The sequence below is a fragment of the Embiotoca jacksoni genome, unplaced genomic scaffold (assembly GCF_022577435.1).
Source record: "Embiotoca jacksoni isolate LCO1_2020_lvr unplaced genomic scaffold, fEmbJac1.0.p SCAF_1, whole genome shotgun sequence".
NCBI lineage: Eukaryota > Metazoa > Chordata > Actinopteri > Embiotocidae > Embiotoca > Embiotoca jacksoni.
Genome location: NW_027185229.1, coordinates 23310660 through 23431302, shown reverse-complemented (window position 1 = coordinate 23431302; position 120643 = coordinate 23310660). Strand labels below are relative to the sequence as shown.

The 120643-nt window shown below is 39.8% G+C and overlaps 8 protein-coding genes across 9 annotated transcripts; 4 read left to right on the top strand and 4 right to left on the bottom strand.

Annotated features, from left to right (window-relative positions):
• The first annotated feature begins 20587 nt into the window (after positions 1–20587).
• Positions 20588–21157, top strand: ngfb (nerve growth factor b (beta polypeptide)). Its single transcript, XM_069152229.1, has one exon. It carries the CDS (start codon positions 20588–20590, stop codon positions 21155–21157), a length of 570 nt encoding a protein of 189 aa, XP_069008330.1.
• A 6871-nt stretch (positions 21158–28028) lies between these two features.
• Positions 28029–38410, top strand: tspan2a (tetraspanin 2a). Its single transcript, XM_069148398.1, has 8 exons — positions 28029–28268; positions 31119–31221; positions 35028–35125; positions 35802–35876; positions 36609–36701; positions 36782–36847; positions 37044–37127; positions 37282–38410. Exons 1-8 carry the CDS (start codon positions 28200–28202, stop codon positions 37345–37347), a joined length of 654 nt encoding a protein of 217 aa, XP_069004499.1. The 5' UTR covers positions 28029–28199; the 3' UTR covers positions 37348–38410.
• A 1529-nt stretch (positions 38411–39939) lies between these two features.
• Positions 39940–47167, bottom strand: slc25a55a (solute carrier family 25 member 55a). 2 transcript variants are annotated; one of them, XM_069148379.1, is made up of 10 exons: positions 45524–47167; positions 44723–44834; positions 43979–44104; positions 43510–43565; positions 42153–42243; positions 41946–42064; positions 41640–41835; positions 41384–41538; positions 41210–41285; positions 39940–41119 (listed from the first exon to the last, which is right to left on the bottom strand). In XM_069148379.1, the coding sequence occupies exons 2-10, from the start codon at positions 44740–44742 to the stop codon at positions 40960–40962; spliced, it is 999 nt and encodes a 332-aa protein (XP_069004480.1). In that variant the 5' UTR covers positions 44743–44834; positions 45524–47167; the 3' UTR covers positions 39940–40959. The 2 variants fall into 2 exon arrangements, with proteins under 2 accessions (XP_069004480.1, XP_069004489.1); XM_069148388.1 differs by lacking the exons at positions 44723–44834; positions 45524–47167 and adding an exon at positions 42990–43061 and having other exon boundaries at positions 43979–44012.
• A 2479-nt stretch (positions 47168–49646) lies between these two features.
• On the bottom strand, positions 49647–51575 carry tshba (thyroid stimulating hormone subunit beta a). Its single transcript, XM_069148404.1, has 3 exons — positions 51400–51575; positions 51116–51297; positions 49647–50258 (listed from the first exon to the last, which is right to left on the bottom strand). The coding sequence occupies exons 2-3, from the start codon at positions 51275–51277 to the stop codon at positions 49980–49982; spliced, it is 441 nt and encodes a 146-aa protein (XP_069004505.1). The 5' UTR covers positions 51278–51297; positions 51400–51575; the 3' UTR covers positions 49647–49979.
• A 1932-nt stretch (positions 51576–53507) lies between these two features.
• On the top strand, positions 53508–60000 carry slc5a8l (solute carrier family 5 member 8, like). The gene is made up of 16 exons (XM_069148368.1): positions 53508–53861; positions 54204–54269; positions 54518–54569; positions 54850–54917; positions 55481–55635; positions 55994–56134; positions 56205–56334; positions 56451–56539; positions 56780–56892; positions 57902–57969; positions 58069–58155; positions 58270–58440; positions 58777–58816; positions 59171–59260; positions 59368–59453; positions 59555–60000. Exons 1-16 carry the CDS (start codon positions 53508–53510, stop codon positions 59666–59668), a joined length of 1824 nt encoding a protein of 607 aa, XP_069004469.1. The 3' UTR covers positions 59669–60000.
• An 852-nt stretch (positions 60001–60852) lies between these two features.
• Positions 60853–62310, top strand: LOC138199911 (uncharacterized). Its single transcript, XM_069152216.1, has 4 exons — positions 60853–60958; positions 61343–61847; positions 61938–62090; positions 62178–62310. Exons 2-4 carry the CDS (start codon positions 61355–61357, stop codon positions 62303–62305), a joined length of 774 nt encoding a protein of 257 aa, XP_069008317.1. The 5' UTR covers positions 60853–60958; positions 61343–61354; the 3' UTR covers positions 62306–62310.
• Positions 62311–63453: 1143 nt separating this feature from the next.
• sycp1 (synaptonemal complex protein 1) lies at positions 63454–70526 on the bottom strand. Its single transcript, XM_069150893.1, is given in 29 exon segments — positions 63454–63591; positions 63708–63773; positions 63910–64017; positions 64102–64173; positions 64313–64366; positions 65025–65171; positions 65260–65346; positions 65449–65523; positions 65619–65711; positions 65796–65997; positions 66089–66153; positions 66369–66428; positions 66532–66613; positions 66692–66762; positions 66901–67018; positions 67122–67225; positions 67382–67486; positions 67530–67658; positions 67753–67847; positions 68408–68516; positions 68627–68700; positions 68873–68939; positions 69056–69114; positions 69233–69306; positions 69461–69528; positions 69701–69865; positions 69978–70021; positions 70128–70212; positions 70437–70526. Coding segments are annotated over 29 exon segments (2706 nt in total).
• Positions 70527–71150: 624 nt separating this feature from the next.
• Positions 71151–81071, bottom strand: slc16a1a (solute carrier family 16 member 1a). Its single transcript, XM_069148355.1, has 5 exons — positions 80815–81071; positions 76455–76723; positions 73947–74090; positions 72984–73757; positions 71151–72874 (listed from the first exon to the last, which is right to left on the bottom strand). The coding sequence occupies exons 2-5, from the start codon at positions 76669–76671 to the stop codon at positions 72639–72641; spliced, it is 1371 nt and encodes a 456-aa protein (XP_069004456.1). The 5' UTR covers positions 76672–76723; positions 80815–81071; the 3' UTR covers positions 71151–72638.
• Positions 81072–120643: the final 39572 nt, after the last annotated feature.

Sequence of the window (120643 nt, the reverse complement as noted above, 5' to 3'; positions counted from 1 at the left end):
CTTCTATTTTGCCACACAACCCCCATCACCTCCCCACTAGAGCTACTGTAAACATTCCTGTCCTGTCGTCATACAGCAGATCATTGCATGCATCCCATTATATAAGAAGACGTCTGGATTCTCAAATTACATTGATTATAAGTTAATGTAATACATGTACAGTGTATCCCGTCCTGACCTTTAGTCAACATCACAGTTACTGGAGGAAAAAAACACTCATTAAACTCAATGAACTGCAGACACATGATCGAGCGCTGGCCATATGCCAAGTTACAATTTTAAAAACCCAGATGTTATGATACCAAAACTTAAAATAAAAAAAAAAACCTTTCTTAGATTTTCTTTTGTTCCTGCAATCCGTCTCAATACAGCTTACAAAAACAGGTGCAAACTGCAACTCCACATTTCAACACAGGAAACATTGATCTACGAAAACAACGTTTCCTCCTCAGTGACTTTTTTTTTCCCCCGGCCGAGTTCCCTCATCTTTGACATTAATTCCCAGACATGTGTGAAGATGTCCAAAATCTGTGATGAACAGCAGAAGAGTGTGGTCTGAAGTAAGTGACTATATAACAAACTCCTGCAAATGAGTTTCACAGGACATCAGCCCCTAATGACCTATAGCAGCACAGCAGGGAGAAGCCACATACAGTATCTACCCGTCTCTCAGTGGCGGCTGGTCTTTCAGATTCCCTGAAGACACGACTAACTGTAATATCCATAGATGACAAATTAGGTCTAATCCATTATGTGGGATAGAAAAACTATAATGAGGCTCAGAAAACCAGAAGACAACTCCTCCAAACGTGGCCATCACCACTCTAAAAACATACCATGCCATGAAGAGTTCAGAGCAATAATCAAAGCCAGGGTGTGAACCTAGTGTAATATAGTAAGCTGATTTTTGCTTCCATATGTTTTTATTAGGATCCAGATGTGCAAAGCCGGTAATGGCATAGATACGAACACACTGAAGCCCTTATTTAAAAAAAAAAAAAAAAAAAAAAAATCTCAACCATTATCTAATTTATAAATAGCGAGCCAAAAAAAAAAAAAACAACTTAAAAACAGAGACCATACAGTGACGTTGTTGGGTGGGATGAGAGAGAAAGGATTCAAAGAAACACTCAAAGTAACACATAATTTTTTCCACACCTGGATTAGTTTATGCTGTCTCACACACTCTCTCAGTGCTTCAAACACACTCTGTAACTCTATCCAATGTAAGCGCTGGTGTCGACAATTACATCAGCTTAACAGGAGTTGAACAATTTCACATCTGGGCTACGCGTCGGCAGAAACTGAGAAGAAATGTAAATGAGTGAATTAATGAACTCTCAAAATGCTGATTAGCACAATGTTGTGCATCTCTTTTTAGGATTAAAGAAGAAAAAAAAACGTCCCCTGTTGCAGTTCAGAAGTTCCCCAGTACTGGCTAATATTCGGTAAATTAGTACATTTGTAATGGAAAAACTTTGTAAAGGTTCCGGTCTGTGAAATTCATTACAGAAAGAAGATATTAAGATCTGCCTCTGTGTAACATCTGCTGTTGCTTTTGACGAGGACAGTGACTCTAACATCTGTCCAGGAACTGTAGAGGAGGAAAACTCGCTTCTTAGCTAACTCACCACAGCATTATTAATGTGCATATCTCTATAAAAGAAACAAATGAAAATAAATGGATTTTTAAAAAAAAGAAAAAAAAAAAAAAGAAGACGACCCTCAAATACCAAAAGTAAGCTGGCTAAAACAATACTTGTTGAAAATTGTGGAGAGAAAACTGGTTTATCTGGCTTTTAATAATCACTTGATCAGCGTACGACTCGCCTGCACCTCCGTTACAAGATACAAGCTGCCTGTGGAGCTCCCAGTGCTCAAAGTTATATTCAGTTGTAGGTGCATTTTAATTACAACTGAAAGCATCAAGATGTAATAACTGCTAAAAGATGCGCAGGTTACATGGTTTAAAAAAAAAAAAAAAAAGATGTGTAGTTTACCAGTTAGTTTAGTTATTTTAGTTGACAATTACCTGACAGACAAATAATGACATAACAATTTAATTGTCTTTTTCTGTTAATTTAATGGCACCACTATAGTTTGGGTCTAAATACAGTTTTATAATACACATACACCTGAAGAAGAAGATCTATTGTCTGTGGTGTTAGGCTTTGCGACTAAATCTGTAATGTTATGAAAATAATCCATATTTAGCAGAAGTTTAACGTCACAAGAAACAGTTGGTAATTGCTCATTCATGTGCCATTATATCATAGCAGAAGAAACAATGGAAAGTCATTGAAAGAGCGCGAGTCAAACCTTGAGTGTTGGAAAACAACATGGAGGCAGATGGAAATAAGACATTTCTGTTAGTTGCATCCAACAGGTGTCATACAGATCAATGAAAATCTTTCTAACAACTCTGAAAATGATTGTTGTCATCTCAAATAATTGCGGCCAGAAGATTATGTAACAATTGTGGCAGGCCTGTAAGTGAGAACATTAACCTTCTGGCGGCGTTGGATCACAAGTGAGAAAATCACCAGTCATAAGGATTTGAAATCATTCGGATTTATCCTCTGGGCACCACCGATATCCAGATTTCATGGCAATTCACAACAATTTATAGCAATATAGCAATACATCCAATAAAAAATTGACCAAAGGCGTGAATGACAGATCGACATTGTGACACCTCGAGTCAGACCACTAGCCCGGCTAAAATAGTTCACAGCAGTGGATCGAGTTTGAGAGAAACATGAAGAAAAAAAGTTGATCAATGAAAGGTCAAATCGGCACACACAAAAAATGTGTGTCCTGAAAGAATCCCCAAATGTGAACAATCAAACTTAAACATAAAATCAAGTGACTTACCAACCGTAGGTGGCTGAGAGGTGCAGGCACTAGGACCTGCAGCCCTCCACATCTACACAGAGCCAGCAGCCTCTAGGACGCCTCTCACTTACTTTCAGGACAATATTCAAACAAGTGCAAGACTCAGAAACGGCTGATTGGGATAATTCACAGAAGACTTTGTTCATTCCCTCCTTGGCATCTTCTGGAATTGGACACAACCTGGAATATATTTCAGTAATCCTCGGGAGTATTACATCAGAGAGAGGAGTTACAACTCTATCAGAGGTAGAGGACTATTTTACCTTCACCTACACTGCATGGATGTACTGTAACTTACTAGTGTATAAAACACTCTAGTACAAAGTGGTCCAATGTGTTTTGCATTATTTTGACAAATTCAAAGAGAAAGGCAATGACCTTTTACAGTATATTAAATAGTTTTAGGTATGTAGCCTTTAAGTTAGAGTAACTAGTTGAGGAGAAAAAGGTATTTAACAAGGTAAACTTTCACATGCACTGCTTTGATATTTCTATATATATTGTATTTTTACTTTATAATAATTACTGCTGAGGACTCTACAGAAGAAAAAAAAACGTATTAGACTGCTGGTGAGGGTTTAGGCTGAAGATCAGACCTGACTGGGAGCTGATCATCTGCTCCATCCCCTCAGAAACTGTTGAAGCTTGGCCTCATCAGGTTACAATAGCACCGATCAGACCTGCACTCTTCTCCTTGGGCTAAGTAATGTTCCTAAAGCATTCCTGCAGAGTTTGTGTGGTATGTTGGATTGGAAACAAGAAGCTATAGCTGCAGGGTAGTTTTCTTGAATTGTGCGTACTGCAGAGTTAAGACAAATTATTGCATTCTTGACATAATAGCAGGCGATTAAACTCGAGAAGACTTGCAAGGCTATGTAGATGAAAAGTAATTTTTTAAGTCATACAGACCTTTTAATGGACATATATGGCTCATTTTGGACATACCCCTGAACTCATTTGCACTCTCCTCTAATGAACCCTTTCCTTTTTGGAGAAAATTCCTCAAACTTCTTCTATATGCTGGCTGGGTTGGAGTGTTTAATAGTTTCCAAGTATATAGTGAGTTTAGTGGCAGGAAGCAAGTCAGCATTTGTGCTACGTAATAAATACAAAAACAGTTAACCTCATTTATGCAGTAAACCACATGGTTATTATCAACTGGCATGAAAAACAAAATGATGCAAAATTGATGGGGAGGCTTCCCGGGACTCAAACAATAGAGGCAGTAGTCAGTTTACAATGACAAAGAGAGTGATGAAATCAGGTGGGGGGGGGTGGGCTACAGATAGGATGTTGGCCTCAGTGCTTAATTAAGTTACATGTGATTTGCAAAGGACAGCAAATAACAAAAGCCAACGTTAGTATGCTCTTCCGCAAGATCTCACTGATGTGGTTAGTGAAAAGGGGGTAATTTTCAATTCTCTGATCTGCAATGAGGAGCAGATATTGTCCTTTGGTCTTTTGAAGCAACTCAGTCACTTGTTCTGTGCAGCTGATGCTCAATGGTGCTTGCACTGGGAACTTGTTTTTGGACATGTGACGCTGAGCACACTGTGTGTTTGATAGTCGTGGTGACTTTTAATGGTGACTGATCTTCCGTTTTCTGCATTTCAACAAAGGAAAAGGAAAAATGTAGACAATAAAACTCCCTGGAGCAAACCGCAAGATGCACTTGAACTAAACTGGCAATTTTGGTGAGAAACATGATTTCTGCACAGCTATGCCAAGTATGAGATTACTTTTTTTTTTTTTTTTAATCTAAAGTACGCTGTGTATTTCACTCCATGTTTGATTTATGGACCATTGCTCACCTTGAGCCACATGTGTCTGCTTATGTGAATGTTCCTAATAATCCTGACGGTGTTTCTGATGATTAGAGTCAGAAAGTATGAACTTCCAAACCATGGTGCTCGTTGAGTGTTTTACGATGGCTTGTCCTCACCTGGCCCGCCTTTCTGGATCTTCAGAAGTGAGAATATTGAACACACCCTCCCGAAAGGTTTCAGAAAGACTTGGCCGGCAAAGTACTGAATGATTTCATCATTGAGTCATCTATTAAATTTTTTTCTTTCAATTAACTGATCAACTGTTTGTTTAATAAAAATGGAAAACATGTCTATAACAAGGCGACATCCTCAAACTGCATTTTTCCTGCAAACAAACAGTTTGAAGTCCAAATATATTTATTTGCAATTACGGATCAAAACTTTCCTCTCTTGAAACAGCAGAGAACTGACTGAACCGTTATCAGGTTGGCCAAATATTGTGGTCTTAGCATTCTTGAAAATGTGCATTATACATACGCACCAAAATATTTTTGACTTATTTCTGTAGTTTGCTTTCATGTTGCCAAACAAACATCTGGATATAAAAGAAATGTTTAAACAACAACAAAGCAAAGTCTCCAGTGGAAACAGATATGACGGACAGCTCTCATCTGTTGTGATGGAGGATGTCAAGTTCATCTTGATCACCAACTCCATCTCCGCCTTTTTTCCATTTCCTGGTATGCAGCGCAAAAGCGTACATCAGTAAAGCTTTTCTGCACAGCGGCAGTAAATCCTCACTGCCGAACAATGTGTTCCACAGGTGGATGAACGGGGTTTGGCAGTCCAGAGTCAAACTCTTCAGACAGGCTACAGATGCTGTAAGGTCCATCTGAGTGGAACCAGTCTAAAGGTTTCTGCACGCCTAAAAACAATTCGCTTCATCCAATGAAACATTCCTTCTGCAGCGGTACACTCTGATATAAGCCGAGCACAATCTGGGGAATGATGTCCATTGTAGAGAAGGTGACGTAATATGCATACACATGCACTCCAGGTTATGTTTGCTCTCCGTTTTGTTATGCCCTATATTTTCTTTGCAGTCATCAGATTGACAGGCGCCTGACTGTCTCTGCTCAGCTCTGTGTTGTTGTTGTTGGCGATGAAATGAGGTCCAGTCCTACCGAGCGATGTTTCAAAGTGAGCCGCCGACAACAAAAAGTTGCTGGACAGTCAGAAACGCCGCTTTCGTAACCACACACACAAGAGCAAACTCATGCAAAGAACAAACCCCGTAATCTAACAAAGCATCAAACTAGGAAGCTGCAGACTACATTAGAATGTAAACAATCACAATTGTGATTTTGCCTTGATATTTTCTGCCATGCGGAGTAAATGACAAATACAAATCCAGGAATTCAGAGATGCACACAAACAACTCTGTCAGTGCCAGAATCATATTGGATGCACATTGTGGAGAAGAGCCTGTTTGGGGTCAATAGTTCAATCAAGTTGACATTTCAATTGAGTTGGGCAATATGGCTCTCTTCTTTGGAAACAGCAGGTCTTACTCTATGTCACACTGGAGGTTTTGGCGTTGGAAACCCTGCGTTGGTTCCTCTAGGCCTCGTGACTTTTATTGGAATTCCACATTTTGGATTCACTGTCGTGTTTAACAGAGAACATATGCATCAAAACAATGCACTGATTCACGAAGCAACTCGAACGAGGTTGCTTTTAAAGCAAAGCAAAAGCTAACACGTTTGTAGCCGTTATCACAGGGAGGTTTTTACAGTTTTGCTAGAGTAAAACACATTTAAAAGTATAGCTTAAGTAAAGTGCAACAAATACAAATGAGAGTAATTCCTGTCCAAAGCTTGGTAGTCGTTCCTGACAAGACAGTTTTGCGATTGAGCGGCTGAGGAGTACGACTATATATTCCCAATAAATATATTAACGCTACGAGTCCTTCTATTTACAGACGATTCCTATCGTGCCTTACCATGTTTAAGTGTGATACAGACAAGACGAATATTTCGATAATCCTACTCCTGTGTCCCAAAAAGTGAATGACTGTAATTGCCTACAATTATAGAAGGAGAGTTACTACTCCGCTTGCTGGCATCGAACCTTTCATATATAATTGCATCAGCATCTATCCTTCCATACAGACATGTCTCATCTTATTCAGCCTCAGGCTTCGATTAAGGAACACGGTTCCCACTTACCAAACACGGAAAGAAAAACAAAGGCTACTGTTAAAACCTTCTGCTGTACAACTGGACACAGTTTTCTCTCTTAATAACTCAGGAGGAGCACCTCCATCTGATATCACATTTACATCGGAAACAACGAGTCCAAGTTCAAGATTTTTCAAAACAGCATGTCAAACAGTGTGCAAGTGAATATCTGTGGGGATGAGCAGCAGGGCTACAACAGGCCTGTGCCTGTGATTGAGTTGTATTTCCTCTTTCCAGTGAAGTGCCCCTGCAAGCAGGAGTAGCTCATCGTCTCAGAGTGCAAGTTACAATCAGGCCACACACACAGTGTGTGAACCGTGACTCACTCCCCTCATCCTGCACGCCAACTACAACTGAACCCCATGACCTGACCATCCATCAGTAACTTCTGCTCTCTTAGACACAGTCCACTCCATGTAGCACCATTAGGGGTAAAAAAAAAATATTTTTTTTAAAAACTTGGTTTATTTTTCAAAGTATTTAATTACTCTCATCTAAATAGTCTAAATTATCTAAAAGTTACACCAACGATGACTTTTTTCAACTGTCGATTCAGTTGAAGGCAAACTGCCAACACAGATACAGTAAAACGGGCTTGTCCAATTTGTACTCTCTTGACTGGCAGTGCCACGTTTCAAGCTTGTAATTTGGCCATGTCATCAGGTACAGACTAATTGTGCAAAGGAAAATTCCTTTAAATTTGAGCCAGTAAAAACAAATAAGGCAAAAGCCCAGGAACCCACTGAAAGTCATGGTAAACAAACAGTGCAATTTGCTTAAACAAGAAAACGTCAAACACAGCACTAAGTATGCATTTTTACATAACACAGCGCCGCTTTTGTGGTTCTACTTTATTTACCCTCCATAACAGCAGGGGTGAATTTATTTGGAAAATGTTTAACCATAATATAAGGGTACAGAAAACTCAGTGACGAAATCAGTGTGTGCTGTAGAAGTGTCAGAGGGTATGCGAGAAGCTGTTTGATTGGCCCTAAAGCTGCAGATATATCACACTCAGTGAACCGAGATGTTAAACTCTGGTAAGATCTGACCACAAAATGTCAAAGCAAAGATGGAAACAAAAGCCGGAAATGGAGTCCTCTTACCACGAGGTGGCAAAACGACAGCGATCGTTCAAATTGAAACCTCATACCTGCTGTACGAAGAATTGAAATGTTTAGTCGACAAAGTTCAAAGGCAATATTTGTGTACTTTTACAGCAAATGTTTATTTTTTTGTACAATAACTTGCTTTGAGCCTCTTTCGTCCCTCTGCGTCCTGGTTTTCATTTCGTTAAAAGGACACTGTTGGTATTTAAAACAACATGGTGGAGAAGTCACCGCAACACAAGAGACCGCAACTCAATACGTTACAAAACAACACGGGGACATGCTGGATTGTTTTAACGCCAAGGATATATTGTGGATAACATTCTCAGACTAACATGACCGCTAAAAATCAACATGCAATACGAGACTTTCACTTACTCCCTTTAATAATACTGCCGAGAGACAAAGCTTTCAATAGAACTCCTTTGATTGCTGAACCAAAGACTGACTTTAATGTTTTACCACAAATCTCCTGAAATGTCAAAAATGTGTCGGGCATTGTGTTCTTAAAAGATCTGCATTATTTTTTAATGTGAAAGCGGTAGACCCAACATCAACATCGGCCAGGTGTGGACAGACAGATGCTCATGTCTGGCCAAACAATTTTCCTGAGTGAACGGAGAAATAAAAGTCCGTCCAAGTGCTGAAAGCCATATCTGATCTGGCATTTGCCATTTTAATGTCTTCCAGTAATTAAATTGGCTGCAACCCTGCAATTTGTGGCACTTTTAAGCTTCAACTCTGGACTGGACTAAAGTTAATTGATGAGCAGACTTGACGGTTACACAGTTCGTCCAAGCGAACAGGGTCTGCCAAGGTTCGAGAACAAACTAAACTTCCTCTGCATTGTTGAACGTGTGCCACTGACTGATGAAAATTGTTGTGAGAGTGTACTTAGCTAATTTGGAGGACTTGAGCGCAGCCTGTGTCTTTGCTCTGCCTGTTGTGTTTAGTTACATTGTGTCTAGAGATTGGGGTCAGCTGGATTTCTTCATCGCACTGAGACCAAACACGACCATCAGTGAGTAATGAAACTGTCCTTGTTAAATCTGCCATCTTTACCGCTCTCGTGTGGCTGTTTCTGTACGTAGTCACCGATTACATTTCGCGTCTCGGGTTTGGGAAACTTAACGAAAGATGCCGTGCGCTTTATGACGCATTCTTTCTGTAGCTGTTTTCACTTATCTTTGATGTCATAAACTTCAACAGATTTTGTTTCGCACATGTGCAGATGTGAGATCGGCTGTATGATCTGAGTGGTGAACAGGAAGTATGTTCGAAGTCAAGTTCTCTTGTGCAAAGTGCTTTGCTCGTAAATAGTAAATGAAACAGCTAAGTTATAAATTCACCAGATTGTGTATAGCATTAAAAAAAAAAAAAAAAAAGAATCGGCTGATATTGTCATGCAGATGTTGCAATAAGAGTGTCTCTTCTCTGCCACTAAAAGCTTTGGATAAAAATCTGGAATCCAGTCTTTAGTGTGTGCTGATTGACCGGCCCGCTGTGATCTGCTCTTTGGCTTGACTCGCTTCGGCCTCCACTTGGACCTGATGGGGTCTTGAGGTCTCAGCGCCAGGCAGACTTCCACACATCTGCCTTAAATCGCACTCGACTGCCAGCGGAGGCCCCGTTTCCCACATACTCGTCTGATAACAGGAAAACACAAAATTGCCCAACTAGATACGACAGGACAGCAGCCAAGAGAAATTGGAAATGATGGGCTTCAGTTGCACACTATTATCCTTCGTAACATGGTTTCTTTGACTAGTTGCCAAAAGAAGAAAGCAAGACCTTTCACTTCCCAAGAACTTGAGGACAGGCTGAGGCAGGTTTGCAAAAGGTGGAAAAGTGCCCATGTAAGATGAAATGTGTTGTATGTGCGTCCTTGACTATTATTATCTTCACATTTTATTGGAAGCAACACATACACACATGTAGTTTTTAGCTAGCGTGAGGTAAATACAGTCCCAAAAGAAAATACTTAATTTTAACATATTCCGTGTGTTGCATCATGCTCTGTTGATTTCTGATTGTGTCCATGGACTTAAAAACTGATTAAGTGAGATCTTTACTCATTTTGACTTAAGAAAACAAACAATCCAAACTCACATCCTAACTCTACGTGGTGTAAAGGAGATATTTCTTCAAAATGTTAGAGAGGAGTTGGCACCGATAGCCATAACCCTGCATGCACAACCATAACTGCACAAGGTGGAAAGAAGGACCTGGTGCAATTATGAGAGCGTGTAAAGCCACATTAAACAGACATTATAGAATTAAAACAGTCTGTCAGATAAAAATGTTTGATGATCACATGATCACTATTAGCATTGGCCCTAAAACTCCAGAATCGGTCAGGCTCTGATCTTAACAGACATTTATTGACCTCAACCTGAACCGAAGCGGTAGTCTGCCACTCAGTAATGCCATTCCCCTCTAATCAGCAAATTTGAAGATTACCACATTTATAATTTCAGCAATGGACGGACCTGTCTGCATAATACCTTTCACACAAATTCGTTACAGCGTCTCATTGTCTTTAGCCCATAATCAGCAATCACCTGCTGCTGCTGTGCTGTGCTGTGCGGGTGTGCTGGGTCTTTGTCAAATAAAACTTTCATTCAAATACACTGTGGGTGGCCTAAAGAAAGATCTGTGTTCTGAGAGACCGGCCCCTCCTCCAAAGGCAGTATCAATGAGAAGACGAGAACCGGAGGAACTATCATTCACCGTTTTGAGCTGGACCACAATCAAGAAGTATCTCAATAATTAGGAACAGTCCTCAGTGTGTGTTTGAAACATTTCCTTTATATTGTAGTGAGGCAGAGTATAGCTGCTTAAAAGATAAATGTAACTTCTAGGGGTACTGATGATCTCCTTCCATGCATCCTGCGCGCCTATTCTCTGTGACGTGTACAAAAAAAGCCTCAGGAAGGAATATACAATACTCTACTGTAACCATAGCAACACCATTATGCCCCATTTACCTTTGACAGAAAACACTGCACAAGTTAAGGGATGTTTAGACATTGCGTAATTAAAGGATTCCCATCCTTCAATTAGCATGCGAGTGTCTCAGAAAACAGCACAGACAGTACAGGCTGCAGGCAGTGAAATGTTTTGACGGTCATAAAACTCAAATATAATCTCACTGTACATCCAGCAATTCAGTGGCAAAAAAAAAGCATTTAAAATAATAGCTACAGAGTCATCATGCATGAAATTGCTCTCACAATTTAGTCTGCACCTTAGACAACAGGACTAGTGCAAAGCTGCAAAGTTTTATTGAAGCTTAAAAAAAGAAAATGTATCACAATATTGACAATAAAATGTGTGCTTTGCAAAGACTGTATTGTAGACAGGTCATTTTTCAAAACCAAAAGAATAAATGAATACCTTAATAACGCTGTGCACAGTTTTGATGAAATGAAAACTAGTTGAAAGTCCTGTATTATCCTCTGGACTTCAATTTTGGTAAAGCCGCCCAAACTAGAGCAGCCCAATTTGAGGCCTGTGGGCCAAGTTTGGCCGGCACCTTGTTTGTTTTGGCCCACTCCGGCATTTGTCAAGCACGTGCTTATTCTTCCTTTTCTTAAGTGCTGTAACATCCTAATAGTAATTACTATCATGTTCTCGCTCTCTCCTGCTAATGCTCATGTGCTGCATCACAGACTTTGGGCTGCCAAAGATGAGAGATTAAGAAAAAGTTGGCAAGACAAAAAAATAATAAACTCACATTAAAGTATAGTGTTTCAATTGTTCTGAAATGTTATTTTAAACATTAATTTTTCGCCAGCAGCCCTTCATTTGCATTAACGTTTGGCCCTTCACGAATTTGGAATAGCAAAACGGATTTTTTTTTTTTAAATTATTATTAATAAAGTTTGAATATTTTCTACTGCACCACTACCATAATTGTCACAATATTTAAAAGGTACTGAGATCCAAGGTTTTGTTCATAGTGAAAAAAGAAAAATAAGGGCTCATTATGGTTAAGCACTTCATCCAATAGATCCTCTGATTTTAGCGTGGCCATCCTTCCAAGAACATTTGAGTTTAAGGGCTTAAATTCAGCACAAAGACAGCTTCAGCCTGGTGACCACAGCAACGTAATGAGCAACATGTCATTCAAAGCCCACGGTTGGCTTTCAGATAAAGTCACCTGCACCTCCCTTCCTCTTTGAATGAGAGCCAGCCCTGGTGGGTCAGGTTACTGCAGGGGCTTGTGTGACTTTTACCATATGAATGAAGCCACAGCCATTTTTATCAGAGCGGGGTGGATTGTCTCAGGTCTGCAGACTGGATTGTGTGCCACCAGGCTGCTTGTCAGTCAACCCAGACAAGGTTCATTAAACTGATTCCATGAGAGCTAATGAGTTGTTGGTCTGCGGTTATAGGTGGCCTCTCCATTCGGGAGTGACAGACCACATAACTGACTGGCATGTCGATTTAGTTCATTCACACTGACAAGGGAAGAAATGTTTTGCCTGCTTCACTGCATGCTCGAGTATTCAGCAACCCATCAAACAACAAGCGATGTTAGATCTGTCTGATCACACAGAGTGACAATACAGAATACAGATACTTGATGTCTGGGCTCTGACTTCAGTGTCCACAAGAATCAATATCAACTAGCCAACCCCATCGAGCCACACTGGTGGACGCTGGGTTGAAGGTGGGGCTCATAAAACTACTATAAGAGCTATAGCAACAGTGTTAAAGCAGAATTTTCATCAAACTTTAATTTGCAAATTATTTTCTCAGTTAATTGATTGTTTTAACTTTAAAATAGCAGGAAATATGACTTGTTTTGTCAAACCAACAAGCTTAAACCAAACAATTTTGAGTTTCATATCACAGGAAAATACAAAAATCAATGACAATAAAGAAAAAATAATTGAATGCTTTATTATGTGATGTAAACTACTTTTCTGCCTACAAAAATATTCTAATTTCAGCTCTTTACAAAGTGCGCATGATTGATGTGAGGTAGAAAACGAGCTTTGCCCGATAATAGTTCAGCTAACGGACATAAAACAGATTTACTGTGCGAGGACAGGAGCAGATTGCGGTTCTGCAAACATACAGCGAGCTCAGTACAGCAGAGACCGAGCAGCACAAAACCTCATTAGATACAGAAGTAGGCATGAGCTATAATGGGAAGTCAGCTATGAAGGAATATGGAGACAGAGTGGAGTGCAGAGGGCCTGGTAGCTGCTCCTGTAAGGCCAAACCACAAAACACATCCAGCGACTCTGTAGGAATATAGCACCTAGTAAACCCGGCAACACACCATTTTCAAAAGCAGAGAGCTTTGATATTTCAGGGCAAGAAAAGCAAATGTAAGTAATAACAAACATACATGGCTGCTTTCCGTGCAGGTTTTGCAGCTCCGGAGCTCTGGTGTTGCGCATGCTGGCACAGTAGTGTGGCTCAGTCGTCATATTCAAGTTAAAGTTGGATAAGGAGTAGCGAAATGAAGGTTTTGGTTGACAATAGGAGCACCTGGCCACAAACAGCGGTGTGTAGAAAGAGGACTATTAGGCGTTTCTAATGCAGCCGGATAGTACGTTTTGAGTTGTCCTAACATTTGCGGCCGCACTGGTCAGGAAAACAGACAGCTTTACGCCCGTAAAGCCAAACAAACAAGCAAAGAGGCAGAGCTGCAAAACTATTCAGCCCATAATACTTAAACGTGAATATCACTCACTCAAAAATAAACGTGACAGCATTGCAACACAAGTGACCAAAGAAAACTAAGCACAGCCAAACAAACAAACAAAAACAAAAATCACGTGCAAATACTTGTTACAGGTAAAAGGCGGCAGCACCTGAGCGAAAGAAGCACTTACTTGTATCGACGGAACGAAGCAGCGATCCGTGTTTAAACCGGCGTTGATTAGACTTTAGGAAGTAGCTCGTCAGGAAGACTTATACCTGTGTGTCCCCCCCAACCCCCCCGGCTCCAAGCGCCGCTCGAGGCCCGGACACGTGTCCTGCCAAAAAGTGTTCTTCCGCCAAAAACCGCCGTCCGCGGGAGCGCGTGCCGTCATGTCAAGCCAGTTGGTGTCGGTCTACGGTTGTGAAGGTGTATTACCACATCTGGATCGGTCAGTACTAACCTTGTGTCTGTTGGTAGGAGCAAAGATATGTCTTTGGAAACGTTTTAACATGTCTTGTTTTCTAATAATCGCAACTATGGCGAAAGAAGTGTTTGCAGGTTACAGCATAATCTTGCACAACATGAAAGTAATTAGAGGCAAAACTATTTTTTTTTTTTTTCTGACGATTATATACTTATGCCTAATATCCTTGTTTTTATTTGGAGACCGGACTGAACCACGGATGGGTTCGGATAAAAGTTCCCCCGGTTTCCGTTATAACCAACAGAGTCATTTTAAGCAGTTCAAATATCTTTAAGCCACTTGAATCCTAAAAATGACTGCTTTTAAAAGTTAGTGTTTTAATGATGTCATTACTCTTCCTCAATGTAGACATTTTCTGAAATTGAACAATACCAGGCCTATTGGGTCATCCGTTTTTGTTTTATTAAATAACTTCTGACAAATTCTTATCGTATCAGCCTTCGCTGTGGTGATTAAATCAGTTTTGAGGTATTTTAGGTTGTGATAACTGTAATTGTGACCTTTTTTTTGCATGCATTTTATCTACAAAGTGTTGCAAAGTGAGAAGGAACTATAAAGGAAGCAGCAATACATTATAGAAAAATTGCACTTGAAATAACGCAATGTGGTGGTAGGTTTAATGCGTGTGCAGGAAACAGTGTTAGCAGTAACTAAAGTACATGCTTTGCTGCAGGCTAATACCTTAACTTTTGTCCTAAATAGAAGGGGAGAGCACAACCTCTGAGAAAGCCTGAATTGTAGGCTATTAAGCAGGGTTTTGGAACAAAAGCACATGGATTTTGTTTGTGCTGACTCAACAGCATTTTTGTGCTACAAACACCCTGCTCAACATCATGCCAGTGGTATTTTATTGGATCGGATCTGTGGCGTGTGGAGGCTTTTTCAGGAGACTCCAGTCAAATCAAAACTGAACATGACACAGAGTCTGCTTCATGACATGCTACATTATTCTTAAAACATTAAAGCATCTGGTTATTTATACTAAGGGTGTGAGATGTGACAAGAAATACCATTTTCTTCATGTTATGTGCATATTTGTAGCCCACCTAGTAGCTTGAACAAATGTTGCCATTCTCCTATAGTTGCATACAGCTTGACCACCGGGCGGCCGTCGGAGCCGAGTGTCCCGGACCAAAATCAGATCCACAAAATACCTAAAACATCAGTCTTCCAAGAACATGATCAAAACACTGTTAAACGTTTTTAACTTAAAGCACGAGTGCATCTAAACTCCTCGTGCACTCTTCGCTCGCTATGAGTTTCAAATACATTGTTGCATTATGAGCACAAACTGAATGTATTTCTCTGCTGCTTTAAAAGCACTTTGCCTTGACATATTCGCTGGCATTTCAATAAATCTCATGGCATTTGGTGGCATTCATTTACATTTCTTTTGAATGCATCTGATCAATATGTAGGTTTACACTAATATTATTTCTCTCCAAGTCTCCGTGTGATGTTGTCTTCGCCATTCCTGGTCGTGATACGTACAGATTTCTCGGTATGTTTTGAGCTCAGAGTAATCTGAGCGACTGAACGTCTCGACCCTCTTTGTGTGTATACAAGAGTTTGCAAAACATTGGACTTTAATATAATTTTGTTCTCCCTTATATTGTACTTCTATGAAGTTTATATATTGCCCTCGTATACAGTGGTTTGAAAAAAGAGCCCCAGCTGTGTATGGGGAATTGATGCTAATAATTTACAATAAAAAAAAAAGAATGTAAGAAGAAAAATATATGAGTTTTGTATCTATGTGAATTAAAGTAGAGGCTGTTCCCTCCTTTCTTTTGTACATGATCCGTTTACTATTTTTTTTTTTTTTTTAACCAGAGCTTTTACCCATATCACATGGTCTTCACTGACTGCTGGAGTTCTCTCAGTTGTCCTGAAGTTGTCTCTGTTGACATATAACTTCAGTAGCTGTTATTATCGCGCCAGAGGCTTTATTTTCATCCGTCTGTCACATTCTCGTAAACACGAGTCTTACGAACACCTTGGAGGGAATTTCTTCAAATTTTGCACAAACGTTCACTTGGACTCAACGATGAACTGATCAGACTTTGATGTCAAAAGGACAAAGGTTACCGTGACCTCACAAAACAAGTTTGTGGCCATAAATCAAGAATTCATACCCTAATTATGACCAAAAAACAATTTGACAAATGACTAGGATAAAATGAAGAGATGGCTTTTTAAATTCAAAAGGTCAACGTCACAGACTTTTCTGGTCATGATTCAGCGCAATAACACAGGAAAAGAAGGGGAGATTGTGACCATGTTTTACATTCGGTTGGATACTGAATTTCTGACACTAATCTATCAAACTAATCTCCATTGAAAAGAATTGTTTGGACGAAATATAAGAAGCACTTCTGATTCTAACCGAGCACAGTTCAACAGCACCACAAATTACAATCTCCAAAACAACGGTTAAAATCAATCAACAACTTTTTTCGATCAGACTTAACAACAACTGAACATTTGAATCCTTTTGAAGCAAGGATCTATTGCGAGGATGTTTTACCCGTCCGTGGTTTTTAATGTTGTGGCTGATCGCAGTAGCTGTTGACTGACTTGTTTTCTCTTGAAAAGATAAACAATTATTTACAGTTTCCTCATTTTCAGTGCAAAGCAGCAGCCGCTCCACCAAACATTTAAGAACATAAAAGTCGCAAAAGGAGGTAGCCTGTTTCTTAAAGTGTCAGTAGGAAGGTCACACGTTTAAATTCAATGACATCCAGAGACGGTCTATGTTGAACACTTCCTGTGCCTGTGTAGATTCGTTTCAGGAGTACACTGCAGTCGTTCAGATTAACAACCCATTTACTTCTGTTTATAGTTTCCATTCCTGCCATTGTGCCACATCCTACTGAGTGTTTTTAACATCCTCAAAATGCTTTAAAGCAACCAGGAGCAAACATAGATTTAATGAATATGATTAACTTTTAAGCTGCATTGTGTTTTGTATTTCTTATCTTTTAGATATTTTGCTTTCTTTTTGTGGGTTTTAGTTAATTGACACTAAATAAGGTGTAAAATAACTCTGAAAACACGGGAAAACAGGGATATTAAATTAAGACAAAATGACAAAACAAAATCTCTGTTTTTTTGTTTATTATTATGTATTGTCTTTACTTGAATGTGTTTCATCACTGCACAAAAAGTGAATCATGGTACTCTGACTGTAAGAAATCAAATTCGATGCAAAATTAAAGAGTGAGAGATAAACCAGACAATGAACAGTAATGTCCTGATTTAAGACAATGTTATGTAGGACTGACACTTTTCCACATCCTCTGCTGTGTATGTGTGGCTTCATATACTAAATACCAAATTCCAAAATGATCTGGTTTCCACTTGTTCCTAAATAATATTTAAACTGAAAATGTCTTGCCATATAACTATCTTCGAAGGCACAGGAGTGTTTAGGTCTACACAAACCTGTCAAAGCTCACGCGTCCAAGAATGTGGACGCAATTTACTGCGCGAGTAATAAAACTGCACAACATCTTTCCTCTCTAGATAGTCCACATCATGCAGGTCTGCTTCTTTATTTCGGTATGTTCAGTATGTGGCGATCTGGTGAGCGGGAGAGACATTAACTTTCTCTTTCCTGTATTCGTCTCACAAAGAATGTGTTTACAGTGGGTTTATGAGCCGGTTGAGACACTTTCCCTGCTCGTCTCTCCACAGGGCTGAAGAGTGGAGGCAGAAGAGGGCAGAGGTGTGCTGGATGGAGGCCACAGCCAGGCCTGATGGCAGGAGGCGCCCAGAACACACCGAACTCTAATCACATCCTCTAGTCACAGAGGAGACACAGTTCACGTGGAGACACTGAAAAGGTATGAAAATGGATAGAGCCTCCAAAAGAATGAGAAATTACATACCCTGACGCAAAAGCATGAATACCAATCAGTCACACCGTCTGTTGGAACACTCCTCATTTTACATAATTGTGCACATCCTAAAATGAGATAGATTTAATTTTAGAAGAGACTCCCACAGTTTGAACTACCACAAAAACATGAAAAATCACAAGTAGGCTGAAAACAAGGAGATTAATTCTGTGGAAATGTCAGTCTGTTTCATTGTTCGTTGTTATGCGGTCATGGGTTGGTCTTTTAATCCTTCCAATTTCCAAAAAAGTAAAATCTCATAAAATGTAATGTATTGAATTGAGTACAAATACAGATTAAATAATCAAGAGCTGTCTGTAACTGAAGCCAAAAACCAAAATGGTGCATTACAAAATTTGAATGTATTATTAATTATATATAATGTAACAAAGATCATTCTAACCTTATTAACATGGTTTTAAATTGAAGATGCATGTAAAGGGTGTTTTATTCTTTATTATCAGCTTATGTCCCTGATATAAATGATCTAAATAGTTTTTGTCTATCACCCTGTCTGAGAGGGGGTTCTATTGGGTAGATTTAGGAGCATTTTCTAAAATCAGCATCTACTCTAAAGCTTGTGAGTATGTGTAAAGGTGTTTTGTTTTGTTTTTTCTTTTATCTTCCACTGAAGTCAAAAATGTCTCTGTAAATTTACCAAACCTGTTTGTTATGGGCTCTTGTCCTGAGGCCACAAAACAATGCTCATTTTCAGGTATTCCTCTTTGTTTGTCCCACATGTCAATAGACTTTTTTTTTTTCTCCAAATACTGATTTAATACAAAACAAGTGCAACGAAGAGCATTCATTCGGGCTCTGTTCCACATAGATGTCTGGGTAAACCATACCAGTGAGCCAACAGTATAATACAATTAAATCCTCTAAATCTCCTATGTCTCGAAACTGTAACATAATTAATTAATTTCTATATATTATACATGTTCTGTAGCAGTATTCGTAAAATGCTTCAGTTGCAATTGAACTATCCAAGGGTCACATAAACTGTCATAACTTGGTATAAGAGACGTTGCCACTGGGGAGGCGCTGCGCTCCTTTAAAGTTGTTTTTTTTTCCTTGTCACTTGACTCCAAATGTTTTAGCTCTTTTTCCTCCGGGTTAATTTGTCTTCCTTCCTGCTGTACAGCAACCTTCCTGTGTGTCCTGTAGCAATCCAAACTGGCTCACAATGTTAAGGGAAAAAAAGAATAGAGGCAAGTCTCTTCGCCAGTGGCCTCATTCGTTTATAGCAATTACACTAATTATCCTAGAATTGCAGTCACGATTGAGTCATGTCCAAACATTGCAGCACACAGAGGAAGATCGAGGTGTGGGAAAACATATTAACCTGAATTAGTGTAAACATAGCTCTCTTTAATTAGTGTTATGATTTTTCATTTGATTTGTTTTTGTGCCAACAGTTTCAATCAACGAGCACTCACGCTGACATCTGAGGCTAACACAGCAGATAATAGAGCTATACCTGACAGAGCCTGCTATCAGAGCCATCGCAGGTGTTAGCTCGCCTGCTGTACTGCGTTAAATAAAGTACGCAGCTTGTCAATTTATGCAAATAAGAACAGATGTTCTGTTGTGCCAACTGATGGGATGTCACAACCGTTGTATTCCCCTGTGTAATGTGACACCTATAGTATTCCCCATGAATAATTCAGATATCTATTTACGTGTTTGATAATCTGTACTGTTCTTTGAAGGCAATTTTAGCACCGTTTCTGGGGAATCCCTCTATTTTTGACACGTGGATTCCTGTTTCATCTACTGTACTGTGCTTTTTTTTTTTTTTTTTTTTAAACTTGAGATAATTACATTATTATTCATCATACAATATGACAAAGGAGGCATTGGATTCGGTCCAACAAGTCTTCAAAACCAAACATAGATAATACTATATTCTATAGTATACTATACTGTAATAGATAATTACAAGTGGGAAACGCACGAGGGCAGGAACACAAGGAGTGAGTGATTAAAAATTAAAACATGAAATACGAGCTAAAAGGCAGAACCATATATTATATAGATATTGACATATAGATACTTATTTTTTATTTCTGTATTTATTATTAACCCAGTGATCAAACATTATAATTATCCTCCAACAGGCCAATCAAATTATTGATAATTCCACAGCTCCCCTCAGCTCTACAGGTTTTTACTGCAACTTTCAGCTCATTGTTTTGGTTTTCAAGCCACCAAAGTTTCTACTTTGCCGAGCCTATATATATGCCATATTCACTTTACTTATAAACCACCAATCCACTGACAAGGTTAGCAAAAAAAATGATTAGAAAGGAAGCTAATAAAAAAGGACCAGAAAACCAGAAATATGATCGCAAATAAACACGAATGTTGCTACATATCTGCTTAAGGAGATATGGCAGCTGATACAGCAAATAGCCAGCGGTTTGCTTGTCAACATACCAGTACAGGCCTTTGTGACCATGGGAATATGCTGTACACGTGTTGTAACAGAAGTGTCTTCTGTTCTTGTTCGCACCCTCAGGTTGTGTGCCCATGAGGTCACTGGTCCTGTTCCTCTTCCTCAGTGCCCAGGCTGTGGCCGCCACAACGGCACAGCAGAAGCATCAGGGCAACAACCCCATCCCCATCGTGGACCCCAAACTTTTCACCAAGCGCCACTACCTCTCACCCAGGGTGCTTTTCAGCTCTCAGCCCCCTGATGCACAGCCAGCAGGGTCAAAGGGCGCCAGGAGAAGGACCGGCAGGCAAGCAGTGCAGCCTCAGCACCGGGGGATGTACTCGGTGTGTGAGAGCATTAGTGTCTGGGTGGGCAACAAGACCAAAGCCACGGACATCTCAGGCAACGAGGTGACAGTGCTGCCAGACGTGAAGATCAACAATGTCAACAAGAGGCAGTACTTCTTCGAGACCACGTGTCACAGCGCTCGATCGGGCAGCCCAGGATGTTTAGGAATTGATGCGAAACACTGGAACTCCTACTGCACCAACTCGCACACCTTCGTGCGAGCGCTGACGTCGTTCAAGAGCCTGGTGGCGTGGAGGCTCATACGCATCAACGTGGCCTGTGTGTGCGTGCTCAGCCGCAAGTCGTGGCGGCAGTGAGGACACAACACACACGGGCTCGCACACACTCAGTACATACGCAGACACGCTCAACGTCCCAACATGCAGACAGATGTGTCTTTCTCTGCATATCACCAAAGACTTCTCACACTCTGCACAAAGTAAATTATTGGTTTATGTCAGTGTATCAGGACTGCATGTACAGTATACAGGCCAGACCTGGGTCAAACAGTATCTGTTGCGAGCTTAGGTGTTTTTTTTTTTTGTTACCTGTTTGAAATGCCTAGTATTAAAGGGGCTGTCGCTGTGTCTGTTAGTATCCGTTTCAGCTGTAGTTGATAGCAGGCTCAGCTTTGGGGATGTAAAATGCACCTACGTGATAAGTTGGACATAATTGCTCTATGTCTGTTTTGATCACATTTTATCAACAAGCATAACACTGAAAAATGCTCTCAAAAAAACCCAAATCTGGTAGTACAAACATTCCTCTTGTCTGAGGAATAACCAACACTCATGTAAGTGCACCTGTGTAATAGTAACCGTTAGGGGAAACTCTCAAGTTATCCAGCCTGGTGTCACACCAAAGCTTATTGTACGCCCTTCAATCCACGAGAGGATACCATGAAGGTGTCTCGTTTTGAATCGCCTTGGCGTGAAAAGTACACACTGTACGCACGTTAAAGAAGGAGGTAATGAGATGGAGGTCATGTGACGACCTTACATGATCTACGTTACGTTACTTGTGTAAAATTACCTTAAGGCAACTTACTTGTCACGCCCAGGTGAAGCAAACGTGACGCTGAGACGGTATCATCTCGTCGACTGACGGGTGGATTACACACTTTGGCGTGATATCAGGTTGTGGTATCACGTGAAAAACTTATCAGAGATGAGGGATTGTTTTTATCGCCAGGAGCAACAATTTAACATTTAATATTTCTGAAAGATAAACATGGATCAGAGAACAGGAAGTTGGCTTCAATAGAAACAAAACCAAACCGGAGCAGGAGGGGAAATATGGTGCTGGAGAACAACGTACATCAAAACCGTCTTCAAATAAACGGACGTATAAACAGATGTAAGGAAAATGATTACAACAAAATTTAGGACTTGTTTTTACCCCTAAAGAAAAAACTGAAAATAAGCACTATCAAATGTTAAAATCAAGTAAAAATAGTAAACTACTCTTCAGATAACGATTTATTCATCATGACCATTGATATTTTGTTAATTTTGAACACTTTTTCCACTGTTTTACAGTCACTGGATCTACTTGTAAGGAACTTTAAAGACCTGTGGACCTCCTTTAGAATAAATTTAATTTGTAATTTGCAAGATTTTTATTTTTAATTTAGTTACATTGACAAAAAAAAAAGAAAATTAGAACATTTATGAAAATTGAAGTAATTGGTGACTTTAACTATTTGAAGTTTAATCAAAATATCTCCCACTGCATATTTATATTGGATCCAGATTAAAAACAAACAAATTCAACCATGAGCGTAAATTGGAAAGTGATTTCAATGAATGAATTTTCAGCTGTTGAAGTGAGAAAAAAACACATTAAACGAACCGCAGCGACTGTTTTTCAGAGTAGGACTCTGAGATCTTTCACTTCCAAACTGCCACTTCAGCTGAACCGCAGCTAAACAGCAATTTAACGATATGATTTATGGTGATAAAATCCATTCCAAATAGTCACAGGCGATTCAGACGTGGAAAACGATAATTAAGGAAACTGGTTTCAGCTGTCTGATTTTCCTTGGTTATTAATTGCTCAGGAAAAGAATGTAACTTATACCACTGAAACAATATACAGAGTGGGTTGGATCATTTGTAGTCTAGTTTTGATAAATAGAAACATTTCTCATATCACTTTGTTTTATTAATTTTGTTACAGATGTATTTCGTGTTGTAGTACATTGGGCCTCGAAACAATACATATCTCACCTGCTTCAATCACCTCTGGACCTGTGCTAATTCAGTTCGATTAACACGCCTGGAATTAAATGATCTCTACAGACTGTCTCCTGATCAGTGACCTTCTGTCTGTGACAAAAAATAAACACCTTTTTAAGTTTGATTATACTGCATGAAGTCTTTGAAGTTAGCAAAACGATTTGAGCCAATTGGGTCTAATCTGTTCATATATGCTTATTTTTACAGCAGTTTTATTTTAGTGGTATTTAGTTGAAGTCTACAGGACACAGTAACGCCGTTCAGACTAAACCTCATGTGCATTTTAAACTGCTGCTTCCAGACACACCAATTGGGTTTCGAGGACCGTGTGATTTGGTTCCAGACAGCGCAGGCTTAAACCTGTCTTAGGCTTAAACCTGTCTTAACCTTAAACCTGTCTTAACCTTAAACCTGTCTTAACCTTAAACCTGTCTTAACCTTAAACCTGTCTTAACCTTAAACTGCAGCTAAGCTAGTGACAGAGCCTGTAGGAGTTTCTAGTACAACAACACTGTCAAGCTACTTACAGTATTTTCCTGCCACTCATCATACTTATAGCACACCCCACTCACTAAAGAAGATTAATGCAACCCACAAACTGCAAATACAATTTGACCCAGGCCTGACAGCTACAAGCAAAAGTTTTGTTAAAAAGTTGTTGTTGATATTGTTATTTATTAAACACTTACAAACATGCACAGTGTGTTTTGTGATGTTGTCTAAGCCTGTTGCTGCTCCTACAAGAAACCCTTGACATAAAAAGATATCCTTTTTTGGCTTCAATGGAAAAATGAACCCATATGACTTCATTTTACTGCCATTTTACTGTTGCTTTGGCTTTGCTTTGTGTTTTCCTCTCACTTTCAATTCTACAGTAGATTGGAAACAAAAGGAAAAGCCATAAACGTATACAAGATCACCCTTGAATCATGAGGCTGATCCTGGCTGATAATATCATAGCTGGTCATTTTTCTCTGTGTTGGCAGTGTCGTCAGAGCTCAACAAATTGTAGGCCTACATCAGGCTTTCAGTCAGTGTCAGTGATTTATTTTTAGCTTTACAGCCACACTTTTGTTTCCAGGCTGGCATTTCAGATGTGTAACTACTCGGAAAGCTTGAAGCTAAATTGGAAACAGAAACAAAGATCAGATGCTGAGATTATGTTTCCCTAAAACTAGAGTTTTAAGAGAAGTGTTGACATTTAAGCCATCATCTACCTGTCAACAACAAACACAGATTTTTAGAGAAAGCTTGTACTGATTTACCTCAAACTGAACCTCAAAAACAAAATGCAACACTTCCATCTAGTGGACAATGGGTGGAACAAGTCCAATACGTCTTTAAAATGAGATAAGACTTAATTAATCCCACAGTGGGGACATTTAGTCGTCACATAAAACTTGTCAGGAGAAGAAACTGCTGCGAACATATTGTATCAGATATGAACCAGAAGACACATAATATATGTACAAGTTTCACTCCGCATTAAGGAGACTTTTATTAAGATGAAATTCAATGATTCCCCAATTAGCTATTCCTCCACGTGCTAAAAGCGGCACTGAGGCCTCGTGGATTAATTAAAACATGCAAACTATCAGTTTGTTTAAATTTCAAGTTTTCATCATTTCAAAACAGTTTAATCCAAAAAAAAAAAAGAGAAGAGAGAGCGAGAAGCTAACTTGTGATTGTGTAGTTTACCTGCTGCGCATGCGTCGTGCCATGTTCATGGTTGATGCGTTGTCTTCGGAAAAAAGAGAACTTCTTTATTTGGCTTATATGTATTTCCCTTTATTGAACAAAACCTCAAGTAAAAAGTCGTCTTTTCGGTCACACTTAAAAAAAATAAATAAATAAATAAATATATTCTCGCTTTTATCTTACAAAACTAAAGTATTTAAACTGTACCAAAAGATAGCCGGGTATCCGAGGCAGCGACTTATGCTTTAATGCAGGCAGACACAGATCCTAAGAAAACATCATCAAATTAACAGTTGGTAGAATTTTTAGAGCTAATATTCTTGTTGTTGGTGTTGATTTTCTGACATTCAATGAGCATACTCAATTTAAGGGTGGTTATGAATGTTGGAAGTATACAAAAAATAGGGAACTGAGCATGGAAATGAATTGTTGACATACAGTTGATATAGAGTAGTCGTACGATACAACGGTCCTTATTCCCTAAGACTGTGAGTCCCTAAGGAAGCTAGAAAATTAGGCTGATTAGTTATGATTATTTTGACAAAAAATAAAGTTGGAAAGAATGTCGCTAATGAGTGAGACAGAAAATTGTAAACATGATTAAATATAGCCTATGATCAAAGTGAACATTTTGGAAAAGTGGAAATAATATCTTTAGACACAGAAGGTCGACAACACAACGGGACTTCTTTCCTAAAAGTGTAGAGAACCACAGCTAATATGGTACAATTTCTCATCCTGTCCACTGGATGGAGACAATTATGCTTAAATGTTCAGCTCCATTATGATATTGTATCAGTCCAGTGCTGGTTTAGTGCTTTGCTCTCTTTGTGATGTATGTTATAGAAATATCCATGTGTGGTTCAGATGTTGACAACATGCTGCCAGGGTACTGAATATGATTGTGATTTATGGTCCTGTATTTCAGTCTGCATGCTTTCGAACCCTGTTTCTTTCTGACTTCAGTTGTCTTTTGACACTTTGACAGTAATTATTTCTGCTCATCAGATTAGCCTGTCTTCAGAAAAAATATCCACAATCATTTTCCTGTAACCAAAATTCACCTCTGATACCTCTTGGATTGCTTGCAGTTTCACCCCGTAGAGATCCAGTTCCATTATTACACCTAATTTACATATCACCCAGAGTAGAGGAGGATGAGGAGGGCGGAGAGGGTGAGGAGATGTTGGCTGTGGAAGATAATGGGATTTTGACTCCATTACACTCTGAGTATAGGGTTTCAGGTTACGTGTACTTCCACTGTGATAATTACAGCTCTGAATTCAAGACAGGATTAGATGACCAGAGTTTACATTAATGCAGGTCATTAATCTTATTCTGGACACATGGAAAATATTAATCATTATCTATCTATCTATCTATCTATCTATCTATCTATCTATCTATCTATCTATCTATCTATCTATCTATCTATCTATCTATCTATCTATCTATCTATCATGCTATCAATGTCATAAATGATTCCTTTCATATTTTTTTCAGACTCCTGTTTGAGTTGCTATCTGATAGAAAATAGAGGATGTGGGCTGTGATGTGATGCGTCTCGTGATCCACCCAGACTGTTCCTCATTGATGCTCCGGCCCACCGAACAGGGGGGTCGCTGTTTCCCTCCCACATCAGCGCGGCGAACAAAAGGCTGCACAAACATGAGAAGCTCGAGTGTCCGAGCGGTCGAACCCGAGCTGACCTCCCTGCAGCCTGCAGAGACGACACAGAGGCGCTTTGGTGACTCTCCATACGCGTTCTTCATTCACAGGAACTGGCTTGTGTTCAGTGTGCAGATCCAACAATGCACACATTTTCAATTTAAACAAATAGGTATTAATCAAATGAACAAATAATAAAGCCTTCATGCACTAATTTATATACTAACACAGACACAAAAATAAACTGCACAGAAGATGTTCACACTAAAGAATAAGCTTGGGGCCCGGGGCCGCAGCCACCCACCGGGGTCACGTCTTTATTTGTGTTTTAAACTAACCTGGACGGAGTTTACAATTTGCAGGTGAACATCTGTTAGACTCAGTAGACCTATATTTTATTTAAATATATATTGTATTTACTATGCCAGCAAAAAACAAACAAAGCATTCTGGAGAGCTGCTGTAGTTCCGAAAAATAAATTCTTCATCTTGTGCCACACTGACTCGATGAGGCTGAACGTAGGCACAACTGTGCTTTGAGATAACTCTTATCAATATAACTTGCTCACGATGCCAACGCCAACATGCTAACATTTTACAGATATAATATTTGTTATGTTCATTATCATAGTCAAACATGAGGCTGATAAGAATGTGATTATTATTGCAGGTTTTTAGTCCCAAAGTCATGGACATTTTTATTTAATATATTGAGTTTTACATTTTGCTTACAAAGAAGGTAGCAATTTGCCAATTCATCATTCAATTCATCATCCTCTGGGGACCATTAATATCTGTATAACATGTCATTTCAATCAATGCAGTAGCTGCTGAGATATTTCATTTATTTCTAAAGTCCTGGCGATGCTGGTCCAGCTGCATCTTTTGTAAATCTTTTTGAGATACGTTTGTGACTTATCTCAGGTCACTGTGTTTGGCATCCACACAGGATCCTGTATTTTCACAATAAACACTGACATCAGTGACTCACATGAGACAATTCAGCTCAGTGTCTCAGATCAACTGCTGTCCAGCCTCTGATTGGGTCAAACAGTAGGACGATATGTCAGAAGAACCACCTTCTCACTAGCTTCTTAATTGCTGCTGTGATGTGATTTTTAACCAGGCAAAATTGTGTTCAGCAAACTGAAGTTTAAATTCATTATATTTACTCAAATGTAGCAGGGAAGACACGGGCTGCAGACAGATGGCAGTTTTCTACACTGGTCACACATCTCCCAGGCACACACACTGTTTTATAATTTGGTAGTCAGTCATATCTGCGAAATCATTTCCTCCACAAATGAAGTTTACTGGACAAAACGTGATTAATCTGGGCTCTGGCTTTTTATCTTTGATATAACATTGGCCAAACCACGCCCTTGGTATCACCGTGCTGAACCCCAAGCACTAAATTACACACAGAAATGAACCCTTTCCTTCTGTTGTTGTAAGTCAGACCTCTTGGCACGTCCCTCAGGCGTCCCAGATCGTACCCGAACCCCACCTTGGGTACCTCAGCGCGCACACACACACACACACACACGCACGCACGCACGCACACGTATGGGCGGTGCATGACAGCGTGCAGCAGTCAGCCCGCGCAGCTTGTGCGCATGTTTTCATGTCTGGATGGTGTAACGGGCGCAGGTCTTCTATCATTGCACGGGTTGATGTCCAGCTGGAAGAGGCAAGGATTTGCAAAATAAGAGGGCATCGCGCTTCAGATCGGAGATAGCGACAAATCAGGTGACATCATGAGCAAAGTGCAGGGCGGGATGAAATGCGTGAAGTATCTGCTTTTCGCTTTCAACTTCATCTTTTGGGTGAGTCCGAGCCACAAACGATTTGCATGGAAACTACGTTGTTGCTATTTTAAAAAATCACCCTCGTGCTTCAACAGCCTGATCGTGTTTACATGTTTATTATTCACTGATTTCGTTAATTAATATTAGGCGATTATGGAGTTTTGTTTTCATGTGGAAGCCCTGGTAGTGCTCTGCCTTATTCGAGTGTTTACATGTTCAACATACTGTCTATGGACACTGTTTGATATAGTTTTATATCATGTGGAATTGAGAATTGAATGTCATCTATGCAGGTTGCCTCTGTGCACCTGCTCCGTTCACTCTGACTTCTCCAAATTCTCAAACAAATCCTGAGTTCTATAATCGATTTTTTTTTTTTTTTTTTTTTTAATTAAAACAATATTACAGCCTTTGAAACAGACTCTATTTATCAAATGTATAATTAGTAAATCTAATCAGGGCCTGTTAGTCACTAACCCTGTTAACCCTCACCGTGATTTATCTTGCATGTGATATACTCAGGTCATACTGCAGCACATACATCACAGCTACAGTCTGTTGCTACTTTTCCAACACAGCTCTCTCTCATTGTGCTGTGACTTTCCTGCAGCAGGTCTGCCAGTGTGTAGGCTGTTTTTTTTGGTGGGTTATTTATTACAAACAGGGTTCATCTGTTTTAAGAACATCCTCCCGGGTTTTGTTTTGCTCTGTTATGCTGCTCAGATGAAGTTACCTGTAGCTGTGGATTCACTTTTCCAATTTCTGTGCAGTGACTCATTATCCGACGTCAATGTCTGGTCTTGTCATTATCTGTCCAGAGGGTGGGTATACACGTTTGGTAAACGTGCTTCAGAGCAGTGGGTTTACGGTTTTAGGGCATGTAAAAAAAAAAAAAAAAGCTTGTCACGGGTTGTGATTCCTACTTTTAACCTATACAAGAGGCCCAAAGGAGATACATAATCCTGTGATCCACAAGATAAAAGAAAAATAATTAAAAAGATAGTGAGTAGTAGACAGGTTTGTGGGGAAGGAATATGTTGCCTGTCCGGTTCAATTATTTCCTTCAAAGTTTGAGCTGCGACTCACTTTTCTAATCTGAGATGAGTTTAAATAAATACATGCAAACCAGAACGATGGAGAAGATGTAGTTAGAGCTGACCCAATCAGTCAGGATGTTTCTGACTCTTTCAGTCGTCGGCGGTGGGTACTGACGTTTTACTGCCAAATGATACAGTATATATGGGTTTTAGCGGCTGCACTGACTCCTCTGTGCTTTGTAAAACGATCACTTGTGTCACCCAAACTGACAGCGGCCTCTTTGTTAAGCAGTTTTGGTATTGAAAGCAAAGCTGTTGTGGTCGCAGCCAAAAGAGGCGTACAGTGCGTTGTCATTTTGGGGTGCGGAGCCAATGCTGGTATGAGTTACATCACCAAGGCGCTGTGAGGCTGGCACAGCCTGAGCCTGAAATGCACCATGGGAGATGGACCACTGATGCTGATGCTGCCGGTGTCACTTTGACACATGAGCGGCTGCTTGCAAAGTGCTCTAGTCTGCCTTGTTTGACTATTTTTAAATTCCCTGGAGGCAGACACCTCGCCTCTTTGGTCTGGATGAATATCAAGGAAATGATCGTAGACTGAACAGACAGTTTGGTTGGAGATTTGTTTTTGTTTTTTAATAGATTGGTGGGATTTCATATTTTTTGTTTGGTAAAAGTTTAAAAGGTTGAGGATTATTTTTCTCACTTGAAAGTTCCAATCCAGCTTCACACCAAAGCATGTAATAGTCAACTAGAGGACACTGTGCCAGTGTCTCATATTGGCCTTCTTTAAGGTTCGGAACACATCATGGTTTGGGTTGAAAGCAGTCATTTTAACATTAAGTAGCCTACGTCAATTAAATTACTTAATGTGTGTTACGTGAGTTGACCATGTTGCGTTACGGTGGTAACTGACTTAAAATGAATCCTTGAGGTAACCTTGTTTTTCACTGAGTTCAACACCAGTCACCTGGGTGAAAGCCCCGTCTTTGTTTAGTCTAACAGCCCATCAGTCTCTTTACGAGCTTACTGGAGATTTGTTACGCCTTGGCGAGGCAAAATGTAACACTGAGACAGTGTCCTCTGGTGGACTGACAGATGTATTACATCCGTTGGCGTGATACTGGGCTAGCAAATGACAAAAACTTGCGTCGCTGGAATTACTTTCTATCTGTTTACATTTTGCCATTTTGATGGCTATAAAACTGTGACAAGACCATTTTTATTTTTTAAGCAAGCCCATGGACCTGCATAGACGTTCACATTTAGTATCCCTCGTCATTCCTGGCTCTTTTCTCAGTGGTTTTAATCAAATAATACTCTTTCGTTTTATGTCGAAGGTCAGAAGGATTCATTTTCTCAGAGCGACACCTGATTTTAATCGATTGGTTTATTTCTGGTTAAGCTCGCTCGAGAGGGCTGATGCTGCACAGAGAAGATTTTTTGTTTTGTTTTTACAACTGGATTCTTTGAAAAGCCCCCCAGTCCCTCAAGAAGTGAAGCATTAACATTTCTGGCACAAATTTGTTTAGAATAAATAGAAGAAAACAACGCAGGCAGTGAAGCATCAGTGGGTACTTTTCTAACGAGACAAAGACAAGAGCGCCGCCTGCAGAATTTTAATGAATTGATGATACAAGAAAAACAGCTTGAGGGGCCTCACTGCTTAACTGCGAAGAGATTTCTGGACAAACAAGCTTCTGAGCAGACTTTACTTAAACGTGAAAATTTCATGAAAAGCTTTAAAAGTGTGTGTTTTTATTTTAATACCATTCATTTTCACGAAACTACGACACGAATATTGACTTCGCAATTCACTGGTCCTCAGCTGTCGGGCTTGTTGGTGCTGGCGGTGGGACTGTGGCTCAGGTTTGACCAAGAAACAGTGGAGCTGCTGACAGGGGACAGCGCCCCCTACACCTTCTTCATAGGTATGTCACAGTTTCTACACTCACCTCATAACAACCTGATATATGACTCTACTGTACTCAACTGTAATTAAGTGAAATGTAATTTCTTGTCGTTATTAAGTGAAGTCATTCAAATAATTTAATCATGTCAATGTTCTCTGCATCTACAAGAATGAGCTTCAGCTATTTTCTGCACAACTCATGATATGAGGAGTCACATGTACTGGACTTTAAATTTGATTTGATTAGAATGAAATATTGCTTATTGATTTTCTTTTAAACAGTTCGAAAGCATGACATGTAACGTGATGAAAGATGCTCAAACAAATCCCTTTATGTAGATATGGATACACACTTTAAGATATAAAATATTCATGTCTTAATGCCAGGTGATGTGATATGATATATGATAGGAGTTTTATGGTGTAATAATCACGTTACGAGCCGCGGTTAGTGTCCCGGGAGACTCCCTGTTGCTGTTTGAAACCAAAGAACCTTTCAGGGGCCGCAGGTGTTACCGAACAGAGACAAACGCTTAACAGGCACATTTTAGCTTCAGAGCATTTTGCAAGACACTCAATGGAAGTTGTTTTAATCATCATTCATAACCTCAATTATTAGGCCTGTAACAGTGGAAAGAGTTTTCCATTTGGAGTCAGCCGCTCTGCTGCTGAGAGGAGGGGAACGAGGAAATGTCCAATTATGATTAAAGTGCACCATTAGTGTTAGTGCTCTAGTTTATGGGTTATGGTGAGATCTACTTTGCGTGTACAAACACTGATTCGATTTCCGTTCAACTGGAATATGATGAACTGATCAATCAGACACAAACAAATGACAAACAGGTGAAAACTGCTTTATATCTTTGCTGAAACAAGTTCGCAGCACTTTGCACTCAGGTGTCCTTTTGAATGATACTGAAGGAAGAGTTTCTCTGCAAAACACATAGTAGATTATTAAAACATACAGTAGACAAGACAAACAGCCTTCAGTGCTCAGCTCTCCATACAATAGGCCCTCTCTGTGTCTCTGGATCTGCGTAGGAGCAGATGATTAGAATGAAGCCTATTCTTGTTGCTCCCATTTAGACCATGACCTAAAATGGTGACTTCACTTCATCAGCTCTCTGCTGGGCTTTCATGGAACCGGCTGCCTCCCTCAGGACACGAGGAGCAGGTTGGGTGGGGCAGGTGACAGGAGAGTATCATAAAGACTCCTGTTATAGCAGTCAATATATCCCACATTGCAACCAAAAGAGAAAAACAAATTGTTTCATATGTAGCTTTTGCAAATCTGAGGAAGAAAAAGGCACATTGGTCTTTAATGTAATAAAAGCCTCACTGAGATTAAAATATCTTCTTCAAGAGACACGTTGCCAAGAATACAACCAGAAAACATAACAGGAAATACAAAACAGAGAGCATAAACTGGACATTTGTAGTCGCGGAGCTTAAATATGAGCCGGATAAAATATGTCGTCACTGTTATTTGTTCTTGCAAAGTACAGCAGGTGAGATCATCTTTGTTCAGTTTGATTTAATTTGAGATGCAAATATCATAAAACTGTTAATGTCACTGCATTTCCACTTTAGATTTTGTCTTGTTTAAACAAACAAGAAAAAAAAAAGTATTAATTGGTGAGCTTTAGAAGTGCTGTTAAAATTGTTCTTACCTTAGTTTGGACCAGAAGGTAATCTTATTTCCTGACCTGGTCACTGTTTTGAAGGCGATATCTGCCATTTAATACCGGTCAGAACGCCCCGGCATCATTCAGGAGGAACAGAGAGAGAGATTTTTATTATTGCTATGTATAAACACAAATACGACAAAGAAATATTTGAGCATGTTTAGAACTGACTTTCCATTTGGAAATCTTGTTTTTGTGGCTGTCATACAGGAGAAACACGCAGGGCAGTTCATCTTTTTAGATAAGTAACAGTATGACACACTTCCACGCAACATTTCGTAGGTGTAAATATTAATAAGAGCTAATCTCTACCTACTAATCTGGACTCAAACATTCACAAGGAATGAGTAGGCTGATAACCGTGGGAGGCGATTCAGTGCAATTAACTAATTTGTGTGGTGAAAATCGCTTTAATTTAGTGACGCATAAATCCGCACTTAGAAGTCACATAACACGAAGACTAAGTTTGAAGCAAGTAAAGTTTCTAAATATTTGAGCGATCCTGCGGAGGATCAATCAGAGAAGAACGTTTGCAGGAAACAAATCCAAAACATTGAGCGTTGCTGGCCGCAGTCACCTCTCGCAAAGAGACTAAACAGAGTGGCACTATAATAAGGCCAAGCGGCATCATTCCCTCTGGGTGATTCACTTTCCATGCTGTCACCTTTGTTGCTGTGATCGCCGGTGTGTAAACAGCCATTATGCGTGTATATAACATAGTTTAACTAAGAGATGTTGCAGATGTTTACACTCGCTAATCGGTATTTTACCCGCCACCAGCTTTAAGCAGCAGGGAGCGAACACGGTGACCATCTGCTGGATGCTAAGAGGAAGCGAAAGAGCGAATATTAAAGTCAGCGATGGAAAAAAAAAAATAATAATAAGCAGCCAAGATCAGTTCTGTGTGGACACTTTGTATACACAGAGGAAGCTTTCTTGGCCCATCAGAGTTTCCACTGCTACCCAGATAGTTTGCTTAGAAAGCTGTGTCTCCCTTGCTTCCAGCTCCCTTCAGCTCAGCAGTCTCTTCACCTCGTCTTTTGTTCAACCGCAAGAAAACAACAGCTTGCATTGGTCCCATGTGGATTAATTAAATTGCAGCAGTGGTTGCCGCCTATGTCACTGAGCCCCGAGCACGGACCTCAGAGACCCAGCCTGGTGTGCGGTTACCCTGTACGGGGGGCTCAGCGGTGAGGGCTGGGAGTCGACCGGGGAAGGAGATGACGTCACGCAGGCTGGAGATGGTGGCATCCTGCAGCCATCACTGCCCCCCCCCCCCCCCCCCCCCCCACCACCACCACCCACAACACACACCCTAAAATTTGATTTGCCATTTTGCGAGACAGATGGCATCTGCTTTTACTGCAGGAGCATGAAAGTCGGAGTAACGAGAAACCGCACTAATGCATTAAAAGAGTGGACTGGAAGCCTCGTTGTTCAGAAGACTCTCCAGCTCCATCAGTTTTAAATCTCATTTTATTATGATTCTGCACAGACTCTGGCAACGCATCAGACATATGGGTCAGACTTTGAGCTATATTTGTAGCTGCCTAGAGCAGGAAAGAGTCCAACATCGTGTTTTCTTATCAACCCAGAGGGCTACTGCAGGTACATTTGGTGGCTTCAAAAGTAATAGACTCATTTTCATGTAGATATTACACCAATTCTAAGATAGCCATGACAAGTAGTTTTTTGAAAGTGATTAAAAAAAAAAAAAAAAAAAAAAAAAAAGCGCTAAATTAATCAACAAAGACAACCAGAATAAATCTTGTGTTTCAGATTTCTTTCATCTTGACTGAAGGCTTTAAATTCCCACTGAAGGAGTGGGCTGATAATCGGACTGAACTGTGGGAGGCAATTCAGAGTGTTCGGGCTACTAAAGAAGTTTCCACCTACATGTTCCTTCTGCAACTCAACAACACAAACAGTTCTTTTATAAATGCTGCTTCAGCCAAGACATGAAAGCACTTGGATTACGCTGCCATCTTCAGCTGAAACTCTGAACTGCAGTCATCATCATTCGATTCTTCTTCTGCGTTTCATTTTTAGAGACTGTGAATTCCTAAATTAGGACCGTGGCAGATTTTTCACAGTAGTACAATTTAAAAGGTCTAATCCGTCTGCCTGTGTCTCTCCTCAGCTGTGTACATCCTCCTCGGTGCCGGAGCGCTAATGATGGTCGTCGGGTTCTTCGGTTGTTTTGGGGCTGTGCGCGAGTCTCAGTGTCTTCTCGCATCGGTGGGTTCAAGTGCTCAAACGTTTCTGCATCTTGTGGCATCGTTCACTTACTGCAGTGTTGTCGTGTAATTTTTACGACTGTGTGTGTGTGTGTGTGTTTGCCTCTGAATATTTGATGGTAAAACCACAAATATATTTCTGGATCTATAATTGAGTGAAAACATAGTTATTCTCGCTGGCATTTCCAAATTAAGCCCAAATTTTGGATTTTGATTTAGATTTTTGTACAGTAATACTGACTACTCATTAGCTTTCTCTTAATATTGTTTTATTATCTTTTCATTTTTGTCTCTAATTTCTTTTAGTTTCATTTCTTTTAATTCCATCTGATGTGTGTAAATTCTGTCTGAACACTTACAGCACTTTGGTTAAAGCATATTGTGTTTAAATGTACTGCATTAATTAAAAGACTTGACCTGACCTGACCTGAAGTTCCCTGGAAGGAATGATGTCATTTACACGAGAGTTTCAATTTCACACATTTCTTCCAGGAAACTTCAGATTAAAATGATTAGAATCTGTTTTAGAGATTTTTGTTGTTGTTTGCAAGGTAAAAAAAAAAAAGAAAAAGTATAGTCTCAGTATCAGGAAATGATTAGAAAATGATGTCTTCTTAAGATGGGAGATGTCGATCACTGTGTTTGTATTAAAGACGGCCCTTGTTTCTGTTCGGCAGTTCTTTGCCTGCCTCGTGATAGTCTTCGGAGCTGAGATCACTGCTGGTGTGTTCGGATTCTTAAACAAGGAACAGGTAGAGTCATTTATTTATTGTTTAAAAAAAAATAATCAAATAGCAGCAGTGAAAAGTGACTAAATACATTCACTCAAGTACTGTCCTTAAGTACTGTTCTGATGTACTTGTACTTTATTTGAGTAGCTGTCAATATTGTACTTTCGACTCAACTATGTTAACGTGACAGCTTTATTTAAGCAAAAATTATTATATGTTTCTATATATGCATTAATTCATAGATTAGACTATTCAACAGTATCATGTGCTTGAATCATAGACTGTATATAAAAATTAAAGGGACTTTTGTACTTTTACTAAAGTATTTACATACAATTTTGAATACAGGACTTTTATTTTTACTTGTAATTGAGCCTTTTCTCAGTCTGACTAAAGTCTTCAGGTGTTGTTGTGGGTAAATACGCACTGGACACCGCAAGCCCGGCGAGGCAACCAAAAATCGGTCACCGCCCCTGCAGTCTCCGACCTGCCCAAGAGCCAACGGCTCGAGCCACTTTCGACATCACACTAATATCAAACCTCAAAGGAGATCCGCTCTGAAACCAATTCATTCATAATTCATTCATAAACGTGGTGACACTGCCCATCAATTTACCCCAAACAGGATCAGTCGTCGCACACTACTTTACTGAAGTAAAAATTCAGAGTGCTGATCCCTGGACTGTCCAATACCAACACGTCTTCTCAGTTTAACTAACTTTTTTTTTTTTTGGTCTCCTTTATTAACAACAGATTGCAGAGGAAGTCCAAAAGTTTTACAGCAGCTCCATCACTGACGTCAACGACTTGAATAGAACAGCGATAGCACTCATTTACCACAAAACCGTGAGTGTAACTTCCTTTTTATGGGTCCTCACAGTTCAAATCGCCACAGTTCTGTTGTTTTTGACTGTTTATATTTACAGCTGAACTGCTGTGGAGGCTCCATACCGGACGCGGCTCTGTGTGCAGACGCTCCAGAGGACACCCAGGTAAAACCCTCCTGCCTGCTGTGACACTTCCTATCCACATGGTGGCGGTAAAACACCATTAAAAAAAACAAAAAAAAAACAATAACCAGATTTCACGTGACGAGGTGGGGTTTTTTTTTGGTTTTTTTTTTAACAATAATTCTCAACAGTAATTTCTACAGTAGGTGTAATTATCTCTGTGAATGGTTTCTTTCAGAACTGTCTGACAGCCATAACGCACTTCTTCAATGAAAAGCTGCACATCATTGGATACGTGGGGATCGGTATCGCGGGAGTGATGGTGAGAATCTACAACATCTTCAGCTTAAACTTCATAAAATAGAAATGCATGTTGAGGTTTTTGGAGCGTTTATCCTCAGGCGGCTGGTTTGCGGCCGCTCCCGGTGGCACATGAAACGCTTTAAACATGTCGCTAACCTCCCGTCTGATTTCAGATCATAGGCATGATCTTCAGCATGGTCCTGTGTTGCGCCATCAGGCACAGCAGGGAGGTTATATAGCCGGTGAGCTGCTCCCCTTCCGCCGCCGCCGACCAGACCGGGACCACCGCGCGCTCCCCCTCCGCCCCTTCATAATCAACCTGGCCGCGTGAGAAGGGGAAACACCAGTCACACTTCAATGTCATTTCTCATAGTCCAGATGTGATGTTGTGGTGTGGGAAGGTTCACACACACAGACATCCCAGTCATCCACGGACCGCACTCAACACGACACGCTGGATCGTTACCTTCACACCTTCCCGTCGACTCCACCAGCGCAGAAAACACCGATTTATTTACCCCCACCCACCACCACCACCACCCTTCCCCACCCGCTCCTCCTCCGTAACACGCGCTCCGGCTTTTCGCACGACTCCGCGACCCCCCCCCCCCCCCCCCCACCCCTCACCCCCACCCCACCACCACACACACACACACACACACACACACACACAACATGAAGCCTCCTTTGACACAAGATTGTTGCGACTGAGGAGTATTGCTGTAAATATGGACTCCTATTTTATACACCTGCTGTTAACACTATTTAGTCTGTGGCCGATTTTTAAATTTTTTTTAAATTTTTTTTTTTTTTTTAATTATTTTTTAGCCTAATGCCAAATTTTGTGTGCTTCGGTGTTTTGAGGACTCAGCCGACCTTTGCCGAGTAAATTTCCATGATGTGCCTGTTTTGTGACACAGTCAAGTCAAGTCGCCAACGATTTTGCCTCCTTCTTGTGATTTTCAATACGACTGTGCTTGCTCCCTGCCACCGCTCTCAAAAGTATTTCTTACTGTAAAGCACAATAGACAACGTGTAGTCATCGACTCAAAGGTTTGAGGAAGGTCTTATGATAAACTGCCCCTTTTGTAAAATCTTTCAAATTCACCTGACGGGTAAATAATACTTGTGTGTTGAGCTCTTCTCGAGCCCGTTTGAACTGTTAACAGCGAGCTGGTTTGCATTTTGGTGTGGATTCTTGTGGATGTAAATGTTGTTGGCGTGTCAATAAGATGTGAACTCTAGAGTAATATAGTTTATGTCATACTGTTAACCATAATAAAAAAATAAAAAAAAACATTGGGTGCTTTTATTGATATGTTCTCCGTTTCTCACCTCAGAGGTGCCACGAGTACAAGTGGAAAGTAACAAAGTACATTTTAACTCAAGTACTGAACGCAAGAGCAATTCTTTAGGTATTTGTACTTTGCTGTATTTACAGTTGATGCTACTTTATAATTGAACTCCATTTCAGAAGAAGATATTGCACTTCCTATTTCACTAGATTTATTTGAAAGCTTTAGTTACTTTTAAGATTTGACACAATGGATATTACCAGAAGCTTGAAAACCTATTGTTTAAGTTAACTTAAGTCAAGTTTACAATTTTTTTTTTGGAACTTTCATACATGTTATAAGAAGCAGTGTGTAGTCTGGGTCACGCTTCAGATGTCTGAGTCGTTAACAGCTCCACCAAATACTTACATGGTTTCATTTCAATAAATGCTCAAATGATCCGACATTTCAGCAAAAATGACAAATTAAGAGGAAAACCCCCAAAAAACTGAAACATTTGTGGATCAGAATTGAGTTGTTTTTTTTCTTCCTTCCTCTCACAGTAATCATTTGATGACCCCTCAGATTTATCTGCTTTAATCTGGATATCAAGTAATTCAAAGGAGCTCCACCTGCAGCAGCTACAACAGTAACGTGCTTAATGATGTCATATTTAAGAATTATCAGTCAAGAGACCAAACCAGTACTTTTACTTCATTACTTGACCTACCACTTTGCTGATAATATTTATGTACTTTTACATTTGTATGATTTTTAATGCAGGACTTTTACTTGTAATGGAGTTTTTTTTTTTTTTTTAAACTTTGCTGTATTGGTGGTTTTACTTAAAAGTCAAAGATCTGAATACTGGCTACAAGTTTTCTTCTCATGAAGTGAGTTTGAAGCAACAGCAGAGCGTCGATGTAAAAGTTGTGGGTTTTGAGTTTCCTGAACACGTCAGCAGTGTGTAGGTGCATTGACAAGAAACAAAAGTCACACACAGTGCAAGAGTTAAGTAATGTTGGCAAAAGCAAATGAAGAGAAATGAAAATGTAACGCGAGTCGCGTTGAGCGAGAGAGACGGCGCTCGGTGACCCATCAAATAATATTGCAGGACATGTACTTGGCAAAAATGTCTCTGCACTTTCACACCGAGATGCACGACAGACAATGGCTGAAAACGTGACCTTGAGTTCCCCCCCACCCCCGCTTTTCAAGGTCAATACTGAACCTTCGAGGTGAAACTTTACACCGCCTTCAGTATCAATATGTTTACTTCTTTAGAATATTTAGTAAACATAAAAGGCAGAACACGGGCACCCCCTTGCCTTTTATTTTCTCGGCACAGTAAAAGCTCCGAGCTGGAGCTGCACTGCTGTCAGCTGACCTGCAGTTTCACAATTAAACAAAGCAGAATAAATGTTTAAATAAAAAGGTGGAGGCCTCACCGCTGTCTAGTGTCCCGAAATGAATTCATGCTGTAAATCCAGTCTACATATTGGTTTCCCGCCTCCCATCAGAGCACTCGGTCAATAAACTACGTCGACGGACACGGAGTAAGTGCATTACAAATTTTAATGCATTTACAAATTTACAAAAAAGCCATGACAGACAGTGTGGTAACAGTCGTTTTTCACATGATCACAGTATCGAGAATAATGCTTATTTTAGGCTGAGAAATACCAACCGGTTCGGTTAAGGCATAAACCAGAAATGACCTTTGGAGTAAATTGGTATGTCGACAGTTCAAGTGAGGTTATGTGTACAAACACAAACAATATATTATAATGTGCATGAATGCTTGAAGTTCACAGACCGGTTACGACTGGATCAAGTCTACAGCAGGACACCGTTCATGGTTTGGTAAACCGTGTGGTCCCAAGTCAGGAGGAAGGTTCTTGATCAGTCAAATTAAACATGTACACTCAGTTATTGCTGAAAATGTAAAAATAAAAATAATAAAATGAGATCCCTTTGCAAATGAATTTGGTCCCATGCATCACACTCCATTTCAAATCTCCGCTCCAAGATGAAGGCTCTGCAACATGAGACGGCAACGGAAGGAAAAACATAAAAAAAATACACTGTAAGCTGCTGTGTTCAATAATTTGAAATGAAACTATCATGCGTGTAGAAAAGCGTATGAAAAGTTGTTCCGGAGAAAAACAAAAAAAATAGGTCTGTCTCTTCGATGGAGTGAGCTCCCCTCCCTCACGGAGGGAAACTGAACTTTGACTGCTCGGGGACACGGAAAGATCAACACTGCAACTCCGCGTCCCCGACCGAGTGAGGCTAACGGCTTCGAGTGCAAACGACGGCCTCGGCCTACTGAGTAAGTCACGGGAGCGTTCGAGTGCGACACGGCTGTCGGACCGAACGGATGATGAAATCACAGGTCTTCACATCCTCCAGTCTCTCCGCTCGGGTCGGTCACATCTTGCCTCTTTTTTTTTTTTGTGTGTGGTGTGTTTTTTTGTTGTTGTTGTTGTTGTTGTTGCTGCTGTAAACCGATGGCGTGTAGCTGCTGGTTGTTCCACCAGGTCCTCCGCATCTCCAGCCCGCCAGCTGATGCGCGCTTCACGGAAACATGAGGCTCAGAGGCGAGTTGTCCAGGATGTACTCGCCAACACCAACAAAGTACATAACCTGCGCGATTCCGAACAGAGGCGCGATGACCAGGGCCCGGCAGCCGGCGCCTTTCAGGAATGCGGAGGGCCCCTCCTTCCGCAGCAGTTTACTGCCGCACAAAAGAAACCGTTTATTTACACGCGCGTACAAACGGGGAGGAAAAGCAACACGCAACGGCTCGGGTGACTCGCTGTCCTACCTGACGCAATCCACGACTCCGGTGTAAGTCTCCTCACTGGCCCCTTTGTTCAGAGTCTGCAGTCTGGTCTTCACCACTGGAAAAAGAGCAAAATACGAGGAAGTTTAACGCCACAAGCGCTGGTGTGACCGCCGAACAGGAAGCACCACGAACGACACGGCTGAGGAAACGCACCATCGCAGGGGTTCACGGCCACCGCAGCGACGGATCCTGCGGCGCAGCCGGAGAGGAATGCCCAAAAGAAGGGCGATGGCTTTTCAGGACTGGGCTTGCCCAGGCGGTTCAGGTTCGCAAACAATGGGAAGTAAATGATGGAAAAGGGAACATCCCTGAAAGACAAACGACAACAACAAAAAAGGTTCTTATCGACTGAAAAGGTGAAGTCAACCGTGCAGACGAGTCGACGTCGGGAAGGAGTTGAGCGTTGTACCTCATGAGCGTCGCCCCCAGCCCTCTGTAGAGCCCCTGGATGCCCTGCGTGCGGACCAGCTCCTTCGCGATCTGAGTGGCCGACGCGGCTCGAGGCGCCGACGCCACCGTGCCGGAGTTGTAGGAGCGGCTGAGCACCGTGTTGGTGGCCACGAGCTTCGTGGGAGACATCATGACGGGTTTTTGCTGCTGGGCCGCTACGGAGAAGAGGTTGGCACGCGCGAGTTAGTAACCACGCGCGATGTCGGGGATGTCGTTGGAAGTGAAGCGACGACGGGAGCGATCTCGACTTCGTGGGTCTGCTTACCGAGTCTGCCGGCGTCCTGTAGCTGTATCTTGAGCATTTCCATGGGTGTGGTGATAATGACCTGACACATGCCGGCACCGCAACCCGCCAGCATCTCTTTGAACACCGTCAGACCCTTTCTGTTGACACACAGAAGAAAATGTGAAGCAAACCAGCGAGATGACCCGCTGCGCGTTTCTCGGGAGGACGGTTTCCTTCGACGCGTACCCGTCCTTGGAGAGGTGATGGCGGAAGAAGTCATTCGCAGCCAGCTTGATTGCCTTCTCGGGGGTAACCAAGGTCAGATTTACGGCAGCACCTGGAGGGCAAACAAGCACCACGTGAGCACTGGAGTCCCGATCGAGTTTCAATTCAGTACATACACAAAAACATTCCCCGCCACCATCATTACAACATCAGAATGTAGTTAGTCCATTGTAGGGCGAATTTACAAACAGACAAAGACAAATGCTCAACTTCAAACGGTGTCGGTAATAATGGTGGATTATGGGGGATTATGTCAAGGAAAACGTCATTCAAATATAGTTTTAGAAGAGACATGAGAAACACGAGACAGGAGAGGGAAGGAGGGGTGATGGATGTCCAGAAGAAGGTGCAAACACCGAGTGTGTGAAATGCAGTCACTGTAAGAGAACAGGATCCACTTTGTGTGGAGGGAAGAAAGGAAATCTTTGTGTCTATTCAAGGGCTACGAGCCAGTGAGGAAGTTAATGACAGACAAGAGGAATGCAGAGATATTAGTGAAAGGACAGGCTGAATCTTTGACTGCAGTGTGTGTGTGCAGACTTTGAGCAAACTTAAAAAAAACAAAACAAAAAAACCTGCTCTGTGGGAGAGTTAAAGTAAACTTTAGTTCACCGCAGGTTCATTTGTAAGAATGATCAAAGTCTGTAGGGACACGATTCATCGCCTGGAGAAAATAAAACGACAGTCGAAAGGAGAGTGAAGAGATAAGTTACTGACAGGAAGTCAAATAACAGAACAAAAAGATGGCAAAACAAAAACATGTGCCTATAGTTTTAAATAGAGCAATATTGTAAGAACCATGTAATGATTTGCCTCCAGCGTGGCTGCGCCTTATCGGCTAGCCTTCAATATCCCTCGGGGGACCCAAGTCTGCAATATGAAAAACACAGATGCAAACAAACAGCATTCCTCACACAAGCAGAGACCTGAACTAAAAAAAAAAAAAAAAAAAAAAATGGTCTCCATTTTCTTTGTAGATTCTACTTTTCCATCTCTACATCACATCGATGCACTAATCATGATACAGCACATGTCTTCTCTAGCGACTGCACGTAAGTCAATACATAGAACTACACAAGTTAGTGCAAGCGGAAAACAAAACTCTACACCAGATCAGGTTGGAGACCTTCATTTTACTTAAGCACATTTTTAGGTACATTAAGCATCCAAGGCACTAATAATACACTATATTCCAAACCTCAGCACACATACAATTTACCCAGTACTACTAATATCAATAATCTACATTTAATCCTCCTGATAAATTCTACCTGTGCTAGCCGACTGCCTTTAATATTCAGGTGGGTGTAAATCTTACCTCTGTACATCCCAAAGTAGCCCTCTGATCGAACCGTCTTGACCAGGCAGTCCATCCTGCGGAGCAAGAAAGCAAATAAAGCATCAGAATGATTCAATTTGTTCTGTAGAAGTTTGTTAAATACAAAAAAAAAAAAATACAAAAAAATTTGCCAGTCTTTCACAAAAGTTGGCTCAGGGAACAGTGGCGGCGCAAAATTAAACATAGATGCTGTGAGGTTGATTAGAGCAGTAAATCTCCATCCTATGAACTGGAGAAAAATGAGAAAGATGTGATGTCATCACGGTCCGTCAAGTCAGGAATTTCCCCAAGTTCTATATCCTCATTCCGATGCCGTGCATGTGTCATCGTGGAATTAGTGAGATTAGAGGGATTAGAGGATTGCATGTGGAGGTAGTAGGTACAATTGGGTGCAGCTGTGTTGTGTTGTGTTGTGCTGTGCAAGGCAGCAGCAACTATAAATACTCACATGTTCTTGTAGACCTGCTGACCTGGTCTCTGATTCTGCAACCTGGTCTTTACCAGGTCGATGGGGAAGACACAAGTGACCCCAACAATGCCGGCAATGCCACCGTTAATGAGCTTGGCTGGGAGGCTGAAAGTAGAGGACGAGAAGGAATGCCAACACTTCAATGTTTCTCTCGTGTTTAATTGTGAACAACCTACTGAAATGTAAAATAATGGTTTACCAAACCCTCTTTCCATCATTTTAGATTCTATATCATTGAGTTTTGGACCGTTGGTCAGACAGCTTGGACTACAGAAGACTGATGGGCATTTCCTTACATTTTATAGATAACCTTAAAAACTGCTGGTAGCAAAATTACCTTCATAAGTGTTAAGAGGCCTTTTATTTATTTATTGATTGGACAGCCAGTTATTCTCTCAATTAATCATGTGGTCTATAAAGTGTATGAACAGTTATGTCCATCAGAATTTCTTTATTCTCAAAGCGATATCTTCCAATGTCTTCCGCAGTCCAACCAACAGTCAAAGACTCAAAAATGATCAGTTAACGACAATATATATAAAAAAAAAAAAAAAAAAAAAAAAACAGGAAAAGTGGCAACTCCTCCCAAACAAGTTTAAACGATGCAACGTTTGGCATTTTACTTAAGGCGGCAAAAAAGGATTAATTGTCAAAAACAATGGTGAAATTGATTAATAACATTTGTTTTACAACAAAAAGAGAAAAAGAATATATGAAACTTACCTGATCTGCTGCTGAGACATGATGACTTTATAACAAGTGTCGACAGAAGATATAAAAATGAAGCGATGTAGGTTCAAGTGGTGTTCAGTCAGATCAATAAAAATAAAGAGTCCTGGACAGAGAAAAGAGAAGGAGTTACCAAGAATATGAGAACCGGTCTCTCAGTAGTCACAGACTCCCTGTACACTGAGCTTATCTCCCTCCCCACCCCCACCTCCTGCAGAGGATTTGACTTATCTGTACACCTCTGAATCACCAGACAGTGATGTGTAGTACAACCCGTGGGCGTGTCTTAGTTCACATACCGGAACACCGTATATGGGCATCGGCACCCTTTCATAAAAAGTCTTGACACGAGATTGGCGGCTACCGCTGAATTTCCAATTCGTTTACAGGCGACAGGGGCGTGAACATGAATTCAAATAGGTTGTACAACGAGTTTCGTCGACAAACATCTATGCAAATCAACTAGAGCTTTTGTGGAAATGTGACCCCTTATTCCTCAATGCATTTCAGACAAAGAGCTCCTGCTCGGATATACACAAGTTTCTCCAATTGCGGGGGGGTGGAGAAAAAAATAAAATAAATAAAAATTAAAAAAAAAAGGTAAATGTTCGAAAAGAAAGACCAACAACTTTATACGTTAATAACATTTCACGGTTGTTAGAATAACAGTTGGCGCTTGCTTAGTCAACCTAACCCGACACAGACAGAAGAATACAATTCCACAAAGCGAAAGGGCTGGCGGAAATACATTTTTATTTATTACTCAAACGTTTAAAAACAAAAACTTTCACTCACCAAAAGATTGTCTTGCAGCGCTTCTTGTAAGATTGTTGTGAGCTGTTGATCTTTAATTACGTCCGTCAGGTCTGCCAACTGCTTCGAGTAACGTGAGTGGAATTTTCCATTGGGTTTTAACTGGGGGGGGGAGGGACGCACCTAAAGCCACACTGGTCTTAAAATTAAACCAATCAGGGTTCAGATAATACTGGCGGCTCATTGGCTCTTTTTAACACCTCCCTTGTTTCATTGGAAGGTTGACCAATCAATCAAACCTTTCCACCTATCATACAGTCGTAATGCTTTTTAAGGCTGTATTGGTAAAACCATTGTTGGGCAAGCACTTTAAAATTATGTTAAGAGGTTAAAATAGGCTGTAAGGACACAAAATCTTAAATTGGGACTCCTAAAGTAGATTTTTATTTGTAGAGATTAAGTATTGGTGAAAAGAACCTTAAAGTGAAGATGATCTTAATCCCATTAAACTCATAGCTTTAAGTTAACTCCCATCAGTGGGTATGACATCATTCTATTTTTGTCTATTGAGGTGCACATGACTGGTCCCAGTGGTGGAAAGTCATTTAAACATGACTACTATACACTGTCATACAAAAGTGACACTTTGAGGAACTTATACTTTACGTGTAGTTCCTGCATTACACTATTTTAAGCTTTAAAATATTACAGTCTTTACTACACCTCATTTACTCAGAGTTGCAAGATACTTTGCAGATGAAGATTTTACATACAAAACGTACCATCAGTTTATTAAGTACGATAACTTGTAAAAGATTACTCTCCCACCAGTACGCCATAGCTTTATCTTGATCACTCTTAACCTGTTATAAACATCAAACAGCAGCTTCCATAGTTCATACATAATGTATGGTACAACTGGTGAGGCTGTTTTGCATTCTGAGAAATTTTAGTTTGGATTTTCTAACTACATTTTGCAGATACTACTTCCAACATTGAATAAAGTGAGATGTTTAATGCAGGACTTTTACATGCAATGATGTATTTATAAAATTCGGTATTTGGTTCTTTTACTTAAATATTTCAATTGGTCTTCCACTCTTGGTTAGGCTAGTTTTTTTTTTTTTTTTTTTTTTTAATATAACCACCCTTGTGCAAGATATAGTGGGTGAGAATGTTTCACCCTTCTCTTGTTGAGGTGCCCACTGAATGCACATTAGATAAATGAATGTAAAAAAATCTATTCATGCTCAAACATAAACCAATGCATTGTGTAGTTTAAATCAGATACAAAAGGTAGCCGATTGAATTACAGGAATGAATTAATGAATTACTTAAAGGGCTGTTTCCTGGGTTTAGTGAGACTTTTCTCTGCAAACATATCTGGTTACAAGCTACAACAGTGCACAATGCAAAGCATGAACCACATCATGTGGAAAATTACAAGCTGAATGCCTGAAGAGAAGGGAGTTTACCTGAGCTTAAGGTTTTAGACACATTCCAAGGCCTCAGGGACACCTAAAGCTGAAAAGTTGGGTAGTACTATTTGCAGGTTAGGTAAGCAGTTTTTGGCACTAGCAGCATCCCATAGTTACATAACTGTATGTTTTATGCTTTTTGTGCACTGCACGGTTAAATTTAGGTCAGATTGTCAGATTGCCATCCACTTTTTTTTTTTTTTTTTTTTTTTTTTACATTTGAAGCTGAATCAGCAATCAAATAATCAAGATGTATATAATCAGTAAGCAGAAACCATGTTTCCACTTGTGGAAATCAAGAACTCAGATGAACTTTGCAGGACTTAAGCAGAGTCAGTTGTGATGGCTGCCTCTGTGTGCTGCTGCAGTGCTTTTATTTTCTATGCGTCTTGAGAAATGTTATCGTTCAGAATCTTAATATAAACTACATGATAAATGACTATATTCTGTTCACGAGAAGAACTTTGACCCATATACTCGTATACTCTTGCATTTAAATTGCTCTATCCTATTGTCAATATTGTTGAAACAATGTCAAAACTGGCTGTTATTTAATATACATGCCTGATATACATGTAGGCATCTTATGTCAAACCAAAGTACTGAAAATCTTGATGTGATGATGATGATGATGATGTTATGATGTCAGTAAGCAAAAAGGTTAATAGGTCACCAAAGTTTTTAACAATTCGTGCTGAGGGAAAAAAATGAATGTGTGAAACCAATTTAATGGCAATCAGTTTAACAGCTACGGACACACTTCTCTTGAAGCCACAAATGTGAACCTCTTGGTGGTGCTAAAGGAAACGATCAGGGAATCGCCAAAGTCTTGAGGGTAGATCATCTGAATGTCTGTTTAGAACGTTATGTTAACTTATCAGGTAGATAATTTTACTGCTATTTTATTGCTTTTCTATTGTTCTATTATTATCTAATTGCTTCTGTATGCTGCTGTAGCGAAAAAAATTCCCCCTCGGGGATTAATAAAGTAACTACCTAACCTAACCTAACCTAGATGTTGAGATATTTCACCAAATAAGTGAAAACTTTGACTGGCTGGGGGAACTGCAGGAAAAGTTACGAGATCTGCAAAGTCATTGGGGCAGGTTGTAATACTATGAAACTCCAATACATGTCAAGACATGTCTCTAAAAATCAAAAACGACAGTGTGTTGGTGATGCGAAAGGAAAACATGTGACGTTTCAGTCCAGACGGACGTGGCAGACAGACCAAACACGCGACCGACAGGCCAACATCGTCGGTCCTGGAGCCGTGCTGCGACAATGGCTGAAGAATTCTCACATTTGTTCTTGTTGAATAAACACAACACAAACAAGAGTGTATGGTTTGTCTGAATGAAAGCGTGATCGGTATGTGGCCCACATAGCTGAAGTGCTGATGGAAGCAAATTCCATTTCATCCACTGCTTTATCCATTAGGGTTTTCAAAACACCACACCATTTTTTTAGCTGGGCAATTCAAACCATCGTGTCATATCAGGCTGATGATTTCAGAGTCAGGTCAATTGTTGACATGAAGTATACAGCGTAATTAACCCTCCTGCTATTGGTCTGAGCCACGGGGGCCATTTGTACCCTGGAAATCTGTTTGGACCTAAATATTCCCCACAAATCCATGAAAAATATAAAACAACATGTTTTACCTTTTTAACATCTACAGGTCAAAAAAAAATAAATAAAAAAGAAGTAAATACAATATTCACATACTGTGACTGACAAAGACATAGTCATAGGACTAAAAATCCCAGAATGGATGTAATAGTCCAGCATTTTGTCAGCTCACTGCAAGGTTGAACAGAGTATTGGGTCGTCAGAAGTTCAAGGCTATCAGTGGCAACGTTTTGGAAACCAGTTTTCCCTCCATATCCAACTTGTTCCATTTCTGCCCCCAAAACACACCTCGTCCCAGAGTTTGAAAAGTCATGAATCATGTCAGCTATCGGAGGCTCTGAACTTGATATGAGGAGTAATGTAGATAGTGATTACTCCTGTTGACTAATAAAAGTGAGAACCACCATAATGACCTTTAAATATCACGTTTTACTGTGCTTAAGGTCACCTAAATTCTTTGGTTGTTTATATTTATCTTTATTCCGATGAAAATGCTTCAAAATGCAACTCTGCCAGAGCTGCAGAGCCAACAAATCAGAAGAGAGCTTTTTCATCAGCTCAGTGACGCCTTAACTCGGAAACTGTGACTAAAACAGAAGGCTGTAATATTCAGTAGGTCGACTGCACGTAAGATAAGATGACGAAAGAGCGATGTCACAGGGACCCACACCATGTACTCATCATACATTCTCCTCCTCTGAGCTGCTGAGCTATTTATAAGCTCCAGCTGTCTTCCAAAATTCCCTTTGTGAATGGGAAGTTGCACGTGTAACAATTATTTGGATGAGACCAAGTCAACAAACTCCCATATTAAGTTTGGAGAGTCTACTCCAGACACGGTTCCAAAATCTTTCCGGTCTAACGTCCTCCCTGACAATCCCTTTAACAAGAAGAGTTATGTCAACATATAGGTGCTTTCCAGAATGACTCGAGGCAAATACAGTGTCATGCTGAGGTGACATTGGTGAGTGTCATGCTCCTGTGTTTGTTATGTAGAAAACGGGAGGAGCTGGTCCGACAGGATGTGATTAAGTCAAGTTCGGCTTAGTCAGAAAGCTATTTAAAGTGGCAGCTTTAATTGAGTTGAATTCAGAGCATCCCTTACAGAGTAAGCACAGTAAGTCTGGGAGTCAAACTCACACGGGTGCACAAAAGGACAAATAACGACGGTGGCCAAAACGAGCACTAGGATCATCTCCCATTGTAAACTTAGAAGCAGAGCTGCAGCGCAGACACGTTGGGCAACAAAGGCACAAATAACACGAGCTGGTGCGACAGGTAACACTACAGATATCGGGTATCACGGCGCCTATCGCGAGCTAAAGGGCGACGCTCGGCTTTTCTCGAAACGTTCAAGCGGTTTCATCAAGAAAACGGGCGCGTACGGGTCAGAACGGGATCATGTAGTTGCTCTGTCCAGGGTACGGGTACATACGGCGCAGCGGTTTGGTACACTTAGCTCTGTCTGAGCTGGCTCTGTGCGCGCACTCGTCGCTGTCGGTCCTGCAGACGCTGCAGTGGCAGCTGAGAGCCGCGGGGTAGGTGAAGACGGGGTTGACGTCGGGGGGACAGCCGGGCAGAATGGCGGTGCGGTACTCCACCTCGTCATAGCTACAGCCTCTCTGGATGAGGAAGCGCGGGCCGAGGAGATCCCTCATGTTGCTGTCCTGGTCGTCACACACAAACACAGCGGGAACAGCGGATGAACGATCTCGTAATATACTGAAGTCTCCTGAGCTCATTATCTAGAATCTCGAGTTGAGATGAAATTGTGAAAAAGAAAAAAAACAAAAAACAAAACGTGCTACAATTGTTCATTTTATGTGACACAAAGCTGTTTACATAAAGTCGCTTCATGTTATATGTAAGACCCAACAAGTTGTAAGTTTACATGTCTGTGGTGGATATTGAATGAGGTAAAACTAAATCACTCAAATGTCTACATTGTAAGATTTAGTCGGTGCTTTTAACATTATAACCACCATTTATCATTTCTGTGAAAGATTTCATTTTTCTTTTTTAAATGTTGAAAGTTCCAGACAATTTTATTGAGAATGTTGCGTAATTATCTTAATGAGGAAAATATTGCATTCACAAATGCCTTTTTCTGTAAATATTACATATATGTAATAAGTTGTTTTTTTTTACTTGAGTTTACATATCATAAACTCATTTTATTTCATGAAAACAGAGTAGATGCAGTGAATTATGACATTTTTAACAGTAATATCAATAATAGTCTGCCGTTATTTTATTTCTACTTATTTCTTGTCTTTGCCTGATTTTATTTTCCCCTTTCATATGATTGTTTAACACTTTGATAATGATAAAAATGGAAATTAAAACTTTTATTTCAGAAAAAAAAAGGTTAATAAATGTTGACGGGCACCTTCTAGCCATTCAGATTAAAAAAAAAATTGTCATTAGACACGGTCGAAACTCTTAAATTGTATCTTTCTTTTTTTTTTCACCCACCTGATGAACGTTAATGATAACTTTTTTACATCACAAAGGACATACGCACCCTGGAGTAGCAGAATCCCATGCAGATGGTGGTGTTGAGCGCCACACAGAAGTCACACTCTGGCTTCTCCACATACAGGGTGAAGTCAGTGGGTAAACACATGGGAACAGCTGGGCTGAAGAGCAGAAAGAGGAGCCAGCAGCTGAACACCGCAGTCTCCATGTTAACAATCAGGAATGGCCCTGAAAGAGAAAGAAGGAAAACAAAGAGACAAATAAAGAACAACACTGGAGAGAAGATCAGATGTTTCCGTCCTTAAATATTTTTCGGCGTACGTCAATCACCTGCTCGAGAGATGCGGGCACTTGCAGACCTGATGATTCTCCGAGTCCGAACATCCCTGCTGAACAGTATTTATGCGAACTTTACATAATCCACCAGTATCCAAGCAAACTTATCTTCCATCTGTGACGAAAGGGATCGACTGAATTTTAAGTCCATTACGTGGATGACATGAATAATGATTTCCTTCGTGCAGTAACCGACTGCTTCTGTTCAGAGTCCAGAACAGCGTCCACTAGATGTCTCAAAACACACAGAAGCTTCATTTCCGCTTGAAAGGACACATGAAGAGACCCTCGAATTGTATCCAGAGTTTTCCTCTCTTTTCCAAAACAAAACCTATTCATTAATCTCATTCGAGTAAAAATTAAGTGAAGCTGCTTATGATGCAAAATGTCATGATACTTTGTGAGTTAAAATATGACACTCCAGAACAGGCTGCAACGTGAGCAAGTAAAACAAATTGTCACATTCCAAACTTGCACTGAACGTTGGTAGAAAACATTCAGAGCAGGTTTATCTAATCTGCTTCTGTAGTTGGCGAAACAAAATTGCTACAGTAGACGGCTTTAATGTTCCCGCACCGAATTCTTCAGAGACAATTAACTTTTGCCTCACTATGTGTTTATAGGCGCTTCCTTATCTCTGATTTTGTTTAATAATTGTCAACGCCAGACGTCTTTCGGGCGTGTTAGGTGGCCGTTGTGAAACATGTGATTGTTATGAATTTCATTGCGGTGTCTGTGTTTATCCGCTCGTTTCCTGGGATTCATAAAGACTGATGCGCTGTTCCATAAACCGGGCTGCATGGGAAGACAAAGGTGGACTGATTTTGCTCCTTTTTCATTTCAATCGACGGGCCTCTTACAGAGCGGGAGTCGTTATCTGATAACCGGCTGCTGATTGTTATCATTATTTGCTGTATCGATGATGAGGAATATGGTCCACAAAATGACAACAACACGATACAAATTTAAACACGACAATAAAGAGTTCAGTATCCGCCTTTGCTGTCCATTCCTTCAAACATTAACGTTATGTGGCATTTTACATTAACTTCACTAGGAACTGATTGTCTCACCTCAAGTGGCCTGAAATAAAGTAACCGAAAAAATCTCCCAACCTCAAATTCATTACTTCATTTATTTTATTTCACTTTTATTAATCCCCGAGGGGAAATTTCTTCATATCTGTTGTGCTGACGCAGGGGTTCAGCAGGAAAGCTTTTTTCTTTGTAGTCTGCAGAATTATTTCACCGTGATCACATTTTTCTCTGATGCTTAACAGTTTGAATTGACACGAGTTTCTATGAATCACTGGAGACATAATCAACGATAGAGATATCAAGTAATTCTGTGGTAATCACGAGCAGAAATAAAACACGACGTTGCAGGGGAGTAGTGACCTCACTGTAAAGATTCGACCTGCCCTCCTCCTGAAATTCCTAACATAACCAAAAAGTACCGAGTAACCTGGAGTTGAATATGGACCCGTCCTGCATGTGTCGATATGTCACTTCATTTCATAAGGAAAACAGACTTCGGAAAGTCTCTCATTGAGGACCCAATCTAAAACAAAACGCAGGATCATCACCTTTTACAATCACTGAAATGATGGGAGGTTTCAGTACATTGTGTCCTTGATGGATTATTAACTCAAGTGAACTAATCTTTATAGTCTGTCGAAAACATCAGTGTGGAATGGGCAGTAGTAGGAGCGCTAGTTGAACTATCTCATTCTTTTATTATCAGTTGGAGAAGCTTCAGCGATAGTCCAAGTGACAGAGCTGGAAGCGACGAAGGAATAAAACCAGGAAATCTTTGGATATACCTTTTTTTTTTTTTTTTTTTGGAAGGATTGAAAGGAGACTTGTCATAAATACAGCTGAATTAAAACATGCCTGACAGGTGACAGTCTGAAATCCGTTTTTAGTGTGTACTTTTGCTATTTTTTATTTGCAACTGAACTTCAGGACAATGTCAATATAATTTAGAGAAAAACAAATTGAACACTAGTTTGATTTGCAAATCGTGCTGAATCGAAGCGTTCTTATCTACAGATAAGGGCGAGGTGTTAAAAGAAGCTCTTTACTCCCTCAGCTGAATTCACCATGGTTGGCTCAGGTGGTCCGGTGGCCACTTTCTCTGTGTGGGATTATGTGGTGTTCGCTGGAACAATTGTGGGGTCAGCCGGCGTCGGCCTCTTCCAGGCCATCCGGGGCCGTAAGGAGACCAGCAGCGCAGAGTTCTTGCTGGGTGGACGGCAAATGACAGCTGTACCGGTCGCCATGTCGCTCACGGCCAGCTTCATGTCTGGGATCACGGTGATTGGCACGCCGGCCGAGGCCTACCGGTTTGGAACCGCCTTCTGGCTCTTTGGGTTCTCCTATGCCATCATGTCTGTCATCACCGCCGAGATCTTTGTGCCTCTTTTCTACCGACTGGGGATCACCAGTGCCTATGAGGTGAGGAGATATCGCAGACGGTCAGTCATAATAGTGTTGTAAACGCAGGTGGACGGGTGCAGCAGGAAAGACCTTTAAACGTAAAAGGTCAATAAAGCAAGGATGGATGACTTCTAAACGTTTGTGGAGGTGACGATTGATCCACGACACCGAGCAACAGATCTTTGTATCATATTCAACTGCTATAAAAGTATCTCCTCAAAATGGTGTGTGAACGTTTGGAGTAAAAACTGTGGAAACAAACACCTTCAGTGTTTTGTAAATATGGAAGTACATTAAATGTGAGGACCAAATCATCCGTTTATAGATGTCTGATTGTCCAGGTTTCCTTTTCATTTCTAGTACCTGGAGATGCGCTTTAACCGACTCATTCGGGTGATCGGGACATCAATGTACATCGTACAGACGGTAACTAAAACATGCTTTATTAAAAAGAAGACAAATATTTAGTTACTTTTTGTTTGTAGAAAATAAAAAATAAAAAACACAATGAAAACGGGATTCAAATGGTAATTATAACATGATAAACAGCACCTGCCATCCTTTTTGACTTTATGTAAAACTGACTCTTGATCCCATTTCAAAGAAACCATTCATATGAATCACGTGCTTGTTGTGTTTCCATCTAATCAACTAATGGTGACATCTCCTCTCAGACCCTGTACACCGGCATGGTCATCTACGCTCCAGCTCTCGCACTAAATCAGAGTAAGTCAAACAGAAAACAAGAGGACGGGGATTGGTTTTGAAGGTTTTAGTCTTATTGAACCGTAACCTTGTTCTGTTTCATTCTAATCACAGTGATACATTCATTTTTCCCGAGTTTAGGCTATTTATTCTCTCTGTGAATGTTATATAAAGCTCATACCTAAAGAAGAGCTGACCAACTGTTTTCTTGTTGTAAATAAAGTTAAAAACACACGTCGAGTGTGAAGTTACAACGAGTGTGTAAAGAATTTGAATCGATCTTTTTTTTCTGATTACTCAGTCACTGAACTTGATCTGTGGGGAGTGCTGGTGGCTACAGGAGCAGTGTGCATCCTCTACTGCACTTTGGTTGGTACTGCCTCATTTCAAAAAGTATTATGTACTCAATTAAGTATATGCTGCATGCATACATAGAAATCCATCTTTGAGTCTACGTCCATTTTGATTTCAAACTACAAACATTCTGGTCCATCTCTGTTTTCTGTGAGTTTGTCGAATACTTTGTCGATTAAACATATTCAGGTCTTTTTGACCACTTTTATCAACATATCTGGTTAAATTTCCCCCCAAAATTCTGAAAAGCTACACCCAACACACAAAGACAAAACTTGCTGAAGATGTCAACTGAGAAAAAAAGCCCCAACTATCAGATCTGGGAAGTCATTTTGATGCTCTTCCACGATGATTTAACTTCGGTGGTGTCGGAAACGGCTCCGAAGCTGCACCTGAAGCGAATGATGAACGGCTTCATTATGGTTTCTATTCAATTTTACATTTTGTGTATTATCGTACACACATTTATCCGATGTAATAAACGTATTCTGCGTGATCGTGTATGACCGTGTAAACCTCACCGAGCGCTAACCTGGAAACACTTTACCAGAGCTGATTCTAACATGGTTTTGTTTCAGGGTGGTCTGAAAGCCGTGATCTGGACAGATGTGCTGCAGATGGTGGTCATGCTGGCAGGTTTCGTGGCCGTTATAGCGAGAGGCGCTGTGCTGCAGGGAGGCCTGACCAAGATCTGGGAAGATGCTGGCCAGGGAGGCCGACTAAAGGCGTTTGAGTAAGGACACAAGCAGTGCAAGATAGTGTTAGGGTTTGTACTAAACCAATTACGCCACTCGGGTGGGGCTTCCTGAATCCAGAGAAACTGAATTAATGTCGCAACAGGAAAACCTTTGAAATCAGCTCGCCTCCAGTTGTTTCCATAGAATTGCAGCTGTATCCAAATAAAGGAACATCACTTAAAACTGTTGTGCAAACAGTAATTAAAATAATTGAGTTTCATGGATGGAAAGCTTGCTTCATAGCTTGAAAATGTCAGCCCACACTATCAGAAGTTTGTCCCGTTTACGTCCTGAAACTTAACCTTCAGCATTCTTTCACGTTCTGTTGACCTTGACCTTTTTTTTTTTTTACAGCTTCGACCCAGATCCTCTGAAGCGACACTCTTTCTGGACCATAGTGGTCGGCGGGAGCATAATGTGGGTGTCAATCTACTCGATCAACCAGTCCCAGGTGCAGCGCTACATCTCCTGTAAAACCCTGGGGCATGCCAAGATGTGAGTGATCCAAATAATGCTGGCTGCGAGGTTCGTTTCATGTGCTGACACATCTTCTTTCATCTCTCAGGTCTTTGTATGTGAACATGGTTGGCTTGTGGCTGACTGTGAGTCTGGCTATGTTTTCCGGCCTCACCATGTACTCCATCTACAAGAACTGTGACCCACTTTCAAATGGTGATATAGCCACCTCGGACCAGGTAACTGCAGCCGCAATGTTCCCACGGCTCCTCATCACCGTGTTTTTTTTGTTTTTTTTTATTACGCCACGAAGCATTATGGTTAACACTAAACCTGATTTACATTTGGCAACCAGCTGCTGCCCTACCTTGTGATGGATATTCTGGCAGACTACCCTGGAATCCCCGGGCTGTTTGTGGCTGCAGCCTACAGTGGTACGCTGAGGTGAGACCCGAGACAAACAAGGAAAAACACATTATGTTACAAGTAGGAATCCTGCAGCGATAAGACAAGGAACAATTGTAGGTCAAAAGGAATGAACTGTCGCTGCCAGAGGAAAGTCCATTTCATTGTTCCACTGACTACCAAACATGTCATTTTTTTGCATTTCTAGTCTGCCATTTTAGTACATCAGCCTTTCTTTTGTGCTCAGTGTCTAAAAGCTTACCGGTGCATATTTTCCAGCACGGTGTCTTCCAGCATTAACGCCCTCGTTGCCGTCACGATGGAAGACTTTATTCTTCCGGTGTACAAGAACCTCACGGAGAAACAAGTGTCCTGGATGAACATGGGCCTGAGTAAGTGGGAAAAAAATATTTTCACAGTAGCCCAAGAATGAGCATTAGAAAACTGTGAGGCAACGAGAGAACTGGGAAAAACAGGTCTGAAGAATTCTTTTGCCTATAACGTCCCATATGTCTCCAGTTCCTTACCTGGCGAGTTTACAGTAAATGTTTAAGCCAAATGTGCCAGTAATCACCACACTGTGTGACTCTTACTACCCCGAGTCTCCTGGAAGATGGAACGATACCAGTAGACGCCAAGATAGCAGTTATCTCACTTATCTGGTTGACAGTAGCCGGTGGCGTTTTCAGTACGTTTACGTCGACAAACATGTAAAACGCGTGATGATAAGTTGCCTGATAACTGTGAACACGGGCAATCCTGCCAATTCAACAAGACAATGAAAAGGTTTGAATGTATTCGTCAATAGCTTCCACCAGCAGACTTCAGAGGGACACGGGTTACAGTAGCCGAGACCAGAGAAATACCTGCACAGGCAGAAGCACGCCGGGTCTTTGAGATGAAGGGCGTGGAGCGACTGTCTCGTTGTCTGAGAGGAATTCTGCAGTGAAGAAAAGTCACCTTTTTCCTGATGTAATACAGACACGGGTTAGAATGGGTCTGCATGCTGTGCGCACAAAGCCACAATGCTTTTGATCACTATTTAGTAGTGTATAGGAGGGAAAGAAAGGCAAAGATGAGGGTTCATGATTGCAGACTTCATGTTTAAGGTTCGGTTCAAGACTTATTCATTTTATTCTAATGATTTAAAGAAACTGAATTAAATGCTTTTAAAGATTTTTTTTTTTTTTTGAAGACCTGCACAGAAATACACCGATCCTAAAAAGCACTATTCTCCTAGTAAAACTTTGATGTCTCTGTTACTACATTTGGATGAGAAAACGCAGGCGTGTCTGATCCAGACTTCTTGTGTAAAAATGCTGCTGCTCGGAAGAACGTCTGGATCTCGTCTTTAGAAGTTGAGATCAAATGCTTTTCATAATGTTACGTTTCCCTACTCAGGTGTATTCTTCGGAGCGCTGTGCATCGGGATGGCTGGAGTTGCCTCGGTGATGGGAAGCATTCTGCAGGTAAACTTCTCCCACACTGCAGCCATGTATTGCTCTACAGCACCACCATGAGCTCAATGTTCAGAACTACGAGCCTCCTGACACCTTTTCTATTTTCAGGCAGCCCTGTCCATATTTGGCATGATCAGCGGGCCTCTTCTGGGTCTTTATCTATTAGGCATGCTTTTTCGCACACCAAATTCAATCGTGAGTATTTCCTATTACTGGAACACTTCCAAGTGCACCGTCTGACAACACAAAGAAACCTGGATAAAGACAGCCGCATACGAAGTATTGACTGCAGTCATGTTTACTTTGCAGGGAGGACTGGTGGGAATGATCACTGGTCTGGTGTTGACTCTGTGGGTGGGGATTGGAGGCCAGATTTACCCACCAACAGCTGAGAAGACAAATCCTCTCGCACTCAGCACCGCAGGCTGCAACAACACAATGGGCCAAAACTACACAACAATAAGTCCCTGGACCAGTCCTGTGACTCTAACCCCAGAGCCCGAGTGAGTTGACATCAAACAACAGGCCCATCTGCTGTTACTCAAGCACATGACGGTCAACCGATATTTTAATACACCGAATGAATGCTCACAATAAGAATGATTCAAGACTTAAAAACCAGACTTAAATACTCAATTCCTCTAATTTACCACATCTCTGAATACAACTGTTGTCAAGGTGCTAAGAAAATAGGCTGCATCCGCTGCTTTTTGGGATTTTGTTTTGGGCTTCAATTGTATTTCCATATGAATTCTGAAATCCATGTTATGCGACAGTTTCACAACCCGGCTCAAAGACGTCACAACAGTGACTGAGCGAGAGCAGATATACAACGTGCATCGTGATAAAATCCAGAGTCACTCATTCTAGTAGACGTAAACCTTAAAAACAACAAGAGAAAACAGCAACACTATTACTCTCGTTTCAGATTGTGTGATAAACTTTTGTCTTTTCTGTTTTATACATAACCAACAACTGAATATCTTTTTTTGACTTTTGACTGTATAAAAAGGAAATTGGAAGCATCACCCAATAATAGATTGTCATATTTCTTAGACAAAACAGTCAATCGAGAAACGTAATAAACAGATATTTTATAGTTGGGCGCCCTATTTAAACAATATATCGTAAGGGAGTTGCGATAGGATATCAGAGGGATGATCACTAAATCGATGTCCTTTCCGTGTCAGTGTCAGGCCAGCTCTGGCAGACTCCTGGTACTCTCTGTCCTACCTCCACTTCTCCCTGTTGGGCACACTGACCACAGTGGTGTCTGGCCTGCTGGTGAGCACGATGACAGGTGAGCTGTCACTTCCCAACCTCTCCTCTCGCTGCAGACACGCAGCCGATGCCACCGTCACGCAAACGTGAAACCGACCGTGAACACGCGTCTCGCGTCTCTTACAGGCGGATGCAAGCAAGAGAAGCTGAACTCGGACCTGTTTGTGAGGATGAGTGACGTGATCTGCTTCAACTGTTGCAGTAAATCGAAGGTAAGACGCCGACCCGGGCCAATCGACGGATCATTTGGAACGAAGAGAGGATATAGTTGCGCCACGCGCCGATCTAACCTGATGTTCTGAACCCTCCGCAGGCGCCGGACCACGCGGAAAAGACTGAAACAGAGTTTCACATGGGAGCGGACAACTCGGCATTCACAGACTCGGATGTGATGAGCAAAAATGTCGAAATCGCCACGAAACTGTAACGCTGCTGTATCTGTACAATGTTCTGCTGTGGACACGTTAATGGCCACCGACACACACACACACTGACATACCACAGCTATTTTGTAAAAACAAGCTATTGTAACTGCCTTATGGGTATTTGCCTATTTATTTTGTTTTGAATCACGGAGTGTTTGAAAATTGCTAATGCCAAGTCATAAGTACTAATTAAGATTTTACGCCGTTAGGGCAGAAGATGTAAAACTGAACTTAAAATTACATTTTCTTCTAAAACCTGCATGTGTATGTTGTTAACTGAAGCACTTAAACAATAGAGGAAAAACAGGAAATAAAGGAAAATGTTCGATGATAATTAGTGGTATAATAGAATTGTTTATTAGTGAGTCTTCAGAAGAACACACTTCCTGTTTCTTGGGGATGTTGTAACATCGCTTCACTTTAATTGCCCTTTGTTCATTTATTTTGTCAGGTTCAAGCTCTATATTTACACTGTACTTCATCTAATGCTAACACAGAGAGGCACACTGGGATACTGAACTAACATTTATTATAATATTACTGCTCTGAATGGCCCTTTGTTCATTATCTGGTTATTTTTGTGAGGAAATTGTATACTTTGTGCAAACTGCCTGTACAAATTGGTAACAAATTCTATCTGTGAGTAGATATTTTGTACAAAGTTCAGGTTTAGTACAAAGACTAAAAACAGACATGCACAGGCACATAAACTTGATCAGAGGGGTGTGAAATAGATTAGGTTAGATTAGGTTAGGTAGTTACTTTATTCATCCCCGAGGGGAAACATTTTTCGCTACAGCAGCATACAGGAAGCAATAAGATAATAATAGGAAAGCAATAAAATAGCAGTAAAAAAATATAAAATGCACAGTATATACAGTATATACAGTACAGTATATATCTATATATATTATATACAAACAACCAAGAAACACAGTCAACAGTGTTATTGTTATGTGATGTATTTTGCCAGAGGTGAGTTATTGTACAGTCTTATTGCGGTCGGCAGGAAAGATCTCCTGTATCGGTCCTTGTGACAGCGGAGAACTGAGTGAGAGTGACAGAATAAACTTTGGACGAGGTTATAGCCGTATCTTTCGTCTCCTGGGCAACACACAATAGAGGAAGTTTACAAAAGCGCTGCCCTTCCCACTTTTACTTGGGACTATCCCAGCAGATCAACCCTTTCCCTGCTCCAGGGTTTGGAGGAAGTAGTCGGCCGTGACATGGAGGCAGACTCACCACCGGAGACGTGTACGAGGTTCATTTTTTTCTCACACTGACAAAACCAGGTGAGCCGAGTTCTTTTTCTGTCTTCAGCACAAGTAATTTGTTTCTTAATTAGTGGTGTTTGGTCTTAGTCTGGCTTTCACATGAGAGGGAGAACAGAAGACCCGAGTTCGTAGGCGGTTAAGTATTTCCTTAGTGTGTACAATCATGTTTAGTGTGTTTAAACTCATTTCCTTCTGCAAATATGCTAATGTAATCTTTGAAAGTGTATTAGCATGTGGCCGGCTAACAAAGGCACCATGTTTAAAGGATTGTTTTCAGGGGCTTGAATTGAGAAAACACTCAAGACTTTAGGTTGAAACTGAATATTACTGAGATTAGGGAACTATGGACGATTTGATCAGTTTCTAGTGATTTTATTCAACTTGTTTTGCTTTCCAAAACAGGACTTAACGGCCATGGATACGATCTTTACTGCCCTGACTTGTGGCCTTCTCGCTCTTTCATCTGTTGTGGCACAAACAGAAAACGGAAACTTGACACCTCTCACAACCTCTGACCTAAACTTGACACGAGTAACTACAGAGCGAACTTCATCCAACTCTACTGAACGTGCAACTTTGACCCCAAACCCGACCGAGGACACGTCACAGTATACCAGCACGAAGCTGGATGAAGGAATATTCACCAACACCACAGCAGCCACAACTGAGAGCACGAGTTACCCCCAGACTTCCTCGTCAGCAATCACCTCGACTCCTCTAACAAATAGTACATCGCTGATAACCACATCACCAAGGAATCCAGTTTCAACATTCACTGAACTGACGACGCAAGCAATCCAGACCGCGGAGGGTGACAGAAGCACACCCGATGCTCCAGTAATCACAACTGAAAATTCATCTCACACCGTCAACACAACGTCAGATTCAGCGGACAGAACCACACACGGTAGGTTTTCAGGCTCCAGTTTAATTTAACTACTCGTATGTTTTTAAAGCCGTCGATGACGTCAATCCTTCCTTGTTGCTGTTCCACTAGGTTTGAGCCTCAGTGTTTCTGAAGAGAATATGACGATTGTCTTCAGTGTTGGACTCGGAGTGTTTGCTGTGGCATTGGTGTTGTTCATGTTCAACAGATGCAAACAGAGAACCCAATACTTGCATCAACCTCTGTACAATACAGACGAGATGGGTAAGGAATTCGTCTCCATCCTACAGCCAATGCAAACTATTTGATTCAGCATTCCCACAGTTAAAAATACCAATTTAATTTCAACAGATGCATTTGCGGCGGACAATGACACACTCAGGATTTCAGGAGGACTTTATGATGGCCATCCAATCTACGATAATGTACCGACAGCTCCTGCAGACCAGTCTCAATTTCACCTCGAGTTCCTTCAATAAAGCGACAGAGCTTCTACAGTTTGAAATGTCCTGTTTGGTTCTTGACATGCATGGACAAAACCAATTTTCATCATCCACCAATAAGTACAACTTCAAGACTCTAAATTTTTCACAAGTGAAAGATGGCAGAGAGGAATAGAGAAGGATGAAGGGCAGAACACTGAAATAAGGACAATACTGACTGATCTCAACATCGCTTTTACTTGCATCACTGTCATCAGTTGGATACACGAACATATTAAGATAATAATATATAACACCAACACCTTTTCCCCACAGCAACAATCCAAACGCATAGAATTAATTAGAATTCACGTGAACACCGGAAAAGATACGTTAATGCAAACAACAATGTTACAGCAAACAATTGCCAGCAAAGAACTTAAAAGGATAGAGGGTGACTTTACACTCATTCAAAAAAAATTAAATCCAAGCATGTAAGAAATTTGCAAAATGAACATATGAATCTTCACGTTAACAATACTGTTTAGCTCACCTATGGCAATACCTTGAAAGGATGTTAATAATAATAATAATAATAATAATAATAATAATAATAATAATAATTTAAAAAAGCCGGTTGTTAATCTTGGTCTATTAGAACAAACAGAACAATCTATGTATGTTTAGTCATTAAGAATATCAACACCTACACCGGTCTAATATTGTTAATATTATTATTTATCTGACCTGTGACAGCACTTCTTAGGCTACAAATCTCTCATTCTCTTCGTGGCAGCCAGCTTTAGGTTTTGTGCTGATTTAAGCGTGACTGGGCTTTAAATCTGAAAAACATTTTTGCCATTTAAAAAAAAAAAAATTAAAATTACCATGTTTTCCCCCCATCTTTGTCCATGAAAAATAAATGCATTCGACATCACACCGTGATGCTCGACAATGGTCATTTTACTGTTTGGAAGATGTTGGGATGACACTGTGGAGCAGGAAAACTGGGTGTTATTGACAATACCAGTTAGGACACCTATAGCAATACTTTTTAAGCATGTTTATAAAAAGCCTGTTGTTAATATTGGTCTATTAGAACCCAAACAGATCCATCTAGGTATATTAAGTCATTAGGAATATCAACGCCTACACCTGTCTCATATCGTTATTGTTGTTGTTTATCTGACCTGTAACAGCACTACTTAGGCAAAGATCTTCTCATTGGTCTTCTTCTTTTTTTTGTCACAGCCAATAACAGCAGTCCACCCAGCATCTCTAATCCTTTTCATAGCAGCCAGCTTTGGGTTTTGTGGTGATTCAAGAGTGACGGGGCTCTGAATCTGAAAACAATTTATCCAATTTTATAAAATGAAAATTACCAGGGCTTTTTTTTTTTGTCCATACAATTTAAATGCATTCTACATCACACTGTGATGCACCACCTTGGTCATGTTACCTTTTTGAAGATGTTGGATTTGCACAGTCGAGCAGGAAACTTGGGTGTGATCCCATTTACAAAGGTCTATCAATACAAGAAACAGAAGACCAAATCATCTCTTCTGGCAATTTTGCAGAAATAATGAAATTAAGTTTACAAAACAGAGTAGGTTTATGACATATTTCTAACAAATGAATCAACCAATAAAAACAGTACTCACCAAGAGATCATTTGGATCCGAGCTGTCAGACTTAGGGTCAAGCTCCATGAAGCTCTTTGTCCGGCCTGCTGCGTTCTTACCAGAAGGAGGTGTCCTTATTCTGTAGGACTGTAAGGGAATAAGCAAAAGTCAGCAAAAGACATTCATATTTGTATTCATTTTGGAAAATGTTAGAATGATACAGGATATTACTTTGATTTTTGATGATGTGCCAACTCGGTTTGTAGAACTTCCTTGTGTTTTCTTGTCTTCATTTTGAATGTGCTATGATGCAAAGTCAATATTGGTCTGAGTTATAATAAATGCTCCAGCAGAGGCACATCGATGAATGATTTACGTGAGAATGATATCAACCACTGTAGCCAGTTAATATTTAGTTGATGAAAAGATTGAACTGTTGTACCTTGATCTTCATTGTTCTTCCCAATGTTGTTCTGACTGATTCAGTGGAAGACTCCTGAACAGAAAACATACTGTTATCTCACAGTTAATCTCAATTCCTGACAAAAGAAAACCTTCCGATTATCATTTAGTAAAAGCCTACGGTGACATGCTCATGATGCCCTTTGTTCACGTTTCACATACAGTAAATACAACGAATGACTCTTAGGTTTGGTTGTGCCATTCTTCTTTGTCTCTTGCAGGTTCAGTTCATTATCAGGCAGCCTTTCACTTGAACTCACCAGGACCATCTGGGCACAATGTTCTCAGCCACCATAAAAGTAGCCACCTTTGTCCTCACAGGAAAATGCTCTCCATAAACTTTATTTGATTCATATATAAATTTACCCCACTGATAACCGCCCACTATATTTCCCATGTATCCACTTACTCAAACCACTCACCACACAATTTAGGTAAATGATGAACAGCACCTCTGAACAGTGTTGAAGGATTACAAGTTGGCAGGTTAATGCTGTGTCCATAATTGCTTATTTCTTATTTCTCTGATCTAAAGGTGGAAATACAAATCTAAGTGACAATTACAGAAGAATATAATATAAGTTATAACAAATGGATGGCGCGATTCCAACTCAGCACAGCAATTGTGCTGACTTGTGCATACAAGGCAGTTTGCTTAATTTGTCGAACTCTTTTTGGCAGATTAAACTCACAGCTTTCTTTTTCACGACAGCACTCTCGTCATCTTTGCTGTAGGAGGGAGTTTTCCTGGTCATGGGGAAGTCGAAGATGGAAGTCTTTGAGGAGCACTCTTCTGGAGTCTCAGAACATCTCCCTTGTTTGTTGACTGAGGCAGTGGACTAGAATATTAAATACAAAATCTTGGTTAAGTACAAATAATGACAAACCAGGCCATCAGTGGCACCTTATTTGCTGACTTTACTGTACCTGCTCGTTCCTTGCTTGTGATGGCCGGATGAGTTTTTCAGCAGACATTTCTTTCTTCAAATCAGTTAGCTCTTTTTGTAGGTTTTCCTAAAGGTAAAGTGTTTCTCAAAGATTGAACTGTCTCTGAGAAGGTAAATATAACCCGTTTCAGTAAAAAGCCAAAGCTAGAATTGTTCCAAACTGACATACCTTCTCTTTTGTTTCTATCTTCAGCTGCTTCGTCAGCTGATCATTTTCTGTCTTCTGCTTCGTGAGATCCAACTCCTGATTTTAAGAATTTTGTTTTGGATATGTTAGGATATTATTGTAAATTATTATCATAGTCATAAATGTGCATTTATTACTTTTTAGCATCATACCAGTGAGTTTGCATGGGCAACTGCCTCCATCTCTCTCTTCTTATTCTCATGAAGCTCTGCATCCTTGTCTTCAACCATCCGGTCATACTGGCTCTGATAATGACAAGTCAGGTTCTTTCAAATGCAACATGCTGTGCGAGACCATTTTCAGAAAGCAAAAGTACCTTGATAACCTACCTTGTGCTTTTCCATCAGTGCGACCATATCAGCTATCTTGTGCTGACACTTGAGTTCTGTGTTTTCCTTGTCTTTAATGGCCTCCTCTGCTGTTAAACTGAGCTTTTGTACCTGTAACACAAAATAGTTCCCTTTTTCATTCGGAGGAGATAAACATGTTCGGTGTCTTTTAAGGTTCTGTGACTCCTTTTGCAGACTGTTGGTCTAAAGACAAAACATGCATCTACATTAAATTAAATGTTGCACATAAATATAAACAACTGTAAGATACAAATAAACAACAACTACCAAATATTTTAATTTCAGGTTGACTGGATTTTGCTATCTCCTTTGCAATTTGTTTCTTCAGCATTTTAATCTGAAAATCGAAAGTGAAAACTGAATAAATAACAATGCCTTTCCATTATTTTATATCAAGTTTCAGTTGTTACAAATCTCTTTTATTCCTCTTGGGCTTTATATTTAAATTTAATTTCCTGACATGGCACAGCTAAAAAGCAAACAATTTCTTGTTAGTTCAGAAAATGATCAATGATATTAACAGCATTTGCAAGTTCCAGTTCTTTTCGTCACCTTTGTTTCCAAAGTGCTGATCTGTTTTTCTTTTTCAGTAATCTTCTGCAGGTTATCACACTGTACATAAAAAGCACAAAGGAATCATCACTACACTTTCAGAACAGACCTCTTGATGATGCCGTGTGTTTCTAGTGATAACTGGTTTCGTTAGCATACTTACACTTTCTTCAATTTTCTTCTGCAGAGTTTCAGTTTCTTGACATTTCTCTTGGATTCTGGTTTTAATGGAAGTTACTTCCTCTCTAATGGAAATAAAAATAAAAAAAATCTCAAAACTACACATTGTCAAATTTATTTAAACCTCTAAATTGCAAACTCACCGTAAACACTGGTTTTCTTCTTCCAGTCTTCGAATTTCTCTTTTGAGTTTTACTGCCTCCTCTTTACTCATCTGAGTCAAAACAGTTTTTAGAATTTGTCATTTATACGATGACGCAAAGAATGAATAAATAAATTAAAAAAAACTAACTAACACTACTTACACATGAAAATGGACAATTAAATTTACATTTGACATTAAAATTCCAACCTTCATATCTGCCTCAATAGCTTTCACATTAGAGAGTCCATTTTCAAACTGCTGTTGAATGGCCATCTTCTCAGACTGCACCTCATTAAAGTTCGCTAATAGCTCTTCATACTTCACTCTTAAAGATGACATGAATTAAACATTAGACATTCAAATTACTATAGTTAAATACTATATAATATACACTAATATGATGGAATAGCTGGCTATGAAGAACTCACTCATTGTGCATGATGTCTTTCCTGAGTTGCTCTATCTGAGAGGTGCATTCTTTATTTTTCTGAATTTCCGCAAACAGCTGTTCCTCCAGCTCGTGTACTTTGATCTGAAAGTGTAACAACATAGTTTGTGATGAAGCTTAGTATCAGATATATTAAACCATATCACTGAATATATGCTCATTATAAAAGCAAATTTCCCAAAAAAGATTTCAACAGCGTGTTGGGGAAGTGCAGCAAGAAAATGAAAACAATGTAAAAACCTCAGACAGAGTGGACTTCTCCTTTAAATCTTCTTGTGCCTTTTCAGCCGCTTCGCACACCTTCTTCAGTTGATCATTTTCAGTAGATGCCATCGCTGCTTCATTCTGTAACAGTACAATAAGTTTTTTTAGGCCAGAGTCTTTTACAAATCTGCTTCTCTGCTTGTTGATATTTAACGCCGCTGAGCTCCTGGACGCTCAGGTCTTCGCTTCGGATGCTCTGTGCATGTTATTTCATATTTTGTTCCAAGGCCGCAGCAATATTTTCCTGATTTTTCTTTGAAGGAGCGTTAATATTTCAATTAAGGAATCTATAACACAACACAAGATCTCGGTTTCACTAGAAATGACATGAATGTCAACATACTCACCTCAGTTTCTTTACAGCGCTGCTCAGCAGTTTGCAGTTTTTGAAGAAGGGATTCCTGTTCAGTTTTTGAGCTTTTCAGAAGTTCAAATTGTTGATCTGTAAAGGTTGTAAATGTCCATTTTTATCTTTGGTATCCTCAAAATTGCAAATTGTAATAATACTGCTGTTGAACATGACTTTCACAGTGGACACTGGGGTAAAACTGAAACATTAAAATGACATCTTATAATTCTCAAGTAAGGCTTAATTTGTGTCATTTCACTAAGCAGTTACCCAGTATACAGAAATACTGCACATAAAAATAAAATAAACAAATGATTAGGATATTCAATTTTCTCACTTCAGTTATTGAACTGTTTATCAATGTTTTAGTGAAGGCTGTGGGCTCAAAGCAAACCTGTGTACCCAGTCTCAGCTTCATACTGTTAACTTAATGGAAACATACTTCTTACCAGAGAACTATCTAAATATAATTGTCACTTAATTGTTATTTGTTAAACCTGATTGTTCATTGAACATTTGCATTGTTTGTACTAAAACAGTTTTCTTCTCTTTTATTTATTTTGTTGTTGTTATAAAAACCTTGTTAAGAAAACCTGGAACAAAATATGAACAGCTATGGGCACCTTTATTTTGAAATCCAATCATGATCTTACTTATTGCCTCGTTCAGTTGTTTGCAGTGCTGCTGAGTCTCATCGAGGTCGAGCAGGATTCTTTGAAGTTCATTTTTCTTCTTGCTAAGTTTTGTTTGAAGCAATGAAACCTGTGAACGCAGTGCCAATCCTTAAACTGTTTGCTTCAAAGGTTATCGAAACATGTGTTGTTATAAGTTCCCAAATAATTTAATAAAAAAGTAGTGTTTTTTTTACGAACCTCTTCATCTTTCATCTTACATTCTTGATGATATTTCTCTTTTAGATCTACAAACTGCAGCAAGTCATCTTTGACTGAAAAAGATGGAATGATGGTGGACATGTTTGCTCACTTGTCAATCTATTAGTAATTCATCCACAGTCACTTAATGTAGGCATTCTCCTTTATGTTATTTCTGGCTGAATAAAATGTCTTAACATTTGAAAGTTAAAAGACTACTAGTCATACAAAGAAATACATGTATACCTTTCATCATCTCTTGCTGATCGGTTTCCACCCGAATGCGTAGGCTTTCAAATGCCACAATAACTTTCTACAATAAAAAAGAAACTCGTAAATTGCCAAACAGACCTAATGCACTAATGTTTTACTGACACCTGTCCAACAAAATTATTTTATTATTATGATATAGATTTAGTGGTATTATACCTTAATACTCTGACTATTTTCCATGAAGAGGTGATGTGTTTCTTCTCTTTCAGATTCAACTACAAAACATATCAAATACAAGATGCACTGGTGTTATTATTTTCTTCATCTTATTAATAAGGCTGGTAAAAAAATGTGATGTATATGGACAGAATATTTGAAGCACTTTTTACTTACATAATTGCACTTTCTCAGCTGACCGTTGAAAAGTATCTTTAAGTATACTACACAAGTTCCTTGTTGCGTTGTTTCTGTATTTAAAATACATAATTTCAATACTTTACACAAACAAGTATAGAAAAAAAATACATTTATAGTTAACAATCAGATTGTCACTTTTATCTGGCTTTCACTGAGCACATCGATCTGTTGTGCCGGAAAGGATTTTTCAAACAAAACCCATACTTGTTCCTTAGATCCTCGTTTTCACTGATCTGCTCCTCCAGCTTTAAGCTGAGACTTTCATTTCCAAACTGTAAAGACAGAACACAGACAATAGATGCCACTGTAAATACCAAAGGGTGTTGAGAGTGTTGTTCCTATTATCAATAATCCCGGTATATATGTGGTTAGAGAAAGAGAGATAGAAAGAAAAAAAAAGAAAAGAAAAGTCAGAAAAATAAAACTGGTCAGTGAGATACCCACCTGCAATTCCTGGATGGCTTTGCGCTGACTTTCAATTGTTCTCGTGTTATCTTGGAGCCTCCTTTCCTTTTGCTTGGTGTCAGAGTCGAGTTTGACCTTCCAACATTTAATTCTCTCAACTTCATCAAACAGCTTGGAATAAAGCTGACCAGGATTGCCAATATTCTGGGGGAATATTAACAATAATAGGAAGTAAACTGACATATTTCAGAATAGACAGGTTGCAAAGTGAATCCTGTTAATGCTTTCCGTACAAGAAAAAAAACAAAAACATTACCTCTTCTTTTTCCATCGGTGACACGACTTTCATCTTGGGGAAGTCTTCAGATGAAGAACAACAATGAATTTACAATACTGTGATACTTGCCAATTTTTTTTTTGGTACTGAAATTATGGAGCCAGTGTTGTTAAACAGAAACAAAAATACCTTGTGAAGTCGGCTTAGTTGGTGCTACCACACTTGTATTGGTGAAAGGCATGTTTTGCCCCGTGTTACAACATTTAGTGTAAACCTAGTGGGGGAAAGAAAAAAAAAAAGAAGAAAAGTTGAACTATTAAACAGTATTAATGGTTTCGTGTTTACTACTTATTGTGCTTAAGGAATGCGAGAGTGCAGAGCAAGTATTGAAGTGTTTCTACACAAGTCTTATTCATTAAAATGTACTGCTGCTACTACTAATAAGGTTGTTTAGTAACTTACTTGCGGCAGCGTGTTCATGAAATCATTGTTTTCGACTGTTTCCGGCGGACTAAGTGCAGATATGTGTCCGTTATTCACCCTGGAAGGCACCAACAGCTTGAAGTTAAAACCTCGGTTCCTCTCCATCCTGAAATGACAAATAAATACCAAGTTACGGTTATGAAAACTTTTTTATTATTATTATTTTTTGACGTTAAAAAGACGTTAAATAAACGTTGAGACCGGCCGGTTTACTCAGCTAACGGTTACCCCCCCCCCCTCCCCCCACCCCGGGAGGGTTTGCATTAAATCCCATAAACAAAAGTTAGCGTTACGAACACCGACAGCAGCTGGGTAATTATGTAGTTATTGTTGGTAATGTTAATTATCCAACATTTTTTTTTTTGCTTTTAACCTTACCTGGCTTATCCTTTTCTCAGTTCATCCTCCAACTCGCAACGGTTTTAATCTGACAAGCCAGCGCGCGCAAAACGTTGTCTTGCTTTGACGTAAGCTTGCGTCAACGGTCCGCACCTGATTAACCTGATTGGTTCAAAACACGCGCTGCATCCATTATCGGACAACGCCGATGGACGCAACAGCCTGAATCAATAAATCCTTTAGTTATTAATTAATAAACATATTAATACTGTTTTCATTCAATGACAAATATTTGATTCGTTCTGTATCCCTGAAATTCAGATCAAATTGCTGGAAAAAAAACAAAACAAAAAACAAACACAACAGGACTGAGGTTTTTTTTTTGTGCTTTAGGTTTTATTTTGAAGGCTTTCCTCTTGTCCAATGCACACACTTGGGTTACTACACACTTCTCAGTACACGTTAAAATAACAAGCACAACTGTAATGTTCAGTTTAAAACAGTCAAATGTTAAACACACGTCTTCCAATTACTTGAGATTAGGTCTCATTAAGCAAGAGATAGACTAATTAGACAAGGGACAAAAGGTGTTAGGTGTTATGAATTTTGGGTGAATGTCATTATTTTATGAGAAAAAAACAATGTCACACTAGTTGGTAACTTGGAAAGCATCAACACATAATCAGTTTGGCACATGTTAAAATTACAGTGTTTAACCCATGAAAAATAATCAGAGGTTATTACTGTCTGGCTAATGTTCTAATTGACTTTGCATTGTATGAGGAGGAACACAATTAGATAAACCGATGTAGTGCTGCAGAGGCATTTATCTTAATATACATGTGTCACAAATGCCTCCATTTGATCTAATCACAAAAAAACACATTGCATTTTGGATTCTTTGAAAAAAAAAAAACTAGATATTTTCAGAGCAGAGCTAATCTCTCAGTTTGATGAATAAGAGAACACAGTGGACTTTTATATTCTTGTCAACTGGCCATTTATTTGACTTCCTGATATGTGTTCCATATATGTATATATATATATATGTATATATATATATGCACACAGTTTTTAACTTGCAGTCAGTGGCACATTTTCCTATCATGTTAATGCATAGGGCTATGCGCAAGCTTTTACTGACCTCAGAAAAACATATATAATTGACTTCATGCATACTAAAAAAAAAATCGACCGAAAAACATGTTTTGAAAAGATATTAAGAATTAGTATGAATACATTTATGGAATAAACTGTTATAATGGCAAAAAAAAAATTGGGATAATTGCAAACCTTCAAAATTTGCATTGTGGCGTCAAGTCCTTATAAAGAGGAAAAAGTCTTGTGTTTGAGAGATGGTGGAGTGAGCAAAGTGGGGTGCATACTGTTAATGCGCACATTGATAGGGAAAAATAAAGTACTTCAGTAGTAAAATTAACATTAATTATTTGATGGTACATTTTAGAAGAGTAAAATACTCTATATATATCTATGTAATGTGCAGCAATAAAAATACATGGGAGCTAAAGTGATATTACCTGACTTTAAGGAAATGCCATAATTTCTTTTAAGTGACATAAAAGGCTGAGCAAACTTGAATAGTCTTCCAGACACATCTATCAGTCTTGTTACGAATATAAGAGGTATTTAATGAGGGTTGTTTATTAAAGTTTGAAGAGCTTTAATACGTGTTAATATTTGACATGGAATTGCAAGTGAGGCTATCATTTCTATGACTGTCTTCAAAAACATTGCATTATGAAACAGAAGAGGAATGTTGATGTGGCCTGTTTCACAGAGGCATTTATTTTTCATGAAAATCCACCTCACTGACAGCACTAAAATGAAGGAAAACGTAAGCTGACACAGTGCAGAACATTAGACAGTGTCCTCCGTGCTCTTCGCCTCTGCCACCTCTCTGGCAGCATTGTCCCTGTTGGACTTTTGTTCTCTTATTCCCACCCTGCCCCTCCTCTCTTCTTCTTTTTTCTCTTTGTCCAGCAGGCGATAGTTGAGTCCCATTCCAGCAAACAGGAAGACACTGGAGACAATAAGGAGGATCCCACAGGCCTGGTACGTGTACCTGTAGTCATGGTAGATGTCTTTGAACTTTCCTGTGAAGACAAATAGAGTCGCATTTCATTTTTTGTTGCAACATTTTACTTTGGTAAACTACACAGAAAAAAAAACATGTATTAGTTGTTAGGTGAATGCTATACTCACCAAGCAGTGGGGGTCCTAACAAGACTGGGCCACACTCCACAATGGTCACCAGCCCAACAGCACTGGAGAAGCGCTGGGCTCCCACAAGATCCATCAAGGTCTCAAAAAGCACTGAGCTCAGCCAGCCAAAAGCAAACCCAAAGAAGATGGCATAAATAATAAAGCCCTTGTAGTCTACTGATATCGGAGCTAGAATGTGACACACACCGTTGTAAAGCACTGAGGCAGCGAAGAAGTATTGTATTCTGGGCCGGACCCACTTGGTGTTGGCCACCATACCCATTGAGGGCCGGGCCACCATGTCAACAATCGCCAGCACAGACAGTAAGAAAGCTGCCTTGTCTTTAGGGATGTCTTTACTCTTGGCATAATTAGAGAGGAACACCAGCGGTGTAAAGAGACCAAAAAACATGATAATGTTGCCCATAATGTAGAGCAAAAAGCCACGGTGCTTGAACAAAGAGAGGTCGATGAAGCTGTTGATGGTCTGCACCACAGTCCTCCTCTCGGTCGTCTTCTCTGGAGGTTTGGGTTTCGGTCCTATGGGCCGCATGAGAGAACCAGCAACACAACAATTGAAGAGCAGGCCACCCAGGATCAAAAAACTTCCTCTCCAGCCAAACTTGTCAAAGAGCCAGGTGTTAAGAGGAGCCAGGGTGGAGAGAAAGACAGGGCTGCCAGCCATGGCGATCCCGTTAGCAATAGGTCGCTTGTTGTAGAAATACTTTCCAATCATAGTGAGAGCAGGATTCAGGTTGAAGGCCAGTCCCAAACCTGAAAGAATCAATCAAACATTTTTTAAGTGTATAAAAAAAAGAAAGATTTGAATGTTTGGAGATCAAGGTATTTATTGGGGTTCTTATTTTTGAAGAACACTAGGTGGCAACAGTGCACAGTAAAAAAAACAGAAAAAAGGGTGAGTCATGACCAAACTTGAAAATATAGAAAGTTAAAATTAGGTACCTCCCACCACACCAATGCAGAAGTACAGTGCTTCAACAGTTTTGCAGAAAGAAGCAGCCACAAGGCCCAGTCCAGACAGGCATCCTCCGGCCATCATAACAGGACGACTCCCATATTTATTAACCATGATGCTGCTGATAGGACCTGCAGCACAAAAAGCACAGCACAAATAATCACACACACATATGAGATGCAGAAAGATGGTGGTTTCCATCCTGTCACATGCACAGTTCTACATTCAACCACGAGAGGGCTCCGGTGCCACAGCTGTGGTTCGGCAAATTCAAACAACTTCTACAATCATTTTTGTCAGTGCTGCACTGCAGTAGATGTGTTCTCATGCCATTAATAATGCGGTTTGTCGGAAAAGCCACGAAAGCTGCGATGAAATAATCATTTATTTGACAAAGAGATTCATAAAAATTGACAAAGAAATAATTTGTTTGGGAATTCTTTTTAAATGGACTCCGGATGCATTTGAAATGATTATTAGAAGTATCTCAGCACAGACAAGTGGGTGGGGGTATTAGTGTGTGTATTTTGAGGAGGGGGGTTTGGCTCTGGTGTGTGCGTGGGCTTTAAAACAACAACTGAAATCTTCTTTTGTACATTTCTGACAGTTTTGGCACCTGGTGCACTTGTTTCAGAGAAGGACTGACTGAATGGGGCGACAATAAATCAATCTGCGAAGATGCATCCATACAGGATTCAACATCAGCTCAAGAAAATTACTATGACTTGCAGACAAATGACTAAAATGCACCGAGGGTTCAGGTCGCAAAACACCATCTCCATCTACAACTTATAACAACCAGCCTAAATGAGTATGAGGATCCACATGGAGGACACTTCTGCCTTCCTGCCAAATCCCTGCACTACCCAATGAACCTAAATGGAAACTGACAGTTTTTGTTTAGAGGTTGTCCAGACTCATTTACCAGCGCGGTGTAAGACAAAGGGTTTATAAATTGTAATGCAGGCCGTCTCCACACAAACAATGAGTTCTTTCCTTCTGCTTTGCGGGGAGAGTTGCTTAGGATAAAATGGTTGGAGACGAACCAATGTAGAATATTATGAATATAATGAATCAAAAATTGAAGGAGTACAGAGGTACGCAACGGTGGGCCGTTAATGAACTCCTCCTGCTGATGTGTGCAGAATGTTTAACATACAGACTCGGCTGTCATCCACTCACAGCACTGACAAACATTTCTTCACCTATACTTAATTACCATGCACAGCTCGCATTCATTTGTGCATATTTACATCTAAACATTTGCATTGATTAAGAGCGAACATGTATACCTTGACCTCTGCAGTTCATGACTTGGGACACAAGCAGATCTCACAAGAAAGAGTTGATAAAGTAACATAAGCTTGGATCCATTATTTGTTGCCGTAGATACAAAGTATTAAATAACACGCTGCCAAGTGAAAGACAGATTAAGAACAATCAGATCTTCTTACAGTGTAGCTCAATAACCTCTAATCACTGTTTCTACTGCTTGCGTGTCACTCTGCAGCTGCATGTTTAGGGAATGTGTTGCTGAACAATAAGCAGCATTGATTCCCTCGCGGGGAACACAATACTTCCGGCGTACAGGAATGAAGGCTGAACTTTAATGTGATATTTTGCACATCTTTAACGTGTAATAGCCTCCCGTTGTAAGTAAATAACAGACATGTGGCAACTTTGTTTTACAGGATTTATGTAGCAAAAATAAAATAAGTAAGTATGTTTTGATGTAATGTGTTCAACACCTAAAAACAATATATTTTAACTGGATAGGAAGTCTGTATATGGTGTTATATTTTCCACTTCACATCAGTTTGGCACACTAAAGCTACTTTCCTGAAACTTCCCTGAGATTAGATGCTTGACTCGTCATTCTTTCAGTTTCATGCATTTATCTAAAGAGAGCTGCTGTGTTTTGATTTCAGAGCAGACGAGCGGGACGAGGAGGGATTCTTTGAACTCTCCGTGTTGAATATCAAGCACATGAATCGAGACTTATCGTCACCTGACTGACCAGACCTGTGTGACATCATCCAGCTTCTCATTCATCTCATTAGTGCAGGAACACAACGAAACCCCCGGGGGTTCTTCCACCCTCAAAGCACAACGGAAAACAATCAGCAGGTGTCCAAGGTTAAAAGCTATTCACGTGCTCCAGAGACTGATAACGTTGCAACAACACTTCAATAGAGCAGTTAGAGTATTGTTTTATCGCAGTATGAAATGTTTGATTTAATTTGCACTATAATTGTGAGAATCTGTGGCCTCTGTGTGGACAAACTGACAGGCAACACTGTAAGTCTGTTTTTTTTTGTGTTTTTTTTTAGCAGAAAGCAATGCATTGGCTTTTAACTTAACACTGCAGGAATAAATCTTTTAGAGTTGTGCTAAGAGCCAGAAATTGATTCAGCCTATAAATCTTCTTGATGTGCTAAATGTCAAGTGTTAACAAACCCATGCTCAGCTGCTTGTATTTCTGGGTTGTAGCTCACCTCCACCGTACATGACTGCCAACATGATGGAGGAGATCCAGGACACCTGGCTGCTCGTCACATCGAAGATCACCTCAATCTCTTTGAAGAAGACAGTGATGGACTTGGGAAATGCGTAGGAGAAGCCAATAGAGATGAAGGCCCCGGCCACCACCATCCATCCCCAGCCACCCTCAGGTGGTGTGTAGCCCACAGGACCACCGACGGCAGGCGCCATTTTGCCTCACAGAACTCCTCTTCAAATCAACACGTTTTACAGATACGAGAACCTGTTCAGGAGAGAACAAAGCCACAAAGAGTGTTACTTGATTAGTTGATAAAAATGTAATAAAAAAAACATTTTTTGGTTTATTATTCATGGTGCGGAAAACCTTTGGATAACATTTTGAAAACAGTTTATTGACTTAAGTTAACTGTTTAATAAGTTAGATTGTTAAAAGACTTGAAATCTAATCAATCCATCAACAAATGTGCCAAAAACATTTTGTTATTTCCTGTACATGTTATAGTTAGTGATACTTTGTTCACTTTAATTACCATCTTGAGTTGAACTTGATATTTTGCCCTGAGCTTTGAAACATTTGACGTAAACTGAACATTTTGGTATCAAATCTGTAAATCATAAAAGTCAGCAACAGTTTACTTTTGTATTTAAGATGTTGTTGTTACATGCTCCCTCCTAAGGATGACTGCAAATGGTTACATATCATTTCATCAACAGACATTTAATTGGACCCAAAAAAGATGATCTAGAGAGCATAAATATATACAAAAGTGTAAATCAAATTAAAAACATTTTTAGTTGAATTCGCAAAGATATTTTAAACACTTTTCAATAATAAGCTCTCTTGCACTTGCCGGCACTTGAACTACTGCGCCTTTAAAATGCATATCATTTATTTTATTGTTTAATTTTATGCATTTGATCTGTTCTCATGCATCTCATTTCTTATCTATATTTTTAAATGTTGCTTTATATCCATTTTATGTGAAACACTGTATGTCATATATAGCTGTAAAGCACTTTGAGCTGCATTTCTTGTATGAAAGGTGACATACAAATAAAGTTTGTGAGGATGTATAATAAGCTATGATTACTTATCCTCATAATTCTTGTAATTCTTTGAACTTTTCACAATCGCAGCAATGAATCATGGGTGTTATCTTATGTTAAGTTCCCCAAATTCTCTCTTCTCTCACACTTTTAAAACCTGGTGCTGTAAATCTAATTTAGTAGTTAGGAATGAGGGAGTGGTTGATGTATACAAGTTTTCCTGTTGCTGGAAGGTTTTACATGAACATTTGATACAAGACTGCTCAAAGGTGCCTCGGTAACGTCAAAATCAGTCTTAAAACTGAGGCAAAAGCACCATGTTCACATAAACACACATTTACAGACACAAAACAATTATTGTACTCACTATGTAGAAGATATATGCAAACTGCTGTCTGACTGCTGTCTTTATCTTTTTCTTCTATCTTATGCCTTTTGATCTCAGTACTAACTCACCAGACTGGTTTTCCTACTCTCTGGAGGCCTCTTGCCTGTTTCACTGCATGCGGCATACAGTGCATGCCTTGTATACTGACCTCTGAGCTCCCTTGAGTAGCCCTGCTTTGCTGATATCTGATGTGTATATGAAAAGAAACTCGATTTTTCTAAAAATATTTCCCTAACTCAATAACAGAGTTTTAGATTAAGGATGACATTGTTGGTCTTTCTCTGCTTTGAACAGCTCTCTGCATGATTTCACTGGGATCTCACAGTTTCATTTTAGAGGTGATGAATAAGAGTCCATCTGCAGAGTCAAACAACTTACTGTAGTGTTTACACAGGGGAGACTATCCAGCGAGAACATTGATTAGACCATGAATACAGGTTGAATTCACACTGCTCAATAGCTCTGGGCTCTAGAGTGGGTGATGATATAGTGTTTTTCAGCCAAGGAGGACTTGATTTGGTTGATGAATTGGTTTAGTGCTCAGAAAATGTATTGGATAAGCCAGTTGTGTGCAGCAAGTAGTGAATATTTAATGTATTAAAGAACTTTTGTTATTGAGCTGGGATTTTAGTTGCTGCTGTGCAGCTGTAAATGTGTCCCCTGCATTTTCCGACAGATGCGATAGGTAGTGGAAGAGAAATAAGAACTTAAAGTTTCTCTCTTATTGAAACTAATTAAATGTATAAAACGGATATATAAAGATACCATAGTTCAGCATGAAGGAGGTGTGTGATGCTTTGAGTAAAAGTACTCTGAAAAATGACAGAGACATATCTGCTGTTTCTAACATAAATGGAAATGTAAAAAAAAAAGACAATTGGTGCTTTTGAGGAGAGTCAAATGGTGGTGCCATTTCTCCTTATGTCTTACTGCAGCTCTATTCTTTGATGGTGACCCCTACATCTCACTCTCAGAGTGAGAGCGAGCAAGTGTATTACACATACATAATAAACTATTCACACGAAATGCTCATTGTCTCATAAGTGACTCTCTTTTTTAATGTGTTGTCTCCAGTTTGATCAGGAATGTTTCCAACTCCTTAGAAGGTTCCATATCGATTGATGTTAAATAGCTGCAGCTTCATGTAACACACATTTCACATTAAAGTGGATACGATGCTGCAATATTTCAAAAGACCTACAGTCTGTCTCAACTTGGGACACCATCAGTCTAATTAAAATAAAAAAAATTTCCAACAATTTGTACAATTAGGATTTTTGCTTTCATTTCTTCATAAAGGTTTTAATGTAAAACTTTATACCTTGAAACAACAAACATTCCTTGTTATTGTTGTGAGTAGATTCTTCTCAGATATTTCTACTGATGACACTTTTACTTGACACTGGTGTTGAATTCACAGTCTGATCTCAAAGTGTGTAACACCCATCAATCCACTGGAGGAAAGCGTGTAAGTGTCACGTTTTGCTTTGTTTTTGCATGGAAAGTACATGCATGTATGATCATGGTGGAAGAAGGCGGTCATGTGATGAAGTACAAAGAGTGACAAAAGTGAAAATTTTTCATGTGAAAAATTCATTTTCGAGAAAGCAAAAGTCAAAAGGGATTTCCTTTGAGGAACAGAAGTAATAAAACAAAAGTTATTTAGCTAACATAACATACGTTATGTGAACGATGTGACGTAAGTGACATATCTCACATAAAATTACTTCTTTAAACCCGAACCATGTGTAATCACTTTCGCTCTGGTTTTCCCTTTACCACGGTCACTTTTCCCACCATGAAAATGAAAAGTCTGCAAAATTACAAGAGAGGTCAGTCAAAAGATTTTCACTGTGAAAGCAGATGCCACACATCCACCAGGCTGCCTCTCAACTAGGACAGTATGCTGGGGAAATGTTCTTTCCTGCGGCAGACACAGCGTTGTCTGTATTTTTAAACAATGAAAAATTCATTGGTTGACATTAGATGATGAATGGAGGAACGAGCTAAGACAGACAGCACCCCCCAGATAAAATGGCAAAACTGCAGAAATAATGAATAAAACAGATAATTTCATACCGAGGATTGATCACTTGACTCTAAACTGGTGAGCAAAAGTATAAAAAAAACCTCCATAAAAACTGCAGCGTCCATTCATTTAGGCTATAGGTAGAAGAATAAGGGGCAGAAGCATGAAGGTTAACCCCTCTTACACTGTAAAGGTCTAAATAAAGCAGTCAAAGTGGGTGGCCTCAATGTGCCACTCAACAACATACACATTCCAGCACAAAGTGGAGACATGAGTAGAGCTACAACAGGAGTTGGGGTTCATGCTTAAGTAACGAGGCTGAATTTTCCTAACTAATGTATTTAAAATTAATGTGACTAAGTTTGATATATCAAGCTGCTAATCAAATAGAAATACAATTCAAAGGGCCCGCCTCTATGGATCCTGTCTATCTTCTCTTTAGTTTGTTGATTTAGGGTTTATGTTTTTGTTTGACTAAACAATAATTAATTAATTAAATGGTCAAATTAGATAGGTTGACAGGATTCAAGTAGCTTAAATTATATTGAAATAACACAAGATTTAACATGTCTGGGTAAATTTTGGTGCTTCAAGCAAAGGAGTTTTCATTAATTCTCCCTGCAGCCATGCTTTAGGCCTCCTGTGACCCCGTGTTTCTAATAGCACTTATTAGACCTAGTGAGTTTGTCTGATTAATTATAGATGAGATGAGTGTGTTAAATATTTGCTCAGGGAAATTGCACACTCACATAATAAGGATTGTTATAACCCTGACAAAGAAATACATTTTTCATGAATATCCAGCCGAAATTGGTCTACTTATGCAAGTAATTATTTTCTAAAGTGAAGACTGGCAAATATTAAATGTGCATAGTGTCAAGCATCTTACCTTGGCAGGAGCTCTTGGACGGGGACAGATGAGCTCTGCAGATAAAGTCTTGGAGGCACGTTAACACAGTGCAGACATCATTGAATGGGACAGAGCGACTTTGAATATGTATGAAATACAAAAAAAAAAAGCCACTGCATATGTTTCACAGATACTCCAGAAGGGATCTATGGGTCTCCAGCCACTATGACAGTCCAAAAGTTGCCAGGGGCACCTCGGCGCCACACTACATCTGTTTCACTGGATAAAGTAAACTTGAGTGGACTCAGTGCCGAGATCAAACAGCTGGACCATGTGGACACTATGGTGCTAAATGGAGAGGTCAGGCAACTTCTTATTGGCTGTGCGAGACTTAATGTCATGCCCCGACAATGCTTTCTCCACCCCTCTGTCATGTGCTGAGCTCACACACAAGGTCAGAGTAATTCACTGCTCAGCACTACAGTCTGTGTGGACTAAGAGGATATCGAATAGGGTCTGCACTCTAAGAGATAAGATGCATTACGAATTGCTGATTTCCTGTTTTAGCTGATTTATCACTGCAATTCAATTGGATATTGGAGGTTTCAACTATAAAAAAATTATTTGACTTCGTATCAGGCATTGTTTTCCTGAACCACCTGAAAGAAAGACTTTGGAAAACTTCAGGGGTCAGTCCTGGTTGAGCCTTTCTCCCAAACTCCCTGAGGAGCTATTCATGATTCTGTATCAGGGCTTAGGACAGGAAAGGCCTGAGTGCAGGAGGTTATTGAAACATACTTGTAAAGTGCCTCTAAATTCTTGACACCCTTGGAACATTATTTCTCTTTGTTACGATCTTTTATGTTGTTTGTTTTATTTTAATTTTTTCTGCTCCAATGCTTTTATTGCTTTTCAAACAGAGGATGCAATGGAACAACACCTACGATTCAGTGTTTTCTCCTGGGCTGACGTTTATTCACAAGTGCAGTGTGTGAAGAATGGAAATGGATTTGGGACAAAAGCATTGATATGTGTGCACACACGCACAAACACATACGCAGGCAGGCAGGCAGGCAGGCTTATGCATTCATGCAATCTGACACTTCCTCTGAAATCATATTTTCGAATTCCAATCACAGGTTCCTTTTGTTAAAACTCTAATTGCCTTCTTTTTGTTTTTGAGTCACATCAGCGGCTTTGCTGCTATTTAATAGATTGCCATGACATTTTGTTTAAAAATTCATGGTTCCCAAATGATAAGAGTTTTTTACTTATTCACTGAAGTATGTCACCATCTACTTGACAGACTGATTATGATTCCCAGAAAAGGAGTTCAAATAACCTCTACGGGTGCTTTCAAACGTACCCTTTTTGCTCCAGACCTTCGAACTTTTCAGGTTGGTCTAAACCAAAATAGCAGGTGTTAAAGGTGCCTCAGACCTTGAGTCTTGATCAAAGGAACTAAAAAACAAAATTTGGTCAGACAAAAAGAGATGTTGTCAGTCCGGATCAACCTGAATCAATGTGTGGCTGGCTTGGTGTGAAAGCACTTTTTGGATGGTCCAGAGTTTTAAACAAATTACAGGAATTCGAGGCAGCGTATCATCCCCCATTAAACATTACAAGACAAAGAATTGGAGAACCAAAGATTCATTGGCTTTTCCTCTTGTGCCGGTATGATGTTGATGCTTTTGTGTTTTGTTTTTCTTGACAACTGCTTGAATATCAAACCAGGATTGCTTTGATTTACGAACGCTTTTCATTCGGAGAAAATGTGTCCAATACTTTACTTATCTGTAAAACTAATGTCAATCCCAGCTTCAGTTGTACTTGTTGCTTGGTGTTATTTAGCATTTTAACGCACTAAACTAAAATGGAATATGTGGTAAACATTGATCATGCTAAGAATCCGCACAATAACATCAAGGTGAATGTGTCCATTAGCATTTAGCTCAAAGTGCTGCTGGGCCTCTCGGAGCTGTTAGCGTGGCTGTAAATTTGTAGGCTTGTTTTGCATGCACAGTCACTGTTAGCTGCCATTTCTGCTTTCAATCCCAAAAGGACTCCAACGCCTCTCAGATTAAACCATATCACCCCGGCATGCTCCTACTCTTGTTTCTCAGAATGTATCTTTTGTGATGGTCTGTACGATATCTATCACTGTCTCCTAATGCAGTCCCTCGGAGGAAACTATCGCATTTCCTCTCATGCAGCTTCGCAGCACAGAACCTGCCCGCCTCATCAGCAGAAACACTCTGAGCGAGCCAACTCTCAACTCAAAGACTCGGGCACAATGACGTCACCCTCTCTCCCATCTCATCCCAGAAGATCTGGTCTACGTGTCAAACCCACCATTGCCTTGGGAGTGAGGCTAATTGTTCTAATCCTATTGTTCAAGCAGCCAGGAACCAGAGATGTTTCTGACCACACAGGCAGGGAGGTTGTGAAAGGGGGATTCAGGGTGTGTGTGTGTGTGTGTGGGTGGTGGTGGTGTGTGTGTGTGTGTGTGGTGGTGGTGGTGGTGGTGTGTGGGGGGGGGTCATTACTCACGGGTTTATGTCTATTAAACCAACCTGCAGGTCACACAAACAGTAGCCATGGAAAAAAAAATACTTTAAGTTTCAACAGTGCAGCAGTGTGAAAGAGGCTTTAAACTCTGACGTAAAAAGGAGAAGGTATGTTGTACAGTGTAACAGAAAAATAGAGACAATAAAAACTAGCGAAACAAGTTCAAACTCTGCTTATTTTATAACCTTGTGAACACATCTGTTCGTATTGGTCATGAAGTAAGCATGACTGTTGACTTCTCTGTTTTAGAAAGTAGCAGAGATTGTCTGGGGGATATAAGGGGCATCTAGGTGAATAATGAAGATGATGGATTTATGACACCATTTAATGATGACCTACTTTAGTTCAAACCAGTTTGTCTGTAGTTGGATGATTACAGAAAGTGATGAATAAATAGAGAATCATAATTTTTCAATTATCAACTTAATGAATCATAATACTTTCTCTCTGCTTGACTGAAAACTGTTTTGAAGTGCAGAGCCTGGGCTTTAGGAATCACTTCTGTAAAGGACCTTATTCATTGTCAGAGGGATTAAAATTGATTAGCTCAGCTATGTGAAACACCGCTCCTATACATTATAATAAACTTCGGTGAGAGCTACATGTTCTCCATCAAACGAGGACATTCTCAGTCAACATACACCACCAGTGTTCGTTACCTTCACTGATTTCTCAAAAAACTGCCTGGTTTCCAGTGCAATGCTTTGCTTACAGTATGAAGCGTGCAGCACGAAACTCGAATGCTACAAAATAAATACGATCTGGCGCGTAAAAAGCGTACTGGAAAGCTGGTTATTTTAGAAACCAGCAGTGTAACTAAAATAACCATCGCATCACCTTTAGCTTCAACTAGACTGGATGTTATTTACTGCGGGCCACAGAATTGTCACTCACAGGTCAAAAGTCGGTGCCAATTACCTGTTGGCCAGGCAAAGGGCTACGGATGAAGGTGAAGTAAATCCTGGCCTGCTGCACTGAGAGCAAGCCGGGTCTTCATGAAGGTCAACGTGAGGGCATAATGTAGCAAAAGCCAATTAGCTCACACATACAAGTTGCAGTGACAGGAGCATTTTCAGCTGTTACAATGTGTAAAGAGGCTACTATTGCACCCCATTACCCCCACACACCTTCACCGCACCACCCACATACAGCATACAGGCGGTGTGTGTTTCTCTGTTCATCCCAGGACTGAAATACTGTTTTTGGCCCACATGTTCTAACTGTGGAACGAGGCCAAGCACCGCAGTCACAGAGACACTGAGCCTGAAAGTGACTGAAGGTCCGTCCAGCTCCTGGCTTCGACGGCAATCCATCATTTGCCCAGGAAAGCAGTTCAGAGGACATTAGTCTCTTGAATGGCTTACTAAAGGATACAATGTACTTATTAGGTCCTTGAGACTTGAGGCAATACACTCATCCTTCTGGGAAACATTGCAGTTTTTCATCCCGACAGTGTGGTCTGTTTTATGTTATCTCAGGCTATCCAAACTGGAATCACAAACACATCTATGGCTGCATTTCTGGCTCAAAATACCGACTGATCAAAAACTGTCAAGTACCAAAAGTTAGCATTGACTGATTTGTCACATCTTCTTTACATATTTAGATACTTTCACATTTAAATAAATATCTGAAAATAGAGGCCTGTGACCATGAAAGCACAATACAGTGAGCAAAAATTGTTAAACTAGGGGGCTCTTTTCTATTTCCTTTGGTCTGACTCAAGCAACAAACCACTGTGACCATTGGTTTGTGAACTGCTGTTTTGAAGGCTTGAGATTGGCATTTTGGCTGTCGACATCTTGATGTTTGGAGCCAAATCTGACCATATTTGGACAAGCTGGGGAGTAGAGAAACCATCAAAACATAGCTCTCTTTGAGGCATAATATCTAAATAATTATGGAATTATTTTGGGAAGGGCCACCAGAACACTGATCAGAAGGACTGAATTTAGTTCAATACACTATAACAACGTGTGGAAAAAAATGTATTGGCAATGAGAGAAGTTTAAGTTTTTTGAGTTTGGGAGTTGATAGGAGTCCGAGGTTTTTTGGCACCAGCCCCTAGTTGGCCTCAAGTGTTATTGCACTTCAAGGCACTTCTGCATTGGCTTCACTTCATCTGACCCAGAGACTATGTCCATTTTTTTTAATATACGGTCTATGACAGGTGTTTTTGAATTATTCATGTAAACTTTAAACCTACAATAACCGAATTTTAGCTACATTGGGGTAGAAAATACAAGCCCTACATAAAACAGTGGTAAGTTGACGTTGCATGCAGTTGCTTACAACCCGGCAGATACAGATCAACATTAGCATTAACTTTTATTTGGAGTCATGTTTCTATGCACTTTGGTTTGGTCATTGAGGTTTATCTGCCACCGCTTCAGCTGCTGAATGCTCGATGTTCATTGGCGAGTCATTGTCTTTGTCTTCTGTTTGGCACTGACCAGGCAGCACAGTCAGTTTATCTTGGCTTTTTTGTTGTTGCTGATAATAGCTGCAAAAACGACTGATGATAGCAGTGCGAGTGAATCAAAATGAGTTAAGCAAATGATCTGTAGAGATGAAGGGTTCTGCATAGAGGGATAATTATCTGACTGTTACTATTAATGACTCCTTTCATATACAAGTGGTCATGCACTCAGTTGTTGATATAAAAATATTGATAATATCTGCTGTAAGTTTATTTGGGAAGTTTTAGGTGACTTGTCCCAAAATACAGTTAACATGACCCACAGTAGGAATAACACCAAGTTGAAAAACAGGAATTTTCCGAACAGGAAGTGTTAACTTACCTTAAAGCAAGGTATTCATACTGACACCAGTTCTAATTCTGAATTACTTTTCCCCATCTTCAAACTTCCAATGTAAAAATACGATTAAAAACCTGGTGTCCAAACTAATTTGAAAATGAAGCTGATCATGTATCTTAAGAGCCAACTGTGTCTACATTCGGTGGTGCGTATCCTGGATAATGATTACAACAGCTACAACACTCAGTTATTGTCTAGATACACCTGAATGCATTTATGCCATAACACAATTTAATCTCTCTAATTTGTACTGTGTTGTGTGACGTAACACGCGGGTGACTGTGCATCCTAATGTGAACAAACACACCAGCATACAGGTCTGTCTGTTCCAGGGCTCCTGCATCCAGTACAGAGGTATTTTATCAAATTACAAAGCGTTTTGGGGGGTACTTGAGTGCATTGTTACAAGTCAGAGCCCATTTCAATGTTATCACGCAGATTTTGAGTCACACATGGTACAAAGGGACACACACCAGTGGGCGCCACAAAAAGAGGCAGGTGAAAGGATCGGAAGCAACAAATCTAAAGTGTAAATACCTCGGTCACACAAGCTTTGTTTTGATCCTTTGTTTGTTTACAAGCCTCCACCCTCTCCATCAAACACATACACACTGTATACTTTCTCATATTCTTACTCTCTTACTCACTTCAAGCACTCCTTTGTGCTGACAGATATCCGGCTACACAATACTGCCTGACATAAAGGCCTCAATTTCGGCTCAATATAAGTTATGTTGAATTGAGGGCATGTGCACTCAAGTAAAAAACACAAACTCAATTTCCCCTTTTGCTCTGAACCAGTCTGTACAACTGCCATGTCTATGTTAGCTGTATTCTTACTTCCATTTAAAAATACAAATTTGTGTTTTTATAACCACAAAGTTTGCAGATACGGTTGTTTTTACTCTAAATTTAAATTTTCCTGTGGAGAAAAAAATCCTGAGGTCTAACAAATGTGCTACATGCATTATTTCCACTTAAAGCATTTAAATTATGAAGTATTCAAAAACAAAAATCAAATTGTCCTTTCAATATATCTATCAACCTGCTTTGCAGATGCGTTGCTCTGCCTTTTTAAACATTAGTGCCACCAGCTGTCAATCAGCAGAAGAGTGTGAAACCAGCAGTAGACCAGCACACACAATCTGAACAAAACTCATTCAAAAAACATCACTTCATACTGCTGTCAAAAGTGCTTAGGGTTCCTTTAAGTAGGCCAATTGTTCCTATACAGTTTTCACTAATTATCAGTCTTTTGAGAAGAAGCATGCAGCATGAGATTCAACATAGTTTTCAGGCTAATCGTTTTTAGCTTCACATAGCAGCAGTTTTGAAGATTCTTATCCTATAATGCGGTTTTCTTTGGAAAAAACTAAAATTTAAAACCAACATAATCAAAACTTCCTTAAAATGTCTAGGAAAAAAAAGAAAATCTAAACAGCTCCATCTGCAGGAGGAAGATTGTGTGATTCAGATAGGAAGCTACAACATGATCCTTGAAGATAGAGAATACACTTTAAACCTCAAAACTTTTTCTTGTTTTCTTAACTGAAAAGTTTATATATCTAATCAATTCTTCTACTCACTGCATAATGTCACCTGTTTATGCAAAAATGATCACGTCAGGAGCTTGTAGTACATTTGGATTTAATTAATTTGAATGTGTGACACAATGCAATTATCTACTTCGAGAAAAAACTCCTGCAACAGAGGTTTGACAGTATATCTGTGATTTTCACGTAGACATATAAGCCTACCTCTGGCACAAGCTTTTCGATAGCTTTCAATATTTAATATGAAAGATGTGTGGATAATTTGGGAACACGTGTATGAATGTATGGACATAAAGAAGGTATGTGCCAGCTTCAACAGTGAGACATTATTCTTCAAGGACACACAGGTAGGTTGGTAGAAATATGGACGAATTCATACTTGGCTGATAAAATGCAAACTTATAAATAATTAGATGAATTACAATATATCAAAAGAAATTTTACAAGAAAATGAATTCCCCGTTTCTGACTGAGATCCATGGAGCAACAAAGACCATGTATGTGTAGTTATTCATAGTTTTATCTTCAGTGTGTTCTATTGTTGTACTATCTTTAACATCCTCTGTTCTTGCTCCATTCTTATCTATAAGTGATTTCCTGCAGCCACAACAACCCAATTTTCCTATGGGGATCATTACGGATTCATCTAATCTTTAAAAAAAAAAAAAAAGCAAACTAATCTAATCTAAATACCCCCACGCGTAAAGCACAGAGATTCGTCTCGAGAAAAATATTAAGGTTAAGACAAGTTGAAATAAGTTTATCTAACGTGTGTTTCATCGGGAATGTACAGGCTGGTGCAGATTTAACATACATCAAACACTGCAGAGCAGGTTCCTGTGTATACAGATAAAGTATCTGTGGAGGGGGGGGCTTGTTCCGTCATCGCAGGGGTCCCATTGTTTCACGGAGCAGCATTTTAGGAAATGATGGGAGGACCCCTGACGGCCCATCATGCAGCTTGAACATGTGGGAGAGTGCAACCAGGTCTCTTTGGAGTTTTGTTTCCTGTTCCTTTTTATGCTGCTGTTAATTATCGGTATTTGTCTTTCAACAATGACAACAACACGTTCTGGCTTCATCATTAATCATTTAAAACAAGAAAGAAAAAAAAACTTGATAAGAAATAATAAAAACATATTTTCCCTGTTACAAACAAACATATAAATTAATTGCACTCCAGGGATGCATGATATTGGATTTTTTTTCCAGACATTTTCCCACTCTTTTGGACGATTGCCGGTGTTGATATGGACGACCGCGCATATTCTCTTTGTTCTTTACAAAGTGGGTTTTATGATCTGGGTAATAATTTTTAACTTGGGCAGTTACATTTGTAGTGTTGAAGGAATGCGATTTGGCTTCTTACAAGACTGACATGGAGCCATTATTGCAAACAATAACACAATGTTGCAAGAGACACGAGAGCGCTCTCACGCCAGGTACATTGCCTCGAGCATTTAGTCGCATATTAATTCTTAATTAAAGCACCATTTTATCAGCCTACCATATCAGCAGAAACGTTCATGCCGAACCATTTTAAAGCCTTTATTGGTCATTGTACAAATGACACGTAGTTATTATCGTGCATTCCTTTTCAACTCAATACATTCAGGAATTTGGACGCTACAGGCTTACTATACAGCCCGGTCTCATGCCAAAGCAGGCAATACACCCGTCAATGCACAAGAGGATAACGCGTCAGTGTCACATGCTGTCTCATTTAGGCGTGAAAAGTACTCACGTGTATGACCGTTGAAGAGGGAGGTCATGTGACAAGGCTTAAAGAAAGGTAAAGTTGATGTGGGAGGAGGCCGGGGGTGATTGGACAGAAAAGACACTGGAATTATACTGGGACGACTGGTGTTCAAGTCTATGAGGAAGCAATGTGGATTTCTTTTGAAATACGTAAGCTACTTACACAGTGTAACGTTTTCAACTTCCGTGACATACGCAACCAAAACTGAACACATCTAACTTTTCTTGCCAGGGTGAGGCAAAAACGTGACACTGACACAGTATATTGTAGTGGAGTGACAGGTGTATTACACACTTTGACGTGATGCTGGGTTTTACAATATCTGTTATTAACAGTAGCTCATGTCATGTTCAATTATCACTTAATTTGAGCCGTGCACAGCAATAGTATTTTAAAATTTGGCAAATACACACATTTGCTTTCTTGCCAAGAGTAGATGTAAAAGCTGGTACCACCAAACTTAATTAACATCAGGACAGGAAACAACAAGCTTGGCTCTGCCTTAGGGTCACAAAATTTGCCTCGAAGCACCTCTAAATCTCATAAATTAACATGTTAGATGTCCGTTGTTTTATCTGTACATAAAACAACGGATATCCAACATGTTAATTAGTGAGCAACAGAAGTGCTGGTTTACAGATATTGTTAGAAGAGAGAAAAAAAGCCAGAAATGTCAAACTTTTTCCTGTAGCTAGCGAATGCCTTTTTTTTAATGACATAAAAATAGCGGTCATTTATTTTTCTGTTGATCAACCAATTAGTTAATTAATCACAATTTTATTTCCTAGTTACAAATTCAATCGTGTCTCTATGTACATTATCCTACAGCCTAATTCTGGGATATATAATGTCCCAAATGTTATTAATACTTGATTTTTTCATCATAAATGACTGATGTTTAGATGAGGACAGAAAGATGAGTTCAGTATATGTTTACTGATACGTTTTCTGTGATTTGGTTTCTGATGTTGTTACTGGTGTTGAATACTTCAGAGGAAGAAAATGACAGGGTACTTACTCTTTATATAAAATAAGTCTCTTTTAATAAAAATGCACACAGCCTATGTTTACCTGACAAGGATTTGTTGTGGCTGAGCGAAGGTAAATGTTGTCTCTTATCTTAAATAGAGGTGACAGTACAGCGGCATGACGTTGTTATAAGAATCATGTTTGATAGGTGAGTGTACAAAATGTCAGTCAACAGCTTTGTTTTAGTGCCCAACGTATCATCTTCTAAAGTATGACAGGCATTTTATTTTAACATCTTTTGGGTTTAATAGTATTTCTAAACCTTGCATCTCCTTGATTTGAGGCCATTTTGTGTTGTCAACATGTTCTTTCCCCTCTAACCCCTGTGGTTCTGCAGGAAGGTGGTTGTAGTCATTAACGTATCTGAAACGTGATTGGAGCACAGGGGCAGAAGGGTGGATGCTCGAGGGCTGGAGAGCTGGATGTGCGGCGGGCAGGCGGTAACAGGAGAGCTGTTCTGCTACTTTGTCCAACAGCACAGAGAGCTGACCTTGAGGGGAATGGAGAAAATTGACAGGGGGGAGAGCGGTAACAAGGGCCAGCAATATATCAGGGAGGCAATTTGGAGCGGTTTATCCGATGAGGGTCAATTCCTGCTGCAGTACCATAGATCAGAGTTTTGGAGCCTGAGCATGCCTTCATCGAGAGAGGTTAGGATAGATCCATTTTTGAATGACAGAGCCACTGATCTGGCCCCCATAAATCATTCACACAAAACATACAAGAGTGGGGTAATCAAGAGGATTTGTGATGGAGGAAAACGTGCATCAGCAGGTTTATCTTCTGCTATTTCTGGCCTTGCCGCTCTGGCTCGGGTCCAAATCAAATCCTTTTTAAGAGGCAATTTCACGATGTTCCCTTCAATTATTTTAAATATCAAGGACATGGAACAGGTGATTATCGAGGAGATACAGGCATTAATGTTATTATTATTACCGGCAATAAAAACAAATACCCTCATTTGTGACCAAAGCATATTCCTCCACTGTATAGAATAGACATTAAAGACGTGTACTAAATCTGTCACTGTGTTACGGTGCAATGCCAAGAGAGTAATTTTACAGATACCTTGACTCAGTGTCTGACCTTTTCTATTACTGCTTCTATTTTGGATCAGTGTGTCTCTGCACCTCTGAGACTGGCCAGATGGCAGGTCTATTGAGTGATAAAATTTGAGAGACAAGAGCACTGTTACACCACGAGACTGTTTGGCTCGGGCCCCAGCTTCAGTCGAGGTTGGAACGAGCACATAACTCCAGCACAACATTTAAATTTCCTTCATTATTTCCCCCTCTGCGTGGCCAACAGACTGAGCCTTGTTCAGATATTCTGGGCGAGAAGTCAATATAACGGTGATGGTGAGTTATATCACATGTCCACATGCAAAGTTTTCAAATTAAATGGATTAGTGCAGAGGAGCTCTGATTTTCCTAAATAAAATCATTTTTGTAAAACATACTCATGAACTTAACAATATATCTGAGTGGTGACATCATGTGGACAAAGTTTACTTTGCGCCATATGGTTCAAATACTAAAATGTTGCTTCAAATGTTATTTAAAGCAACTCAATTTTTCCTTTTTTCCTGATATCAGTTATGCACTTCAATCTTTGTCAAAACATTTCAGCGAGTAGGTTGCTAGGTCAGACGTGTTTGCTGTTTCCTGTTGTGAGAGGGAAAACGGTAGCACACAATAGGGGGTACGTGATCAGTGGTAGGATTACACCAATATTTTACATCCAATGAGTCAGAGGACAGTCCATCTAACACTTGTATGATGTCACAAAAAAAAAAAAAAAAAAATGTAGGATCACCAAACGTTTTAGGGTTAATCGACAGGGAACCATGACTGGCTGTGCCAAATTTCATAGCATTCCACTGACTAAAATTGCCCTCTTTTGCAGCTTTGTAGCTTGTGTGGCTCAAAACAGAAAATTCTGAAAATAACTGGTTAAGAAATATATATTTATATATGACAATGTTTCCATTTCCTGGCAGCTATTCTACTGATGAAGTGCATTTCCAAGTACTGCACAGTTTTAAGCCTTATTAAAAAAAAAAAAAATTCTTATTATAATTCAAATATCATCCTTGTGTGACTGCTTAGGTCAATGACTAATTCATTCTCGTCATGTGTTGATGTTAATACCTGCATCTATTAGTCTCTTTGCAACGCCATTTCTGCATCACAAGCGTCTATCCAGGCTTTAGTAAATCCATTTATCCATGAATTTGTAACTAAATGGCTTTGTCAGGTCTATATATATATATATATATATATATATATATATATATATATATATATATATATATATATATCGTGGGCAAATAACTAATGAAAGGACAACAAAACCAAATCAGAGCCAGAAATGGTTGGATGAGCCAGGTATATTACCATGGAGCTCATGCGAGAATATTTATGCAATGTGATTCGTGGTACAGTCAGTTCCCTGCTGATAGTCTACAGGATTTTCACTGTATGCCATCATAAAGCAGATAAACTACACAGTCGACAATGCATTTCTGCATCTTATCTGTGCTCTGCTCATTTTCCGCTTGAGGAAGTTGGGAAAATTGACTTAGAATTGCTCCATGCAAAGTAGCTGCGCTTTCCACTCACATGGTTAGACACAGGGCATCAGACTGTGGCAGCAGGTATGCATGGTTTTCAACAATGCAAGAGACCCTGAGCGGCCATGTTGAAAATAAAATACCATCAACACTCATGCTCACATTAATGTCCTGCAGGTTGTAGGGGAATTTAGGATGCAGCTTCTTCCCTTTAGAGATTTATAAACAATTTCCCGTATTGGCTTTTATTTGAAAAGCCTGCTCTTTACACCCGAGTCAGTGCAGTTATCCGATTAAATCCCTTAATACATCAACACACAACTACATAAATATGTACAAGTTTCTCGTGCAATGCGTGCATGCTTTTCCTCTTTGGATAAAGAGTTGTATAGCGTGCCACACAACTAAATCCATCATAATAATTTCACATTTTTCAGAGAATAAAAATGGTAATTTGAAGGCAAACACGGAATAAACAAAGTTCTGAGTGAGAGAAGAAGACGGTAATACAATTTCATTTGCATTTCCTACATCTGTTTCCATGACAGGTACATACAATCCTTTATTTTTGCCTTGCAGAACTTTCTCTGAATGCTAATTCTGCCTTGCCGTCAAAAGCTTTGTCAGTAGCGGTATGTAGTCCTGGGCTGTCTGAAAAGCTCCTAATGAATAATTAATTGGTGCCACTGCAGTTAGGGCATAATTTACCTCACCATTCCACGGTGATTTCATTAAGGGGCCGGTGCAGGCTGGCTAGTCAAGTTGGAATCCATGCAATATTCATAACAGAAAAAGATGCATGGGACAACAGCCCATAGCCTGAGGATTTATTTCTAAAAAAACAACAATGACATCAACAAATCTCCTGTAAAATCGTGGAATGCTTCGCAGCTTCTCCGGCCAGTGCGTGGCCAATTTGTGGCAACCTTTCTGCAGGAGGCCAAATGGCTTGAGAGGACCTGTTCGCATACCTCATAATGCCACGATGGCCTCCGGGCATTGAGGCAGCAGAATGGTAGTGTAGAGTAGGGGAGCAGTGAACGCACCCATATTGTCCTCTATGTGTTGTACATACTGTATGAGCTAAAAAAAAAAAAAAAGTTCCGCTTCTTCATCCAAAACCTGCTTCAGTTTCCCTATGTGCTATCAATAAATGTTGTCATATCTCATCTTATCTTATGGAGGGATGCAATGGAGGTCCAGCAAGGTTTTTCAATATAAAATCTGCAGTGACAAATGTAATCAAAAGATGGTCCCTTATTTTGTTCAGTAAATTAAAATCCATATTTTTTTTTTTTATCATGGGAGGCAAACAAATGACTAAATGCAGCTTCATGACCGATTTAAACTCACGAACAATCCTAACCCTCGATACAGGAAACACCGCGGATCACAACAGGGTTTTAATGCAGCGAACATCTGTATGCAGGGAGGAAAGGTTTGGTAGGCAGGAAGGATGAAATATTCATCAGTTGCCTTCTTTTGACAATGAAGCTACATGACAATGGTCTCACTTTCAAATGTCTGAGGTGCACCAATCCAGAAGGGAACTTACCTTACATAATTTCAGCTTGTTTCATTCAGTGCTCAAGTGCCAAAGCAAAATAGACACTTGAAATTCAACAGTACAATTAAATGAGAGGTTAGTGAATCACAGTGATAAAAACACTGCCCTTGAAAAAGGCTCACCTACAGAGATAAAACACATTGTATGTAAATATGAGGAAAGCAGCCCATGAATATTAAATTTTCTACCAATGTAGCACAGAAGATAAAAATAATGCTTCGTCCAAGTGAGGACCTCTTTATGAAATTGGGGTAAAAGCTATTCTGTGTTATCAGATTTTCTATAAGGCCCAGCGTTTCTTTTTGAATTGCACCATCTTTTATTTAAATGTCAGGATCTGGTTCTCTGCTGCTGGTGTTAGATGATGACTCTTGCTTTTCACAGCCTGCTGAGATCAGGTGGATGAGGTGGACCAGAGAATTGGATTTGATTGAACTTGGAACACAAAAGGTCACTATCAAAAAAAAAGGCAAGCACAATTTACTTTTTTGTTATAGAAATTTTTTTTTTTTTTCCTGTGTAAAGTGTAGAAGATTGTTTCCTTTGAGCACTAATAATTATACGGGGATCTAATTTTCTAAAAACACTCAGTCCTGACAGATACTCCATGTTGCCTCAATGTCTGATGTGTTCAGGATGAATTTTAAATACCAGATTACCATAAACAGCTGGCACGCAGAAAGAAACCATGTAAAACTGAGTATGAGAGAAATAGGGTTGGCTACAAGTAATAGATGAATCAATTTCTAACCCGAAATGTTCACCTGACTAATCTTTTTATATTTTATTTTTTATATCAGAGATAAGGTTTGAACATACTGGGGTTGTATCATATTTGAGAATGAGACAATTACATTTTAGTGAGAAAAATCGGATATTCTTCTCACCCTGTGAGTGTGTTGAAGTTCATTTACAGTGAGTCTTTTAGAGTTAGTCAGCCCTAAAAATGCTTCGTTAGCACAGTTTACCCTACGGGGGTTTCTAAAGGCTTGTGGAGCGTGTGCTGCTGCCAAGGAGGAAATGAATTTATGATGAGTGAAAACGACTCAAAAGGTTGTACCAGCTTCAAAAGCACAAACACACCAGGGACGAAATAATCTCTGAAGCAGCCGACAATTACCAGTCGCAGATGATGAGGTGCCCAAAAAATACAATCTGAACAATGCTAACTTCTGGAGGAAATTATTCCAAAAGAAGAGATTTATTTTTCCCACAAGAGATCATGGCAGTTTTGATAACACTGTTTAGATAACAAAATATTCAAGAGAAAAGTAGGTTTTGGAATCAAAGTTTCTCATTGCCGCGTATTTATTTTTGGGATGTTTTCATATTGTTAATTTTGCAGCTTTGCTAAAGTTTCATGAACGTAAGCCGATTTCTATGAATATTAGCAGTTTTGAACTCTGTGATTTATCCTCCTTGAAAATATGGACTGACTGCAACAAATATTTTTCATCATAGCTTGATTTTTACAGAATGATTCATGTAAGAGGTTTGAAAGAAACGGCATCAGGAGTCTCACCGTCAGTCACGATGCAAAAACATTTGATTTACATAAAGCGGTGGTTGTCTATCATTTAAAATGTACCAGCATTTCTTCAAAGACAATTTTCAACATATGAAACTTGTTATCTTTTCAAAGCATTGGTGTGGGAAAAAAAGAGCGTTGCATTTGAGACTGTTGAATTTGATATCATCTGTCGGCACTCTTCTGGACCATTGCTTTGTTTTTAGGACCAAAGGCACTTCAATTAAAAGGTCATGTACTGCTGGCCAGAGATGTCAGTGCTGATGCAAAACTTGCATAGTGTCTTGCAACTACTGTTCCCGCAAGTCCAGTGCAAACAATTCAACGGGTAGCTGCCTGCTTGCTGCTAGAAGAGACTTCTCTCACCACAAATTGTAAATGTTGACAAACTTACGACAGTTACGGCTTTGTTTAAAAATGATGACTGTCAGGAAGTGGGGAGATCATGCAATGTGATATCATGATATGCTCTATACATTTAATAATTGACTTTAAACCACATCAGGTACCGTTTTCATGTGAACACACACCAACATCACATAGATGACATATACATTTTAATTGGGACAATACACTTTTGTCCTAGTTTCATCCAAATAAAATTCTGGTGTTAAATTTGATTGAGAAATATTATCTGCATACTGGAAGTGTATGGCTGTTTATGCGTAAGACTTAAGTGGCACTCTGTCTCCCTCTTGTGGCACTGATGTCTCTTTTCGTGCTGCAATGCACCTTTAGGTCTTACCACAGCTGATCATTTGTCCCTTGTCCCCCCCATGCTGTGTCTTTGACTCCGTTATTATTGTGGAGCAACAAATAGTCTGGTCTCACTTTAAAGATGCTTTATCATTCAACAAGAGACTTTGTGACTTAGTTTTATTGTAAATATGGGTTTTAGAAACTGCTCAAATAATTCTTTATCACGTCCCTAAATTGCCCCTCCCCTGCAACACAGTTTGTGAAAGTCATCACTTGATTTGGATCAATATCTTTTTTTATGAATGAGTATATTTTGAATGATATAATTTGCGATTATAAGCCTAAACAGATGAATCTATCAGTAACGCCCCACCTCAAACCGACCACTATGCCCGCTGTCACCTGTTACATATAAAGAAAAAAACACTTAACAGATAACAGGCAGAATTGTACATATCCAAACATTTTACCAAACCTCAATCACAGCATTAAAGTGCTGCTCTGCTCTCCTGTGGTTTTACTGCTAAAAACCCTCATAAAGCCAATAAAGATTTCTTGAATGGTTTTAATCATCATTTCAATATCAATAATTCAGTACATCTACAAAGCAACAGGAGCCCATAGATACTGAGGATAAAATCTGACTAACGTTTTTGCAGACAGGGTGACGGTGGCGACGTTGACACGTGTGGGAGTTGCCATAGAGACGTCTCATTAGGCCGGACACATAAAGACAAAGGCAGTTGAGGTGCGACAGATTTTAAGAACAAGAGATTCCGTCTGTAAGGTGGTTATTGCAAAAGCCAGAGTGGTCTGAATTGGATATCGATCCTCTCGGGGTAACAGTGTGGAGCGGGTAGTAACTTGCTGAAACGAGCCTCGATTCATTGAGAGCAGGCACGATGACGGCCTTGGTGAAATTCACACAGTCGTTTCAGTACCTAAACTCTGGGCCACTGCATAAATCACAGCGTGCAAGCACGGAATGGCAGGTTTCTTCTGAGTAAAACTCAAACACAGTCTGCACAGTAATATCTAAAAAGTTAGCCTTGAATGATTAATTAAAAATAATTTAGAAATGACGACTCATATCTTTCCTGAGGATCTTATGTAGCAGTATGCCCTTCAGAACAGGATGGTAAAAGTTTCCAAATATTGATTGCTGCTCTCTGCACATGATCTTTGAGCTGTGATTAAAAATAGTTATTGGTTAGGTTAGATAGTTACTTTATTAATCCCCGAGGGGAAATTTTTTAATTTTGTAAGAAAAGAGTGACTTGACATGTAGAGCTGCAGTGTCGAGCTCGCATATTGTTCTGCCCTGTAAAAAAAAGAGAAGAACCCTTTGATTACAAATTAGTTTAAATAGGTTCAAGTAAGTGATTAGTTAGTCTGCAGAGGAAATTAACAGGAGAATAAAATGACTGTGCTTCTAAGTTTGAGGGTAATTTGTGCTGCAACTAACAATTACTTTCATAAGCAATGGAACTGCTGATTATTTTCCATATGGATCAATCATTTGATGTAAAATATTCAAACATAACACAGAAATGCCCTTCTCGCTTTCCTAAAGCTCGAGGAGACATCTTTAACTCACCTGTTTTGCCTAACTAACAGTTCAAGACCCAAAGACATTCAACTCACAACTGCACAAGACATAGAAAAGCAAGAAATCCTCACATTAGAGAAGCTCAAATTATAATTTTTTTTTGGCATTTTGGCTTGGAAAATCACTTAGCATTAATTGTGCATACATTTTTTTTTATTTTCTGTCCACTGAACAATCAATGAATAAATTAATTCAGCTTAATGCGTTGTATTTGTTCACAAGTGACACGAGCAGTTGCAAATTCAAATATTTTGGCTCCATCTGTAGAGAAAGTAAGACCTCTCTGTGATGTACGTATATGAATACTGGGATTTAGGTTTCAACTCATTTTCTGTCAAGTAAAATGGAGCAATCAGCCGTATCAAAGGAAATGTGAAGATCAAGAGGGATTAAAACAGAACAATCCTCAACACTGGCAGCCAGGAGAAGATCATTAGTGAGTTTATGGGCAGCTGTTTTGGTGCTGTGAAGGGCTTAAAAGTCAGATTGATTAAAAAGAATTCTATTTTTATTCATTAATACAAAGGCTTCAGGGAAAACTTTTCTATAGTTGTTGATTAAAGACCGAGGTTTTTAATTGTGAAGCTGAAGTGGAGACAAAGATGCTTTAAATGATACGCAGAGATTATGTCGGCTTTGTACAATAGCAACTGTTTGCATACGATACACAACACATCAAATTTGAGCTGAATGAAACAAATAATCACTTAAACTCTAATCTAATACAATTAGTGTGTTACACGAACTCAAAAGAAGACTGTGGCAGGAACTAAAACTGTTTTAAATTCTACTTTCTCATCTTTAAATGTAAAAAAAAGAAAAGAAAAAAGAAATGCAAAAAAGGACAGCCAGAAGAGCTAGTATTACCGCCTCGTGGTTGTCTGCCTTCATCAACCAGTCAAGCTGAAGTTTATATCCATAAAACGCAGCATGTAGTGAGACTTTGAAGGGATGAAACAAAAGGTACTGAATGTATTTGGTGAAATTAAAGTTTTCACGAGATTGATGAGTCCACTAAAATATTTCCAGAGAGAAACATGGCATCTTCACTTCACAGACTATTTTTAGAGCAGAGTACAGACCACTGATAGAGAACTGCAACAGCAATCACCTAAAACTCAACATCAGCCAAAGCAACAGGAGGCTCCCTGTCCCGGTTGCCATGGCCACAAACTCCTTGTATGAGAAAGCGTACTTGACGATAAATCCAATTCTGATTCGGAAATGTGTTTTGGTGGTCAAAGTGACCGTTGGTGGTTAAAGTGACCTTTGACCACCAAAATCTCATCGGTTCATCCTTTAAGTTTACGAGAATGAGATGGATGGACAATATTCAAAAATAATGTCTCTGGCCACGGTTGAGACACACAAACATCAATCTGAAGGAAAGGAAAATGGAAATTAAGAGGGAGAAGAGAGACAGTTGATGTGCTGCACAAAATAAACTATGCAGTTATTGACAGGAACAACTGGGATATCTGTCTGTATATGTCTATATGAACAACAGCACAGACAAGCTGTCTTGACAGATCAGATGGCTGAGGGCAACAAACAACCCCAAACTAAACAAACACACCTACCATTATAGAGCGTAGCTCTTTCAAAAATGTTCCGAGATTCATTATTAATGATTAAAAGAAGAAAAGAAAATCCAGTATAACATATGAATGTAGACCGTGACAAATGTTAGCAACGGTCACCAATTCAAACAAAAGTGGAAAACAAAATCTATATTATTAACAAGATTAACAGTTTCCACGCTAACATGTTTTAGAGGATAGGCTAATATTTGCTAAGTAGCTCTGAAAAAATAATGCTGAGACTACCTTTAAACTCTTGTGTGAAGTACAAAGTATTGGATCATGAACTAAATAATTGAATAAATTCAACTTGATGGTACGGGTAGAAAAAAAAATCAAAGGATCACCGTGATAACTATAATTATTGTCGACCTCATGGTGGAGAACAGTCAGAGGATTACTGAAGTTACTGGAATTTATTGTCTGGGAATCATGAATGTCGATACAAAAACACAATCAATCTACAATTTTCTTTTTTAAATATAGCTATTTCAGTCAGGACCAACTACGTAGATAATTTGTTCCAAATGACGTACTAATGTGCTAACACTCACTGTTGTGAGTTCATAATACTAACAAGTATGAAAACAGGCAGTGCACTACAAGGAATTGGATGATGCACTCAAAACTGTCCAAAAAAACGAGTGTGAAACATTGAATACTTTTCACCCTCAACGGTCGCCATCTTTGCTACGTTTTGGGAAGGGACGGACCACCGACTGTTGCTGAACACTGCACAGTGTTTATCTCTGACTAAGTACCACGATAATGCTGTTGAATTAAAGCCATCAATGTGTTCATTGAGTCTGTGAACCAGAGGGCACGAAAACACGTTTATTTCTGGGTGAAATCATTAAAGCCGGCGGATATGTTGGTGGGTGATTCGTATGCTACTGTTATTTCCGGTAAGTGCAGAATGACCCTGTCGACATTCAAGTACTGCACAAGTAAGAGTCCTAACACGTTCTGTAACACGTTCTGTAACACAAATTCTGTAACAACTAAACTGTGTCATAGTTGTTTCTTTAAAAAAAAAAAAAAAAAATTCTAGATAAATTGAAAGACCCAGGAGAACAGCAGGTCTGTTATGGAGGCCTTTCATGGCCCGTCACACAAGACTTTCTGAGGAGAGCTGTGTGTCTGAGATACAACGCAATCAAGCCAACAACAACTCCTCGGCTCTGGTGAGTTTATAAGACATGTTGCCAACAGATAGTGATTGATGATAGCATCTGATGCAATTTACTCCATGTCCAGGGTTGCTGGTTCACATTCTGTGGTTAATGGTGAAAGCACAGGTTGCAAAGAAAATCTCCTCTGAATCTGTCAGCCGGAATTGAACTCTGGGCTTAAACAGCGAAGCCTGTGGATTGGATTTTGTGTTTATCTGCAAATGCAGATGGGAAAATTCATAGAATTTGTGCCATGTGTAAATGAAAACTGCACAGGATTCTGGGTACTTCATATAATCATACTGACTTGTTAGAAAAAACACAAACATGCACAATATTTGCATGTAACATTTAAAAAAAAAAAAATCATCTACAGACAGTGAAGAAAAACGGCTACGAATTTGTATTTATGATGTGTTTTTCGAGATACAATGCACTCACCAGAACAACAACAGGAACAATTTGTACATCAATACAATCAGTGTGGCTGGCTCTCCATTCGGAAGGAGGAGTGTCCACAGAAAGGCCTTTGTTGGGGAAATGAATCGTTAAAATCTGAAAAATTACCACGTTAACTAGATTGGGCAGGGCAACTTATCAAGTAATCTCTTGATACGCTATCTGAACAGTTTGATGGATTGTGTGCTGTCTTTTTTTCTCCAAATGTATTCTTAATTGCTCCTTGCAATTAGGCGTTGCAACAAAAAAGACGTCGAATGTCCTATTTTCCCAACACTGTTTGCATTTGAAGTTGTTTCAGGGTTCCCGACAGTTTGCGCTGCTCTTCATTCAAATCAAAGGACCCATACAGATCTGTCTCCTCAGATCCAGGGTTACGTTTTTAGCAGCCTGGCTTCAAATCAAATGGGTTTCTTTACTGTAAACAATATAACCGAGCTGCAGGCTGATATTAGCTCATCACTGACACATCAGATTGGTGTGTGAAGAATATCGGCAACTAAATGATAAGAAATTTCAGTCCAGAAATGCAGAAGATATGTTTAGATATTGTTGATTAAGTGTCTGCAGAATCGTTTGTCCACTAAAAGAGCATTTCTCAAATGTAAAATGTCTCTCCTAGTACAAATCCTGCTGAAGAGAAGATCAATACTACTTTCATGTCTGAGGGAGGGATCAATCTCCTCATCTTTAAGAAAGCAAAAAAGTGTATAATACTAAAAATGTTGAAGGATTACTCTGAAAAACACTAATTCCTCCGTATCTATATCTATAACTGAAATATTGATATCGTTACAGTCTGAGCTCAGTTTGCAAGATGTGTCGGCTCCTGACTAGTTTTTAGATAACTCATAATATTGAATCTGTCCTTCATTGGAGATTGAATTTGATGTAAATGCCAAAGGTTATAACTGTGCAGTCAGAAGATGTGGTTTGAAAAGAAACGAGTGGAAAATCAAGTACGCTGTGTTGACAGAGACAGAGGTGGGTGGGGTCTTTGTTCTGAAAGGACATTACATTTCTATCACAACAGAACCTCAGAGAGTTAAAGATGTAAATAGAGTGTGTGTGAATGAATGTGTATGTACCTTAGCACTGAATGAAAGAATACAGTGGTCCAGAGGTAACTGTGTGTGTGGGTGGCTGCTCCAGTGAGGAGAAGACTCTGCTCCTTAAATGCCACTTATTTTAGGTGCATTAATTTGATGTCAGTCCCAGTTTCTGAAAATGAGAATGGATTACACTGACCTCCTCCTAAGTGAATTAACATGGGTGATTGTGGATGTAATTGCTAATTAGCATGACTCACTGATTCTACAGTCTCACAGGTGGATCATTTTCACTCTCAGAGGGTTTTTAAAAAGCGAGGCAACCTTGTGAACAAAGCTGTTAGATTAATGCCAACTTTTCCTTAATGCGAGAGCTGCTGCTCTTATTTTTGGGAGCTGAAATGAAAAGTGGCTCATGATGCAGCACCGTGCACATAACTATAGTAGTCCAACACCAGACAGACCCAAAGATTTATATCACTAAAGGTTAACAGAATAATTTTTCTTTTGACAGCAAAGCCTGCAATCATATTTCTCTTAATATCTGGTGGCACACACCACCTCCCAGCCATCAAATACTTCCGAGACAATATCATAATGGGAGACACAAACAACCCTCTTGCCCCTTGACCTCATGATCTCATAAAAAAAAAGCCAAAAGATCCAAGCTCCACTGCTCTTACTGTCACTCCTTCTGGGGGTTGAAATAGGTGAGCACTTTTGTTTACTTAAATCAAAATCCAATACAAGGCCCAGGCAGTTTCTCTCCCTGTTTTCTTGCTTCCCCGGCACTCAGCTGTGGCACAACTCAAACAGATGCCCTTGACTTTTTTTCATTAGGTTATTAACCTTTCGTGAGGTAAGCTATGATTCAGGGGTGGGCCAGGAGTCCCTGGAGGCAGCACTGCAACACAGCCAGAAGATTCAGGCAAAGAGAACGGAGCAGATGTAACGAGAACGAGCACGAAGGGTGGATGAGAGGAGAGCAGGTAGGGCAGGTGTTTCTGACAAATAGAAAACAACACGTTTTAAAAGACTTGAGTGTTGAGTCCCAGAATCACTGCCTGAATGCATAAAGTCTAAAACTATTGTTCACAGAGGAATGAAAAACAAATATTTTGTTGGGATAGATGTTAGTATCACACATCACCAGTTGGATATCAACTTCTAATGCAGCAAAAAGCTCTTCTACTTTACCGGGAGGTTTAGCTGGGCTTGGCCAAAGTTTACATTCAAGCTCTCACATTGACAGAACAGGATTGTACAATGAAATATCAAAAGATGCCATGATGCCTTAATAACAATAGTGTCCATGATTTGGACAGACTCATTCATGGGATCTTATGACAACGAACAAATTATAGAAGACAAGTTTTAAAAGTGGGCTAATGGTTAATGAGATGTCTTTGTCACACTTAGTTGTTGTTTCAAAGAGAAGCAGGTCTTAACTACATGTTCGAATATTATCAATAAAATGTGGTTGAGACAAAGGTTACCCTAATTTGGGCTCAATTTAAACAAGACTTTTAAATGTCTTTTAATCTACACATTACCGACAGTGTTTCATTTATTATATATGTGGCAACGGTGCAAAGCCTGACCCCAAGAAAACGAATATGCAACAGTTGGAATGATGTACCCAGCAAGTGCACCTGTGGCAAATACAGGTAATTAAATGCAGCTAACCTCGAGTATAAAAATGTGGGCTAAACTGACAGAAAGTAAATGGGAGGCACATGCGAACCGTTTTGAATGTGCAGGAACGTTGGGGGAAATTGCTTGCCACGCTCTGCTCTTCAATGTCTCAATTATACCCTGAGGTATCTTTGTCAGTTCTTTAGATTAAAAAAGAAAAAAAAAAAAGAACTCATTCCAAAACCTGCTTTACACCTTCACCATGTGATGACAAACAATAGTGAAAGCCAGCAGTGATCCATAAATCCACAACAAAAGACTATTCATAATCATTTAACCTTCACACCCAATTTCACGCAAATATAAAATAAGAACTTGACTCTTTTCTTTTGACTTTACACCTGTATTACGTGCACACCGGCTCCCGTAGAGCTTCAGGGAGCAACAAAGGAGAGTTCCACATTAAATAAAGAATGAGCAAAGCGAGGGAAGTTTCATTATTCATCTCACACTGGCATGCCCAACTCCCCAGCTTCCCAAAGGGAACACTATGAAATTTCAATTGGCATCATTCTATGTGTTGAGTTTTAATGTCAATATTGCAGACAGTCTTCAACAGCCTCGCAGCCTCCCTTCTGACTCCAACAAGAAACTTCAAAGGAGCACTTCTCTGAATCCCTCAGTCTTGCATTAAAAATGTTAACCTTGGAGACATGCTAACTACCCAATCGTGTACGTTGCCGAATTCCAATGAAGATTCTGATCATTTGAGACGAGGAAGAAAAGAGGAGTTAACCATGCCCTCTGCCTATTGGTCTGTCCATCTTTCCATGACCATCAGTCATATGTGCCTTTGTGCTCACATCACTCTTGGAAAGAATGCTGTATGAGTGGTGCTTCTTAAAAATGTAAATCTGCTGACATTTAATGTAAGAAATCCGCATCGACGGACACTCGTAAACACACTGTTACGCATCAAAGCAAATGGAAGAACCCCTCGCTCAATAGGATCTGAATGCCCAAAAAAAAAGCAACAACAACCGCAAGGATAACTGAGCTAGTTCGGTTGGTGCTTGTGTGACTGCTGCTCACTTAGCCTCAGGTGTCGAGCTCTAATGGTTGGCAGCAAACACTCCATCTCAGTGCCAAGGTACCCATAATGATGCCAGAGCTTTGGAAGTAGTATCAGACGTACACTGGCAGAAATATCTGTGCAGGTGCTGACGTTACACTTTGGTATACTACACAGCGAGTGACATGGTGTTCTCCAGCAACATCATGTAACAAGACATAAAATCCCATAAGACAAAAAGAAAACTTTAAAAAAAAAAAATCCAGAAAGTTCAGCATTTCAGCAGCAGATAATTTTTTTTAACAAATTTAAACAGATTGAAAATTTGGCATTGCGCAAAAACGGAGCGCAGCACAGTGGTGTACCGAGAGCAGGTGGAAGCAATACATTTTGGGAGGAAGTATTGCAAGTTACATCACTTGATCAACATCAGCAAGGCAACCTGAAACTTGAGCAGAGCGCACTCAAATTCGGTGTCAAACTTGGAAAATCGTCAACGGAGAACCTTGAAATGCTTAATATAGCCTAACAGCAACGATGCAATGAACCAGGTTTTGTGTGGCATTCGTTTTTCAAGAGTGGCAGAACTTTAATGTCAGAAGCCAAAGAAGGATTGTCAGGTCAGGAGTGCAACCGGTGGATGGTCTTAGACACTCACAGGCACAGTGAATTCGTTCGGCCGCCACACAAAGTTGTCTGAAGTGTCTGAAGGTAAACGTTCAGCGCAAATGACCTGAAATGTGGCGCAAAGGCAATTGGGTTGTCCAAAACTACAACAGCTCACAGTGCATTGAGAACGTGCAAGTTTCTCTGCCCAGAACAATACTATCGTCATTCCCGACCAACCCTCCTCTCCATGTTCGCCTAAATGCAACGTCTCTCTGTTCCCCAAAATAAAGTTCAGGCTGTAGGAAATCCAGCGCTTATTGCAGATAGTGCTTGACGCTCTTACAGAAAGGGACTTCCAGGGAGTGTTATGAGCTTTGCAGGAAAAGGTATCACCACAGAAGGAAACTACTCTGAGGGTCATGGCAACCAGAATTTAATCAGGTGCAGTTTTTGGTTCTTAGAAGTGCACTGTCAGAACTTTTTAATTGCAATTAGCATGTAATTTCTCTGCACACAGTACTTTTTTATGCTAACTTTAATGGTGAGCTGAGGAGGGAATAGTCATGTGCAACGTGTAATTAGAAACTGCCTTGACCATGCCAGTCAACTATGCTGTCAACACAAAGCGTGGTTAACAAACAAAATGCTTAAAGTTATTTCCAAACTCTGTAGTATTTGATCACAGGATATGATAACTCTAAGGACCAACCTCCAAGATCTAATTATCAGTGCGATGCCTTCAGGGTTTTGAAATTGTTAATATTTGTAGTAAGCTGCATGGTCATGAATTATTCATGACTTAGAAGTGAAAATGTTTTATTCAAGGGGAAAAAGTATTTTGTAACTACTAGGACAGCAATGGCATAAGAAAGATCTAATGCAGTGAAAAAGTTGGTTTTGATTCCGAAAAAACCTTAATATTGAAAATATGTCTATGTTTCAAATTTCAGGTTAAACTGAAAAACTTAAAAACAGTTCTATCTACAGAAAGCTCCAGGAACTTGCAGACCCTGCCCCATATGCTACAGCTGATGACGGGGCCAGTACTTTTCAATAAAATTCTGTCTGGATGTCAGTCTGCCCTCATTTCATTTGAATTAAACTCCCTGCAAAGACAGAAAAAAAAAAATCCTCTTTCCCCTCTTGCCCTCACTTAATATATGGAGAGGTTCGAATAATCCTCATAAAGTTCATCTCATGCAGCTGGGAATCTCAAGAAAAGCATTTATACATAATGCGAGCTGTCCATCTGATAGACCTGTGAGGAATAGATTATCATCATCCTGCACATTTGGAACACCCACACAGTCTCTCAATCGTCGCATTTAGAGAGAGCATGAATGGGAAGGAAAATGTCATTAGTGAGATAGGTAATCTGTTTCTGGAGAGGAATCAAAGATCATAATTGGATTTTCTTCAAGGCTGCTCAAAGCTTTTCAGAGTGTCAGCCCACTATCATATTAATGATTGTAAACTGACTGAGCTTGAGAGTGAGCTTGGTAAAAAAATGGCCTCTACAGGTGCCCTCCTATAACTTAAATCAGAATACAGTAACTGTGCTATCACAGAACGCCTTTCAAGGAGGTATGGCTATCTAAGTGGATTCACAATATGGACATTGAATATTATATAAACGATGAAAAGAAGGAGGGAGGAGTAGTATTGGGTAGAAAAGTGTTTCACCACAAAGTGAAAAATCTATGACAAACTGGGCTTATTCTTAAGTACACTAAAAGACTAGTGTTACCACCTCACAGGTGTAAGCTTCCACCAACCAGTCAAGTTACAACCCGGTCGGTCCAGACTCATACTGTATATGATGAAGACTTTGAAGGAATTTGGTATAATGGCAACACAAATTTGTTGCCATGACAGTAGACAAAGCATACAATATAGATGTTTCGGCATCTTCAACCTATCGGCACCAAAAATCTATACAATCACCACAGTTTCAAGGTGGACGTCCAATAGTGTCACCAATTCAGTATCTGACCACATGTGAAATATGGTCACAACCTCCCCGCCTGTTCCTTAGTAATGGCATCCCCATCGGAAGAAGAAAAATTGGATGAAAGTGACGCAACAGTGCCCTTAGACCATCAAAAACTTAAGTTCACTTCATTCTTGAGACCAAGTGAGCATTCGTGCCAAATTTGGTCCAAGTGAACGTTGGTGCCAAATTTGAAGAAGTTCCCTCAACGTTTGTTTAGATATCGCATTAATGAGCCTGGTAAAGAGAGACATACAGACGACCTGACCACATCAAACCTCCGGCCGCAGCTATTGCTGTTACGGAGGCATAAAAACACAACGGCAAAAATATTATGTAAGCAGCATACTGAACTTAGTACCTACAGTAATGACTTAATGTTTTTTCCAAGGTGACATAGGTTTAAGGGGTAACAGGCTATGTTATAAAAGGCACACTTAACATCCATTATGCAGTATTTCCCCACTGCGTAGGTAGATAGTGGTTCTGAGTGCTAGCTGAATGACTTCAGCAGCTGTCCTGCTCTCGCTGCATTTCGGTAAGTTTACACCTCAGCAACACAAATCAAAATCATCCAAGATTATAGTATGTTGGAAAAGTTGGTTACTCGTCCTCCTTATATTTTTCCTTTCCACATAATAAGGACAGTTTATACGCAAACACACACATGCACAAAATATACATATACAATCAAAGTGCAGATCCATATGTATCAGAACATACACACCAAGAATAATGCATTCCCTGGACTATAATATTGCACAGATGTTCTCCATCAAGATGTTGCATATCCCCCCTTAAGGGCCATAATGTCCCTTCCCCTCCCTTCTATATCTATCTCTCTCTCTCACTCACACACCCACACACCCACATTTCCTCTCTTACTATGCAGTAGTTTGATTGATAGTTGAACTAAAGAAAATTTATACCTGTTCAGCTGAGTTTGGTAACCTGTACCTTCTGCCCGAAGGCATCAGCTCGTACTCTTTGTGAAGGATGTGGTTTGGTTCACAGGTGATTTGAAGGCCATGCCTCACTGTCTCCTTAAATATATCCTGGAGAGAAGATGGGGTTAGCATGCCCACTACTTTTTCCAACCCTCCTGATCAGGTTTCAGAGTGGTGATTTGAGCTTGACGGACAGCTTACCAAACCACGTTGCAATGCTATAACGAGTGATCGAGTCAACGGCTGCCCAGCTGAACACTAACGTCATGCTTTTATCCACCGAGCCTTCGCTGAAAATGCAGATGTTGACTGATTTGTGAACAAACATGCTCCACCTGATGAGCCCATTGTAACAGAAAATCAAAGTGAATACCTGAGCAGTTGTATGTTGTTGCCTGTTCAACTCTCTTTCTGACTGAATTTGGGCTGAAATCCCAAACAGATCCCGAAATAAAAGACTATTTTTTTAAAATGTATTATTATTTTTTTTTTAATGTTTAACATCAGGGTTGTGTCACTCACATCACGACACAACCTCTTTGATCTCTGACTTATACAAAGCAATATGTGATCTATTTGTTTTTCCTTGTTGAATTGGAAATAAAGACTTGATATATCAGGAATCACTTGTATTTGATGAGAAGGGAGGAGGGGGTGGAGAGGGGCTGGGGGCGGGGGGGGGGGCCTCCAGTTGTAAGAGGGAGATGAGATGACTTTCCCCTGCTGTTGTGTTCCTATGAGAAATGCATAGTACCATCTAATTATACAGGGGTTCACCTTCATCTGTTTAGACTTATTTCACAGGAAATTGGGGATTATAGTATTATACTATAAGAAAAAAATAGTCTAGCATTAGCTGTAGGAATTTTAAGGGACGATAGTGTGTTGTAGAGTTTAAAGCATCAACACTTCCTCTACCATGTTTATAAGCAAATTGGGAGGTTCGCAGTTTTCTTAATCTGGTTGAAAATCATTTACATTTCTTTTCCGAAGATCAAATCTTCTCTGAAGCAGCCCTGGTTGTACCTCACTTTGTAGTTTCTCACCCATAATGCGTTCATTATTTCATCATTACTGATGTCAGTGCTCCTGGTGTAAATCCAATACTTTTTTTTCTTTCATTTTCTGGAACGGGAATAACGACAGCTTTTTTCATGCACATATCACCCGCGAGGTGGATTAGGGGGCTCCAGGCAGGGGTCAGTTCATTCTTCAATCCTGTCAGGCCTACATGTCTTCTTAGTGTGCAATATATTAAAAAGCTTAGCCACAGCACTTGGATTAATTACTATTTTTTGTTGGATCACATTTCACAGTATTAAAGGGTTTGAATGTTCTGAATTCTGCAGAATAAAAACATTTAAAGAAGTTGTTGAGTTTGTTTGCTTTTTCTAGTTCATACAGCTACATGGATTTCTGTCTCGTCAGAGGTCAGGTTGGTCATTTCTTTCATGGAGTCCCACAGTTTTTTGAAGTTCTTGGTTAAAAAGGTTTTTCAGACGAAGCCTATGTAACTCTTGCGCTACCTTTAATTTCCCCTTTAATTCACTTTGAACAGCTCTCAGTTCTATTATAACGATGTTCCAGAAGACTTGTTTTTTTTTTGCTTATGATGCAATGTTTGATCTGAGGCGTGATGTAGTCTTTGTTGTTTGGGTATATCCTCAGGGTGCTTTTTTGGCACTGCAGTGTCAACATAAAAGTGAACGCACCCTGTGGTCACTTCAGCAACAGTGTCAATATTATTGCCTTGTTGAAAAACATCCCAATTTATGGCCAAGAAGCAGCCTCTCAGCCCCTCCCTCCTTTTAACCTGCCACTGACAGCATTAGAGACAAGTTTGCTTCTTTAAAGGTCAAACCTCAATCAGGGAATTAACTGGATGCCGTTATAATCGGAGTTTGAATGGAAGGGGGTCTGATCTCAGCAGCATCTTTATTGTTGCCGTGGCATTTGTTCAATAGCTTATATTTCAGAAGTATTAATGAGTTCTTCGTTAATGCTTTCCTTCTAAGTATTTCCTCAGACGCATTAATAAACAATAATTCTTTAATTAACTCTTCTCCCAACATCTTAATTATTTATTGCGGGGCAAATTGATTGCAGGGTTCCCGACGATAACAATGGTGGAATTGCCCTGCAGGTCTCACAAAACACACAAAATGTAGCTTTAAAACTGAGCGAAATTAAGTCAAACCTTAATTTTACTATTGTAGGAAACACAGCAGGACCGTGAGGGTATTTTACTCCATTGCACTTGAACAGTGCTCCATTCTCAGCATATTTAAAATTGAATTGCTAAATGTCAAAAATTCCTCAACACGTAACATTCGGTTAATCTCATCGGTCTTTTTAAAAAGACTGATGCATGTACAGGTATGTGAAACAAGACAAGAGTGTGAGGCTACATCATATCCCTGCTAGATGTCTAAGCAACTGGTAGTTCTGCAGTTATGAAAGAAGGTAGTGATGAGTTGAGGTGCTACCAATCTCAATTGATTTTGAAAATTGCTGTAATAGTGCAACACATGACGCTCCATTACAGCAGTCTTATTTTGCTCACAGTTGAGGTCTCAAACTTGTGTTTTATTACAATTATACACAAGGATTCTGAATAAAATTCCGACAGAGCAGCGGAGGCATGAATTTAAAGAATAACCCGCATTTTCTGCCAGGCGCAGGTCTGTCACGTGTTGCTGTGCTGCTTTGCTCCGTCCTCTGCACAGCTTCAGACCCGTTTAAGTAGCAAAGCATTTTGTCCGCTCATTTGATTATTTCCTGATTTGGTCATTGTCCCTTGATTATTGTACGGACTACTGTGCTTCTAGCAGGTAAATGTTGTGACATGTTTTTTTATTTGGCCATTTTCTGTTGATTGCCTTTGTGCTGCAGCATACAGACAATTTGCTGTGCTGTGTTTTCGTTGTTAAAAAAAACCCATTCCTTCTCCTCTTGAATTACTATTTCCCATACAGTGCCTGCAGCTGGACGATAATGCATTTCTTGTCCCACTTGAAAGAGAGCGGGGGTAGATGTTTATGTAGTGATGTGCTATATTATCGTGGGCTGCACAGGGTCTTTTTATTTTGAAAATTAACCAGAAGCTCTTTGTTTTCCTCTGTCTGACTTCCTGCTGAGCTGATTTGCTCTGTTCGGCTAGTTGTCCGGTGTTGCGTTAAAAATAGTCTCTGCACCTATTTTTTAGTGCAGCTGACCACCGACCCGCTTCTAGGACGCTTCTGGGACGCACGCAAAATAGCGACAGGTGGGTTATGAAGCATTTACTTGAATGGTGGCGATCAGCTCCGGTACAGAATGCAGACGGAACTATTGAAAAATAACCTTAACAGACCAAAACCATATCAAACTTGGATACCTTTATAACTGGTGAACATTTTCTCCTTCGGAATAAAAATTGTAAAATCAAAGGTGTATCTCCACTGATATAAAATCTCTGGAGTAAGAATTTATTGAAAATGACTTTTCTTGCAGTTCATTTTCCTCCCACTTCAGCCTTGCTCCCGTTGGTTGTTGGCTGGATTACTTTTTTGAAATCTCTCGTCAATTCGTGGAAAACTTCCCCTTATGCAAGCCTGGACCTGATAAAATCAAACAGGCTTGAAAAGTTGTGGTACGGCTCATGTCGGTGTCAACTGGCCCAAGAGCTTAAAAAGAAGTTGAGAAAAGGATCCAGATAGAAAACAAGGAGAAGCGGGGAGATTCAAGAGATTTCTGTTTGCTGCGACAGGCAGACCTGTGGCAGTCCAGACGTTTTGTAAACCAGCTTTAGGCAGGTTGTCTTTTCTGTATGTTTGCAACATCTTATAATACCAGAAAGGCAAACATGTGCATCTCTGTGCAGCTTCAGTGATGGTCGTCTGGCTACCTCACTCACCTCACCACTAACACCAAGAAATAGGCTAACCCCCCCCCCCCCCCATTGTTTCACTAATTCATGATTTAATATAAACCAAAGTCCAGCAATAACAGCAATCAATATTCCCCTCATAAGGATCATAATATTCAGTTGTTGTTCAATCTGATTGAAGGAGGAGTTCATTAATTTAATGGTAATTTCACAGACTGTAATTTGTTGTGCAGTTGAACAGCTCTGGGTTGTACTGAGAGGTGTTCCTAATATTTTGCCCTCCCTATTCGAATGAATTGGGTTGACTTCTACAACTACGACCGTCAAAAATCTTCTGCGTAGAACTCCTTTAAAAGACTAAACAAAGATGAGATGCAGTGCAAACGCTGCCTGGTGAAGCTGGCATATCATAAATCTACCAAAGCTATGCAGAGTTTTTTGAAAGCGCTGTCTACCTCAAAGCCAACATGGAGCTTAGTCAGAGACTCACGAGCGCTAATCCTCTTCCTCAGGTTGACCTTCCTCTTTCATCCTTTCTTATAGTACAGGCAGAGGTTTAACATTATGCAGTTAAAGGTTTGACATTTTAAAGAACTCCCAAATACATGTATGAAAGTGTGGCGGGCAGCTAGTACTCAGCTCAGGTCAAACACGGGGGAGACAAGCCAGACAGCCTGGATCTATCAAAACAAGGTAACAATATCGACTTACCAGCACCTCCAAACGCGGACTAGACAAATGCATTGTAAATACATATTGTGATACATGATAATAAGTGAGCTTAAATGTTTTTGGATTCAAAGCATTCTTAAGATTATACAGTGAATAACATGTCAACCAATGAGCTGCTAACAAAGTGGAAACAAACCATCATGTCTGTCTATGTGCCTGAAGCTCGAGAGGCCCCCACAGCTGGCGTGAAATGGCCACAGGGAGCACGAGGCAGAGTTTAATACCTCCGAGGGATTTGACTGTCAGGTTGCATTTTTGTTGCATCATGTCTCTCTTGCCTCTCTGGCGAGAAGCTGCTTGTGCTGACCCATCCTCTGCACTGCATTATGTCTCAATAAAAAAGATGTCATTAACCGCTTCAAAGCCAGTGAAGACTGAGGAAGTGTTTAACTTGCTTTAAATGAAACCGCGGAGGTGTTTGCTGTGTGTGTTATCACAGAGGGGAACATGGTAGCTGACTCCTGAAGGCAGCAGTGTTTAACCCTGCTTCCACATTTCACAATTTACACCTAATTGATATCATGTTATTGCACAGGAAGTAGTGCTCTAGAAAGAAATTGACGTACAGATTAAAAGTGTTGGCTTTGCATGCAGCGTGACATCATCGAGGAAGCTGAAGTTTACATCCTCTACCGCATCTGCTACTCTCGTGTGGATTTTTAATTTATGACGATCTTTCCTGAACTTAAGCCAATCATTTTAGTTGCCAAACCTTACTATTTGTCTTCTGTGGCTCACATGGCCACAACAAGTTCCCTCCATTGTTCAATATCCTTGGCAACATGTGAAGCCAAGTTAGGTTAATCGTCATCATAGTTTTCCACCAGATCATTTCTCTGCAACTTTTTGGGTGGTGAATTCCAAGCATAATACCCCATTATCACATTTCAGACTCATTGTCAATCTGTCAGATTTTTATTTATTTATTTATTTTTATCTTAAATTGAATTTATAAATAGCCTGCTGTACAGAGTAGCATTCGTTACATCTTTGTGATGTTCTACATTTATATACTACCAGTGAAGATAGTGCGACTGTCTATTGTGTATGCAGGAAGCTGTTAAGTGCATTATTTCTAAAGCCTTTTGGAAAACACAGTTTCTCGCCACTGTGCAGGGGAAAAAAGTGCTAATTTCTATTCTAAAATCTCTAAGAGAGCACAGTTGATTTGAGTCTTTAATCACATTCAGGTACACAGAATCACCTGTAGTCGTGGATTTGCCGGGACCATTTATATTCAAGGTTGATTACTTGTAGGGTGTCATTTGCATTATCAGAGACTCAGCACTAATGAGACTCCTGGTTTTAGGCCTTAATTGGATTGCTTCACCATAGTCCCTTATTGATATTTGCATGCCACAGTTCATCATGATAAGTAATGAGAAGATTATTCACTGGAGGTATCCAATTGCCAACTCCATCTGTGAAGTAGAGGGAATAGTGTCCATGCTATAGTTCCCATGGGCCCTGAGAAGGGACTATAGTATGCAATGACAAGCTTACATGGCAACACATACAACACCATAGATAAGAGTCTGATGACTGATCCACCCTTAGATCCAGCATCAACTCCTGTTTACAATTTCAAGAGGCAGTTGTTGTTTACCTTCTTAGTGTTATTATGGCTTCTACCAGAAATAAATTACTACTGTGCGAGCCAACCAAAGGAAACGTCTGCCTGGGAGCACGGTAAGGGGATTAGAGGGAATGTAGCTACCTTCGAGAAACATCCTCTGAAAAGAAGCATTTGCAGAATAAAAGACCAGGGATTGGAGAGGCTCGGGAACCAATACGGCTAATTTCTTTCACCTGATAAGAAAACACCTCCACTCCATGACTGGACGGCATAAAACACTCATAAAGCCAAGAATCACAGTCACAGAAGGCATCGCCGAATTAATAGATTTCTCACTACAAAACAAAACCAGCAGCTCACTGGAAACATGGTAATAAAGCTGTGGGATGAAACCTTTGACTCATTAAGGCACATAATGAAACAAAAATTGCTCATCAAGAACGCATTTGTCTAAAATTAAAAATGGTTAAACGTTTCTGGATTGCTGTGCAGATGGTGCTTTTGCTGTGGGCAGAAGAGTGTGGAGGCACTTTGGCAGGAATTCAAAGAAATAACTTTATCATTTTACCTTGTCAGTTAGCTTGGAAATAGCTGGGCATCTGTGGAACAAATGTTGTTTTTCACAGTTGTCATCATATTGTAAATTGAAACATGCTGAGATTTGTATCTGCAGAGGTTTCTCTAGCGGGATTATTCACCTGGTTATCCATCTTTCATTTTCAGAGAGGAAATCTTGATTGTTTGTTTGTGTATGCAGCACATGAGATGCGAGTATTGCATACAATGGGATTTGCACATGCACAGTGCTGTGGCATTTTCTGTAGCTTTACAGTCACCCAGAAAAACTAGTGATTTGGCTTCCAGATCGAGAAGAGAGGCATCCTGGCATGTGCTGCCTCATCCCTGCTATCATCAATCCTCTGAGCTTCCACTGTGGACAACTTTGAGATCCATGACTGCTGATTTGGTGCAGTATGACTCCCATTAAAAACATTTCTCTCTGCTCGATAGGCTTTCAGGAAAATAAAACGGGGCTTGCAAGGGAAGCACATATTGTTATTGTTTCACAGATATTCAAATTTTTCCCAAATGCATTTCAGCACTGGTGGGGTTGATTAAATGGATGGATGGATAACATGGCTTTAATGGTTCCATGTGCACATAAAAATTTGCTGTGTTCTGGCTGGACCGCAACAGCAGGGCCAGCCCTATCATCGCAAATGGGGCTGAGTGAGTGAGTGAGTGAGTGAGTGAGTGAGTGAGTGAGTGAGTGAGTGAAATTAATGCTGCTTTTGCACATGCACTGCAACTCAGAACTTATCCAGATATTACTCAGAGGTTTACAAGAACACGAATGTCCAAATCTGTTGAACTGACATTAAACAGAAGCTACCCTGTACAAAGTCTGTGTAATGTCCGACTGAGCAGCCCATTTTTATTACAAGGGCATTAAATACCTTCATTTTGTCAAAGCCATTGGCAGCAGAGAGATGCAGTAAAAAGGTCATGTGACAAGATAGAAAGCAGGACAAAGTCCATGCAGGGGTTGGTTGAATGGAATAAACATTGGACTTTCGCCTGGGAGACAAGTGTTTGAGCAAAAATCAAGATGGGTTTCCTTCATGTAATGTATTTAGCTCTGGTAACAGAGGTAACGTAACACAAACAATTGTTTTTTTATGTAAAATTATAAAATTTTAATCCAAACCATGATCTTTTTCTTCCCAAGTAAGTTGTTTACCTAAGCAAAACCAAACTGCGACTGAGTCAGAGTTAATCCGAACCATTATCTTTCCCTAAGCCTTGCCTCGTGGTTTTTGGTGCTTAAACTGTGTGTTATTTATGCATGTGTACGACACACCGAAGGGAACTTGTGCATATTTCTGACATATGACAGAACGGCAGTATTTGACAGTGTGGAATGAGAACAGGTTGGTTTTAGCCCATGTGTGAATAGAGCAGGTCATCTTCTGGTTAATTCACAGCAAAGCGAGTGGTTGTGTTGTTAATGTTTCCATCGGGCCTCCTGCACACTCTACCCAGGCGCTACCCCTTGTCTAAATCAAACAGAGTAATTCCAGTAGGTGAGAACTCATCTGATAGATCTGATAATCTTTTTTAGTAGGCAACATGTGTGAATGGACAACAACAGCTCCAGACATTGCCCAGTGCTCATATCAGAAAGTCACAACTTTGTGTATCCATTTCAAATTGTAAGCCCGATTTCATACATGGTCCAAAACCGCAGTATTAACGCACATACTAGGTTTTTACCATAGACTTGTTAAATGACAAGCCATTTTCTTTCTTTGGCATTCGCATCTTCAAAGGACATCCTGTTTGTGTACAAAAAAAGCAAGACTCTTTTGCTGCAGTGTTTTCAAACCGCATTGTCATGTCAGACATCATATGGCTACATCTTCAACTGTCAAAGCATTGGTCTCTTTTGACCTGAACTGGGAGAAGGGAATACGCCCAGAGCAGTATTTGACACCTCAGTGAATCTCATTTCCATAAAGCAGGGTCGAGGAAAAGCCACACTTACGCAGCATGAAATATATAACAGTGTCCCCCAGCCAGCTGTGCTGTCATAGCTCATGGTCGAGGCATGACAAGTGACACAAATGAGCAGGAATGTTTTGTTTTGGAAAATGAGTCGCTGGTGAAAATGTTTACATGAATCAACATGGTTACTTGTGGTGTTTACTTCCTTTTGAGGTGTTGTGAATGGATAAAAGCGATGACAGCCTCCTGCAGTGCTTGCCAATGTGATGTCAATCTATGAGCGGTCAGTGCAGCATAAACTTGGCTATGGCTCTCACCGCTTGGCCTCTCCTGCTTTATCTAATCACTCAGACATGGCCAGGCCTCAGGCATGCTGCCCTAACTCTACACTAGCTTCGGGCAAGGTTGAAGCAGAGGGTACATCGGCTAAAAGCACATCCACAGTCTTATCCCCAAGATTATCTACAGTAACACCCAGACATCCTCTGCACTTCTCATCTCTTTCTCCACTCTCACCCTTTTATCTCACTCAGGTTAGTTTTATATTCAAGTAAAATGGACATCTGTGTAGCACAGCACAGTCCTTGTGAAAGAAATATGAAATATATGAGCAGAACAGCTGATTAAAGGTGCACAACGATTGAAATGTGAAGTTAAAATCGAATGAATTCTGAGTAATTCTGCTCAGACCTTGTTCATACAAGACAAATAAAAGCACAGGAAAACCTTTAATAAATCCCACAGACTGAATGAGAACACAAATTATTTAAAAGTAGAGGTAAAATTCATCAGTAGTTTTGGTGTATTTTAGGGAACCAAATATTTTACACGTGCAAAAAAACTTTTGTTTCCTCTGGATATGCCAAGAAATAAATAAGCTCATAAAAAAAAAAGGAAAGGTCACCGGTTTGTCAACACTAAAATATAAATCTCACCACCACCAAAGATGTAATTAATAATTGCATTATAAAGCTACAAACTTGAGGTTGCTCGTGAAAGTTCTTTTTAATCTGAGTGTCTGACTTTCCACTGCTGCCCCGAAGCGCATCATCCAGCTATAAACTGAGATATGTTGCATCAGTAATCTCTCCACCTCTCTTTGTGTCTTATTGGCCGCAGGTCTATTGAGGCATCAAAGCAGCAAGGGATCTCAGAGAAGAGAGGCCTCCTCTGCGCACTTCCTCTGATGGTCTGGCAGATGCAGCACTTTCAAAGCAGAAAGGAGTGGGCATGGATGAACGACAGTTGAAGGCTTCCAAAGGAGAGCCGGCTGCCAGCTGCAGCTTTCTCTCTCTTTTTACACGCTTCAATAAAGGTAATGATGAAAATACTGTCAGAAATGAAACTAAGCAATAATTTGTTAAGTGTTAGATCTTCGACAAACCATGACATTTGCTAACTGAATTTCTATTTTAGGTATATTATAAAATAAATGACTGCCAAAGTACACCATCATGAAAATGTAAACATAAAGACATGTAGCAGATTAAAATACGTAAGGATGTAATGATGGCCTTTATGTTTAGGAGAACGGGAGAAGACTTTTCTGATGGGGTTTGCTTACAAAGTGCTCGACTGATAATCATCTCCTGGTTCCAGCTTCATACTGAACAGATGGACATAAAAGTTGTAACTCTCCTCTAATCTAACTTTCCACTAGAAAGTAAGAAAGATTATTTGCCAAAATGTTGAACAATACAATTTCTTTTCAATTCATTCTTTGCAAGTAATATACAATTGTAATATCCATTCGGACCAAGAGTCTGCCTTTAAATTAGCATGTTGGATATGCATCTAGATGCCTTTCAAGTTTAGATCATAAAGCCTGAGCTGCAAGCTTCAACACTATTTCAGTACCCAAAGCAGAGGCTGCAATTAAACCCACAATGAAATATCATTTTTAGTCTCTGCAGACAGCACAGATTCCTGTGCTGCCAGCTATAGTATGTGGGGTCAGGCGTCTCTCAGGCGTGTTTAGCTGGGCTGCCTTATCCCCTGTTCAATCTTGCCTTTTGTTTTCCTTCATGAAAATAAATGAAACAGTGCAGTCATCTGCAGAGGCGAGCAGAGCCCTCTTGACTGAGGAGGCCTTCGGGCTTCGTCAGGCTTTTCCAGCACGTTGTCATGGCAGTTCAGAGAGAGTGAGGGAGAACATTGCAGCCCAGTGCTGCTGTGGAATGACAATAGGAAAAGGGCTATGGAGGGGATTGCTAATGCAGAATGCCAATCATAGCAATGTTGTTCTAATGGGCTGTATGAAAGACAGGTAATGGAAGCCCGAGAACAAGATCCTCTTGAAGGACAAAAGGCTGACAGAAGAGGATTGTGGTCGAGAAATGATGCTTTATGTATCTACATTTATACATATACACACACACACACAGACATACACATATTCTGTTGAACTGCACTGTTTTATACCGAGAGGTCTTTCTGATATTTTGTAAATTTAATTCATTTAAACAGGAGGAATAAAATATTAGGGGGACCACATATTACAGTGTCCAAAATGACCATACAAAAACAAAAACACAATTAGACTGAATAACAACTGAACAACACACACCTTATGAAGGCAGGATTTATTACTGAGCTGTACTATACTTTTGCTTTACCTGTCAGTGGTTCTAATGTTTTGGCTGATCACTGTATACAAACATATAGTAAGGATGGCCATTTCAGGCAAAAACACTATTCGATATTTGAAAAGAACCAAATAGCAAACCGCTTACCCACCTGCGCAGGTATAGTAAGTGCAATTAAACCTGGTGGTAGTAACATATTAAACCAACAGCGGCTAAAACAGGAGCAGAAGGGAAAATAATGAAGGATTATAATCGCATAATACTATTAAACCTTTTATATTATAATTAATATTTGTATACTATGACCTATCCCTCACACAAAACCAAAACCAAAATTCAGTCCTTCAGTTGTGAGGTTTATATTTCTCTGATTTGTTCAAGACCTG

Excerpts from the sequence above, each read along its gene's own strand:
- slc5a8l (XM_069148368.1), top strand. The coding sequence starts at position 53,508 with ATGGTTGGCTCAGGTGGTCCGGTGGCCACTTTCTCTGTGTGGGATTAT. Across the intron at positions 54,918-55,480 it reads GCATCCTCTACTGCACTTTG|GGTGGTCTGAAAGCCGTGAT; the intron begins GTTGGTACTGCC and ends GTTTTGTTTCAG. Across the intron at positions 58,441-58,776 it reads TAAGTCCCTGGACCAGTCCT|CGAGAGCAGATATACAACGT; the intron begins GTGACTCTAACC and ends ACAGTGACTGAG.
- tshba (XM_069148404.1), bottom strand. The coding sequence starts at position 51,277 with ATGGAGACTGCGGTGTTCAGCTGCTGGCTCCTCTTTCTGCTCTTCAGC. Across the intron at positions 50,259-51,115 it reads TGGGATTCTGCTACTCCAGG|GACAGCAACATGAGGGATCT; the intron begins GTGCGTATGTCC and ends TGTGACGACCAG.
- slc16a1a (XM_069148355.1), bottom strand. The coding sequence starts at position 76,671 with ATGGCGCCTGCCGTCGGTGGTCCTGTGGGCTACACACCACCTGAGGGT. Across the intron at positions 74,091-76,454 it reads GGCAGTCATGTACGGTGGAG|GTCCTATCAGCAGCATCATG; the intron begins GTGAGCTACAAC and ends TTTGTGCTGCAG. Across the intron at positions 73,758-73,946 it reads CTGCATTGGTGTGGTGGGAG|GTTTGGGACTGGCCTTCAAC; the intron begins GTACCTAATTTT and ends TGATTCTTTCAG.
- tspan2a (XM_069148398.1), top strand. The coding sequence starts at position 28,200 with ATGAGCAAAGTGCAGGGCGGGATGAAATGCGTGAAGTATCTGCTTTTC. Across the intron at positions 35,877-36,608 it reads GATTCTTAAACAAGGAACAG|ATTGCAGAGGAAGTCCAAAA; the intron begins GTAGAGTCATTT and ends TATTAACAACAG. Across the intron at positions 37,128-37,281 it reads TCGGTATCGCGGGAGTGATG|ATCATAGGCATGATCTTCAG; the intron begins GTGAGAATCTAC and ends GTCTGATTTCAG.
- ngfb (XM_069152229.1), top strand. The coding sequence starts at position 20,588 with ATGAGGTCACTGGTCCTGTTCCTCTTCCTCAGTGCCCAGGCTGTGGCC.
- slc25a55a (XM_069148379.1), bottom strand. The coding sequence starts at position 44,742 with ATGTCTCAGCAGCAGATCAG. Across the intron at positions 41,539-41,639 it reads CTGGGGGCGACGCTCATGAG|GGATGTTCCCTTTTCCATCA; the intron begins GTACAACGCTCA and ends TTTGTCTTTCAG. Across the intron at positions 41,120-41,209 it reads GGAGTCGTGGATTGCGTCAG|TAAACTGCTGCGGAAGGAGG; the intron begins GTAGGACAGCGA and ends TTTGTGCGGCAG.
- LOC138199911 (XM_069152216.1), top strand. The coding sequence starts at position 61,355 with ATGGATACGATCTTTACTGCCCTGACTTGTGGCCTTCTCGCTCTTTCA. Across the intron at positions 61,848-61,937 it reads AGCGGACAGAACCACACACG|GTTTGAGCCTCAGTGTTTCT; the intron begins GTAGGTTTTCAG and ends CTGTTCCACTAG. Across the intron at positions 62,091-62,177 it reads GTACAATACAGACGAGATGG|ATGCATTTGCGGCGGACAAT; the intron begins GTAAGGAATTCG and ends TAATTTCAACAG.